Source organism: Doryrhamphus excisus, linkage group LG14, assembly GCF_037039965.1.
Source record: "Doryrhamphus excisus strain RoL-2023G ecotype Guam linkage group LG14, RoL_Dexc_Guam_v1.1, whole genome shotgun sequence".
In the NCBI taxonomy this organism is placed as follows: Eukaryota; Metazoa; Chordata; class Actinopteri; order Syngnathiformes; family Syngnathidae; genus Doryrhamphus; species Doryrhamphus excisus.
Window position 1 is genome coordinate 11,241,512 of NC_136370.1, and position 120,156 is coordinate 11,361,667.

The 120,156-nt window shown below is 39.6% G+C and overlaps 6 protein-coding genes across 9 annotated transcripts; 5 read left to right on the plus strand and 1 right to left on the minus strand.

Annotated features, from left to right (window-relative positions):
* The first annotated feature begins 7,641 nt into the window (after positions 1 to 7,641).
* kif6 (kinesin family member 6) lies at positions 7,642 to 43,503 on the plus strand. The gene is made up of 19 exons (XM_078796109.1): positions 7,642 to 8,047; positions 9,983 to 10,092; positions 11,203 to 11,277; positions 13,373 to 13,520; positions 14,315 to 14,424; positions 16,079 to 16,208; positions 17,583 to 17,789; positions 18,076 to 18,219; positions 18,364 to 18,450; positions 23,084 to 23,187; positions 23,851 to 23,956; positions 25,402 to 25,555; positions 27,288 to 27,485; positions 34,122 to 34,224; positions 34,446 to 34,501; positions 40,947 to 40,997; positions 42,406 to 42,493; positions 42,597 to 42,732; positions 43,408 to 43,503. Exons 1-19 carry the CDS (start codon positions 7,988 to 7,990, stop codon positions 43,486 to 43,488), a joined length of 2,148 nt encoding a protein of 715 aa, XP_078652235.1. The 5' UTR covers positions 7,642 to 7,987; the 3' UTR covers positions 43,489 to 43,503.
* Positions 43,504 to 52,079: 8,576 nt separating this feature from the next.
* Positions 52,080 to 55,125, plus strand: LOC131140393 (potassium channel, subfamily K, member 16-like). Its single transcript, XM_058090778.2, has 5 exons — positions 52,080 to 52,474; positions 53,001 to 53,115; positions 53,191 to 53,357; positions 53,455 to 53,611; positions 54,905 to 55,125. The coding sequence occupies exons 1-5, from the start codon at positions 52,175 to 52,177 to the stop codon at positions 55,123 to 55,125; spliced, it is 960 nt and encodes a 319-aa protein (XP_057946761.2). The 5' UTR covers positions 52,080 to 52,174.
* Positions 55,126 to 57,627: 2,502 nt separating this feature from the next.
* Positions 57,628 to 61,579, plus strand: LOC131140499 (potassium channel subfamily K member 17). The gene is made up of 5 exons (XM_058090976.2): positions 57,628 to 57,843; positions 60,430 to 60,544; positions 60,739 to 60,905; positions 60,986 to 61,154; positions 61,235 to 61,579. Exons 1-5 carry the CDS (start codon positions 57,628 to 57,630, stop codon positions 61,483 to 61,485), a joined length of 918 nt encoding a protein of 305 aa, XP_057946959.2. The 3' UTR covers positions 61,486 to 61,579.
* Positions 61,580 to 78,543: 16,964 nt separating this feature from the next.
* On the plus strand, positions 78,544 to 90,242 carry LOC131140671 (potassium channel subfamily K member 5). Its single transcript, XM_058091310.2, has 5 exons — positions 78,544 to 79,041; positions 85,633 to 85,744; positions 86,011 to 86,177; positions 86,278 to 86,446; positions 87,097 to 90,242. Exons 1-5 carry the CDS (start codon positions 78,856 to 78,858, stop codon positions 88,026 to 88,028), a joined length of 1,566 nt encoding a protein of 521 aa, XP_057947293.2. The 5' UTR covers positions 78,544 to 78,855; the 3' UTR covers positions 88,029 to 90,242.
* A 3,863-nt stretch (positions 90,243 to 94,105) lies between these two features.
* On the plus strand, positions 94,106 to 106,206 carry rab3gap2 (RAB3 GTPase activating protein subunit 2 (non-catalytic)). 2 transcript variants are annotated; one of them, XM_078796003.1, is made up of 35 exons: positions 94,106 to 94,482; positions 94,636 to 94,715; positions 94,893 to 95,007; positions 95,073 to 95,154; positions 95,268 to 95,315; positions 95,410 to 95,485; positions 95,582 to 95,683; positions 95,830 to 95,929; positions 96,553 to 96,651; positions 97,759 to 97,907; positions 98,050 to 98,129; positions 98,418 to 98,510; positions 98,621 to 98,760; positions 99,286 to 99,487; positions 99,655 to 99,798; positions 99,996 to 100,078; positions 100,150 to 100,214; positions 100,295 to 100,385; positions 100,484 to 100,629; positions 100,729 to 100,942; positions 101,157 to 101,254; positions 101,327 to 101,435; positions 101,900 to 102,060; positions 102,228 to 102,399; positions 102,481 to 102,657; positions 102,820 to 102,926; positions 103,012 to 103,078; positions 103,160 to 103,230; positions 103,300 to 103,335; positions 103,405 to 103,479; positions 103,916 to 104,131; positions 104,210 to 104,299; positions 105,147 to 105,371; positions 105,438 to 105,602; positions 105,750 to 106,206. In XM_078796003.1, the coding sequence occupies exons 1-35, from the start codon at positions 94,377 to 94,379 to the stop codon at positions 105,900 to 105,902; spliced, it is 4,137 nt and encodes a 1,378-aa protein (XP_078652129.1). In that variant the 5' UTR covers positions 94,106 to 94,376; the 3' UTR covers positions 105,903 to 106,206. The 2 variants fall into 2 exon arrangements, with proteins under 2 accessions (XP_078652129.1, XP_057945984.2); XM_058090001.2 differs by having other exon boundaries at positions 100,484 to 100,602.
* A 42-nt stretch (positions 106,207 to 106,248) lies between these two features.
* On the minus strand, positions 106,249 to 117,356 carry iars2 (isoleucyl-tRNA synthetase 2, mitochondrial). Of its 3 annotated transcripts, none has more exons than XM_078796007.1 (24): positions 116,975 to 117,356; positions 116,151 to 116,273; positions 115,908 to 116,061; positions 115,692 to 115,840; positions 115,425 to 115,474; positions 115,128 to 115,237; positions 114,951 to 115,038; positions 113,946 to 114,061; positions 113,709 to 113,878; positions 113,527 to 113,617; positions 113,301 to 113,452; positions 113,042 to 113,202; positions 112,843 to 112,945; positions 112,653 to 112,746; positions 110,982 to 111,062; positions 110,351 to 110,459; positions 109,695 to 109,797; positions 109,430 to 109,552; positions 109,222 to 109,353; positions 108,582 to 108,688; positions 108,324 to 108,469; positions 108,073 to 108,260; positions 107,557 to 107,701; positions 106,249 to 107,473 (listed from the first exon to the last, which is right to left on the minus strand). In XM_078796007.1, exons 1-24 carry the CDS (start codon positions 117,236 to 117,238, stop codon positions 107,328 to 107,330), a joined length of 3,105 nt encoding a protein of 1,034 aa, XP_078652133.1. In that variant the 5' UTR covers positions 117,239 to 117,356; the 3' UTR covers positions 106,249 to 107,327. The 3 variants fall into 3 exon arrangements, with proteins under 3 accessions (XP_078652133.1, XP_057945985.2, XP_057945986.2); XM_058090002.2 differs by having other exon boundaries at positions 106,250 to 107,473; positions 108,073 to 108,263; XM_058090003.2 differs by lacking the exon at positions 110,982 to 111,062 and having other exon boundaries at positions 106,251 to 107,473; positions 108,073 to 108,263.
* Positions 117,357 to 120,156: the final 2,800 nt, after the last annotated feature.

A 120,156-nucleotide genomic window follows, 5' to 3' on the forward strand; every position in this document is an offset into this window, starting at 1 on the left:
CTGTAAAATGTGCAGTTCAGCTGTATTGGAGTTGGTCCTGGGAGGATCAAAAAAAAAAATGTTTCGTGTGATCACCATTTGCCTCAAATACCGTATACGCCGATCCGGAGCATCCCAATCATGCCCAGTGGGTGAGGGTGGTAACCATGCAAGAACTGAGATCTTATTTCTACTGATTATCCTGTTCAAAGTAACAGGTGAGCTGGAGACTATCCAAGCTAGAATGGTCAATCACAGGACAAACATTTTAATTTTAACTTCTTTGTACAGGTTAGTACATTAATAGGTTAACTGTATTCTCAACATTTTCTATAAGGTTTCCATGTAGTTGTATTTTAAAGGGTCGGAACAAGTTGTAGCGTTTTGAAGTTAGATATTTGCAGCGCAAGTCTTGACATAAAATAAATTACGCAATGATGGTTTAAAAATTCCTCCCCACCAAAAACACCCAGCTGTGATGCTTTCAAAGGAGAAGGTATGCATGTGTCAGATTTCTCAGGGAAAATTGAACCATTTTAAATATCAAGAATAGTTGTATAACTACTTTTGATGAGTATTTCTCAAGAAATATTGAAAGAAATGCAAGTGAAAATAAGTCAAGAGGAATCTAGTAAGTACGAAAAGATCCTGCAAAGTAAATATGTTGAATAAGAAGGTTTATGAAATCAGTGATCACATGAAGAGAAACCGAGACAAAATGCGGTATTTGACTTCATAATTTTCTGCCTGACCAGTCCAGGGTGTACCCCGCCTCTCGCCCGAAGACAGCTGGGATAGGCTCCAGCATCCCCGCGACCCTCAAGAGGATAAGCGGTAGAAAATGAATGAATGAATGAATTAAAGGGGACCCATTATGCTTATTTTCAGGCCTTTGTATAGAGTGTGGGCTTCTATAGAGCAGTTACACACAATAACCTGCTTTCTAGATCTTCCAATTTCTTCTCAGCCAAACCGTCTGCTTAATTTATTCTACTCATGGCCCGACTCCCTTTAGCCCACTGTGATTGGTTACACTCCAAAGCGGTCCAAGGACTTCTGGATCCATAGAACCGCCTTTACTGAGTGCAGGCAATCTGCAGGCCATATAAGGAAATAAGTTGAATTCTTTCAGGACTCACTTCCAAATGTGCAAACCTCATTATCTGACGCTTTGACTTTGTTTAACACAAGAATACAACAATGTAACAAACAACATTTATAGGTCAGAAAAGTGGAAAAGCATACTAAGTCCCTTTTTGAAAACACACACTTTTCTTTGTAATTGTTTCCTGACACATAGCCCATGACTTTATGTTTATCCCTACTTTCACCTCCCAGGTTCTCCGTTGAGTCTTCGAGATTCATATACAGTATTTGAGGAATGCAGAATGAATTCTGATATGCCTGGGCCTTGCAAGCAAAAGAGAGGGCAGAAGCTCAGAGAATAACACATAACCGAAGCCCAAAAGAATTCCCTTGGACAAAACGACTGACCAGAAAACTGTGCAGGGGGAGGAGAAGGTAGCCTTAAATAGCCCAGTTGGATGCTGCCGCTGCAGTCTGCTTCAGATAGACACTCGGCACTTTGGTTGTATGCTTCTTCTGCCCATAACTGAATTTAGATTTAATTTTCTGTTATATTTGGTTTATACTCGCTTTGTCTTTGTTATATTATTTGTGTCTTTCATTACTTGCCTTTCTTTGTGCTGTGTGAAGATCAACTAAACTAAAGAGAAGCTACAGCTCAGGATTACCTTATGGCATGTAATACAGTGTATAATAATCCAATTTAAGATACACACTTCCCTCATATATTAATAAATTATTGCTGTTTCATGGTTGACATGGTTGCCTCTTATTGGTCATATTTAGTATTCTGGTCACTTGGCATTAGTAATGTTACACTGATGAGACAGTACCTTAGATTACATTACCTTCACACTGCATGGTGTCTGTCGTGGCACATCCACAATGATGAGTGAAAAAAGTTATCCTCCCATTGAATGTGGAAGTGGTACTTGTTTGGCTTCTTACTTTGTCCTTCTTCCCCAGTCCATTTGAAAAAAGTTTAAAACAAATACATTTCAGGCTAACTAGTTAGCTTGGTAACTTGCTATGAGAAATGGTCATCTGTTATGTCCCTGCAATGATCCTGTAGGCTGCCCAATAGTGGTGTAAAGGTGACTACAGGGGTGTTATTTCATGTGTACAGGGCTCTAATAATGGGTTTAGGAAGTCATAAACAGGTTTTCTATGCTCTAACTATGAAAACGTTCTGTGATATTGAATGCTATTTCACAAAAATTCAATTCAACTGTAATAAATGAGGGTCATTATTGTATCCTGAATCCATGTTTGTATCCATTATTGTATCCACTGTGTCCATTATAACATTAGAAATTGATGACATCTTTTTACACTGCCTACAAAAGATGAATGATTTGTCAGGTCAGGATCCCAGTTGCAGAACCAGACTGAAAAGAGTATTTAATGAACAACTGAAAGCAAAAATGATCCCACAAGGTACAAAAACCATCTATCCATTCATTTTCTATGCCGCTTATCCTCACTAGGATTGCAGGTATGCTGGAGCCTATACCAGCTGTCTTCGAGTGAGAGGTGGGGTACACCCTGGACTGGTTGTCAGCCAATCACAGGACACATAAACAAACAACCATTCACACTCACATTCATACCTATGAACAATTTAGAGTCGCCAATTAGATAGAATGTAGAGGTCTTTCCGATCTCCTGACTGTGTGGCCTACATGCTAACCACTAGCCCACCATGCAACCACCAACCTTAATCAAATCTGGTTGGTTTTCAACTTCACGGTTCATGTTTATTTGCCATTAACAAGATTGAACAAGCACCAAATGTTGTTATCTGTCATGTCTAGTGTATGTGAAATGACTCGTGGCTTGCATGGGCCTGGTGCTATCACAGCAGGATCCTGTATCTGATCATCCTTTTTGGTTAAAGAGCATCTTGGCACTCTACCACTAAGCCTCTGTGGCCACCCACAGTCAAAGATGGAGCAACATGACTAGATATACACACACACAAAGCAGCATATCATCACATGCAATGTATTTGACCTCAAATACCAAGCAATAGAGAGGCAGCATTCTTCTCTCCTCAGTAATCTTAGCTTAACACAAGTCAAACCACCTTGTTTACAAGAAAAGATGCTTTCAAAAAGGACTGATTAGCCAAAGAGGGTCAGTGTTTGTTATTCGGTGTGTGTACAATATGTGTGACGCACACCCACAAATCATGTTCATGTTATAGTACACACCTATAAATATACAGTACACACTAACTCCCACTACCAGGCAAAAAGGGCTGCTGCACGCACAATTAATAGACAAACCGCAGTTTGTGCTGTGTATACAAGCTGTGGCAAGTACAGTTCATGCCTCAGCTATTGTTTATTCAATTGTCGAATGCTACCAAATTTGATAGCACAACATAGAACTATTAACTGGTAACTTAACATTAACATTCATGCACTCTGCACAACACAGTGTACACTGCAGAGAACACACCATTTACATTAACTGTCACATCAACGCTTTTCAGACAACGGTGTTGAATGCTGGCATTAAAAACTGAATAAACGTGTTTCTTAGCTCGCCAAGAGAGTGTTTATGCTTGTGTATTAATCATCCAAGGTGACAAGTCTACTGAGACATTTGCATCTTTTGGTATTAAAATGATATATTTCCATTGAAGTGGATGTAATAGTTCATGTGGTTTAACACAGCTTTTTCACAGCCAGGTGCTCGGATCAAACTGTGTGGTGTTTACATTTTTTTTTTTTACCACTTCTTAAAAACATTAATCTTGTGCTTATTGAGGACTCTGCATCAGGGGTCTAAAACCTACAGCTGTATATTTTGCTGTCGCCTTCTTGACATCAAAATTTAGTGTAAGTGTAACCCACAGACCCTAGACTTGGTGAGAGGCTTACTTAAAAGGAAGCTGCCTTTTTTCGTTCCCACAGAAATAAACAGGGGTGTCACTTGACAAAAAACTATTTGGAATCATGCTGCCAACACAAAAATGACGGTTAGTTAAATTAAATGGTTAGTTAAATTGACCGGTGTTCCATTAGCACAACATGGAACAGGTATATGTAAACACACATAGGGCGACTACTTCAACTCAATGTGTAATTTTAGCAACTGTTAACAAAACAAGTGCTGCAAAGCATGCTGGGAATCAGAAACACTCCCAGCGACGGTAGTGATGCCCTGCGGTACATTTTTGTAAATAGTTTGTTTCTCAAAGTACATAGTTGTGGTTTATTATCCTACTCTAGGATTAGTAGTATGATTCCTTCATATGCGTTATGTGTTCAAATGTTCCCCATCCAACCAGCGTTGAAGCTTGTTGCCACATTTCAGAACCCATCTGTCTCAAAGTTTTTCTTTTCCCTTTGGAGTGAAACCTCAGCTATTTCAGATGATATTTAAGTGTTCACAGTTCCCCGACATGTTCAGCCCATGGTTTGTGTTATTGCTTTTTTTGTGCCTGTTTGACTATGCTCTATAGAAAGTGGATATAGTGGCTCCTTTCTTCAAGCCACTGTCACGTTTGGAGAAGGCAGCATTTTGTAAACTTAAACCACAAATAGCACAACTTAATTATCTGCAAGATTTTTTCTTACAGGAAATTTAATCATTGGTGAGCATATAGCAAGACAAATGTTTTCTTGTTAACACTATGCAGTTTTATGCGGGATTAACTTTTACATTTGATGTGCAAAGCACGATCTCATGCCAATTTTTGACTAACATAACCTGAATCCATTATTAATGCATAGCCCTTTTTAATCTAAAAGAATAAACATTTCCATAATAGCCAATATTTATTTTTATTTTGGCTTCATAGTGCTGCCAATTTTGCCTTGAGCCTAAAATACAGAAGCAAATATAGTCAAATGTTGCTTTGCTGCTTCAGTTTTCATGTTTTTGTTTGTTTTTCAAACTTTGGTATGCATGTGAGTGAATTGCTGAAGATGAAGGTCAATGACTGCTGCAGCAGAAAGGTGACTTAAATAACACATCAGCAAAACTGAAGCACTTTTCAGTGACGCCTCTAAGCAAAGTGCAAAAACACTAACAAACATTCATTCATTCGTTTTCTACCGCTTTTTCCTCACGAGGGTCACGGGGGTGCTGGAGCCTATCCCAGCTGTCTTGGGGCGAGAGGCGGGGTACACCCTGGACTGGTGGCCAGCAAATCACAGGGCGCATATAGACAACAACCATTCACACTCACATTCATACCTATGGACAACTTGGAGTGGCCAATTAACCTAGCATGTTTTTGGAATGTGGGAGGAAATGTGAAAGGAAACCGGAGAAAACCCACGCATGCACGGGGAGAACATGCAAACTCCACACAGAGATGGCCGAGGGTAGAATTGAACCCTGGTCTCTTAGCTGTGAGGTCTGTGCGCTAACCACTCAACCGCCGTGCCCCCCACTAACAAACAAATGACAACAATTTTATTGTTTGAAAAATCTGGGTTCATGTGCAAATGGAGCCTACTGATGTACAGTAAAGTCTTGTTACATCGATATTCTCGGGAGTCGGAAAAAATACCGATATAACCGGACTATCCATATATCCGATCCTGCGCCGAACTGCATTAAAAGTGGGCAATAATGCACTCGACATTGTTCTATAGTATAGAACAATGTCTGGCCAAACACATGCCTGCAACAGAAGAACCAACTGCGTTTGTGGTTTCTCTCGTGTGTATAGATTCTATACAGGCATGTGTTTGGCCCGCTATGTGGGGCGGGTTGAGCAGGACCTGTGAACCAGGAAGTGCGGGAATCGGTGTGTGTGCTGCGCTCTGGTGGTGGAAGTGTGAAAAATAAAGTTGACTGGAAGCAGCTGTTCGCCGTGTTCTTTTTTGGTATTGAAATCCTTAAGCAAAGATTGATTTAAGCTGCTTTTGTATCGATATAAGCAGACCAAATTGGCTGGCGGGAGATGAAAAGGGCATCGTAGTAACCGGATTATCATAATAACCGTGTATCGTACTAACGGAACTAATTATATCATAAAAGACTAGAAATTTGCCGGGAAATGAAAATAGTATCGTAATAAGTAGTAATTCGTTATAACCGATATCGATATAACGAGACTTTACTGTAGTTTGAAAATCTTGCACCAGAAAGATTTAGAATGAACCTGTCATTCTAAACATAGAATGAATAAGGCCACTGTAACTCAACCATTTATTATAAATAGTTGCTGTTAGCAAAACTGTGTTTCTTTCAAGTTACCTCTGGCGCAGGATTCCAGCTGCACGTCTTTTGTTGGGCCATGCCCTCATCTGCATGTGAGCAGCAACATGTCAGCAATAGTCCACTGAAAGGCTGCACTGCCTCCTCAGAGAGCCATTGTCTCTTACATAATACAAAATATCCCCCCAAAACAAAGTCCAACACGAAGGAATTCAGGGCTCTGCCTATCACCATTGTGAAACACATTCTGTCCATTTGGTTATCACCACAGTCCTCTCAGCAATATTCATCCCTTTGTGGGCTCTGGTTAGGTTGCTCTCATAAGTTCATTTGAATATTAACCCTTTTTTCACAATTGCAAATTCATGGAGTACCACAGTCTTTTGCATTGTGCCTAATTGTGTTGACATCGGGGAGTAATCAAGCACAACACAAAAAGGATAACATATAGGTCGAACACCAAGGACGTACTGCAGTGGCGCCAACTAGAAACCACACATGCTCCCTGCTTCACCGTCTGGTCCACTTTGAAGAAGACCTCCTGCTTGGCTATATTTGGCAGATGTCCAGTGCTCAGGTGAAATAGCAGAAACAGCATGACATGAATACGCTGAAATTAGAGACATGGTAGCTCTACTCTATACCTCCCCCAACACAGAAACACAAAACATAGAGTATGTTTCTTCAGAAATACACCGGATATATGCAGCTCAATTTGTCTTCCATGTGATTATTTTCATGACATACAGCATGTTGTATACAGGGTGGGGCAAAAGTAGGGTTACAGACATTTTACAAGTTACATTTTACATAAAGATTGCCTAATGAGGATAAGCAGTGTAGAAAATGGAAGGATGGATATCTAACATGTGATTGTTAAGGTGAAACACATTATGAAGTCACTGTAACCCTACTTTTGGCCCACTCTGTCATTAGATATTTATTAATGGTCATGATAATTGTTTTTTATGTTTCATACATGCATTAACAAGTTACAATATCACATGTTGATGTTTGTACAATGTCTGAAAAGGAGTAGGAAGAAGCAACTCTTATTTAATCTTACGCCTTCATCATGTCTCAGTAATAAGTATTTTTAAAAAGACACACAAAAAAGCTAAAACAAATAAGAGATTTAATATAAATGATTAAATGAACACAGGACCCAAAATAAATATATATTGTATATATAATGACCTAATGACATGAATGCACTTCTTATTCTTGTCTTTGCTATTCAATTGCTACGCGCAACAGCTTCTTTGTGTTTGTTTTTTGTACAGTCGCTTGCAAATTGCCAAATTCTCTGTTATTTTGGGATAGATTTTCTCGCGAGACTTGGCAATACTGGTCAGAAAGCCTGGCTGTGTGACTCACTAAGTCAGAGGTGATCTTTTTGTCTTGAACATACAAACACCTGCCTGACAAAGGATGATGGATATTCCAGCAACGCAGAGACTTGAATGATTCACAGCGTTCTTTCTTTAGCAACCCGGGGCCTACACACGTAATCACACACGCTTAAAATAAACACGCTTTCTCAACTGACAGAAAACGACTGATAGGAACACTACACATACACTATGCAGTATTATTTTCCCTCCGAGGAGATCATCTTTAAAGAACACACGATCTTTGGCACTGGTTCCACCATCGTCACCTGGCAACGACAACACTCACGAGGTCTGTGGAAGATCGGCAGGCAGCATATAACACAACAGGTTCTTAGAAGGAAAAAAACATGGTGAAACAGACAATTCAGATATTTGCTCGTATCAAGCCCACTAAAAAAAACACCGCGGTAAGTTGACACCTACTATTCTTACAATATTGCCCCGCAACTGCAGTCATTTAATTACGTTTGTACATACTTATACTTTTCCTGCCTCCATTCTTACCGTTCACATTCCCAATAAGTGCACAGGAAAAGCCTCACGTCTTTTGTGAAAAAAGAAAACAACCTCACGTTAGTAATTAGTAATTCGATAAATTCATTAAAACGTTGCCTGCTCAAAACGTCATCCAGGAATGTACACACGGTATGGCATGAGACTAACCGACCATACAGGTGCATCTCAATATTAAAATATGAATTAGAATACCTTTGAAAAGTTAATTTAGTTCAACAGCAAAATAATATTCTATACAGTAGATTGACTACACACACAGTGATGTACTTCAGAGTGTACAACACAATTTCTTAACCATTTTGATGACTCTAGCTTGAGAAAAATAACAAATAACATCAGCATTATGACGTTGAAACAAGTCACAGGCAGGACTGTGCCATTAAAATTGCCAAAGTGTTTACATCTTGTATACAGTGGTGTGAAAAGGGGTTTGCCTCCTTCCCGATTTCTTTTGTAGCATGTTTGTCACGCTTAAATGTTTCAGATCATCAAACAAAGCTAAATATTAGTCAATGACAACACAACTGTACACCCAATGCAGTTAAATGAATGAAAGTTTTTATTAAGGGAGAAATATATCCAAACCTACATAGCCCTGTGGCCCCGCCCTGTTAAAAGACAACTTAGATTAATTGAGATCTATCAGTCAGGAAAAGGTCATAAAGCCATTCCTCAAACTGTAGGACTCCAGCAAACCACAGTCATTATCTACAAATGGCAAAAACATGGAACAGTGGTGAACCTTCCCAGGAGTGGAAGTCCTTGTGAGCGCTTGGGAGTGCGACCAATCACAGCGGAATTTAACGGCTCATTCAGGTCGGAAGCAGGAAGTCCATGCAAGCACTGCCGAAAGGGGTGCAGAATCTGGAAGATCTAGAAAGTTTTCTGTGCTGGTTATTGTGTGTAGCTGCTCTATCAGAGTCCACAACTCAATACAAAGCACCGAAAATGAGCATAATAGGTCCCCCGTAGTGTTTACATGTCATTTGATAAGTTCAGCTTCCATTGGGTTTATATGTAAACAAGACCAGCTTGCATTAATAATGCCGCTGGCAATGCATTCACTTCTTTCTGAAATCCGGTTTATTGTCCGTGCAGTCCTCCTGATGGGAGGGATAATCAAATCACACAGATGGCTTCTGTAGCAATTTAGGTTTCACTGACAGTATCTGCCGCAATGAAATGACCACAGCCACATCCGTGGGGCTTTTTCAGATTCTGCACATGTCTACAAGAAGCCAAGAACAGAAGGGTGGCCAGGGTGACAGTGAAAGCAATCCAATTACTAGTTTTGTATCATTTATTTCTTCCTAAATCCCCTTGGGTTTGTAATTTCATCAGTGTCTATTGGAGACATATGCCAGCACATATGTCAGAGATCAAAAACAAAGGGTAGGGGCGTTCAAGTTGACCCGGCTGACCTCATTTTAAATACCATACACTGCTTGAACTCTGTCTACATTGGTTGCACGGCCCATAATTTTCCTAGTGCCCCCTGAGGCATGGCTTTGGCCTTCTTAAGCCCAACTTCCCTAACACTATACAACTATGATTCCTTTTTTATTTCTATATGTAGTGTTCCACTATGTTTCTTTAATTCCAGCTTTTCCTTTTGGACGAGACAGTGCCCTCACCACAAGAAGTTAAATTTACAGTATATGTCTTCATGTACAGGGCCTGTAATAATGTATAGTATGCAAGAAAAGTAACATCACGTACAAAATTGTCTCTAAGATTAGGCAAACTTTAACCTTTTTTTCAGGTGGTACTAAGCCATATGCAGAGTGGCTGGGCTAACAGGGCTGTTGTTTCTCTGGATCCCTCAGGTGTACTCTGTCAATAGTGAAGAGCAGGCGAGCACGTTTTTGGAGTTTGTGGTGCCCAAGGACACAGCTGATGGTTTTGTTAACAACAAGAGGGAGTGCTTCAAATTCAGGTACTTTATTTAAATATATATATATATATATATATATATATATATATACGTATATATAGAGGCCTTTATTGACCTGACCTGTACCGTCTGCCTGATGGCAGCAATTCAAACAGAGGGTTGTGATGTGTTGTTAATTATTTTCACTGCCCTGTTGATGCAACCTGAACTGTACAGTTCTTCCAGGAGGGTAGGAGGTAGTCAGCTATCTTCTTGGCGACTTTAATGACCCCCTGGAGTTCTTTCCGCTGTGTTCCCGTGCAGCTTGAGTAACACGCACACAGACAGTAGGTGAGGATGAGCAGCGATAGAAGACCACCAGCAGTTGTTGAGGGATGTTATTTTTCCTCAGGGTCTGCTGGCTTTTCTTCACGAGCTTGTTTTGTTAAGCAGACCTCTTCAAGTCGTCTCGGTGTGCTTGTTTGGCATGTACCGGGGTCAGAATAGTAGCGATCGCAATTAACCAAAAACACTAGCAGAGCTTCGGATGTTACAATTGGGTCATAGAATAATATTACACTTTGTCTTAATGTGAATATTGGCAAGAGTTTTCACTCCATCCATCGACAATGCAAATCCAAATTTTTGGAACAAAAATAAATATAAGATGTGTTGCGAGCCAGGTTACATATAAAATGCTGAAATAATTCATCTACCAGCTCTGTCATTGCCGAGCCAGAACATCTGGTGGTGAAAGCTGCAGCCTTATATACCCTCTGGGCAGGGCTCATGCCACGCTTCCAAGCCCTAAATTCACAGTTAGGGAGTCAGACAGTAGTGGACACAGAGAGTCTTTGCAAACCACGGAGTCTTATAATAGCTTGCGGAGGTTCCCTTATGCCCTTGTATAAATACAATTTCCACATTTAACAACCCTCCTGGGTGGATTCCACTCGCGTCCTTCATCGTTTTTTGTGGGTTAAGGCAAGATTTGAGACTTCTTTAGAAAACATAATGACTTCTTAATCCATTCTAGAAATGAAATACCAAACAAAACATAAAAAGTACAAAGTCTGTAGTTAACTGTGTCATGTGCCCAACTTGGATTTTATGTTTGGTATAATAGTAAACAAAATTGGAAAACAATGTCTCACGGTTTCTACTTTTGTCCAGGTTCCAAAAGGTGTTTGATCAGGCAACCAAACAGGAAAATATATTTGAAGACATCGCCAAACCCGTCGCAGACAGGTAAAGTCATCGTACTTTAAGCGACCAGCTCTACGGACTTTTATTTTAGCATTTCTCAGATCTAATTAACAAATTAAAAATGCATAAGACTTCCTGCTGCAGCCAGCAGCGCTTATCCAGGGTGAAGTCCAGCCATGTGCATAACTTCATTCAGCTCTACTGACAGGAAGCCAGTTAAGCTCGGCCTTTTTTAAGATGCAAATGGGGGGTGCCTCATGTTTGGTGTACTTGACATAGTTAAACCACTAAGTGGACTGAGCTGGCAGGGAAGATGGAAAGTTCTGCCATTGTGAGTGTCAGAACTTTAACAAGCCCCAGCACAGAGGGACACTATGAGCTCTTCTGCTTGCTCCTTCTGTCCATTCTACACAATTCAGACAAACCTGTCAAACTTTAACCAACTGCATTGTGAGCTCTAAAAAGATCAAATAAATAGTTGATATCCATTTCCACACCGGGTAGTAAAAAGGTACATTTATACCTCCACCACAAACTTTGGTCCAGCGGCAAACCTGCAACTGATTCTCCTGAAAGGGAAAACAACCAAGAGAGAATTTCCTTGGAATTTCCTCTGATCAAATGCTTTGTCTTTTGTGCAAAAAGGTGTTTCCTCTCTGCACTTACTTCTGGCTCAATTTTCAGAGGCTATGAAATGACTGCTCTGCATTGCCTGTCATTAAAACGTACATATTTTCGCTGACCAAGGATGTATTTGACCTGACGCAAATGAGTTCACCAACTGGGGTATTAGGTTGCCTGCATTTCTAAACCATTTGGCAATAATGCCTTTCCTGCTGCAGCTGGTAAACATGTGGATACTCATGACCAGTCTCAGTTTCAATCGAGCATGTTTGGGATGCTCTGGATCGGTATATATGTTCCAGTCATGCAAATGACTTTGCACAGTCTTGGAATTGATGTTTGTGACATGTATTTTCTCACAAGTGTTTCATACTGTCTGTGAAATGTTTCTTGAAAAGCTGGCTTTCAACTGCAAAGGCTTTCTGTGAATAGACAACATTTTGCACTATTCTGTTTGCATGTTGTTGTTGAGTTCAGTGTGTTGTGTTTATATTTCTGAGTATGCGTAGCTGGAAAGCTGTAAGGGGGTAAAAGACACAAGCACCCATAGACCCAGGTTCCCAATTTTAAACCATGTAGCTCATTTGTACGTATATTACCAAAGCATATCTGTAAAGTATTAGCTTCACCACCATGCAGTACAGGCAGACCTCTTATTTAGTACAAAAAGTAAGGGTTTTAGTAAGTCTTTCATACTTTGACCAATAGTTCAATTAGGTTTATTAGTGCACACTCCTTAGCTGTGGTATAACACAGCAGTTCTCAAAAAACAAACATTTGTTGGTTTGGACACTGATTCACATTACTGTGAAACCTGTATTCCAAATTTAAAGGGGTCTTGAACATACCGATTCTGCCAAAAAGAGTAAACCGTTTTCTGGATAGTGTGTGGCTAATCTCTAGGAAAACTGAGGTGTAAACAGGAATAAGCATTGGGAAAAGCCCAAGCCTCAAAGACAGACTCCAGGCCGCATCATTTGCAGTGACGTTAAAACAAAAACTGTGCCCTTGCATATTCTCCTGGTTGCCAATCAAAGCAGTGAATCATGCAAGACACCAATGTCAGATAGCCAACTGGCATTTTCATATGTGTTTGAAGGTTTTTTTCTTAATAAACCGTTGTGAAGTTTTTCCGTTACCCTTCTCATGCAGGGTGTGGAGCTGGAAAACATCATGAGAATGGTCAAGTAGAGTTTATCCGCACCATTCAGTCAAGTCTTATTTAGTTTTTTGTCAAAACATACACAGAACTGTGCAAAGCCGGCCAGCATTAGATTCGTAGATTTACCAATGACCATGGATAACTAGATTGTCGCTCAGTGGTGCACCGACAAACAAAACAAAATGCACCAGCACCAGTTTAGCGGCTTTCACTTACACTTGAAGACATTCCACTTTTACCAGTAAATGTCTGTCACCAATATGTCTCTCCATGTTCCACCTGGCTTCGCATTATGCAAGTTCTAACTTGTTCATTTTGCCAACATTGTATATGTGTGCATGGTCTCTGCAGTGTATTGGCAGGCTACAATGGCACCATCTTTGCCTATGGCCAGACAGGCAGTGGGAAGACCTTTACTATCACAGGAGGAGCAGAGCGCTTCAGCGACCGTGGCATTATTCCCCGTACACTTTCATACCTCTATGAGCGCTTCAGTCTGGTAAGAACACTATCATCCTGTCGATAATCACAACAGAGTTTACATATATATATATATATATATATATATATATATATATATATATATATATTTCATGACCTTGTCAACATTTATTTTTATGGCCGTGGAAAATCTGTCTGAGCCAGTTTATAGCCGTGCCACTGATCTACTGGTTGCACTATTGGAGCAATGGACTGGAAGTCAGCTTTGTTACGCAGACGTCATCAGCAGTTGATTATCAAAAATGTTTTTATAGTTTTACAATTAAAGTTTTACTTTATTAACTGTTCCCAAAGACACAATTTGGCTGCGAAATCAACCTTTTTGTTTTAGTAATTTCTTTAATTCAATAGTGTTTCTCACCGTCTTTGACAAAAATGCCGGCACTTGCAACTTTATTTGGTTTTATTAGGCGTTACTGAGGTGAGAAAAAATGAATTAAAGAAATAATAATAATGGCAAACAGCTTACTCTTGCTGCCACGTTGTGTCTTTGGGAACAGTCATGCATGTCAACAATCATGTCTTCAATAAAGGTAAAAGTAACCTTAAATGTCCAGTTATCTCTTTCATTCATCATTAATATGTATTTACATGCATTTCAAATGGTTTTGTGTACATAAACCTAATTATAAAATGTGTTTTGTGTTGTAATTTTTGACTTTCTGTAACTGTTTCATTGGATTTATGTACCTTAAAAATGTATTCCGTTAAAATTCATTTTGGTTAGAGTCAGACTTTCTGGAACGAATGAATGACACTGACCAAGTTTCCATCGTATATTCTGGTCCACAGGACAGCAGTAATGTGTATACGACACACATCTCCTACCTGGAGATTTACAATGAAATAGGTTACGACCTTCTGGATTCCAGACAAGAAGCATCTCGATTGGAGGACCTACCGTGAGTGTGCTTTTCAGAACTCTGAATGACTCCAGATATCCATAAACACTTCACACAGTTACAGTGATTTGGCTGCCCTTTACTGCTCTTGAAGGCAAGTAAAGAACTTAAAGGGACACAAGCAAATTTTGAGTTGGTCAAATAAAATAAAAAATGTCCCCTTCATGGGAAATATTTTCAACACTGGATATAAATGATGAATGATGAAAGTTCCCACACCACCAGTTCTCTGCCTGGAATCTACTGTGTGGTGAAATATGGAGACTGTAGTATTTACCACCCAAATACAAACTGCCAGAAGGCATAATAGCACCATTGGATAGTGATGAATGTGGTCTAACTAGTGGTAGATTCTGCCACTAGAGTGGAGAAAAAGGATCATGTGAAGAAACTTTTTTTTCACTGCATGTTACTGGCACTCTTTTTTTGTTGTAGGGGAATTTATTCTTTTGTCTTCAGCCACTTCTTATTTTGCTTTTGTTGCTTGGATCTCTGGCTCTCCTTGTTTTCCTTGCCTCTTTCATCTCTCCCATCTGGTTGGAGGTTTGTCAGTCTCTGATCTTTTTCTGTCACATGCAATACATCATCAAAATAGATATTAGACTTCCAGGCGCAACATCAATTTGATGTTTGTGCAGTATTTTCTGGTAGCATTTCCTTTTAAGGCATTTTGCAGATGATTCTGACTGAATGTTTTGGATACCCACAAATCATAGTGTTCTGGAAATAGACAGTGCCCGTCTTTAACCAGGCTGTGGCTACACTTGCTGATTCAAGGAGAAGCTGTGGCACTGCTGGTCTGCTGTTTCTTTTACTTCTCATCCCTCCTCTTCTTGATCAGTACGCTCTCTGACTGGCGCATCTCAATGAATATGTACGGAAAATCCTATATTCTATATATAAATTCACACAGAGTGAAATATTAGTATCTCATAAAATTTGAAAAATTGTCAAAAAGTCAATACTGTATATACTGGTTCATGCTGTGATGAAAAAATGAGCAAACACTTACTGGGCCTGTAATTAGTCTGTTGTTTTACTGGTACAGGCCAAAAGTTTGGACACACCTTCTCATTCATTGTGTTTTCTTTATTTTTATGACTATTTATACTGTAGATTCTTAAAACTATGAATAAACACATGTGGAATTGTGTATCTAACAAAAATGTGAAATAACCCTAAATATATCTTATATTTTACACATATATTTTTAATTCATTTTCTACCGCTTATCCTCACAAGGGTCGCAGGGGTGCTGGAGCCTATCCCAGCTGTCTTTGAGCAAGAGGCGGGGTACACCGCTGGTCACCAGTCCAGGGTGTACCACGCCTCTCGCCTGAAGTCACCTGGGATAGGCTGCAGCATACCCGCAAACCTAGTAAGGATAAGTGGCATAGAAAATAGATCAATGGACCCTTACATACTGTAGATGTAGTACATGCATACATCACATTACACTATATTTTGCTTTCCACACTGACTCTTTTTAGCGACCACGGCAATCATAATTTGCAAAATTAGTACTGTCCTAAATATTGTACTTTTACTTTGTTCTGGCTTTGTCAATGGTCGTTATGCTTTGTTGTGTTGTGCTCATTGTAAGTCAAGTTATAATTCTGGTATTTAACAACATAATGTTCCTTTTCTTTGCCAGAAAAGTAATTATCATGGAAGATCCTGACCAGAACATCCATCTCAGGAATCTTTCATTGCAGCAGTCTGCAAATGAAGAGGAGGCTCTCAATCTCTTGTTTTTGGGCGACACCAATCGAATGATTGCAGAAGTAAGAGGGTGGTGGGGGTGTGGCCAAATGTTGCATGAGATATCATACTCACAAATTAATAATGCATGTTCCTTTTTGATCCACAAACTAAAACATTGTGTTTTTAGGAGAACCATTTATGCAGCCCCATTTCATGTATTCAGTTAAGGCCACCATCAACTTTGTTTTTTATTTAATACATGTTAGTGTTTGCTTACTCACTCAAAGAAACATTCGTTGTACACATGCGGATGATGCAGTGGTGCGTTTGGAGGCTGACCTTGCTGACCTTTGTTAATTGGGAATAAACGAAGAATACTAAATAATAACAAAATGATAAATAACACATGAATACATGGGATTGGGTGGGGAAATTATGTGTGGAAAAAAAGCTGTATTTATACATGAGTGTGTTGATCAAACAGCTCAGGGTTTGTTGTTAGGGAGCCCCCAGCAGCCACCCACACACAGACATGAACTCACCCCCACAGAGAATTCTTGACAAGAAACTTTCACTTGAGCCTGAAGCGAACAAACAACCATTCACTTTGTCAATTTGTCATTGCCAAATTTATCCCAGAGGTCTTAGCTCAGTATAGAAATCCAACACATTTACACAAAAGCTTCTCTTTTGATCCCAGCCATACGGATAAAAGATCTATTCACTCCCACTGGCCACACTCAACGGAATATGAGCTCATTCATTTCGGGACTTGACAATCCACTCTGCAGTTTTACTGGAAATAAAATTCACCTTCTCTACTTCTCACCTTTCCTTTGACCTCATCAGGAAACATTTCTCCTCACTTTTTGCCTCAGTGTTCCTGTTATCCTTTTTTATGTAGAGTGTACAGCATGATCTTCAGCCCTTCTTTCTACATCCGATCAGCCGTCCTGTCCTTACTTCACCTTATGGTGGACTGTGGTGAATCCCAACGTCTTCCCAGTCATGATAATGTAGCAACAGATATAACATATCATATAATATAATGTCTGGCCAATATGTGTTGCATGTGACATCAACATGTGGTCCACTGAGAACAGAAGGATTTTTTTTAGTTTTGAACCTTTGGATTAGTACTGTGTTTGTTGTGTTTTTAGTCTGTATCAAGGTGTACCCTGCTTTTCCCAAAGTTAACTTAACATTTGCTCCATAAATAGCCGTCTGAAAATCCACCACAGCTTTTGTAAAGCTGCCGCCATCTGTTTACTGCTCATTGTTTATAATGCAACTACAATGCTTTTAATCAGCAGAAACAGGAAAAAATAAGGATCAAAGCAAACAAACGTCTGAATCAATCACAGATGGAAATTGTTCTTATTCTTACTGTACTGTCTTTGATTAAAAAAAAGAAAATTTTGTTTGCTCACTGTCCTTTTTTGTTTAATTTCCAGACTCCTATGAACCAGGCTTCCACACGTTCCCATTGCATTTTCACAGTGCACTTGTGTCGGCGTGAGCCAGGCTCTGATACTCTGCGACGCTCCAAACTTCACCTGGTAGACCTTGCCGGGTCAGATCGAGTTAGCAAAACAGGCCTAAATGGGCAGTTGCTCACTGAAGCCAAATACATCAACCTGTCCCTTCATTACTTAGAGCAGGTAGGTAAAATGTTTTATTGATTAACTTCATTAGAAAAATATAATATAAGTGTAGACTTCATCAAGATGTCTCTAGAACTGTACTGTACATTTTAATGTAATTTAATTGTGTCATGTAAACTGTTGATGAATGGACTTCCTTCAGCAAATAGTAGCAATAATGACTCATACTGGAAAACTCATTTACTTAGCATGCAGATTCCATTATATCAGAATAAGTTATTTCCTGAGCTGCCTGTCTGCCGGTCTGTCTTCATTTACTTGTTTCCTTTTTTCTCTTCTTCAGGTGATTATTGCTCTATCAGAGAGGAATCGCTTCCATATTCCGTACAGAAACTCCATGCTGACTTCTGTGCTGAGAGACAGTCTCGGAGGCAACTGTATGACCACTATGATTGCCACTATGGCGGTTGACAAGACTAATCTAGATGTAAGACACACTTATTTTATGAAGTGCAAACTAAGACTTAGCATTAGCTTCTTTCTCCAGATTGAGAGTAAAATACCATTATTGTATGTTTTACATTTTGTAATATTTCCACTAAAGTTGCATTTCACATTAAAAACAATCCAGGAATCCATCTCCACATGTCGCTTTGCTCAGCGGGTGGCTATCATCAAAAACGAGGCCGTATTGAATGAAGAACTTGATCCTGCCCTGGTGAGACAGCCGCACACCACTCATAAATACTGTAACTCAGACACAAAATCACACCACAAATGCCATCATAGCCAGATCTTTCACACGACTTCCAAGACTTAATTTGATCATCGAATGAATTGCAGTAAGATTTCAGCTTCAAAATGGAACCGAGTGTAACCTATCATGTGTTTAAGTGTCCTCCTTCCAAAACCACTTTTTTCCAATGCCAGTCAGTTCTTCTAAAATAATGACTTTGTTGGTCTTCAACACATCAGCACTTGCTGTGTTGCTATATATCAATGATGACTGCAAGCACTCCTTGTCTTCTTGTTTACATGCCTCTAATTCTGTTCTCTGGCATATTTTAGCCCAGTGCTTCACAACATCTTGAAGGAAGCATTAGACTGGAAGTGTTATGTACTGTATATATGTACTTTGCACATTGATCATAAACATCCAAGAAGGTCCAAGCTGTTCACTTGCAACCTCATTGTTGTAATTCCTGTTCCAAATTAAGTGAAGACTAAAGCTATTTTAAATATCATTGACAAGTTGCAGCATAGTTGCAGGCCAGTCCAGTAATTGTGACAAACAGAATTGTGTGCCTGACAACTTTTATCTGTTGTACGTAGAGCACAGTTTCAGCTTCCAGTTGCAATCAATGTTACTGTCAATGTTATGTGTGTGTCTCATTTTGTCCACTATGCTTGTGTGCTCTGGTTCCACCTCATGCTCTTATCACCACGTTAAAAAGAAAAAAGAATAGCGTCAGCATATTATGCTTTTGTGTTCCTTTCCTTGGTTTCCTCGAACAATCAAACTTAGTGGCTTTAGTACTTGATTTAAAAATGTGGAGTTGCCTTGCAGTCATTGTTTGGTACTGTACAAAGTAACAAAGACACACCAGAGGGGCTTCGGGTGGCATGGGAGGACGGAACCTCCTATTCAGGGCTTGAGATAGGATGAGCTTTATTATTTGGGTTTAAAGGACCCGGCCATTTGCCCCTACCCCTGTCCAGTTCTGATTTGTTCCGCTACTGCTAGTGCAATAGCCGACAAGTTGCAAAACATTTGCAGGTTATAGTATACTGTCTCTGCAAACTTACAAATAGAAATAATTGAATTCTAGTAGTTGAAAATACAGTGTAATAGTTTTATTTGGACCAGTGATTTCATCATGCCGTCATGTGCAAAATTTGACACCGAACATTTAACATCATTTTAAATGAGTGTATGAAGATTCATCAGATGGGCCATTTTGAGTTACGTACTGTTCAAAATGAATCATTTGCTTTTTTGTTTATACAGTGGTGTAAAAAAGTGTTTGCCCCCTTCCTGCAATTTATGCAATTTATCATATTTTTGCATGTTTGTCACACTTAAATGTTTAAGATCATCAAAAAACTGCATCTTGTGTTCAGTTGTGTTGTCATTGACTAATATATACATTTGTTTGATGATGTGAAACATTTAAGTGTGACAAACATGCAAAAAAAGCATTCAAACACTTTTTCACACAAATACATATAAATAATTATTTCATGCTTAAAGGAGAGCAATTGAGAACTGATCGGCAGAGCTTCACAGGAATCTTTTATCCAGGCACCAAATCGCGCTACACATAGTAGTTTATTTGTAGGAATGGCAAGGAAACAGGAAATCAGTCAAAACAAGCATCTGCATTCAGTTGTGATGGTAAAATGAATCAAGTGTGGAATGACGTTGTGACGTCTCATCATGGATGGTTTCCTCAAGAGTGGAAAGTATGGTCCCAACCCTACATTTAACTCCAATTTAGTCTTGTTTCAACCACGACCTCAACTTTAAAATGTTGTGCCCCACAATGCAAAGCAACATTTATATAGTCTCATTTGGAGTATGCCTGTTTAATTGTCCAAATAATTCATTAAAAAAAATGAATGACACATCAGAACTGCACATTATATTTTACTCAAGAATACAGCTCAGATGAGCACATACAAATAAACGCAAAATAATTCTTAGGGCTAATATTCATTGCTGTGGATAGGATGGATCAATGCCTTTCCTCAAACACTTTGTGATAATTAGCCTTTTTTTGCTGTGTCGTGCCCCCTATCCTTGTTCGTATGTTATAATTTTGTTGTGGGCAAACTAAAGCTGTTGTTTAGATGTAGTGAGAAAACATGCCCCTGTTTCCTATATAAAACAGGGCCCCATAATTGCAGCATGTTGGTGTGTGGCCAACTACGTAATAGACGTGGATTTAAGCTCTAACCTGTGGTTATACAGGAGTGCTTACAGTTTACTGTGGGTGGTTTTGTGCACAGAATAGTTTGTTTGCAAAAATTATGTTAAAGTCTGTTTTTGGAAGTTTTCTTCTTTCAGTTTGGAACATGTCATTTGTCATTTGCACATAATAAGAATAGAATATAGAATGCCATGCGTCCTCTGTTAAATTTGTTGAAAGGCCGCAATTGTTCTCAACAGACACTGTGAGGGTCAGACAATAGCTTTAAAAAAAAAAAGATTTTTATGGAAATACATTTCTGGTCGTCCCTCATTTATTGTGGTTAATTCGCGCACAGGCCACACAGCTACATAGGAGACTGGTTCGATTCTCCCCTCTGGCATCTCTGTGTGGAGTTTGCATGTTCTCCCCGTGTATGCATGGGGCGTGGGTTTTCTCCGGGTACTCCGGTTTTCCTCCATTCCAAAAACATGCTAGGTTAATTGGTGACTCCAAATTGTCCATAGGTATGAATGTGAGTGTGAATGGTTGTTTGTCTATATGTGCCCTGTGATTGGCTGGCGACCAGTCCAGGGTGTACCTCGCCTCTTGCCTGAAGACAGCTGGGATAGCACGCCCAATTTTTGCGAAGTAGGATTCAATATGGATTTTCATAGCTTGAGCATAGTAGAAAACCTGTTTCTGACTTTCTAAATATGATTTTTACCATTATTAATCCCTGTTGACATGAACTAACACTCTTCTAGTCACTTTTACACTTGAATTAGTTTTTGTTTACGAAACATTGCCCAACTGTAACACATAGACCATAGCTTCACTGCAGGAATACAATAGGTGTCTGACACTTAAAACATAGCATGCTACCGAGCTCACTAGTTGGCCTCCATTTAATTTATTCTAAACTTAAGAAAAGCTTTCAAACAGAGTTGGGAAGAAGGACATAGTAAGAAGCTAAGCATTTGTTTTTTTTTAGTTCATAGAGTTGATTGCAAAAAGCTTTGATGGTCTGGATGTACGTACCACTATACTGACATCATCAGTCACACATTCTTAGTGAATATATATTTCAAACTATTTGAAATTCTGCCATGAAGCTGTGGTACCAGTGTGGGCTGTGCTTGCTGAAATAGACTACCGCTGATTCTGCTGACCGATCACTGGTGGTCAGCCTTTGAGGATGCAGCTGGGAGTGTTACATCAGACCACAGGTTCCAAAAAGAGGTAAAGGGCTCCCCTCTGGACTGCATTGGTTAGCTTTGGTATTTGCTGTTAAAGAAATACCGTATGTCATATAAGATGGAATAGTGATGACTACTCTTCCAACCTAATGGCACCTGCCCAAAACCACATTGCAGGCCTGTTGAGTCTTGAGCAGCTTGAAAGAAGGTAAGGTTATCACATTGTGTGTGGAATAGACAGTGCAGTGATAACATGGAGAAGCCGATCTGACCTTTGCAATCTTTGCAGTTGTCAAAGGGGGCTATTGTGTGTGTTTCATCAGAAACCTGCCACTGTAGTCTGCGTTATTACTTGACAGCATTGTTACTGCTGTGATTAACTTGCTTTTTGGTTTAGTTACAGAATTGTTTTCAGCTGAATTTCATTACAGTATATCTCAGAGTAAGGATTAATCTGTAATGTTAAGGTTTAAAAAAATCTTTAGTGTTATCTTTGTAGTAATTTTCTCTGATTTCCTGCTACTGTTGGCTCTTTGTCCAGATCTTGTTGCCTGAGGCATTTATAATTGAGCTCTTTAGCAACAGGTATCTACACGAACAGAAATATTCACCAGAACATTGCTCTACTCAATACTTTTATTCCAGTCATAGATGTTATAGAGCTGTTTTATTATGTTGCCATTAGATGACATGAATAGCATAGTATTGTAGATAACATATTGTACTCTACTGTACCATAGTTTTACTATAGTGTGACATGACTCAGCAGTGTCATGTCTATTCTCTGTACTCATCCGGGATGTTTTGTTTCTTGATGCCAAATAATATCTACAGAAATGATGTGAAAAGTAACCTCTTGAGGCACAGAGCCTTCTCTTTACTTTCATCATTTATACATAAAAAAACAGCTTACTGAGTCAAAAATGATCAGACAGTATAAATATACAGGGTCCTAATGTTGGCCAACAGCGAGAAGCAGAAGGTTTGTGTTTGGCATCCTGCATTTTCTTGCTGCTGGTTGCCTGCTGGTTGTCTGGAATCACTTAAATGTTCCTCAATATGCATCAACGTGATAAACCACAAGATTGTCTCATCACTTGGCAGTATACATGACCTGGATTTGTGAGTAAATTGTGGGTGCTTAGTTTGTGTTGTGTATGGAAATGTGTATAAAAGTGGTCTGTATTATATTATGTTTACATACACATCAGTTAACCTCTTACTACTTTTCTCTACTTATTAGTTGATAGCTCGCCTGAAACAGGAGGTTCAATCTCTAAAGGAGGAGCTGTCCATGCTGACAGGAGAGGAGCGAGATGGCCAGCTTGCCGTAGAGGAGATACAGAAGTATGCATTTTATCTCAGTGTTGTTACTGTTGTAAATGATGACTCTGTTTTGCTGCACTTCTTCACAAAAGAACCCAGTCTGTTCCCTTGGTGCTGATTACTCAAGCAATAGGATCAGGCGATGAACGACATGGCATATCCAACATTGATTGAACTAAAAAACATCAATGTCGTGGAATACCAAAATGAAAATGCCATGTTTGTTTTGAGTCACCACATTTGTTTTGAGTCCTCCATCATGTAAACCTTGAACGTATCTACACCAATCATGTTTGCAAGGAAAAAAAAGTACTGCACATTTTGTGCCTACATTGGAGCCACTTGGATGGCTTCCTTTTTGTCTTTCTGGTCTTCAAAAACTTGGTGAACCAATGTTTGGACTATCATCCAGACATATGTAGTTTATCAACTGACTGGTCCAGTGGTGCTGCAGCATGAATTTAAGTAAATAATTATCTTTGACAGACCCACACTTTAAACACAAGAGTGCTCCTCAAATATACAGTGGTGTGAAAAAAGTGTTTGCCCCTTCCTGATTTTTTTTTTGCATGCTTGTCACACTTAAATTTCATACAAATACATGGCTCTATGTGGAAAAACTGAAAAACTTTTATTGTCTATTGAGATTATGACTGTTATGTATAATTCTATATTTGTGATTAGGTTGGAGGAGTTGGTCAAAGCCTTTCTAGATGATCCTGGTCCAGACGTAACACTGTCTTTGGGGCCAGACATGAGAAAAATCCAGTACTGCTTCTCCCTGTTGAAGGTAAGTCCCCCTCTATTCTGTGTATATCTGTCTTTTCTCTGTACAGCTATTATTGCTATTGTGGAGGAACAATGCTGTTTTCATGCTGGTTGTTGAACACTCAAACAGCCTTTTTCCTTATTATAATACTGGAGAATGCATGGGAATTTACTTGTCTTGTGCTGTTTGCTCCATGAATGCACATCCTTAAATAATTGCTATTAGTTCCTGCACAATTGAAGCAGTAGCTCATCTGACGGGCAGATTGTGCTGTTGCTTTGCTGCTGTCATGGTGAAAAGAGAGGTGAGATGGAATCTCAGGCTGCTGGAATGCTGTACATTTTGGGATATCTCCAGTTGTCAGAGTCAGGTGCCCACCTATGAATTGTACAGTATTTTGGGCCATCTAATTGAACTTACACATGAGAAGTGCTAATCATTTATTCACAAATATTTGAAAGGGCAGTGTGACTGCCTGGCAAAAAGAATGCTCTTCTTCCCCTTACCAGACTTGTGTCTAGACAGTGTTTTTTCAGTTTTCTGTCATCTAATTAGCTGGAAGGTGTCATGTTGACATGCGCCCATGCCGTGTGTGTGGGCAAGAGAGAAGGAGAGTGAGAGAGAGAGAGACCAACCTATTTCAACTGCACGCATAACATTGCATACAGCTGCACCACAGCTGCACCTCCGCGTATGGCATTTGTCTGTATTATATTGCCTTATTAGCAAGAATAATTATGTCACACTTCCACTAATGTCAATACACATTGTAGAAAGTCATAGTGTATACAGTGCATAAATGTTTCTGCAACATTATAACAAACAGAAACTGGCACGCGCCATGACCCAAGTCAGTGCACTCACACTGGGTGAGGTAGGTGCGGTTTGCGCACTGCCAAGAGTACGGCTTCACTCACCTCAGGTTTCTGCCATACATTTAATCAACATTCAAAAATCATGATTCGCTTTGCCTTAACTGCCTCCCATAAGCGCACGTATGAGTTGCACCGACTGAAAATGTTCATTTAGTCTAGAATGTCAAGGTGCGAGGATGAGTTGTTTTGATTACTACACAGCACATTAACAACAAACTCAAAATACTGCTCAGTAGAGGGAAAATACAAGGTGACTAGCCTCAAATTTAACAGATCCCACTTGGGTGTCTGCTTATGTCTCCTGTGTTTATTATCCATGAATCATCTCCTGTTCAGTTTCTGTCCGATACAGCTTATTTCTTCTCTTATTTGTTTTGTTGACCAGCTCTAATGATTGTATCCTGATGTGTCTGCTGTGAATGACTGCAAATTTTCCTTCGAACACCCTTGCGTTCATAGGGAAATGTCCAAGTCAGTCTCTGCTTCATTTTGCTTGTTAATAGCTGTCAAATGTTTTGGAGATATTGTCCACCCTCTGTCCTAAACCAGACCTTTCTTTTAATCCCCCTTTCATGTTTTTTTTTCCCACAGACAATGATTCTGGCCAGTCGAGTTGAAAGCAGCAGTAGTTGTGATATGCAGACATCACCAGGAGTCAGACCAGAGGAAAAGGACTGTGAGCACCGCAGTGAAGAAGAAGTTGCCAAACTAAAGGAACTGTTGATGCAACGCAACAATGAGATCAGTATCCTTTGTCTAATTAAGAGTGACACATTTTGTCAATTGATGTCCGACTCATTTAAGAACAACCATCATTTTTGAGGTGTTGTTTAAAGACCTTGTGATGAGATGGGGCTGGTTCAGAAGCCATAAGAAAGTCAGACCAATAGGCTGTATTCATCTAACAGCGCAAGTGTATCTTAATGACAAGGACAAAAAGACTTATTTTGTATTTGGTGCTCATTATGTGGTCAGTTGAAATCAGAGCAACTTGTGGTGCTTGAGATTAGTGTTTTTCCTTCCCAGCTGCTGACTTTTTAAAGGCAGATTCTATATATCCTGTGATGTCTGCTTTATTGGACAGCTTAATAGAAAGTGACAAGACAGATGGGGAGGAGAGATTGAATGAACATCATGAGATGAGTGTGACCACAATATCTGGAGTGAACAGTTTTCTAGGCAGCCCCTGATCCAATATGGAGCCCCACTAAGAAATATTTTCACCCTACACTTGAAACCTATGGTCGTGTTCAGCATAAATGAAGATATCAGACTACTGCTTCACAACTCCATAATGGAAAAACCTGGTGGACATCAGTTAGACATCAGTAAGAACCTATATGAAACAATGACATGGAACCCACAGCTAAAGTCGATTTTTTTACTGTAATTGCTGGCCACAATAGGTTAAACAAAATTGTGTTGGCTTTAAAACTTGGCAGAGTCTCTGTCATTGGAGATGCTAATTGCAGATACATTTGCCTTTTGCTGTTGTTCCCATTTTTTGGCTGACGGGAATATAAATGATCCTTGCCAGATCCTTCATTTATCATCTAAAATAATGCCATTTCCCTTGTTTTGTGTTCTGAACGTCCCCAATTATCTCTTGACCACTACAGGCTTTGTGGTGATGTCCGTCTACAACTAGACATCTGCTAATGCCATGACAAGACCATGCATGCGGAATATACAGATATGTGTTATTAAATCTGCAGGACTTGCAATTTAAGTGGGAAAGCAAGAAGAAAGACCAGAAGCTCCATCAATATTTAATGAGAGAACAATATTTTATTAATATACTTCTATACATAGCATATATATAGTATACTTTGTATGTTGCACAAAGCAATGAAAACTGTAGTCAGTGTATGGAATGAAAGGATGCAATTATTGTTCAAAAGCATGGAGACACAGCATATGGAAAAGTGAAAAGTCATGGCAGCTAAACTGTGAACAGTATCACAGTGGCAGTTCTTATGTTTCATCCTTCTGTGGTAGCCGGCCAATGATTCTCTGTCATACTCACGCAGTGCACTCAGCCTCACAAGCATATCGACACTTGGACTCAAGTAGACAAACACATACAATCTCATCATTAGAGAAGATTTTGTGGAATCTTGGCAAGTCCTCTGCAGTCTCGCTGGCTCCCCTTCTCCCGACTGATTCATCCCAGACCATGACATCTCCCCAAGTCTGTAATGTCTGACAGAGAGCACATGTCAGCAATCTGCCATTATTAAAAGCCCACTATTGTGCTGCTGTGAGGAAATTAATGTCCATACAGCCCTTTTCTTTTGTTGTCGTTTTTGGCTTACCCTATGGAAATTCTTTCAAGAAGTGCACTTATTCATCAGTCTGGCGTTCTGAACTAGGCATTCAGGTGCAGCATGTTTTGTCATCTTAAGCATAATGGCTGAATTAATTGTTTTAACTGCTCAAACAACAGACAAATTTGGTCTATAACTCGGTGCATTCAGGTATCCTGGTTAGGCTTTTGAAGAAGGAGAAAAAAAGAGCAAAGGATGCCATAACTCAGCTCGACAGTATCAGCGACAGAGAGAAAGATGGCACCACGAGTGACTCCAGTTCATCAGCATTGCCACCATTGAAGGATGGAACCAATGAACCTACCACAAATGGTCCTGCAGGACGAGCTGTAGTGTACATGAAAAGAGGTAAAACAACACTGCTGCTTTGTTTTGGCAGGTAACTTTTACCACATTTTGTCCCATTGGTTAGCTGTTCAGAAACTGAATAGGTCACACTGATGAATCCCTTGAAAGGTTCACGTCTCCTGCAATATCCTTCCCGCTTTACAAATTCAGTCAAACTTGGAAGGAGCTAAGTGTTGGCCAGAAGGAGGCAATAAAATGTTAGGGCAGAGCTTTTCAACAACATTACTACAGCCAACGAATAGTTCTCTGTTTGACCCTAATCAGCACCAGGTAGGAAGTTTTAATGTGAAGTAAACATATTTAAACTGATTTCCTCTTCCTTACAAAAGCAATCAAACATCATGAAAACATCATCACTTCATCTTTCCAGCACTGCTTTGCGACTGCTCGCTGCTGTGAAATAGTGAGAATGAGACAAATGGATCCGACTAACAAAGTAGTTTATGGATTTGGTAAATGTTTAGCAGATGTTGTGTCTTGTAAAGCTGACCGTCAGTTTTTCTTAGCTGGAGGAGAAAGAGAATTTGTGATGGATTAGATGCTGAGAGCGCAGCCAGGTGATTTCCCTCCCATGGAATGTGGGCAGCCCGTGCTGATGCGTGTCTGGTAAAGTTGTCTTTGGAGCATGACAAAGCCTTCATTTTTGGAGAATGAGTATACAGTACCTTTGGTGCCCTATGTCCAAACAGTGTCATCGGTTACATGGACATATGAGTTTCCTGTTGCTTCTACATTAATCCTATCGTCATTATTATTATTTATTGATGATCATTAATTTAAACTTTGTGAAACTTTTACTCCATCCATCCATTTTCTATGCCCCTTTGTCACTAGAGTCACTTTGGGCGAGAGGCAGGGTACACCAGGTACTGACCGCCAGCCAATCGCAGGGCACATACAGACAACCACTCACACTCACATTCATACCTATGGACAATTTGGAGTCACCAATTAACCCAACATGCATGTTTTTGGAATATGGGAGGAAACCGGAGTACCTGCAGAAAGCCCACGCATGCACAGGGAGAACATGCAAACTCCACACAGAGATGCCCAAGCAGAGAATGGAACCCAGGGCTTCCCGATCTCCTGACTGTGTGGCCAACATGTAGCCTAAAACATCCATCCATCTATTTTCTATGCCGCTTATCCTCACTAGGGTCATCGGTATGCTGGCGCCTATCCCATCTGACCCTACATAAAACATATAAAATATAATTTTGCTCAGGAGAAGTCTGTTTTTTCTCATCTTTTTGTGACAGATTCGTCCGATATATATGCCTTTGTGTCCTGTAAGTAGAACATCATCGCAATGCCACATACTTTCTAGGGGTTTCGATTCTAATCAGAATGGAAAAATCGTCCACATACGACAACTAATCCTAACTTCTTGTGGACCAGTCTGTGTAATTTTAACCCTACCCTAAATGCAACAGGAATGCCGGGGTTACTGAGAGTTAAGCCATTGCAGCTTTGAGACACGCTTCCTAGCCGGCGGCAGCATTTATTTGGCTTTTCCTGCCTGATTTTGTCTAAGTGGATGATGATAAACCTGAGCCCGAGTCATAACTAGCTCAGTCGTGGCCACTGGGCAGTGGATTCTTATGAACCAGAAACTCATCACACTAAGGCTGTGCTCCTGTCTGCTTTAACCACAATCCCCCCATCCTCTCATTTTTGTGTATCTCTGCCCAGTGTGGTAAAAGGGCCAGCTGAGGGGTAATTGCTAACAGTGCGTCTGAAAGAGGAGCCTCTTAGGAAAATAAACACACATTTGAATCTAGTCCAGACAGATAAAGTTTGGCAAATCAGTCATTCTGCTAATGGACAATGAGGAACATTGTGAAAGATGTAGTGGAGCGATCATGTGGCATATTAGTCTTGTAGGATGGTGGATGATCTAATACAGAACCAACTTTGTAGTTTAGTTCACCTTCGCCTTGAGTTCGCCTTACTCGTCTTTGCCTTATTTCATGGTGCAAAATATCCCCCAATGCAACCACTTCCACTTGATGAGCTAAGGTTTTGAAGCATCTGCTGTTCTCCAACCACTAAATCTCAGACAGCGGTCTTGCCGATTTGATAGGCATGTGGTTTTACACATTGTGGCTATGCCAAATCTTCTCTTCATTTTGTTTACACCCTATGTGATACCGCGTTTACTGCAATGATCCTGTTCTGGTCTTCATTAGAAAATATCTACAATCCAGTGTTGGTCCACTTACATAAATATACCTACTCTACATGAGACGTACATGACGGACATTGAAGTCCATGTAAATGATCCAGCTGCTCCATAATCAAATTAGTTCACTCGGGTCACTCCTGTCATTCTCCGGAACACCATGCGTTGAGAAGAGTCTTTTACATTCCAACCATAATAAGTAACTGTGTGAACAAATTTTACACCAAGTTAGTTTTGGCAAAGGCTCCTCAAAATGTAGAATGTCTGGCTTCAAAGATTTTCATATCAGTTGCTTTTATTTTAATGATGGATCTCTTTATTGGAAAAAAATATTACATAGCAGGTCGGAAAATGGACCAGACGACCTTGACGTAACTAATTACACTTGACAAAAGAATGCTTCATTTTATTTAATTTTCTTTTCGACTAGTATGGAATTAATGGAATTAATCACTTCGGAGTTGGCCAGACTTCCTAATTATTAATCACACATCAAAGTCTTGTTTAAAGTCAAGTGGAGCTTCTATTTCATCCAAGGCAAAACCAAATGACCGTTTTCTACCACACTGTGTTTGTGAAGACCGTTTGGTCGACACATACATTCCAGAGCATATGGGTTATTGCGGGGAGTGGGTCATCAAGTTTGGCCATCCGTGGCATCTTAAACACCTAATGTATGAATTCCACTTCATCATCCAACCATAGCCACTCATCTCAGAGTTGACTGATTAAAATGTGAGTGCACCATTACGCTACACCTGCATGATTATTAGTCTTTTGTCGTTATATTGGATTTTTGGTCCAACATGACGTTATTTCTAATCACTGACGATACAAAGACTTGTGTTTTCCTACAGTTTTGTGTATTATTGTTAATTTTGCTTCAGTTGGTACCTGTTCAGGAACTCTCAGTGCCTCTTTAACGATTACACTTTCACTTGGGAATGTTCATCTAGTTTTCTCACACTTCACGTTTCTTGCTGACAAGTTCAAGTCTGGATTTTTCAAGGTGCAGTCATGTCAGGGATTGTGTCATATTTAATAACGTTTTGGCTTTCTCTTCAAGCCTTAGTAAGTTCAAACTCTTAAAAAAAATCCGTCTGACACCATTGTTTTATGTGACTTCATGATATAATACATATTTCACATCTGGAATGCGGTGACCCATTTGGACACAAGGAACCATTTTGTATGCACATTAGATCATTGTTCATTACGTTGTGCTCATTCAAAGCAAACACATTGCACAGATCCTTTTTCCGGCCTCTGTGGGTCTTTGGATGGTTATATTTGAATTAACATTTCATGCTGCATCCACAAGCCACCATTGTTACTGTGAGTGTAACAGATGTCCCCTATTGAAAAACTGTAAGTGTAATGATGATGACCTTTCCATGGAAACCATTCCTGCAATAATTCGCTCCACTCTTTCCATAGACATCATTCTAAACCTAGCTCCTAACTTTGCCAATATATAAAACATAGCCAGAATGGAGTTCATTTTCATTGGACATATTCTGCACTCGCTGCATGGCGGACGAGTGGTTAGCGCGCAGGCCTCACAGCGAGTTCAATTCCACCCTTGGCCATCTCTGTGTGGAGTTTGCATGTTCTCCCTGTGAATGTGTGGGTTTTCCCCGGGGACTCCGGTTTCCTTCCACATTCCAAAAACATGCTAGGTTAATTGGCGACTCCAAATTGTCCATAGGTATGAATGTGAGTGTGAATGGTTGTTTGTCTATATGTGCCCTGTGATTGGCTGGCGAACAGTCTTGGCGACTGGACTTGGCTGATGACCAGTCCAGGGTGTACCCCGCCTCTTACCCGAAGATGGCCCCCACCCCCACGACCCTCGTGAGGATAAGCTGTAGAAAATGAATGAATAAATGAATATTCTGCACTCTTTGCAAAATTGTGATATCAGTAGTACATTTCTATTGTATCCCCATTACATTGCCGACTGAGCTAGTTTTCTTTCAGGTTGATTTATTTGTGTGTCTGCAAGTACAGATTTAATGTCTGCTCTCAATGTGCTTCAGATTGTTTTTACAGCTAATGAATTTACAAGGTGTTCTTGTAGTCATTCAGGCCGATGATGACTTGTATTAGGCTTATTAGGGCTGACAGCAGACTTGAGATGTCAAGACTTACATCTTACTGTAAACTCTACTAGCATGTAATGAAATGCTGATGGGTCTACCAGGCCTTCCGCACGTGTCTGTGAACTAGGCAGCGTCTTAGATCGCAATCTCCCTGTCAGACGACCACAATAGAAACATACACCAAATTATGTCTCCTTTTCAATCTAATAAGCAGTTTTGTGCTCTTTGCACACAATAAAAAGTGTTACAGATGAGCGAATGGAATCACCATACTTCACTAGGTTGCGTTTTATCTTGTAAAGGTGGGTTAAAATGTTGGAAAAACTCAACAAAGTCCAAACACATTTGGTATGTCACCACTTGGGGCACGGAATTGGGAAATTGAGCCATGTGATCTCATTACTTCACTAATTCTGTTAGTACTACATTAAAAGACGTCATATTGCTCGAAAATATTTCCGGAATGTTGCTCTTTAAAAGTCGAATGAAGTGCATTTCCCTCAAGAAACCCTCAGATTCATTTGTTGAGGTTGGCTCTAGCAACAGATGCCTGTGAGATCACAGCTGGTTTTAATCAGAAGTTTCCAAAAATAACGGGTCTGAATTCCCCACTGTCCTAATCCCACATGAGTGACTGTCCTCTCCATGTCTGGTTTGTCACAAAAGTCCACACGTTTCAACAAGGGGCATGGAATCTCTCAAAAATCATGTGTGAAACTCCTTCGTGGCACTAGGAATGGTGCCAAGTAATGCAATGTCATTGCCTTCTTCCATCTATCCACATTCTACCATTTATCCTGTTCTGAGTTACAGGGCCGACTTAAGACTAAAGCCGACAACATTTTCACTGGGTACATAGCCTGCTGTAAAACTCATGATGGATTCACAGAAGTTAGCCTAGTGAATTATACACTCAGTGATTCTGTTATTGCAGGAGTTATTGTTATTATCTCCACCAAGTGCGCAAACAAGTGGTTTGTTTTCCTTCCCTGTTAGTTATATTGCGGTTGGTCATGTCTATTGTATTGTCTTCTCTTGATTTTGAAATGGGTTGGAACAATGCACACCGTACATACTATTTTTTGCATTAGATATAAACAATACTTGACAGATGTTTTGGACTTGTCATACAAAAAAGGGAGACTATTTTTTAATTTATAAAATTAGACAATTACAAAATAAAACAATATTTGACATCGTATATACACATTTATTTCCAAGTAGATTACAGTAAAACAATGTATTTTTGTGTTGTAAGCATAAACTTTTTGAAGCAGTTGTTAAACCATATTATGAGCTCATTAAAAAGAAACTGGCAGCAGGAGGTTCAGTCCAAACTGATGCCCTTTCCTTACATGTGGTAAAGTTGGGGAGAGGGAAGCCTTCCATATATTGCTGACGTGTTGTAGATACTGTAGATGCTTACGATATGTGTGTGTGTGAGTGTAGTTGTGTCTGTGTTTACTGGAAGACATGAATGTCCTTTATTTTTGTAATTAGGTTTAAGTGGGAGGTAGAGAATGTCAGTGGGGTTCTACCTCACATCTGGAAACCAGACTGGAGGTGTATACCTGTGTATGTGGAAACAACTCAGAATTTGCTGAGGGCTCATAGATGACAAATTTATTGCTAAAGGGTGGAAAGCAATCAGCCCGTGTGGCCAGAGCGTATACAGTCATGACCAAACATTTTGAAAATGACACAAATATTATTTTCCACAAAGTTTGCTGCCTTAGTTTGTATCATGGCAATTTGTATCTCCAGAATATTACAAAGATTGATAAAATGAATGGCAATTAATAAGAATAATTCAATCCCCCAAAACATAATTTCCAATGCATTTCAGCCGTGCCACAAAAGGACCGGCTGACATAATATTAATGATTGTCTGGTTAAGACTGGACTGGACTAGACGGAGTAAAGTAATGTTTTCTGATGAATCCCCTTTCTGATTGTTTGGGGCATCCAGAAGAACTACGTGCTAACTGCTAACAGTTGGTATTTCCAGCATTATGGAGCACCATCCAACTGCAAACTCCAAGCATTGATTGTCCAAGAATGGGCTGTCATATCAGGATGTGATATGTAATTGTCGTATGTCATGGTGAATTGAAAAAGAAGGGTCAACACTGCAAGTACAGTATTAACTTAATATAACCATCTGTATGTATGAAATGCTTGTAATTATACTTCAGTATATCACTGCAACATCTGACAAAATATCTGAAAACACTAAAGAAGCAAACTTGAAAACCGATACTTGGTTCATTCTCGAAACTTTGGACCGTGACTGTACAGTAGTTCATGTGTCCGATATGAGTATTCACACTGGATTTGTATTGTTGATAGGGCCGCAGCTGTCAATGGGTAAACAAGAGGCCTTTGAGACCTTTATTACAGACCATGAAGAACATCTCATCATTGAAGACAACAGGAGTCTGCTCAAACAGAGGTACAAATGATCAAGAAATGAAATGGGGAGGGCATCTGATTTGAAAAATTCCAATCCATACATGTTGTCTATTTGTCACATTTTCATGTCAACACTCAAGCTATCCAGGATTGTGTTTTTAAAGAATCTCTTGACTAAAGATTATTGGCAATGTTTCGTGCTGCAGTGGTTTTATAATAGCGTATATTAGTAGTAAATAGTTAATACATTTGTTGTTACAGGTCAGCAGAGGCCAGAAAACTTGGGGAACAACTTAATGACGCCAAACAAAAAATCAGTAAGTTCTCTGTGGATGCAATCATTTCATGCTTGGGTTCAATTCATCGATTTAACCCTGCTGTTAATTTGGAATATTTCAGTGATTATGATGTTTAGATACTGGATGCTGCAGTATTATGATCCCCAGTCTTCACTGTGGAAGTCCAGTTTCTTGCTGTCCTCAGTCTCCTCTCAAATTAAATGTATCTCCTTAAAGTGGGTGTAGGGTGGTGGCATGACATGGGTTACATGGGCCACAGCTGCGTGCTGCATTCGGACCGATACCATCCTATACTGACCCAGACGTGTAGTCAAGAAATTATTAAAGTACTTTATAAGAGTTTTATATACACTTTTCCCTGGCATAGAAAATCTGTTTAGTATGTAACGGCATTTAGATTGATAATACTAACTGCCTCAATGGCTGGACAGGACAAAAAAAAAGTACTGCTTTAAGCCATTCCACATGATGATGCTACTCAACCAATAACATCTATGCATTGGCGCTAAACCTTGCAACTCTAATTACAGCGACAGATGATAGAGATGAGGAGTGAAGCCAGCAGCACAGAAGAAGTGAGATATGGAGAGAGGACAGACAGGTGACATATGAGGAAATAAGAGAAACAGAGTCAGCGATATGGGGCGTGAGGACAGAGAGGCAAGTGACATACTATGTAAATGTGAGATACATAGTGAGAGATGTGGAGCGGACTACAGTGGACCGTGAAACGAATAAACCGGAGAAAGCAAAAAAATGAACACACATGACACTCACTTAGAAGAGAAAATTGGACAGCAAAAAATGAGCCCTCTACCCAAAATACTCATTTATGTTCATTCTTTGGTCTGAAAGGACAGAACAAGCTTGTCTCATACTGTATGTTCAGAAAGTGTGTCAGTCATAAAAAGACTAAGACTGACCCAATTTGAACAATTCTCCTGAATCCTGATCCTGTAGGTCAGTAGTTCTCAACCATCCAAGGGTGACCATGCTGGAGAATTGTTCTCTTTTTGAAGGGGCTCTGTGACTGGTCCTATTTGAAATTTACTTCAATACCCCTGCTATAGTAAAATACTAAACATGAACAAAAATATCATGTTTTATTTATCCATGGCCACCATGTCACACCACAGACTGTCTAGGAGTCTGAGAGGCGGTTCCTCAGGATCCCTTGACTCATCAGAAGCATGGCCAGACTTTTACTTTTAGGAAGTACATACAGGCACATGGAGGCCACAGTGTGTACAGAGTAAAACTATGGATCCCCTCCTCACAGCTGTAATGCATTCAGGGTCTTAGAGAAAGTCAGATATACTTGGTGCTAAAAAAAATATTTGAGAATTTTGTAGGAAGCCACAACAAGAAGGCTGAATAACCGCAGCCGACTACGGAGCCGAGGGTTGCCAACAATTAATTTAGTCCAAGACATACAAGTTAATTAACCGTGAAACGATGATCATTCATTACATTTTTTTTTTTCAAACACAAGAGCGCAATGTTTAAATCACAATGTAGCGAGGGATGGCTGTATTGTAACAATCTGCTTATTACTCCTTTTGTCTCTTTCCCAATTAAAAATGGAAACGTGAACATGCTAAACACAGGAAGTGAAGAGACTTTTAGTAATTGCTGAGACATTGGAGAAGGGTAGAATTAAATAAACTCTGCTTCTTCCTACTCCTTTCAAGGATGTTGAATTGCGCAAGTGTAACTGTATCATGTTCCTTTATGTAACGGCATGTTCGAAATGAATGAAACCATTACCATTACTTGATCTTGGAAAAAGACTCATCAAATGTCTTGATGCATTCCTCCGAGATGAGAAGTGTTTTTAGTGGACGGTGGTTGTCTCTTCTGGCAGGAAACTGGTGCTGTAATATTATGCTTGGGGTGCTTGCCTGCCATCTTGGAAGCCCTGCTTGGAAAGTAAATGCAATATTTGTCTCTCGGTTGATGTAGACTGTAGAAGTAGCACAATATAGATAAAGGCCTTTTATTTTATCTCTTGAATCTTTCCAGCATTGGGCTCAAAATCAAAGCAAGAAACAGCAGCTTTTGCAGACATTTTGTCCAAACATTTCCTTGCTTTATAGGATTATTCTTGGCGATATCATATGGCCATGGAATCGAAAACCCAATGGAAGAGCATCTGTTGTGAGCCCAAAAAGTGCAAAGACACAGCGGGATATGAACAGTGATGGGAATAACGGTGTTTAAATAAACGGTGTTACCAACACCGTTATTTTTTTCAGTAACGGGTAATCTAACTAATTACTCTTACTGTCAGCATAACGCCGTTACCATTTTCGACACCCTGTTATTGCACGTTACTGAAGTGCCTAAAAATATATCACCGACTTCATAACTAATCTGCAACCCAATGAGAATGTGATTGCGTTTTCAGAGAACTTGGGTGGGCAGGTGTTTAGAGCACAGCCAAAGTGCCGGGTAGTAGATAGAGCATAGCGAGAGATGGCGAGTGAGGAGGACTCTAGTGAGAAGACAGCGTTTGCCAAATGGAAGTACATACACTACTTTAACCTCGTTGAGGTCAAAGGTAAAAATGTACACGAGGGGAGTAATGCAATAGTTGCTTTTACTGGTAACTAGTTACTTTTGTGATGGAGTAACTCAGTTACTTTTTTGAAGAAGTAACTAGTAACTATAACTTGGGACTTTTACATTTCTGGCTGCACATTTCAATTCTATTGCATCCTTCCCTAAGCAGCTATAATAAAATGGTTGCTGTGGATGCTGTATCAAAAGGTTTTGAAAACACCATCCCAGAAGTACAGCATCTGTTCTTTTATAAGCATTGCCTGCAAGATTTAACCCGCTATTATATACACATAGGGCTAACATTATCACCCAGCAGCCCAGTTAAAACACTGTAAAACTAACAATTTGGATGTTTCCTTATACTCATTTCTAGCACTCAAACCTAGCATGGAAAATGTACTTATTTTGTCTAATGACATTTGATCACATAAATTGTTGTGTTGAAGAGTTCAAACTACTTCATACGTTGACTTAACGGGCTATTTGTATTTCAATAACTCTTGAATCAACACACACACCGACACAGGATAGCATTTATGATCCTTGGAACTTGAACCTGCCGTGGTAATTATGCGGCATAACAAGTTTAACCTCCAGGCCACAAATATTTATTGTGGCCTGTAGCTTGAAACCAGCGCTTTATAACGACGACATGTCTTCTGACTAAATGTGGGGGTTGGACTCTGCACAAGTTTGGTATGGAGACCACAGACATGTCCTGGAGAGGTGAGATGAGTTGACTGAGGTGTAATGCAGCATACAGCTTTATTACTTGAAACAGTGGTATAATTAATCTTTTATGTATTTCTTTCATGTCTGAAAATCTGTAAAAATGATGCCAAATCGCTGTCTTTAAAGTATGCCGTCATTGTTAATTTTGCATTTTATGGCTGTAAAGTGAATCAATTTATCACACTAATACTCTGATGAGTATAAAAGGTCGTATTCATGCATATGACTGCCTGGCCACTTTAAGGTCTCCCAAAGTGACTGATGTAAACCACACATATCATATGATATTGACACTTTTAGCTCAACATGCCAATATGACTCACAGCATGGATAGTTCTCAACTCTTCTACTTGATCAAGATGACTGATGCGTCAGTGATGTTTTGAGATTAAAACGCAAAGTTTTGAAAAGTGCATTCTTTTCAATTCTTTACATTCCTGTTTACACATTACAAAGACTGGGAAATGACAGGTTTTGCCATTGTTTGCCTAAATTAAATAGTTTCAAGCAAAAAATGGCTAAATAATGGCAAACTAAAATAGAAATATAAGGCCGACCAGTAAAGTGAATAAAGTTACATTTGAATACATCACTAGGTGTCAGTAGTGTTGCTGTAATGCTCAGTGACACACACACCAGACATGATCACCAGAGCAACAGCCTTTTATTGCAGGTTTGAGTTGTCTCACAACAGGCAATTCCAAACTGTTTCTACTGTAACACAGAGCCAAGCAAAAACTCTTAGCCCTCAACGTCACTTCCTGTCTTATTCACAAGTCATATTTACTTTTAATACTTCTACTGTGTTGGGTAACACCAGTGTAAAGGTGACTATAGGGGTGTTATTTTGTGTCTTGAGGACTCTGATAATTTTGAAATCCTATTTTGCAGAATTTCACTATTTATCACGGTTGGTTGTAGAACCTTTTAAGCATGATAAGTGAATGTATATTCTCAAAGAAACCAACAGTCATAGATGATCTCACTGTATTCATGTAAATAATGAGTATTAATAATAAGTAATAATGCAATGCATTTTCAGTATCTTCATTTTGTCTTTGTCCAAGACATAGCACTAATCCAACTGTGTTATGACACCTGTTGTATGTTAAGGTAGGGGAGTCCAACCACCCACCCACCAAAACACCCTGCATTCCCATTTTTGGGTTTCAAAGGTTGACTTTTAAACCTTCAATTGGCTGTAAGATCACTTTACGGTGCCATAACAGAGCACAGTCTGAACATGTGAGACCTGGGGGATTGTAATGGAAACTCCCTACAGCAGATCCATCCATCCAGTATGTTGAATAGCTCCCACTCCTACACATGATTGCCACAGTAATTTACTTGTCTTACTATCTGATGTATTGTCCATTTTGCTTGATCGATAGCTGAAATTGCTTCCTCTTTGCTAAATACTGTTTATACCTGAATGTTTCCCCCCTTCAGAATTTGGTTTAGTTCAAATTTGTTTAACTGCTGCTAGAAATTCCACACATATGAAATTCAATATTTTCAATTGGGGAATTCAAGCTTTTAATTATTGGCAAAAGAGCACAGAGCAGACTCCGATGAAAAGATGAGTTAGCCATATGTTAACCCTGCAAGTAAAGAGATTTTCATGATAGCCTTTTTGATGATACTTTGCATCCTATGAACATTCCTTCTTCAATGTAAAATGCCCACGTTATTGTGAAAACCATCAAGTGACATGAGCTGATTTGGTTGGATTTGGAATTTATTTTTCTTGTCTTGTTGTCAGAAATTCTTTGGATTGTTCAATTCCTTAGCATGAACATGATTCCTTACACAAATACATGGATCCAGTTCAGGAATTCTGGCATTCTTCCTATCATCAGTGTACAGTATTTTCATCTGAAACTTATTATATGTGTCATTCTGCTGACGGGGCACAGTTCATGATCCTGGGCAGTGGTGAGCCTTAGCTGGATGGAGAACCCAGTTCTCATTTTTCTTCCATACGTGACCTGGAGGGATGATGTTCCTGTGGTTGCATGTGGTGTAGCACTATTGACTTGAAGGAAAACCGTGACATGAGTTTTCCGTTGAGATCCTTTCTTCAAGCACCATTTTAAGTGTCAAGATATCTTGTTCCTCTTAGTGTTCTGCCACTCCTATTACAGAAACACATATTTCTGCCTGAATGGTATATTGAATTGTCTCTAAGCAGTCTCTAAGCAGACAATGTCTGGTGCTCATGTGCTGCCTCTGTCCACCAGAGGGAGCCAGAGGAGCCAGAGGGAGGCTGACATCATTGCAGTGACCCAATGAATGCGTTCCTTAAACGCAATGCATGGGAAAACTTTAAAATGTTGTTGTTTTTTTCATTTTAAGATTGTATTGGTACAATCCTGTAACTGACAAATTGTGGTCAAGTGTATGGAGACAGAAGTGGAAGTAACTGGTAATGTCTGGGGAGTAATTGTGTTGGAATGGCAGTGGCAAGCAGGAAAGGCAATTTGCTGCATGGTTCTGCTGCAGATTAGCCTGGCAGACCCAATAAACAATCCCCAGGTGGATTGAGAGAGTGAGACATGAAGGCTTTTTTACTCTGAGACCTACGTATTTACACAGAGCAGTGTAAGGTCACCACCTATACCATACAGCCGGGATTTTAGTGCTGGATTTTCAATCATAAGTTATTTAAAATACTGGAAACGAGTCTTTGCATAACTGGGGGAAGCAGTTAAATTGCACCTCTCCAGCAACTAGTCTGATTTTCCATTTAGTTGGTCCACGGCAGGTCTTGAACTTGAGACCTTCCACTTCCTCAGCCAAGTCCTTACAGACTTTAGCGCTACTGTACCGCTCCAAGGATGTATGAACCTAAGGAACCAGTCTGTCAGACAAAAGGCTTACTTCACAGCTATCTGTGCAAATGACACAAGCAAACTTCTCAGTAATGTTTAGTAATCGGGTGCCTATAGAAAATAGTATTTAGAGGCATGACTATTTTAGGTTCAAGCACAATTGTACAGAACAAAAATGCGAACAAACATGTAATCCAGCATGAAGGGCATGCACACTGAAGTAATAGTTGTCCTTCAGTCCTTCTTTCTTTCCCGCGCTGCCCTACTGCAAATAGTTTCCTTCTCTTCTGTGTATTTATGTACTGTATTTAATTTTTATTATCCTCTCACTTTGATAGATGACTTTAAGAAGCAGATAGAAATACGTCGGAGACAGAGAGCGGTTCATGGTAAGTTTGTGGTTACTGTAATATTCTATGCGTATTAAGTAGAAAGGAATGGTTAAACGATTAAAATGTAGTAATAAATAATAATAATACATTTTATTTGTATAGCGCTTTTCAAGATACTCAAAGACACTTTACAAAAGAATGAAGTTGAATAAAACAAGTAAACAGAATAAAAGACACACCAAAATACAACATTCATTGGTTAATACATGAGTAAAAACATGAGTACAGTTAAAACATGAGTAAAAGCGGGGCGGGGCACAGCAGTCAGATATAAAAGGTTAGACATTAAAAACAGATGACAATAATCTCAGGATAGCTGTGAATTTATTTCAGTGTGTCACTACAAACTATCATTTCTTTTTATTCATTCATTCATTCATTCATTTTCTACCGCTTTTTCCTCACGAGGGTCGCTGGGGTGCTGGAGCCTATCCCAGCTGTCTTCGGGCGAGAGGCGGGGTACACCCTGGACTGGTCGCCAGCCAATCACAAGGCACATATAGACAAACAACCATTCACACTCACATTCATACCTATGGACAATTTGGAGTCACCAATTAACCTAGCATGTTTTTGGAATGTGGGAGGAAACCGGAGTACCCGGAGAAAACCCACGCTTTTTAGTCTATTTTAATTGTGATTGGGGTGTCACAAGACAAGAGACAAGAGAATGTATGTATTAAATATATTGAAGCCGGCAAAATTATCATGTTCATTTTAATTTATTGTGTGATTAATGAATTAATTTATTATCATCTCTGGCCCTAGTGTTTTTTTCTGAATGAGAAATTTTGTCACTTTAATGTTCAAAAATCTGGTGGCACAAGATCTTATGACATCCCTACTTTTCAGGGATTTTGAGTCATTCTGTGCTGCAGATGTGTTAATTGCATGAAATGTTTAATTCAGATTAATAGTGGTGATGGCTTAATCTGCATTAACGCATCAATTTTGACCTTCTTCCTGGGCACATTAATTTTACATAGCAACATGGAGTCGAACGTTACATCGAGCATTAACCTTTCCAAACTTGTTACTACCTTTAACATTGAAAACGTTACTTTTTGGGAGTGGCCTGACACATTGTGAGCGCAGCGCTGATTCGCTGAGAGCAAAAGTGTGGTCAAGCTCGGTGGCACTGCACCAGTAAAATCATTTTTTGCATAACAATGTTAACAACAATAATGATTAATATGCAGGTAACTTTATGTAAATGGAGCTTTTCTGGCATTTTTGGAAACAAGTTGCATCTTAGTTGTTGCTTTTTAGCTGTTTTTATATCTTTAGAATGTTCAGAAAAGAGAAAGACTTGTGTTTAAGTAATGACTTTGATGTGGATAATGGGCAATTTTTTTTTAAAAAAAGTGCAAAAGTACATTTTTAAGTAACATTTTTTCTACTGCAGGTGTGACAGGAAATCATCAAAACGTTGTGGAGGACCTGGACCTAGTGGAGGAAAACCTGCGCAAAAACATTGAGCAAGAAAAAAAAAAGTATGAATCTTTAAAGTTGTATTAAGGAGTTAGAAAAATGAACTCATGCCACATACTAGTTGACATGAGCTAATTGTGTTTTACTGCTGATGTCTTCCATCAGTTACAAGAGCACTGTTGCACATCTGAAAGCATTGAAAACAGAGATTGAGCACCTCCAGCTGTTGTTGGAGAGGGCAAAGGTCAAACTCCAGAAGGACTTCCAAAAGTGGTGGAATGAGGAGGCTTCCAAAGTGCAGGTGAATGACCTTAACTGTCTCCATCTACCCATGTAGAAAGATCACATTCACATGGTATTCACATAACCATTACAAGCCTCTCTTTACGGGGCCAGTGTGGCCTATAGGAAGGGTCCTGTTGGTAGCCCTTGTAGTATCGCTGAAGACTTTTCAAGAGTGGATCAGAGCTGCATGCAACCCAAACAAGAAGCTTATCTTGATATATATAAGATTAACTACTTAGGGTTCATTCTGATTAATTCAGATTAAGGAGTATACACATACACTGTTGGACCAAACCCTAAATTACTATTACTATCAAATAGTTAGGATTCAGAGTAACCCAATAAGACATGCAAAAAATAACTGTTTTTTAAATGATTAAATAATATATTATGTTTGTTCCCAATGAGTTTAGTAAAAAAATAAGGTTTGCAGTTTGCATCATACAGGAGTCTATGCCAACAACAGCTGATATAAAGACACTACATCTGACTAGCAGATGCTGCTGAACTGTTTAATTTATTATCAATAAAGATAAAAGATGAAGTCATAGAGATGTGACATTGTCCTTGCCAGTAACAGGGCACCTTGTTTTTTTTACATTTGTCACTGATTTATGCAATGACAAAGTCATTGAACCCGTGACATTACCCATCTGTTTCTCTGTGTGACATATAAGGTTGTATTTTGTAGGAAACAGAAGCCAGAAGTCAAACAAGATCTCCGTGTGGAACCTTACAGCCATCCTCACCTTGTAGTCCAGGTTTTGAGTAAGTCCTTTAAGGAAAAACTAAACTCTGCAGTCTGTGCCTTTCTTGTCTTCATCCCTAAAGCCAATATGTGTGCACTTCTATGGCATATTTGATGTACTTTGAAAGCAAGTCTGTAAGATATCGTCAAGCAGGCACATGATTTCTTGGAACAGCGCCTTTTGATTCAGGTTTGGTGAAATAAATTAACATCTGTTGCATTCTTTGTAATTATATTATACAGTATTTTGGCAATGCTTGATAGAATTTATAAATCTGGCTTCCCTTTCAAGGCTCTGACAGGGAATAAAGGAACAAGATGGGTCATGATGGGTCATGATATGTTAGTTATTCTTAGGACTGATAGCATGCTATGAAAAGTCTGTACTTTGCTCGGAAACAAAGTGATCACTTAAAACATGCATCCCAGATATTGCTGCCCTCTTACTGCCCCTGCTACCTCTCCTGGTATCTCCTCTATGCCCTTGACACTTGTGGATACTGTGCATATGAATGTGCCATCCTGAGGGCACTACTTATGTAGGAGTCTGCAAGGACACTGAAAAAAATGCAAGAATTAGCCAAAATGAATGAGCGAGGGAAATCATCTGTGACCACCATCTGCAAAACCATTCCTTATTAGGGACTGTCTTGTTAATTTCCACAAAATTCGTGAATCTGCTTCCGAACTGGACTTGTAGTTACACTGTGTGGTCGTATCAAAGGAGTCATAGTAAAAGAGGGCAACCTTTCCTCTCCCAACTGTTCACTTGGTTAGGTATACAACAATAGTGCAGTACTCATTGTAGTAAATATATTTGCATTTGTGCACCCTCTTGTGGGTCAAACAGATATATGCCAGCTATACCTGGTGCGCGGGGCACTGTCAAACCTGACCCAATCAGAACCTGTTCCAGTTCTTCCGGTCAGGACTTTAGGTCAGTCACCATCTCTGAAGCTTGAGTAAGACTTGTGCTTGTGTATGGGTTAGCCTATGCTTATCTAAGCCACTTTCCATTTTAGAATTGTCATTCCCGGTAAGATGCCAGAGGAAGAAGAGTCTGAGGTCACACCTTCATCAGAGTGGAGGTAAAAGACACGGGAACTCGGCAATTAAACTTGTATTATTTGTATTGTAGTACTTGTACAGTGCATTATTTTTAGTTCTTAATTATGTTACAATTTCATATTCTTAGATTCACATTGATGCATTTTCTACATCATATCAATGACGAGTGCTTGGCAATGTCAATTCACAGACACTCATCACAACAGCATGCAAAGTGCCATTCAGCACATCAGGAAAAAAACTAGAGGTTCATTGTTTTGCTTCAAGTACTGAAGGTCACTAGAAAGTCACTTTGCATTCAAAGCCATGCTGCACAGGGTGATACTTACTGCAACCATGGAAACTGTCTTGGTGAAAACAGTGCTTGCCGTAATGTGTCACATATGTTTGTGGTAGCATTCATTTATCTTCTATAGCACTGTAAAAGTTAAACAAAGACATTATTGTTTATATAGAAATGCTAATATTGATACAGCTTCAAACATTTGGAACATGAACACACTTCTGAAGCAACAAATTACTGGACATTTGCCACATTCTATATACAGACTATACTATATACTATATGCGTTCATGGGTTTGTCTTTCAGAGCCCTTTCCACATCTTCACTGTCCCCTTCTTCTATCCCACTGACTGGAGACCAACAGGCTGATGCAGACATCCTGGCCTTCATCAGAGCCCGACAAAACCTCCTCAACAGGACAGGAAGCACACACAAACAATACAGAAGCTGACTTGTTTCACCTTATCTATTTTACAGTCAATACTGCCCTCTAGTGGTATCAGGTATGAGTCCCCACTATAACCAATGGATGTATTTTTTGTAAATACAAGCAGTCTGCAATCTAGAGATCAGATTATATGTTTCTAATATAAAATGTAGCTTATTCTGGCAGGTCAGATGGTGCATGGATTTCAAGCCGTGCACATCTTTCTAACTTTGTTTCGTCGTTGTGCTGTCCCCCGCACTGACCTTTGTGTAGCTGTTTGCTTTGGCAGATGTTAAAGTGGATTTGCATGTCTTGTGGTACCAAAAAGGCTGAGCTTATATAAACAGAAAGGACATCAGACAAAAACAAAACACATTTAGGAAGACATTTCATCAATGGGCCTTTAGAGTGCATATGTTGCCATACCTGTACAATGTACACATATTGGACATTTTACACAGATGATCAAGAAGAAAGAAAAACCAACTGAATCCCAACCATATTAAGATCCTGTGCCAACACACATCCTGCCAGAGATGCTGCCTCTGTAATAATGAGCCGCAGCCTGGTATAAATCAAACTGTGTCATCCATTTGATCTGAACAAATGTTGTTTCCAGAGGTTTCCACTGTGTTTTTGATCAGAAACGTGCATTAGAAGCAAGTTGAAAAAACTGAAAAAAACGATACACCCCCCCTTACGTTTTTGTCAAAAATCACGAAATTCAAACTCTGGCATTTTATGCCATTTTTGGGTGCTTCTGGGGCCCCTGTTGAGTGTGTGGGAGGTTTCGGGCAAAAAACGAAGCGTCAGAAAAGTGGGATTTTTTGCCTTCTTTAGGTCCTGCCGGGACCCCTGATTAATGTGTGGTGGGTTTTGTCCACTTCCCGGACCAGGAAGGTGTCATTTAAACAACTTTAAAAAAGGCAAAAAATCGACAGCCGCGGACCTGAAAAACGGGCAAAAAACGAAGCGTCAGAAAAGTGGGGTTTTTTGCCTTCTTTAGGTCCTGCCGGGACCCCTGATTAATGTGTGGTGGGTTTTGTCCACTTCCCGGACCAGGAAGGTGTCATTTAAACAACTTTAAAAAAAGTCGAAAAATCGATAACCGCGGACCTGAAAAACGGGCAAAAAACGAAGCGTCAGAAAAGTGGGATTTTTTGCCTTCTTTAGGTCCTGCCGGGACCCCTGATTAATGTGTGGTGGGTTATGTCCACTTCCCGGACCAGGAAGGTGTCATTTAAACAACCTAAAAAAAAGGCGAAAAATCGACAGCCGCGGACCTGAAAAACGGGCAAAAAACGAAGCGTCAGAAAAGTGGGATTTTTTGCCTTCTTTAGGTCCTGCCGGGACCCCTGAATAATGTGTGGTGGGTTTTGTCCACTTCCCGGACCAGGAAGGTGTCATTTAAACAACCTAAATAAAAGGCGAAAAATCAACAGCCGCGGACCTGAAAAACGGGCAAAAAACGAAGCGTCAGAAAAGTGGGATTTTTTGCCTTCTTTAGGTCCTGCCGGGACCCCTGATTAATGTGTGGTGGGTTTTGTCCACTTCCCGGACCAGGAAGGTGTCATTTAAACAACTTTAAAAAAGGCAAAAAATCGACAGCCGCGGACCTGAAAAACGGGCAAAAAACGAAGCGTCAGAAAAGTGGGGTTTTTTGCCTTCTTTAGGTCCTGCCGGGACCCCTGATTAATGTGTGGTGGGTTTTGTCCACTTCCCGGACCAGGAAGGTGTCATTTAAACAACTTTAAAAAAAGTCGAAAAATCGATAACCGCGGACCTGAAAAACGGGCAAAAAACGAAGCGTCAGAAAAGTGGGATTTTTTGCCTTCTTTAGGTCCTGCGGGGACCCCTGATTAATGTGTGGTGGGTTATGTCCACTTCCCGGACCAGGAAGGTGTCATTTAAACAACCTAAAAAAAAGGCGAAAAATCGACAGCCGCGGACCTGAAAAACGGGCAAAAAACGAAGCGTCAGAAAAGTGGGATTTTTTGCCTTCTTTAGGTCCTGCCGGGACCCCTGAATAATGTGTGGTGGGTTTTGTTCACTTCCCGGACCAGGAAGGTGTCATTTAAACAACCTAAATAAAAGGCGAAAAATCAACAGCCGCGGACCTGAAAAACGGGCAAAAAACGAAGCGTCAGAAAAGTGGGATTTTTTGCCTTCTTTAGGTCCTGCCGGGACCCCTGATTAATGTGTGGTGGGTTTTGTCCACTTCCCGGACCAGGAAGGTGTCATTTAAACAACTTTAAAAAAAGGCGAAAAATCGATAACCGCGGACCTGAAAAACGGGCAAAAAACGAAGCGTCAGAAAAGTGGGATTTTTTGCCTTCTTTAAGTCCTGCCGGGACCCCTGATTAATGTGTGGTGGGTTATGTCCACTTCCCGGACCAGGAAGGTGTCATTTAAACAACCTAAAAAAAAGGCGAAAAATTGACAGCCGCAGACCTGAAAAAATGTGAAAAAGTGAAAAAATTGAAAATTGAAAAATCAAAAAATCAAAAATAGAAAAATAGAAAAAGCGAAAAATTAAAAATTTAAAAAATTGGAAAATTTGAAAATTTGAAAAAATTTGAAAATTTGAAAATTTGAAAATATTTTTGATTTTTTGATTTTTCAATTTTCCAATTTTTCACTTTTTCAATTTTTTAATTTGTCAATTTTTCTATTTTTCTATTTTCAAATTTTTCACTTTTTCAATTTTTTAATTTTTCAATTTTTGAATTTTTCTATTTTCAAATTTTCAAAATTTTCAATTTTTCAATTTTTCAATTTTTCAATTTTTCTATTTTTCTATTTTTCTATTTTTCTATTTTTCTATTTTCAAATTTTCAATTTTTTTCAAATTTTCAAATTTTTCAATTTTTTAAATTTTTAATTTTTCGCTTTTTCTATTTTTCTATTTTTCTATTTTTCTATTTTTGATTTTTTGATTTTTCTATTTTCAAATTTTTCAATTTTTCAGTTTTTCAATTTTTCTATTTTTCTATTTTTCAATTTTTCGATTTTCCCATTTTTCTATTTTTTATTTCTCTATTTTTCAATTTTCAATTTTTCAATTTTTCAATTTTTCAATTTTTCATTTTTTCTATTTTCCTATTTTTCTATTTTTCTATTTTTCGATTTTTCTATTTTTTATTTCTCTATTTTTCAATTTTTCAATTTTTCAATTTTTCGATTTTTCGATTTTTCAATTTTTCTATTTTCCTATTTTTCGATTTTGCCATTTTTCTACTTTTTTTCTCTATTGTTCCATTTTTCCATTTTTCTATTTTTCGATTTTTCATTTTTTCAATTTTTCGATTTTTCAATTTTTTAATTTTCGGATTTTTCAATTTTCAAATTTTTCACTTTTTCAATTTTTTAATTTTTCAATTTTTCGATTTTTCAATTTTTCTATTTTCCAATTTTCAAATTTTCAAATTTTTCAATTTTTCAGTTTTTCAGTTTTTCAATTTTTCTATTTTTCAATTTTTCGATTTTCTCATTTTTCTATTTTTTATTTCTCTATTTTTCAATTTTTCAATTTTTCAATTTTTCTATTTTTCTATTTTTCATTTTTTCATTTTTCCTATTTTTCGATTTTTCGATTTTTCGATTTTTCTATTTTTTATTTCTCTATTTTTCAATTTTTCAATTTTTCGATTTTTCAATTTTTCAATTTTTCAATTTTTCAATTTTTCTATTTTCCTATTTTTCGATTTTGCCATTTTTCTACTTTTTTTCTCTATTTTTCCATTTTTCTATTTTTCGATTTTTCATTTTTTCAATTTTTCGATTTTTCAATTTTTTAATTTTCGGATTTTTCAATTTTCAAATTTTTCACTTTTTCAATTTTTCAATTTTTCAATTTTTCGATTTTTCAATTTTTCAATTTTTCAATTTTTCAATTTTTCAATTTTTCTATTTTCCTATTTTTCGATTTTGCCATTTTTCTACTTTTTTTCTCTATTTTTCCATTTTTCCATTTTTCTATTTTTCGATTTTTCATTTTTTCAATTTTTCGATTTTTCAATTTTTTAATTTTCGGATTTTTCAATTTTCAAATTTTTCACTTTTTCAATTTTTTAATTTTTCAATTTTTCGATTTTTCAATTTTTCTATTTTCCAATTTTCAAATTTTCAAATTTTTCAATTTTTCAGTTTTTAAATTTTTCAATTTTTCAATTTTTTGATTTTTCATTTTTCGACTTTTTCGACTTTTTTATTTTTTCACTTTTTCAATTTTCTAATTTTCTAATTTTCTAATTTTTTTACTTTACTATTTTTCTATTTTTCAAATTTCTCTATTTTTCAATTTTCCATTTTTTAAATTTTTCTATTTTTCGCTTTTTCAAATTTTCCTACTTTTCAATTGTCCAATTTTTTTATTTTTCTATTTTTCCATTTTCCTATTTTCCAATTTTTTTCTTTTTAAATTTTTTTTATTTTTTATTTTTCACGTTTTTACTTTTTTAATTTTTTTACATTTTTAAATTTTTTAATTTTTAAATTTTTAAATTTTTCTATTTTTCTATCTATTATATTGTCCGTCCAACCAAGCTTCCTCATAGTTATTTTCATGGTGGATCATACACACCGGACCACACACTAAAGCATGCACGTATCCGCACACTGGACCTGCGGAATAATGCATTCTACTGCACATATATTTCTAACTATTTATATTTACAGTCTTTGACAGTTTGCCATGTGTAAAATAGTACAACCGCACAGTAAAATGAAATGCATTCATGTTTGAGCACATATTAACTTTGAAGAAGATGACTCACGACATTTAAGAGCCAGCTTCGTTTTTTGCCCGTTTTTCAGGTCCGCTGTAGATTTTTCGCCTTTGTTTGAGATGTTTAAATGACACCTTCCTGGTCCGGGAAGTGGACCAGTAAGTCCAAAGTCCTAAGTCTGGCTCGAAACGCAGTCTTTGCATAAGAGCAAGTCATAAGCACTTCATAAGAAAGTCCTTATAGTGGCCTACAAGAAGAACTACACAACGTTTGTGCACCTCTGAGTGAACTGACAAGTATGAACAACACAAAGTTGTGCTATTTATCCTTTCACTTTACTGCATTAATGCAAATTCCATGCCACCAATGCAGATCCATCCCACATTGCTGTCTCAGGGCTTCTGACTAATTCACTGCATCTGTCAGCATCTGCCGTTCATCAATCTGAACTATCCTGTCCCCTCAGAGCCATTACTGAACACCCACCCCCAAAAGAATGAACAACCACGTCCAACCTATTTGCATGGCTTTGCATTGATTTGTTTGACAGGTGACAAGCAGCTGCACAATTTGCATCCTGCCTTGCCTTGGAGACAGTCTTGAGTCTTCTTAAAGTAAATCCAGGCATCTGTTTAATTCTTTTGATGGCTTCCTTCAAAGCGCAAGTGTAGAAATATTGCATATATGACGTATACATGTATACATGACGTTATCTGACAACATGTAGTACAGTACTTCAGATCATACTGCATGTCTGGAAGAAATCACTTGCTATGAAATGTCCATTTTGATTTACCTTTAAATTGCCAAATGTGATCCCTTGTCCTAAAGGCACCTATCCTGATCAAATGCTTTACATCAATCACATTGTTTTTGTTTTTTATAAACCGTGCCACTTATCAGTCAGCAGATCAGCAGGAAATTATCTTGTATAAACATGACATTTGAAACAAAGTGTGAGGTAATATAGGAGAATTACCACTATTAATACTAGTACAGTCAATCACAAGTCAACAAGTTATGAGAATGACACAAATATTAATTTTCACAAAGTCGGCTGCTTCAATTTTTATGATTACAATTTGCATATACTCCAGAATGTTATGAAAAGTGATAAGGGGAATGAAAATTAATTGCAAATTACTTCTTTGTCATGAAAAATAATAAAAAAAAATAAAAAAAAAACATTTCCAGTGCATTTCAGTCCTGCCACAAAAGGACCTGCTGATATTATGTTAGTGATTCTCTGGTTTTAACATAGGTGAGAGTATTGGCAAGGAATGACACCCTGATTATGTGTGAATAACGGACTGGGGGTTGGTACTTTGTTTTTCCTCTGTTAATCATGATTACCTGCAAGCAAGCACATGCAGTCGTTATTGCTTAGCACAAAAAGGGCTTCACCAGCAAGGATATTTCTGCTAATAGGATGGTACCTAAACCAAGCATTTATCAGTCATTAAGAACTTCGAGGACAGTGGTTCAATTGTTGTGAGGAAGGCTTCAAACCACCCAAGCTTGGAAGATGGCCTGGTGTCAAGAAGGGCGCTTGGAAGCCACTTCTCACCAAGAATAACATCAGGGACAGACTGGTATTCAGTAAAAGACACAGGTATTGAACTCCTGAAGACTGGGGTAAAACCATTTTCTCTTATGAAGCCCCTTTCTGATTTGGAATGATCTGAAATGTTTAGAAGCCACCAATCCACCATGTAGTGGTAAAAATAAAAATAGTAACGATTGCTCAAGCAGCCATCTTTGAGTTAGAAAAATCTGTCCTTGCAATGTTCAACTCTGCTGGACTGCTTAACCGACCGAAAGCAGACAGGTGAAACATTAACTTTTGTTCTGCAGACAAGATGCTTCTTTATTAGTGGAAACCGTTAACACTGAATGTGTGTCTGTGCACGCGCGTGTGTGTGTATGTGTCCAGATGTCGCTCTAATGGAGAAGAGGTGTTTAGTCATCACACAAGCGACCCATAAATCACAACCCGGCTGATACTGGCCCTGGCTGACCAATCAGAGAAAGAGCAGTGAATAGGGATGCTCTCTACCTTTGAGCACCATCCAGTTATCACTAGACACAGATTTACACAAGAGCAACACTAATATATATATACTAAGTATCAACCTTGAGATTTTTTGGTCTGGCTCAGCAATAATGGCCCCACTTTACTCTGAAGTATTTCTCCAAAGCCTCTGATGTTGTTAAGGCTTTCCCCCACTGCTAATAAACCTCAATTTGAGCACAAGCCCGTCAGTCCATTGCGGCTTTGGGGCAATTTTTTGATGGCGAGGTTCCAGCTGGTCCGGGTCAAAGTGAGCTGGACAGTACTTTTGGCTCTGGCCCACCTCACGTACCTGCTATTTGGCGCCATCATCTTCCAGATCCTGGAGCGAGAGGCTGAGAGAAACAACCGAAACCACTTCCAACTGGAGAAGCTGAATTTCTTGGCTAATTACACCTGTTTGGATGGACCAGCCTTGGAGAAGTTTGTTCAGGTCTGACTTGTTTTTTGTTCCCGTCTGTTAAACTGCTTTTGAGCAACCCTGAATGGGATAATTGACAGAAAACTTGGTCAATGTAGTTGTAACCCTGACAGTTTGTCAATACAATATTGTGTTAATCACTCTGCAAATATGAAGTAAGAGGGGTAAAGGAAACATGGAACCATCAATTTTATTAGAACTAAAGTACTGTACATACTAACAAAGAGCTAAGTGGTTAACTACCAGGCTAAATCAATGAAGAATCATTCATGTCGGGATTTACTATGTACCAATTGTTATCACGCGGGGATGCTGAGAGTCAAGAATTTAGTTTTTTCTCAAGAGTGACGTTTCATTAATTTGTTTAAAAGCTGTGATTCTGATTTCTGATGCCTTAAAGGCTCACATCCTATATAGGTCTTCTTGCTATGATATGCTATGATGTACTAACCGACATTATAGTTGTCAGTTCCGGCATTTCAGTTTGGTAAAACATTACTGTATAAGGAATTGAGTGACTTTGCTGGTGCATTCACAGGTGATTTTAGACGCCTGGGAAAGGGGTGTGAATCCCTCGGGCAACTCCACTAACCCCAGTAATTGGGATTTCAGCAGCTCCTTCTTTTTTGCCGGCACTGTGGTCACCACTATAGGTGAGAGCCTTGTACCGGGTGAATCTTTTTAAACCTGTGCTTGTGCTGAATGTCCTATCCTCCTACGGCCTACAGGGTATGGCAACCTCTCTCCCAGCACCGTGTGTGGTCAGGTGTTCTGTGTGTTCTATGCCTTGTGTGGCATCCCACTCAACCTGACCTTCCTCAAACAACTGGGCAAGTGTCTCACCCTTCACTTAGGTCGCTTGGAGAAAGGGATGGTCTCCGTGGTTCCACATAAGGTAAATGGACCTATGAAGTAGTTTATGTCAAATGATGATACTTTGAAGTGTATTTGTTTTGCTGAGTTTTAAAAACAATGTGTTTCCTGTGCTGGAGGCTTTGGCGGTCATCTCCTTCTTCGTCGCGGGTAGCCTGCTGTTTTTGGTCATCCCTCCTCTTCTCTTCAGTTATGTAGAAGGTTGGACGTTTGGCGAAGGATTCTACTTCGCTTTCATTACGCTCAGCACCATTGGGTTTGGAGATTATGTGGTGGGTGAGTATCCTTAGACTATGTGAGGAAAGGGCGTTGGTGGTGTAGTGCAGGGCTGCTCCGCCCTATATGCAGAATAGATGCTGTGAATAGGGCGCCATGATACACGGGGGACACATTTTGAACAAGGGGCACATTATCAGCAAATGTTCAAAGGATGTGCATTGTTTTAGTGAAGCATTGAACACCAAGTCAGTCACTGGTCATGTAATGGTACAGGAATCCTATGGAATCCTAGGAATCCTTCACTCATCACAATCAGGTCTGGAACCAATTAATTGTGATAAACAAGAGATTACTATATACTGTATAGTGCAGTATATTGTCACTTAACACTTAGACGTAGACATAGACTTTCTTTATTGTCATTGCACAATAACACAGCAGGTAAATTGCCAACGAAATGTTGTTGCCTGGCTCCCGTGTAATAATTCATTCATTCATTTTCTACCGCTTTTACCTCACGAGGGTCGCGGGGGGTGCTGGAGCCTATCCCAGCTGTCTTCGGGCGAGTGTCCAATCACAGGACACATATAGACAAACAACCATTCACACTCACATTCATACCTATGGACAATTTGGAGTCGCCAATTAACCTAGCATGTTTTTGGAATGTGGGAGGAAACCGGAGTACCCGGAGAAAATCCACGCATGCACGGGGAGAACATGCAAACTCCACACAGAGATGGCCGAGGGTGGGAATTGAACCCCGGTCTCCTAGCTGTGAGGTCTGCGCGCTAACCACTAGACTGCCGTGCCACCCCTGTGTAATAATAAATAATAAATAATAAATAATAAATAATAAATAATAAATAATAAATAATAAATAATAAATAATAAATAATAAATAATAAATAATAAATAATAAATAATAATGTGGAGAATAAATAGATTACATTAAATATGAACAATGTACAGCGTAAACTTAATTTGTACAAATAATTTTAATAATTTAGAATAAATAACAATAATGTAAAGTTTTGGTTATGCGTGTGGGCAGGTAGAGGGGCTTATTTGGCATTGAGCAGTCTGATGGCCAGGGGGAAGTAGCTGTCTCTAAACCTGGTTGTTCTACAGCAGATGCTGCAGAGCCTTCTCCCCGATGCCAGGCGAGAAAACAGTCCATGCTGGGGGTGTGTGGGGTCAGAGTAGATCCGACGGGCTCTTGATACGCGGCGGATGTTTGCTATGTCCTTAATGGGGGGGAGCGGGGTCCCAATTGAAGTATCAGCAACTTTTGTGCTACAGTAAAATATTTCTATAAAGTACACTGCTCAGAATTTTTTTTTCTTGCAGGTACCGACCCAGGCAAGGATTACATATCTCTGTACCGTAGCCTGGCAGGCATATGGATCATATTTGCTTTGGCATGGCTTGCCCTTATCCTCAGCTTGGGAACCAGGATAATGGCGTATATAGTTGGCCTGACACATCCAGGTATTAAGAAAGAAGAGGAGGAGGAGGAGGAGGAGGAAGATGTGTCATCCAATAAACGGGAGGACACCTCAAAGATCTGATACGTGATTTGAAATCCATTCATCAGCAGCGTAGTGGTACACACAACTGACTACAGCCAGCGTGGGATTGATTACCGCTGATTGACTGTAGGTGTGTTGACGAGCTACCAGTCCGGCAGTACACCACAACAAATCTTTCACCCTTTATTGTCATTAATGTTGTACGTTTGCCTATATGAATTTATTATTTTTGTGTTGTGTTGCTAAGAAAAACACTACAAGTCTACCTCAGTAAGCCAGTAAGCGTCACCATACTGTATAAACCATATAATATAGATGATTGTTTATTTGGTCTAAACAGTCTGGGGAAATATAACAAGTGTGAAGAAAACTGGCATTGCAGGGTTGATAGAGGCAAACAAATGTAGGTCATAAATTCTAAGCTATCTGAACAAAACATGGAGGTCTCAGCTTTGTGTTATAGGTGACGTATCAAATTAGTGGACGATTCAACACCATAATACAGTGAAACATTAGTTAGTGTCATTCATTTGCTACAAAAGACCTGACTCCAAACAAAATGGACACTGATCGATTCGACATTTAAGGTTACTTTTACCTTCAACTGTTTCTTGACGTGATTATCAACAAAGACACAATATGGCGGCGAGATCAATCAACGCCCCCTTCCTGTTTTTACATGAGTTATTTCTTGAATTCAGTAGTGTTTTTCTCCACAATACTATAAACCAAAATGGAGCCAAATACAGTTCTAGTGCCATCATTTTGACAAAATGAGAAACTATTGATTAAAGCAAAAACTCATGGCGAAACAGGAAGATGGAGGTGTGGCGTCTCGCTCCAAACTGTCTGTCTTTGACAACAGTTGTCTTCAATCTTCCTTCCTAGAAAACCTCTTTCTGACCTTCTAAGTCTGACCTTCTGACTTATCCTCACTAGGGTCGCAGGGGTATGCTGGAGCCTATCCCAGCTGACTTTGGGCAAGAGGTGGGGTATATCCTGGACTGGTGCCAGCCAATCACAGACCTTTATATTTATATCACCTATGCTGTTCCTTTTTTTTTTTTTTACTTTCAGATTCATACTTCTTGTGGTGGCTATTTTCTCATCAGTGTAACACAATGTAACGCAACTGACAGTGACGAGTGTTGACTTCTACATATACCGTAACATATCTTTGAATGTGTTTTCTGCTTGCCACTTTTATGTTTGAAAATGCTTAAGTATGCTTAATTTGCTTAAGTATGCATAGTTTTGATTAATAATAGGCCATGGACAAGATTTATGAGAAAAATTTGAAGTGCAATGTGATGTGGGACAACTGTATTTTATTAACAATTTTAGTTTGACAATATGCCCAGGGCCAATAAAAAGCAAGTTGGTCCCTGGAGCCGCACTTTGGACACAACTGGTATAAACGAAAGGGTGGAGTGTTGTAATACTTTGATTTTATATGTTTGTGTTATTCTCAGTGATTTTATACACTTGTGTATGTACTGTTTGTCGTAATACAGCATATGAAGGGAGAAAATTGAGTTTGTATACATGTAATGTACTTTAACATTATTAGGGGCACCTCCACCATCTTTTGGGATAAAGACATACCTCTCAGTATGATGCAGTGCGCACCCATAATAATATATGTTATTAATTATATTACCCCTCTAATAGTGCCAATGAAGACTCAACATTAAACATTATTATCTTTGTTAAAGCCAAGCTCTCTCTTAATGGAGCTCGTACAATTTAGTAGGTGTACATAGCAGCGTAGCCAGTATACTTTACTGTATACCCGGACGCCAACATCTGTGTTTGTGTGCTGATGGGAAACTCCAGCAAACTGAGCATGTTTGGGCTATCTAAAGCAAACACATTAATCAGGATGCCAGGTCGCCTGAGAGCACATTAGAAGCAGAGGAGATCCCAGGTGGCAAAAAAAGGAGAAAAGAGGCTTTTACCTCTGATGGTGAGATGGCGTCCATTTTTATTCAGGCCAGATACACATCGAGTGCAGGAATAGCAAGGATCTAGTCATGGAGTCTGATTGGAAAAAATGGCGGTATAATATAATATAATATAATATATTGTATAAGAAAGACAAAGTTGATGACATTGATAAAACTGAAGCCATGGGATGATTTCATGTGGTATGATTTGGCACTTGAGACTGATGCGGAACCCCAGGGCTCAGCCAGAGACACCTGTGGATCTCCGATGGATCCACCACCTGACAGGTCATGACTGGGACTAATCCAGATGTCTCCCCCAATCACTATGTATAGGTAAGGGGCAGAGCATCAGTTCCTGTGATGTGACTATTTGCCCTTTCGGCGTTCTATTCTTTGCATTGGTCACATCCAGCATCTCTTCTCCTTTCTCTGCACCACATTTGCATGGCAGGCCTCTGATGTGATTGAAGGAGTAGCTCAGGTGTGAGGTTTTATTTGCCTTTGTATTGTCAAGTCAAGTCAAGTCAACTCGCATGTTTTGCTGTCCACAGCAGGAGAACCGCTCCTGGAGTTTACCCTAAAATTCTTCCAAATGCGCCTCAAGGAAATATTCCATTTGGCCCGAGTGCCTTCCATCCTCATGCTGGGCTTGGTTTATGTACTCTACATCTTTATCGGTGGTGTGGTGTTTTGGAAGCTGGAGGGAGATCTCGGACAAAAGGACATCAGCCTTTTGTTGACGAGCAAGCAAAAGTTGTTGTCGACGTACACGTGTCTGGACCAAGATGGCCTTGAGAAAGTGGCTCAGGTGAGGAACACTATTACTAATAATTAGGTGGAAGCTTAATTAGTTAAATCATATTTAATAGGTTTTGACTGTAATAAAATAAAAGGACAGCAAAGCAAAAAATGACATGTTAAAAGAGTAGCATTGTTGTTTGTCTATATGTGCCCTGTGATTGGCTGGCGACCAGTCCAGGGTGTACCCCGCCTCTCGCCCGAAGACAGCTAGGATAGGCTCCAGCACCCACCGTGACCTTTGTGAGGATAATGAATGAATGAATGAAAAAGAGTACACATACACATGGGTTAAAATAATATTAATAATATTCTTATCAGACAAGAATTTTGTCCCATCTTTGCAGAATTGTTGTAATTCAGTCACACTTGGTAGACAGCAGAATTCATAGTCCCATTCTTGGTTCTTATCACAGCCACTCTTCCAGGTCCCTGAAGCAGCAAAACAGCCCCATACCATCACACTACCACCACCACATTTTACTGTCGGTATGATGTTCTTTTTTTGAAATGTGGCGTTTATACAGCGTTTGCAAGTATTGGCCCCTTATAAGTTCAAAAACTTTTTTTAAACAATTTGCATTAAAATTAGGATGCAAAAAAGCTCTGGAGTGACACAACTTTTTTCATTTCATGTACTGTTAAGGGTGGTTTAAAAACTGTAGTCACACCTCACTCTTATAGTAGCTTTGGTGTTTCAATATATTAGAAATTCAAATTAAAATAAAACGTAACACTGTGAAATACAATAAAATAAATTTTTCTGTCATATGCTCCTATAATGTTTTCCGTAGATATGTTTTTCATTTGCATCATGCAAAACCTATAAAGGATTTTGGCCTGACTGCAGTTTGGTCGTTGAGAGTAGCTGTCACCGTGTGGTTTTAAATGGGGGAACATCTGATTTCTATCTCACCAATCATCATGCTTGCATCCTGTTTTTACACTTCACTGTCAGACTGCATGTCTCCTCCTTAAAATACTTCAACAGATGTTGTATGTTAAGTATCAGAAGAGAGGTATTACATTAATGTCATTTTTTGTTGTTCTGATTTAATATGCAAGATACGTACATTATTTGTGTGTATGTTTTGCTGTTGCAACACATTTAATGCAATATATGCATGTAATTATGACTCAGATGTTGAAGTTATTATTTACAGTCATGCATAGTGGAAAGTGTGACTTTTTCTGACAAGCAGGCCAAAGTTCTAACCATGTCCCATTCAGAGTTGGACCCTGGGGTCACATTTGACCCATCATACACTTCCAAACGTGCACCACATCCTCCACTTTTATTCACCACACATCCTCGCCAAAGGAAACTCGCTTTGGTGAAGATGACAGCTCAAATAACCGTGTGTCATGGGTGTACTCTGAATTTTAAGCTTTCACTCACAATGGTGGCCAAACTAACAGCTCTTGCCAACATCAAATGCATGTAAGAGGAATATTTCATTGTGACATTTTAATAGTCACATCTGATTACGTTGGCGGAATCAACTTCCTATTTGGGCATCCTTTAAATAATATTGAAGAGGTTAGGATGAGAAAAAAATAGGGAGTTGCTTCAACAGAGCAACAAACGTCTACATCAGCAAGTATTTGACAAATCACAATACTGACATCACCAAGAAAGCACCCCAATTAAGGAAGCAGGGGAGAATTAAAGGCACCTTAATTGCAAAATCTACATCACGTTAACTAGACGACTGGAGCCAAGTTCATTTTTACAAAGACATCAAGGAACTGGACAAATATCAAAAATCACATTGTCTCGACTACAAGGAAATCAAATATTTAATATGCCCACTTATTTTTATTTTTTTTACATTCGAATATGAAAACAAAATGTATAATGTAAATTATAAAATTAAATTGGCATCTTCCTGCTCCTTTTTTTCCATCCATTCATTTTCTACCGCTTATTCTTATAAGGGTTGCGGGCATGCTGGAGCCTATACCAGGTACACCCAGGACTGGTCGGCAGCCAATCACAGGGCACATATAGACAAACAACCATTCACACTCACATTCATACCTATGGACAATTTGGAGTCGCCAATTAACCTAGCATGTTTTTTAGAATGTGGGAGGAAAACGGAGTACCCGGACAAAACCATGCAGAACATGCAAACTCCACACAGGGAATTGAACCTGTGTCTCCTGGCTGTGTGTCCTGTGTGCTAACCACTCAAACACAGTGCAGCCTGCTCCTTTTTGTGCAACTGTAACTAAATGTTTGTGTTTATGTGGGAATATTTGAACAGCAATAAGGTCAAAAGTTACTTTTCCCACAACGTGATTAGGATTCAGGAGTGTAGCCAACGCCATCATTAATTGATGAGTCAATGTCCCTGAGTCAGTGACCTTTGTTCACGTACTGTAAACCTTTTAAAGAAATAAGGAGGGGTTTTTTTGCATCACAGAGTATCAAGTCTTTCCCACACAGACGATGACCTCCTGATTGTTATGTAACAGACTCAGCGACATACTTCTGAGCAACATCATGACCCCCCCCCCCCCCCCTCCCCCCAAAAAAACCACAAACGTCCATGCTAAGGTGTGTCTGCGGTGGCTTTGCTTTGTTTGTCAGGTTGTCCAAGATTCTTCAAAAGTGGGCTTGAGTTTGAAAGGCAACAGCACCACAGATGGATTCTGGAAATTCACCAGCTCAGCTGTGTTTGCCGCCACTGTTGTCACGACGATAGGTTAGTACCCGAGGTGTGGGGACACTAGATACAGAGAGATCATCGGCGATTTAGATATGGTTGCAGAATGGCATTGTTTTAATGAAAACGGTCAAATTGAGACTCAAAGAAGGATTAAATAAGTTCTGCTTCTTCCGACTCCTTTTCAGAAATGTGGAATTGTGACAAGTGTTGCTTGTTTGAGTTTTTTCCAGGTTATGGAAACATGAGTCCCAGCTCCACCGCTGGTCAGATCTTCTGTGTGTTCTTCGCCCTTTTTGGCATTCCACTCAACATGGTGGTGCTCAACAGAGTGGGCAAGTACATGCTCGTAATAGAGAGAAACATCTCCAACTACCTGGAGGGGAAGACCGGTAGACGGGTGAGGAAAAGAATGTTGACCGTTCCGCTCCTGTCCACCAAAGTGAAATGTTTCCCATCTTTCCTTGTGTCTTCACGTAGACATGTACTCGATTCTTCGTTCATCTGCTGTCCTACCTGTCTGGAGTCCTCCTCTTTTTAGTTGTCCCCATGATCGTGTTCCAGCTACATGAAGGTTGGACCTACTCACAAGCCATCTACTACTGCTTCATCACACTCAGCACCATCGGCTTTGGAGACTTTGTAGCCGGTACCGTTGAATTACGCTCACGCACATTTCAACTTTGTTGATATAATCGTTTTCGGGCGTCATTGGGTATTCCTTTGCAGACGACAACCCAGACAAAGTGTACCCAGAGTGGTACAGCTTCATCATTGCCTCCTGGATCTTCTTCGGCCTGGCCTGGCTGGCACTTGTCATCAACCACTCCATTGACATGCTGGAGCGGCTCAACATGCACCTCAAACAGTGGTGGGGGGGGCATAAGCTGGAGGAAGAGTCGGGTGGTGCGGGGAGCGACAACCCTGACACACACCTGGAGGAACAAGAGGAGGTCAAGGGGCCACCTTTAAAGCAGTAAAGTACAAAAGGTTTGACAATCGCATGGAATACATATTTAATTGATTTTAAATATATTGTAACACAACCAACTCTGATGACCAATTATGTTGCTATTTATTGTATATAGTACCTGTATATACTTTGTATTATTTTCCCAAAACACTAAATGTTTCCTGAATTTTGTCGACAAAATTTTGGAAATATATTTATATATATATTATGAAGAAATAGTAGAGTAAAACAAATATTATGAGTCAAGGAGAAGTAACATTAAAATGGTGAAAATGCTGCAATAAATTTGGAAGAATAAAGCCTTACCATGGTGAGAAAAAGGAGGTGGTATTCTAACATATTGTTATTATTATTACTATTTACAAAGAGGACCACAGAAAACCAAAAATAGGGAAATTCCTGTAATCGAAAAATAAATATAAATTTTAAAAGTACAATAATTAATCAAGTTAATTAATAAACCTTATGAGAAGTATTATTTGGATAAATAACTTGAATAACTTAAATAACTTTTTAAATGTAATTTTTTAATTTTTAAATTTGATTATTTTCCTGACCCGAATACATTATATACATTCTAATAAATTAATACATTTTCCCGTTAATTCTAAGAAACTATTATTTCTTGCCTATCCGTGATGTAATACCCTTTGCGACCACTAGACGGTGGTAGTGTACCAACCACACCTAACGGAAACTCGCATCAACGACTTGTTTTTCTACACAGGTTAACACGTGAAGAGACATAAATAGACTATACAGGTTTATCTCTGCATCTACATTCTAAATATCATATTTAAAGCCGTCACTTGTATTTTCATAGAATGATATTTGAAAAAGTAAAAAGTAAATCTGGTGTTGTGTTATTGCTGGATGCTTCTCCAGGCCAAGTGAGCTTTTGTTTAGCTAAAAGCAAATGGATAAGGAGGAGCTGTGTTAAAGACACGTGATGGCAGGGAGAATAACACAATGGAAAATGGCCATTTGCCAAAGTAAAAAAAAAAAAAAAAAAACGCCATGTATGCTTGGCCACAGTTCAATGAAGACTCATCATGCATGACCGGTCTGGCCTCTGGTTGGAAACCAAGCTTTTGGATCATTCTCAATGGTACATTTCTAGCATATGACAGTTAATTGTGATTAATTGGTCCCAGTGATTAATAGGACCTGACAGTGATAACTGAATCCAAGCAGGATTGAATATTAACACAGTGTTCCCCCGTTTTATAGCGGTGGATAGGAGATTGATTTACAATGGGTGGGTTCTCCCTTAACCAATCAGTAAAGACTTTTGTGGCTCTGTTTTGAGACCAGGTGGAGGGTCGACATCTTTACTCTAGCCGGTCACATCGTTAAACCCTCACAGGAGAACACAGTAGTGAATACAATACCAGGCACCAGAACACTGATAGATCGCTTTAAAACACCACAAGGATGCAGAACACAATGTGTTCAATGGAGTGTTCAAATGGAGTGGACAAAAAGGACAAAGTCAGAAGGCCAAAAAGTACCACTTCCACACGAAATGGGAGGATAACTTGTTTTTCCATTGCATCATGTCAGATATGTCATGGCTGCCTATAGTAATGTATTGTAACCTCTTGAAAACGTTCCTGATGCCTGGTGACCAGAATATCACTTTCAAAATGTTTTGACTAATAGGCCATAGTCAACCACAAAGCAGTGATCATTTATTCATTCATTCATAAAAAAAAAAAAAAACAATAAATGATGTAGCAAAGAACCACCTGCATGCTTTTAAAGGTACTAATGAATGTGAATTTGAGGGTTGAAGCCAATGCCCATTTTCAGCTGTGGTTTCTTAGTCATTACCTTCCAAGAATGTCTCTTGTAAATGAGAAAAATAAAGAATGGTATCAGTGTGATACCTAATAGAATCAAACTAATAGAATGAAGCGGTAAAGTCGGGCAAAAGCCACCAGGCCGGATATTGGCACGTTCAAATGTGATTGTGGTTGAACTAAAGAGTCATCATCGCTAGCACATCCTTAGATGACATCTAGGACATATTGTATTTTAGAATGTTTTTTTACGCAGATTGTTCTTTCACATTTAGTCAACTGATTTGTTTGTCTGATGCGTGTCCTTCTCCAACCCACTCATTGGACCTCTACTCTGCCTTGTGAGCCAATAGGACGACAAAACACACATCCTGCCTCCAACATATGCGCATTATTTTCCTTCTTTTTGTCTGATACACTTAATATTGCATGATGACCTTACTTAACTTTGCTCGCCACTTTTTCAACCTGTTTTTTTTTTTTTTTTTTACTGACATCAGCTGCTGACTGCAATCAGGCGACTGCTGAGTTGGCAACAATGTTGCATGTACAGTATTACCACAGACAGGAGCGTGAGAGTGGAAGCCTAAAGTGATTAGTTTTCACATGAGGAATAGATGAAAGATAATTCCTTGAATCCCCTTGAATCTTAAAAAGTTTGTCTTATATTTTTGGTTTTGCAGACAGCATAAAAGAAAATCACCTTTACCTTTTATTTAGGCATTTTTTATTTTTTACATTTGTATTATTTTTCAACTTTCCATCCATTTTCTATGCCGTTTATACTCATTAGGCGTATGCTGAAGCCTATCCCAGCTGACTTTGGACACCCTGGACTGGTCGACATCCAATCACAGGGCTCATATAGACAAATAATCATTCTGTAATATTGTGAGAATACATGGATATTTTTACCCGCATTTATGTGTGGAAATCCCCCAAAACACACTCACAATTTGTGAATTCAACTTAAATTACACAGTGTCTTTGAACACAACCCCTCATTTCTCATAAAACAGTTAAAGTGAGATTCAGATGTTCTGCTCCTATTAAAGAGTCAGTCTTCCTTCATTTAATTGGTTCCAGGCCCGACCGCAATGAGACCATTTCCGCAAAAGCCGGATTCAATATTCATAAACAGAATATTTTCATACTTAGGGGATAGAAAAATGGAATTTCCATTATTAGTATTAGTATTATTAGAGCCCTGTAGACATGAATTAACACCCCTATAGTCACCTTTACATGCCTATTATTCTTTGATCATGTCACATTGCTCAACACTAAACCTCAGGCTACGGGACCACTGCAGGGACTTAAAAGATGGCCGTAAGCTATCAAGCTAACTAGTTAGCCTCTAATTTATTTATTTATTTTTCACACTGGCAATAATGGCGAATATGCTAGTGTGCTAAGGTCTCTCTACCATGCTCCCATCCTTATATGGGTTTTCTTATACTATCCATCACAGGTGAGCTGAAGCCTATCACAGCCGACTTTGGTTGAAACCCTGCACTCACAACCAACCAAATATTGCCTTGGTCTAGTAACCATGTTCAATCCCGTCCCTTTTGGTGTCCTTCCTTTTCACCGCCACGTGAAAATGTATGTTTACATGTGAGGATGAGGTTGTCTAAACACTACACTAACACGTGCGCTGAGTCATGTGTTTACCTGCCTGTTTGTCGGGGGTGCTCGTCTGCTGATGTGTGTTTATCTTAAAGATCAGCAAGCCTATGTTATGTACAAAACATTCTGGGATAGAAGACAAGAGCTTCCCTAAGTTTTCACAAAGGCAAACACACAACTCTACCAGGCCACGGTAACCTGCCCTAAAAGTTCCCCTCGGAGTACTCTTTCATGGTATATACGCCCAAGTATACACACAGACAGGTCAAAGCCATACTTTTGGAAACCAGTCAGCACTCAGTTTTTAATATTGTACAAAATGATTCACGCCCCTGCAAGCCGATTTAACAGGAACACGTGATATGACCACGACCTATTAACACAGCTTTCTGGTATTTGATGGCGGAGCGTGTTCAAATGAATGCCGTCACCTCAAAGGCAATGCTTGGAGAGAGTCATGGTTCCTCTATCAGGTCCGTATACTGTAGATCAGGGGTCTCAAACACGCGGCACTAGTTTGAGGCCCCCACCTTGTTATGAAAATGTTTAATGTTAGTGCGGCCCGCGCAAGTTTGATATGGATGCTGTATGGTATCATGTACCCAGAAAATATTATTACGTTTGATTAATGTTCATGTTAAAGGTTAAATAACTGTTAATAGTTATCCTCCCTATCCGTGTGGAAGTGGAAGTTTTTGGCTATTTAAGTTTAAAGGAAATAACTTGAAGGCTACCGTTTAGGTCGCTAGCTCTCTAGTTTGCGAGTTAGCATGTGTCTCATTAGACTCTGCAGTTGCGCAATATGTTGTAAATAAAAAGAGTATAAATGTGACTATAGTCGTGTTTTGTCATGTCTACAGGGCTCTAATAATGCTTTGTTCATTTTAATCTGAAAAAAATAATTTGTCTACCCACCAACTATATGTGGTTTCTTAAGTTTTTATTATTTGTCGTTTTATTGTTATTATTATATTTATTTATTACTGATTGATTGATTTTCTTTATTCTTGATTTGTTTATTTATTTTTCATATTATTTTGTGCAGAAAAATAAAAATTAAGATATTTGAGAACAGTGGAATGTTTTATCAGAGCTTTTCTTGTAGAAAATCAGAACCAAAGCCCTGAAAAAGTTTGTATATTTTTCTGTTTTTAATAAATGCATTTTTTGTTTTTTTTTGAAAACCTGATGCAGCCCAGCCTTGCCCAGACCCTAGCTCCAGTGGCCCCCAGGTAAATTGAGTTTGAGACCCCTTCTGTAGATTCATTCATACATTGTTGTCATTTTTTTTGGTTAATTTGAATGTGTGGTTCAAACATGGTACTTTTGACATTTTGAGTACAGTGGAAACTTGGATAGAGTCCACTACAAATGAATTTAAATGAAGTATGAATTAATTGGGGGCTGCATGGTGAAAAGTGGTTAGCGTGCAGGCCACACAGCTAGGAGACCTGGGTTCGGTTCCAGACTCGGGGAATCTGTGTGACATTTGCATGTTCTCCCTGTGCGTGTGTGGGTTTTCCCCGGGTACTCCGTTTTTTTCCCACATTCCAAAAACATGCTAGGTTAATTGGTGCCTCCAAATTGTCCATAGGTATGAATGTGTTCCCTTGCCTCTCATGGTTGTAAGAGCTAACAGTGAAGAAGTACTTTTCTGGCGTAGTGACACAGTGCCGATGGCTACCGGATTTGCTGCTGCATCACCTGTGAGTTTGGAAAAGTTAATGCTCGGTTACTGTCGTGTTTAAACACCTTACAACTTGGATTGTAATGAATAAGCAAAGCTAAGTTTAACCCTTCACTGGACTCTCTTGGACTCATACCCACACACATAACCACGCAGTGCCTGATAACACCAAGAAGAACCTGGAATGCTGCGTTGTAAGCTCACAGTCCAAGTCCATGGTGTTCCTTTTTGTATCAATTCATTGAGAGGCTGCAACACAGTAGACAAGCTAGGCATTCATTTATGCTCCTACTTCATCAATGTAACTTATGCTCACATTTTGGACATTTTTTTTCCAGGAGCGGTGTCTTTTAAGTAAAGTTCGTTCATTCATTATCTACCGCTTTTTTCCTCACGAGGGTCGCGGGGGTGCTGGAGCCTATCCCAACTGTCTTCGGGCGAGAGGCGGGGTACACCCTGGACTGATCGCCAGCCAATCACAGGGCACATATAGACAAACAACCATTCACACTCACATTCATACCTATGGACAATTTGGAGTCGCTAATTAACCTAGCATGTTTTTGGAATGTGGGAGGAAACCGGAGTACCTGGAGAAAACCCATGCATGCACGGGGAGAACATGCAAACTCTTTAAGTAAAGTAAGTAAGTAAAGTTAAAGTGTAAGCCATCTTCAAAAAAAAAAAAAACGCCATGTATGACATAAGTGAGACACAGACCATGACATTTGCTCCTTGAAGAACCAAAGTGGGCACTTATTCCACATTAGCTAGTAAGTGTTCACCATCATTTCTATGATAACATTATCTACGTACCATTGTGGAATTCCCTGGAGTATTTGGTATTTGGTCCACTGCTCTTTGCCAGATTGTAGGAGATGATGCAACTCCAAACACCAACCTGTTATACTGGTAGAGCCATTTAAGCTAGGTGTTTCTTGCTAGCATCATCTGGAGACAAACCAGGGCCAAAACAATTTGTCCCCCTTTTTTTCCCGAAGCAAAGATATCTTCAATACAAGGTAGAGAATCTTCAGTCACTTTAAAATCTCCATTTACACGGAACTTGCTAGAAGCCTCTGTTTTTTGTTTTGTTTTTTTCTTCATCACTGGTACAAAAGGTGCGGCCCGTTGACTTCATTCCACTTAAGTAAGGCGCCTGTCGCTACCTCCACAATGGGGCTGACTGCTTATATGTGAAAATTAGGTTTCACTTTCTCGTAACCCAGGGGGTGGGCAAACTTTTTGACTCGCGGGCCGCATTGATATGACAAAATTTACAGGGGGGGCAGACTATATATTTTACACGTAACAGTCCACCTGGTATTATTGTATCTGTAAAATTGTCATGCAATCTGCTATTATTATTTATTATTTTATATTTACATTTAAATATTTTAAAAATAATAAAATATTATAATTACAATAAAATTAAAATAATAATTATTATATTATTATTATGTAAAATATACAAATATAACAATAATATTATATATAATTATTATATTAATTATATACTATATAATTAGCATAAATAATTAGCATTAATATAATAATTATAATAATCATAATAGTTCTAATAAAAATTATTATAATCTAATAATAATTATAATAATCTAATAATCTAATAATAATAATAATAATAATAATAATAATAATAATAATAATTATTATTATTATTATTATTATTATTATTATTATTATTATTATTATTATTATTATTATTATTATGTGCTTGTGTCCCTTTTTTCAGGAGCACTTTGTAAACAACAGACCATGTCAAAAAACGAAATTGATAAAACCATCAAAAGGTTGGCTCAGGCCATGATGCCAGGTTGTGTGTTGAGTTTAAATGAAATACTTTGGAAAGATTGGGCGGGCCGTATTCAAACACTTGGCGGGCCGGATGTGGCCCACGGGCCGTAGTTTGCCCACCCCTGTCCTAACCAGTCATTGCCTTAAGCTTCCCTACCTCCTTCTCAAACACATCATTGAAGGGAGCTAACATGGTGCAGCATCATTATATCCTTTCACTGACCCCGACAAGGCCTTGGTTGTGTGCCAATCTAAGTGGACTTTTCAAAACAACTCATGATCCAGCAGTGGTGGACCGCAATTTTTCAGGACAAACAGTTGATTTGTCAACAATGATCTATGGAGTGGTTAGCATGTAGGCCACACAGTCAGGAGATCGGGAAGACCGACCCGGGTTTGAATCGCTGCTTGGGGATCTCTGTGGTGAGTTTGCATGTTCTGCCTATGTGTGGGGGGTTTTCTCCGGGTACTTGGCGACTCCAAATTGTCCATAGGTATGAATGTGAGTGTGAATGGTTGTTTGTCTATATGTGCCCTGTGATTAGCTGGCGACCAGTCCAGGTTGTAACCTGCCTCTAGCCCGAAGACAGCTGGGATAGGCTCCAGCACCCCCTGCGACCCTTGTGAGGAAAAGCGGTAAAAAATGAATGAATGAATGAATGTTCAAGGGTTCTGACTAAATAATAAGTTGGAAGTGACCTGTCAACCTAATAACCTGAAAAGACCTGAGCTTAATTCACTGGCAGGGAATCAAACCTGCACAGACTGCAGAAAAGGTAACAGTCCAGGGCCAGTCACCCTGGACTAGTATATACTACTTTTTTCATTGTCTTATAAAACCATTTTGATTGAACCCGAAGAAGTCTGCCTAGCAACAAGTCAGGCACATGGATATCAGCAGGGTTGGAGTTAGTTATGTACCCCAAATTTGGGAAAAATGGTTGTTAGCGCTGTCCCTACATGCCATGCATTGACGGCATTGACAACTGGGATAGGCTCCAGCATATCCGTGGCCTATGCCTATGTTTTTTTGTTGAATATCTGCAGCATCCCCCATTACAATTTACACAACACAGCACAATATTCAGAGAGGTTTTTTTAATGTTGCCTGTAACATAAAGTCAGAAGGTTTTTCTTGTAAATATATGACTTTATTATCATAATATTACGTTTGGGTTTTTTTTCAATGTGGCCCTACTACTCGTCATGGATGGAGGTGTGAGACCAGCGATGTTGTTTGGTCTAGAGACAGTACCACTGAGGAAAAGACAGGAAGCAGAACTGGAGGTAGCAGAAATGAGGATGCTGAGGTTCTCATTGGGAGTGACCAGGATGGATAGGATCAGGAACGAGTACATTAGAGGGACAATACATGTTAGAGGCCTTGGAGATAAAGTCAGAGAGGCCAGCCTGAGATGGTTCGGACATGTCCGGAGGAGAGATAGTGAATATATTGGTAGAAGGATGCTGCGTTTAGAGCTGCCAGGTAGGAGGCGTAGAGGAAGCCCAAAGAGGAGGTTCATGGATGTAGTGTGTCGTGTAGTGTGAGAGAGACAGATGCAGAAGACAGGGTTGGATGGAGGAGATTGATTTGCTGTGGCGACCCCTGAAGGGAAATAAAAGTGTACTCCAGAAGATATGTGAGACCAGAAAAAATGCATAACCAGCATTACAAATGACATATTTACAATCCAAAGTTGAATCTTGAAACTAATACCGCCAAGTCGCAATGACGTGTCATGGATGGCGAATGTGGGTCAATCGCATGTACTTGCATGTACTGCTCATTAATTAAAGCAGTAATCCTTCCAGTTTATCTCCAATGTGCAATAATGTGAGATACCACACTCTCACGTGAACATTGAAGACATTTTAATAATTGTATATCGATGCCAACAGTATCTTGTACTGCTTTCTCAACTTACCGGAGGCGTTTTCTTTCATCAGCTGTGGTGCAGCTGCTGCTGTTTGTCACGTAGTCGTTTGTTTTCCCAGCATTTCCAAGAAGTGCTTTGCCTCTTTATGTAGGGAGGCTAAAATGCTGCATTTGCTACTCCCACGTCTAATACTGTTTGTCAGGGGTGCAGAACGTAAAAAGTGATCTTGACTTGACCTATTGGGCAACCATCATAAATTCCAACATGTCTGGGTTAATTGAGGGGAAACCCGAGCCATTTTGCAGATAACACAGATGCTGATATCGCGTCACTTCACGGCTGGTTTTCCCATCACTTCTGTATTGCCGTATTACTGCAATTTATCTGACTTAGTGGACTATTTCCAGTCTTATTTGAAGTGGTCCTATTTATTTCTTTTGTACAAGACATTCATTTTTGCTAGAAAGGCAGTCGCATCAATTAAATGATATATAGTCGCCATGGATTTGACTTTTTGGAATGTAACTTATTTTAGTGACTCGAGAACAAATAATTTCTCTTTGCTATGAAAAATATACATCAGTTCTCCCTTGCTAGAGTCAAAATATCTCAGGGATCTCCAAAGTGTGGCCCGGGGACCCTTTGCGGTCTGCTGATGCTCATTCTACAAATATAATTTCACAGGAAAACTATAAAAAAACAAGCAAAAATTTAAAAATGAGCAGTAATTTTATAAGAATGAAGGCAAACTATTAAGAGGAAAAAAATGTAAATTTTCTTCCAATAACCTTGAAGTATTGTGTGTTATGAACAAATCAAATAACAGATAAAGTTGGACTAAAGTCAAAATATTATTAGAATAAAGTAAAACTTTACACCACTAAATTGAAATAAAAAAACATGAGCAGAAATTTATGAGAATTTTATGAGAACAAAGTCATACTTCAACAAAAAAAGTCAAAATTTAACAAGAATAAAATTTAATTTTCACAAGGAACAACCATGTCAGTCCAGTAGCATAGAGTTATTAATATAAAACAAAAAATAAACATTGAATTTAAGTCGTAATTTTAAGAAAAATTAACTAAACAAAATAAAGATGTAATTTATGAGAAATATGTTGGATGTTAAAGGAGACCTGTTTTGCTTTTTCCACTTTTTCCAACCCATAAATGTAGTAAACGATGCCAAAGTTTCAGATCATGAGGTTTGCACATTTGGAAGTGAGTCCCGAAAGACGTTTTTGACCATGTGACCAATCATGGTGCAGTGGCCATGCCTTGAGGCGGGTTATGGGTGGAATAAATTAAAACAGTCATTTTGGCAGGAAGCACAAATCAAAGGAAATACAGCTGGAATAGGTGCAGATTCTGGAAGATCTAAAACGTTTTTTGTGTGGGTTATTGTGTGTAGCTGCTCTATAGGAGACCACAACTCAATACAAAGGGTTGACAAATGAGCATAATAGATCCCCTTTAAGTTGTCATGTTATGGGAATGAAATCAAATCCTCTCTGTACTGTGATTGGACGGTTAATTACCAGACAGGACCTGCTGCGCACCCACTTAGTGTTCAGTGTCTGAATAGTGCACCAAAGTTAGTACAAGCACGAAGCACAATAGCAGGTTGACTGACGGTTGGGTCACCCAACCCAACAGCAACATTAGCTGCAAACGGACCCAAAGTGTTCCCAGTCTGAGTGAACTTAGATGTTATTGCAGATTTAGACACCCAAACCATCCTCAAGTCCTCCACAGATTGCAAAATGCTGCTTCTCAAGTACGGAAGAGCTCATCATAACTGTCAACTTAACTGCAATTTCATCCAAAAATGTATAGTATTTATAATGACAGTTGCCACGCTTGAGCAACAGTAATAGGCTAGGACACCCCTGTTATTCTTCTGAAAAGACAATACTTACCTTGTACTAGATTCACTGCACTGGCTCCTGTGATAATCCCTCTCCATAGTACTGAATAGTCAAGGACCAATATGTAGTCTGATCACGCTGTGACAGAGCTATGGCCCCATAGAGTTCATGTGAACTTGTGTTTGCCAGAGGCCCTAAAAGTAGAATGGAAGAGCCTGATACAGAGTGATACATCTTGTTATAGCCAGCGCTATCCTCAGAACGAAGGTGCCGTCAGGAATTCTGGGCTCCATGGAAAAAAAAAAAATTCACTCCTTATTATTTTTATATAATAACCCATTTCTTGAGGCCTCTGGCAGTCTGGGATCCTTGGAATTGTCCTAACTTTTCCCCACTGTACTATGGCACCCCTGTCTGGGAATAAACCCAAATTAAACAGAATTACAGTAAGAGAAACCAAGGTTTCCACAGCAATGACTGAGACACCGTTTGGTACATTGAATCTTTTGCGGATGTGGACAGACTACTCCCAGCATTGCTTGTTTATTCAGACTTTTGAGGCTGCAATAGTAGCACTATGGAACCCGAGGTACCAATGTATACAATTAAAATAGTTAGTAAAATGGGTGATGGGCAAAAGAATCTTCAAGGCGGCTAAAAATATTGACTGAATGTGTCACAAGACTCAATGTGTCTGTAGGAAAAAGGTTTTGGCACAGTTTGTGTGTGACGCACAAACATCATGCCCTGCACACTTTAAAGTTAGCAGCCTGCGGAGTTTTATGTAATAGAGAAAGGTCTTATTGCTACTCCAAGTCAAAAAAAAAAGTTCCTATTGATGAAGTCATTATTATTGCATACGTAACTTGACAACGGCACATCAGAAATGAAAGAAGTAATTGTTTCGAAGATAGAGGATTCATTGTCAGTGGGTTCAATTATGACGTAAGACAAACTGAAAAGAGTGAAATTGATGTCATGTAAGTCTTTTCTGCCCTAGATATACACGTGTTATTTCATAACATGATTTTTTTCAAAGATGCAGAATAACATGAGTGTTAAGAGAAAAAAAAAACTGTTGTTGTAAAAAAGAAGATAATGCAAACATAAGGGTGTGGTCCTCAGGCTGCTGGCTCACATTATAGTACTGATTATAGAATAATAATCATAATAATAACACAGCGGCACGGTGGTCTAGTGGTTAGCGCACAGACCTCACAGCTAGGAGACTAGGGTTCAATTCCATCCTCGGCCATCTCTGTGTGGAGTTTGCATGTTCTCCCCGTGCATTTGTGGGTACAACGGTTTCCTCCCACATTCCAAAAACATGCTTGGTTAATTGTCCATAGGTATGAATGTGAGTGTGAATGGTTGTTTGTCTATATGTGCCCTGTGATTGGCTGGCGACCAGTGCAGGGTGTACAGCTGGGATAGACTCCAGCACCCCCGCGACCCTCGTGAGGAAAAGCGGTAGAAAATGAATGAATGAATGAATGAGACTACAGTTGCGTTCATAATGAACTCCAAGCTAAAACTCAACTCTGAACCCCGGACCTCACTTCCTGCGATCCATAAGTCAGCAACACATTAACTACAATGCAAACTTTAACGATATGTTTAGAATTGTTTCATGTTTCATGTTAGAGTCATGCCATGTAGCCAAAATGTACATATTCCATATATCTGTCAGTATGAGGACAGGCAAACAAGCTGTATACCAATTGGTGTTTGTTTGTTTGCCTGTGCTTGTTCAGGCAAAAGATGTGCAGAAGAAGTATAATTAACTCCACAGCAACCAGAGCAGGTTCTACTACATTCGCCTCACGTCTATTTTAACGTTTTGTAGGTGGTGGCATAGACTGGTGATATGATAACACCGCATGTTATGCTATGCTATGCTATGCTATGCTATGCTATGCTATGCTATGCTATGCTATGCTATGCTATGCTATGCTATGCTATGCTATGCTATGCTATGCTATGCTATTACTAATATATGCGGCATCCTAATAGTGATGATGGTTTCTCATCAATAGAAGATCTAGCAGATGTTTGTTTTTTTTGGACTCTGTGGCTGTGATTGGCTAGTAACTAGTCTAGGGTGTCCCCTTCTAGCTGGATAGGCTCCAGCTCAAAATAGATGGATGGATACCAAACAAGTGAACTCTGTTGCAGTTTCATTTGCTTCACTGTTTACATGCACAGAACAATCCTATCCCTAACACACAGTCCATTAGTTCCTTCTCACAATTGACTATGACGTCCCAGTATACATGCACTGGACTTACATCAGTTTCCCTTACCGAAGCCAGGTGACAATGATGCTCTTTTCAGGTGTTTATTTCTCAACAAGGAAGATGGAAGATACGTGCTTTTAGTCAAAAATAGTCAAAAGAGCTTATGACACACGATCTTGCATTATTTCTCGTTCAGAAAAACTATGTCTCGTGGGCACTCGGTATGGGACGATAATAAATTCATCAATCATATAATAATTGAAAATGAAATAAATAATTTTCCCAGCTCCAGTGCATTGCCATGTGCATGTGTGTCTGTTTTCCTCATCTCCCTCCTCCAAAACAGACGGGAAAAGAGTTCACTCTGTGCATTGGTTTCAGCACCTTGGTGTATTTGCGTATTAGAACAACGGCATGAACAGAGTTTCATTTTGGGTTTTTCTTTGTTCATTTTTACTTTTCATAAAAGTAAAGCTAAAATCTCCTAGCCCCAATCTCATGTATCGTCTTGTCTTGTGAATTGAGTGTCTTGTGACAACCCTACTTTTTACTAATATAACTAACGGAGGTCCTCTACTAATTTTTTTTTTTTTTTTTTACTTTGGTGTGTACTGGAGTACCAAACTCTGAGTGTGAACACATACTAGAGGAGGTAACAAGGTAATCAATTCAGCATTGTTCGGCTGAGGATAGAAAACATCACGATCCATGATTGGGAAAGAGTTTTTGCTTTAAATAGTAACGGTGATGTAAGAACAGGTAGTTTATGGAACACGCCTGAGGGCCGATCATGTATACGCAGCAATGCACAATGAGTTCATGGCAGGGGAGCCTATTAATCTTTTGGAAGGGTTTTTGAGGCTACAGTAATATGGGTTGCTCATGAAGGAAATTGACTGGAAAAAAATTCTTGTTCTCACTTTTATTTGGAAATCGCAGGAGGTGTCATCTGTGTCATCTTTGATAAATGGCAAAAATCATCACACGGCAACTTAACACTCAAAAGGTATACCTCAGAAATATACAAGTACCAATAAAAAAATGTCCCATAATGCATTATTTACAGCCACTTGGCAGAACTGCCAACACCTCAGTAAGAAAACCAGACGCTTGGTAGACGCTTGGTGATGGCATTGGCTAATTTGCATATATTTGCATATGAAATAACAGATACAGTTGGGAAAACCCATAACCCTTTAGGATAGACAAAACATTAATTACGTTTACAACTACAAATAACGAGGTTGCACAGCGAGAGGGTAGTTAGCGCACAGGCCACACAGATAGGAGAGTTTGATTCCACCCTCGGGTATCTCTGTGTGGAGTTTGCATGTTTGCCCCGTGCATGTGTGGTTTTTCTCCTGGTACTCCGGTTTCCTCCCACATTCCAAAAACATGCTAGGTTAATTGACTACTCCAAATTGTCCATAGGTATGAATGGTGGTTCAGATCATTTGATCAGATGGAATGTAGTCTGCTAGTTTTCATAAACAATTATCAGTTTTGCACCACTTTATATCTTTTACACTCATATTTTGCACTAATATGCAAAGAGAGCACTGTCATGTGGTTTCATGTCTCATTTTGGTTCACTTGGAAGTTTTCATACCGCAGAAAGCAAACTACCCTTGGTCTGCCTGCAAAAAAAACCCTTTAATTTGCAATTTGATGCACAATATGGTTCAAATTGAAGCGCTAACTTCTTTTATGACGCATTTCTTTTATGACACATACAGTTACTCTTGAAATAGAACGTCGTCCTTTCTCTGTGTTTATTTCTTATACAGCTGGGTTGCTGTCAATCAAAGGTTGTACCTTATTTAACTCATGTGAAAGAGTCAAGAGAGGTCAAAGTGAGCTCTGCAAAAACATTAAGTTGACCTAAATATTTTAATGTTGGTTAACACAAATGTGTTTGTGCCATCCGCCTTGCAGGGAAATGTGTGCCAATGCATGTGCCATGTTAGTGTCATTTTGATTTATAGGAGGTCACGAACAAAGGACACTACTAAATGTTCAAATGCCTTTTAACGTTCGCATTGAAGATGACTGCGAGTTTAGATAGGACGTGATTTATATCCTGGAAGGACATAATTATGTATGCTATTTACTGAACAAAGTCAAATTAAAACCTGAAAGAGTGCAATTTCCAACAGGAAGATTTCTTTTTTAAATAAGATGTATTTGGCATACATGTGCGCATTGTTTAAAAAAAAAAAAAAGCACCACCGGCAAATTAAAAAGCAGAACACATGATGCAATCTCTGGTTGTCTTGCATGCCAAGAATTCCTCCACAGATGCTTGCTTACTGGCGCACTCACACCACAAGCATATATCAAAGTCTTATGACAGCAATGATCATGAGATTGGAACTAAATAGAAATCTTACCATTTGACAGCGTCTGTGGAGCTCTGCTGAACATGTTGACGTGTATATTGTTGCATCCCTTGCTATGTGTGATGTAACCATCAATAGAAAATGGAGTGGCACTGCTGTACTCAGTATTGTCTGCACTGAATAAAAAGATGAAAAGTAAATCGAGATGCTATTTTGATACCGGGGTCAAAATGGGTTAGCAGCTCGTAGCATGATGTAATGTAGTTCTACGCCACAACAAACTATCTTAGGGGAACTGTCAATCACGGGGCTGACACATGAGAGACATTACAGACAAATTAGAGTATTGAGTCTTCTTCACATGGGGATGCCACGCTTATGCTGTTAGGAAAGACACGGGGCAAAGTAAAGGAGGGAGTGGTGTAGTTTTGGAATATAGTAGAGGTTTGTCTTTATTATTAAAAAAAAACTGAAGCGAAGCAATATTAAATACTTACCATGAATGCGACTTATGGTGCTGCATGTCTTTGCACCTAACGCCTTATCTTTCTTTCTTTCTTTCTTTCTTTCTTGGCAAAGTGGGAGGAAACCGGAGAACATGCAAACTCCACACAGAGATACCCAAGTGGAGATTCAAACCTTGGTCTTCCTGATCTCCTGACTGTGTGGGCTACATGGTAACCACTCGTCCACTGTGTGGCCCCGGTTGTTTATATTTGTCAGAAACCATCCACCAATATAGAGTTATGATCATCTAAAAATGATTTTTAACCTTTATTATTCTAGTAAATAGATCATTTTAATAAGTGATGTTCATATAAATAAAAAACAATAACTATAAATTCTTACGATTAACTATATCAGCAAGTTTAAGTATTTCTAAAATCACAAATACTTAAACTTGCTGATGTATAGATAATCTTCAAACAGCTAAAATAATGCATAAGGCTAAAAATACTCAATTACCTAAAAATGTAATTCAATACTTCTCTACAAGAGAGGAGAAATATGATATCAGGGAAGAACTACATTTGAAACACTTATATGCTAGGACTACATTAAAAAGCCATAGCATTTCAGTATGTGGAATCAAACTATGGAATGGATTGAGTAAGGACCTCAAACAATGCACAACGATGAGCCAAGAAACAATACAAGCAGTTGATGTTTGCTAAATACAAGGATGAAGAGTCTTGAACCAGTCGTGATGTGCTATATATATCACTATATTGACACTTACTATGGCACCCAATATGTTATTGTATGAAAAAAAAATTAAACTATATTAGAAAAACAGGAAGTGAACAAATGTAACAGTTACTGATTGTAAAAGTACCAGATGCAGGGGTAGGATTTAATAAGCTTTGCTTCTTCCTACTCCTTTTGGACATGTGGAACTGTGGACTGATTATGTGATGCATTCAATTGTAATCTGATAAAAATGGAATGGAAAAAATGTAAACATATCAGTGTTATAGTACATATAGTGTTATTTTGTACTCTAAAATTAAAGCATTACAAAGGGAACTGTTTTGTGATATGTGTGATTCCATTCATTTGCATTGTAAGCACATTCAGAATGGATGTCAGTTTGTGTTTTATTATACTAGTAAGTGAAATATGGCTAATAATGGCCATCTGTGCACTTGATATCAAATCGATGCCGAAATTTACAGTATCGTCCGCCCCGAAGAAAAAACATGAGCCTGTCGCATGTAGACGCACACCTGCCTTCGAACAGTAAAAAAAAAAAAAAAAAAGCAGAAGTTGACACCCCCTCTTCTCCTGGGCGTTATGGTTGTCTGGCAGCGTCCCCCCCCCCTCCAGCCTCTCTGGGCGTATCTTGTGAACTCTTGTACTACTCCCACTTCACACTATTTCTCCGGCTGCGCACGTGGAGACACGAGTAGAAGTTCTTTGCAGCTTCTTTAGCTATGTCCCGACGACAAATGCCATCACTTGTGGCGCGAATCGACAAGCAAGGAACTCTTAACAAACGGCAACATTCTCCGACAATGACTCCCGCTTGAGTTCCTCTCTTGGCAGCCTCCCCCTTCCACTTTCCTCCTCTTTTTTCCTCCTGATCCCGTTCTGTCCAATTTGAGCCCCAGCCACACCATTATGGTAGATAAAGGCCCTTTGTTGACATCTGCCGTTATTTTCTACCTGTCCATTGGGGCAGCCATTTTTCAAGTCCTGGAGGAGCCCAATTGGAAGCTGGCTGCAAAGCAGTACAAACTCCAGAAGGAAAAAATACTTAAGGACTATCCCTGTCTGACGAAAGATGATTTGGACAAAATATTACAGGTATGAATATATCACTCACAATGTTGTTGTGCCTCGTGACACCGAGGAATGAGCTGTCATAACAGTTGCTCCTATGCAGCCAACACAATCATTACAAACACTGCATGCTTCTGCACTGATATCAACAGTCAACACTTACTATGGAAGTTCACTTTCACTGAAATTAAAAGAAAAAAAATCATTTTAAATACAGTTTATGAATGAATTTATGTTTAAGAACACAATGGGGTTCTTTACTTTAAGTTGATTATTATTGTACAGTATGTGCACAGTGTGTTTATTAATTATTAAGCTAATGATTTAAGTTACTTTATATGTTAATTTAATTTCTGCACATTTCAATAAGATCACTACAGGTGAAGACAGTTTAGGACAGTAGTAAATCAAATATTGATGCTACAGGACAGTGTTGGCCATCTTTTTTTTTATCAATTATTAGCAGCCTTGCAGATCATCTGTGCTGTTTGCACCCTAGTCATGAGTTTATTTCCACTGTTGTAAACCGGAGCGTCCGCATAAAAGCACGAGGTCAGCAGTTGTGATAGTGTCTGCGGAGGAAGTCACCCTCTGTAATCTCAGCTTTACAAATCTGCAGTACATGGTGTTCTATTGCTATGTCAAAAGTTAGCATTTCCAAAAGCGTGTGGCCAACGCAGCAAGACTCGCTGACCTGCGGTTTCACTGCCTCCCCTGCAAATGAGCGCATAAAAGGGTAACATTCCTATTCCACAGGTGTTTTTCCCATAATACTTTTCCACTTCTTTCATTCTTTCCATGATGTGGGCCCTCTTTCTAAGAAATGTTTTACAAGTCTATTCAGCATTGTGTATGAGAGAGAATCCTCGGTCTTTGACTTTTAAACATTGACTTTTTGTGTTGTATTTTATTTCACTTTTTTGTACTTTTAAGACAGACAGGGGGCATGTTTCAACGTGTCCCCCACTTTGGCCTCACATCAGTATTTGGGAGATTTATTACCCTTCCTTCCCCCTCCTTTTTCTTTGCCTCTCCTTTTTGTGTTTGGGGGACTGAAAGGGATATGCCCATGAACCTCCCCCCATTCATTGCACGTCAGCAATAGCTAAATCCCCACAACGGCCTCATTTTCAGCCTATTAGGGTTATAGACACTTCCGAATTGTAAATTAAGCCTGGTCTGCAACAGCTGAATAAGCAATTTAGCTATTTTTTTAAAGTGATAGCCATGAACGGCGGTTATGTTACTCGGTCCGAACAAAAATTTTAGTTAAAAATGTTGTATTTTCGTGTTCCACGATGCGTGTGTCATATGAGGCTGGCACATTTAGAGGTGAGCTCTGAAAGAGGTTTTGGATGGCTCTCATTTAGCTAGCGAGGAACAATGTTTTGTCATTAAAAAATCAGTAAGAACACAATTGGACTCATTGGAGGCGCACTTATTTTTTAGGCTAACTGGGGCAGTCGCTAACCACTGTACTCCTTATAATTCCCATGGCCTGTTTGGATCAATCCTGCTTGCCTTTTGAGGTAAATTATTTCACCATAACATTTTCCCAGCACGTTAACACTTACAAGTATACGGTATACACTGTATAAGTATGTTTAATGAGAAACACATGTATAAGTTACTTTTCTTTTTTATTAACTACAGGTTTATCATTAACTGAAGTTTCCTTGAAGAGGTGGTTGTGGTTTATAGATTTCTTTTTATGGCCATCAACGTAAACACTTGAGATGGCATCATAAAAATTCAGAAAGGCGCGGTGGTCATCGTTATCTCTCTTGCAAATAAGTATTCATTGTGCAAGCATCCATGTTGTTGCAGTTGCAGTTCAAAAAGCATACAAAATACACTTTTCGGAAAGGAAAAAAATAACAGTTTGGCATATTTTTTGTTAACACTGTACAAACACTAAAACACTGAAGGTCGTTTCCAGCTACGTATTTAAATTGAATACGTCGGAGAAATGACATGGGATTCAAAACAATGAGGCCACTGTTCATCAGTTCAGGCATGAAATCCAGACTATAAGGGCCCCATGCATTATATAGCAACAAATGGCATACAGCACATCATTTGTCAACATACTTACTCTACTACGGTTGTTCATGACAAAGATTACTAACTATCTGGATTGAGAACCATATTCATATGAAATGGAGAAGCATGTTCTCAGAAAAGGGAAGATATGTGATTTTGCAAGAATGTAAAAAACTCCCACCAAGATTTAATGACACTATATCTGAAACACTGTATAATTTTAAATATTTCTACCAAACAGTGACCCTTTCCACCGTTTGACCCTAAATGTGTTTGGGTGATGCGGTCCCACATGATCGTGGGCTCACGTTTGTATGGCCAAGCGAAGGGTCTGAAAACACTAAATGTGGTTTTCAATGCTACGGTCTCATCATGCAACGTGGCCCCAGGTCAGAATGAAACCTCTCCATGAAATGAAGTAGCACACTGTTTTCTGTGCGCGCTAACTTTGGTCATGTGCCGATGGTGCAGTTCAGACTATCTAGCTTGAAAGACTGACTTTTAGTCACTTTCTTTCTTCCCTTTTCATGGAATAGTTGCTGCAAAACTGGTACTGTTTTGACCGTAATTTCCTGTCATGCTCTCTGTCCTCCTTCATAGAGAATAAACAGCAAGGGACTTTTAATGAATCATTTTAGGAATCTTTTTAGGAAATGTGTCAAAACCAATAGGGGTACAACAAAATCAATAAAAATACAGATCTATCCGCATTTTGTACAATTAATCCTTTTTCACCCTCTGCAAACCTTGTATGCATTGCTGTTCTCGGTGATGTATTTTGTTACATTTCGCTGCTTTCAGTTTCCTTTATCAATTTCTGCATGTGATGTGCACCTGCAAAGGAAAATCCTGCCATTTGTCTGCTGTACATTATTTTCTGTGTGTATACGACTCATTCAGAGGGCGGACAGCCCAACTCGGTGGACACCTTCTCCTCCGATTTTGGATCTGCTGACTGTTGTCACGCATCGACTAGTTTCAGCTGCAATAACACTCCCCTCTATAATAAAAACTCTGTACAATAAACTTGCAATAACCAGGCTATAATCAGTGCAATAACCATGCAATACACCTGTGACCTGGTCAACATGTAGATAACTGTATATACAGTAGTGTATATAATTTCTGATTATATTTGCATTGCCTTGTTTTTCACTTTATCTGGTCTTGCTGTACTCTTATGTGCTACTGTACTTTTGCTGCTGTAAACCTGAAATATCTCCTTGTGGGACTAATAAAGGCATATCTTATCTTATCTTATCTTGTCTCCTTAATTACCATCATTCAATCACAAAGGGAAGCTAGCCAGCTAAATAGTCGAGGACAGTTGTGGTTGCTCACAGATAGGGTGTCCTGATCTGATATCAGCAGATACTGGTCTGATATGTCTGATATATACACTTCATTGCAAGCAGTCCATTCCAGACGCTGCACCAGCACCTCTTTCTGACTTACACAACAGCATGTGTTAATGTGCTAACAAAGTAGCAAGGAGTAGGAGTGATACCGGCTGTGTCGCAGTGTTCTTCATTCCAGTTCAAAAATATGTCATAGCTGAGTTTAAAACTTGTCACGCACAAGTTTCCTGTGGTGGCACAAAGTTTAGTACGACCAAACGTATTGCACATTTGAAGCAGAATCACAAAATTTTTTGGTGTGCTCAAACAACCAACAACCAACCATTTTACATAGCATGAGCTGCAACAGAAAAGAGAATATCACTTGATCAAGCCTTTTCTAACATTGCAATAACAATAAAAGTATGTAATCTTTAAAGTTTTGTTGGCAGGTCGTTGTGTACTTTGTACTTTGTGTACAATTTCTTCAAGGTTGGCAGGTCTGAAAAGGTTTCTGTGTGAAAGCATATTAGCTATGAAGGATCATCAGGAACAATGTTATTTTTCATATTAAGCCAGAGGCTCCCAGCTTTGTCACATTCAAAGGGGGTACGATGCAAATGCAGACTGTAAACACTCAGTTTAGCTGCTGAAAAAAAACAAAGTTGTGGGAAGGCACAGTCATTGTTGCCACTCCACCTTTTGCTTTTCTATTTTGAAATAATTCTGACATTGCCTCATGAACTTTAATTTATACTATAGCCCTTTGAGGTAGCAAGCTAGTTGGGCTCAAATTCATAAAGCATCAATTATTTTTTAATCTAATTTCTTCATTATCCAATTCATCTGCAACTGAAGAGTTACACAAACGCAAAACTGCATGGGAATAGCTAGCACAACTGCTGGTGGTGGTCCAGTCAGTTTTTGGCGTGGGTGTAGCCTGCTGGGAGCCATGCTGCTTCAAGTATTGTAATGTTAATCAACTGAACCAAGGATTAACAAGAAGAAAAGCTACTGTGTATGTGGTGTTAATTAGCCAAGTTTTGTTGTCTCATGAAATCTTAACAAGGAACTTTAAAGTAGTCACTTGCAAACATGTTTATGGTGTAATATATTCTGCCTGTTTTTTAAACTGCCTATCCCTTTTTAATGACTTATGACACATGGAAACAAAGCTGTAAAATTTACATATACAAATATTGCTTGTTCGTTTTTATCTTAGGACCAAGAGTTTATTTTTATATTTCGGTTAAGAAATAACTTGCTGGTGTTGGAATAAATTAAACACAACTCCCCAAAATGTTCCATCTCTTAGATGTTTTTTTTTTTTTTAACCACATTTTGGCCTGGAAGTATTTTTACTTCTTGCTCTTTATGTTGTTTTCAATTCATCCACCACTGAAGCAGAAATCAATCCAAAATGAAGTGAGACCATGAGGTTGCCCACAGGCATCTGTTGCTCCCAGGCCATGTCGTGCTCATATACTGGAAGTGGAAAAATACCTTGGAATGGAGTAGAGCCCTCAACCGCCAGCTGTCCAGATAACAGTTGGAGTTTGTCATGGTGGCTTTTACAGTTCTCTGGTTATCAGAGCCGTAACGGCAGACTACTAAGCCTGCCTGCACTTTGGCAATGTTTTCACTTTTTCAAAAGAAAGAAGGAATATTTTCTTCGCAATTTTGGTCATGGCATAGTTTTTTCTCATTTCTTTTAGAGCAAAATATATCACATTAATTTTTTTTTAATTAGATGTTAAACTTTAGCATGCAGAATATGCATGATACCGCTTCATGCACAATTCCTGGGTGTCTAGGAGGTGTTGTATGTGGTGCACAACAGTCAACAGATAAATAGGGAGTGTCTAGAAACACATCACAGCACAATTATTAATATAAGAATGCTCCTAATTATTAATTCACTCCTGATAAAGGGCCCTAGAGGACATCATTGTCTAATTTGCATGAATTAGACAATGGACATGCATGCGCTTTATAACATTCATATTATAACACTTAGTCAGTGTTGTCCACATAGAATGGTAGCTCATTGTTGTTGTGTTCTCCTGTTTACTTGTATTTTACTTTTTTTGTTTGTTTGTTTTGCATTATCGATGCATCAAGTGTTGTCAGTGTTGGCTACCACTTGTGCCTTCTGCAAGTTAAAGTGCTTCTCTGGATGAAGTAACGACAAGACGTTTATTCACATTATTATAATTATTATAATAGTTGATTGGATTTGTCATTTTTCAGTGGCTCTGTAATGTTTATGTGCGTGACTTGGTGAAGCGATCTTGATGAATTTTTAATGATCAAGCTGAACTGCATCTCCTCTCCTTGCTATGATTGGAAAATCCAGTTCTCCCACAATCCCACAAAAACGTCTTAGAGAAGCCAGTTTGGCAACTCAACTTATTGTCACAAAGTGTGTATTACCAACTGTTTCCCTGTTTGCTTGTGCTGATTTCTTAGGTCTCAGGGTCATGTGTGACCTCAGACCACCACTTATTGGAAATACTTAGTCATTGCATCAAACAGATCAGCGTGTGGATGCAAAACAACTTTCTCCAGCTAAACTCAGACAAAACGGTAATCATTGTCTTTGGTTCACAGAAACAAAGAGAGAGTGATATTAGCCACCTTTGGACCTAATCATCACGTTAGAAATCTAGGGGTAATAATGGACTAGGGATGCAATGATTATGGTAATGGTTTAATTTCATTTGAACATGCATCATGTTACAATTGAGTGCCTCTCATAATCAGTTCACAGTTCCACATGTTCAACAGGAGTAGGAAGAAGCAAAGCTTATTAAATCCTACCCCTCCATCTGATACTTTTCCAATAAGTAACTGTTATATTTGTTCACGCACGGCAGATGAGTGGTTAGCGCGCAGGCCACACATCTAGGAAACTTGAGTTTGATTCCACCCTCGGCCATCTCTGTGTGGAGTTTGCATGTTCTCCCTGTGCACGCGTGGGTCTTCTCCGGGGACTCCGGCTTCCTCCCACGTTCCAAAAACATGCTAGGTTAATTGGTGACTCCAAATTTGCTGGCGGACCAGTCTAGGGTGTACCCCGCCTCTCGCCCGAAGACAGCTGGGATAGGCTCCAGCATGCCTGTGACCTTCGTGATGATAAGCGGTAGAAAATGAATGAATGAATTATTCTTGTTGTTGATAGAATTTACAGTATTTATTTTATTAACTTAGATCTTTTCATCTTGGTTGTCTATAGATAGTCTCCAATGCTGCTGGCCAAGGGGTCACCATAACAGGCGACAAGACCTTCAACAACTGGAACTGGCCAAATGCTGTCATCTTTGCTGCCACTGTCATAACTACTATTGGTAAGTACTTTAGTGGTTACTGTTATTTGACTGGAAAATACTATAAAGCAGTGGTCTCTAACCTTTTTGGACCAAGGGACCATCTGTGTGTTCTCACAGACCTCTGGCGGGATCTTCCCACATCTTAAAATATAAAATTTGTTGCAGTTATTTACAAATGTACGTATATTATTTTACAAATTTATATACATTTTGTGTATTAAGTGTATATGAAAACTTAGACAATGAAACCTTTCAGATGACCTTCTTTTACTTTTATTTTTAAGGATATGGAAACATTGCCCCCAAAACATCAACTGGACGTGTATTTTGTATCTTCTACGGGCTCTTTGGTGTGCCTTTGTGTCTTACCTGGATCAGCGAGCTTGGGAAGTTCTTTGGTGGACGAGCCAAGCATTTTGGCCAATATCTAACCAAGAAAGGATTTTCACTGGTAATTTTGATATTGGCTTCATTACTATGCTGGAATGAAAGAATGTACATCTCCTGGACAAAAACTCATCTGAACTGATGTTTTGTTTCTTCTATTTCAGAGAAAGGCTCAATTCACCTGCACTGCTATTTTTCTTCTCTGGGGGGTGTTGATACATTTAGTCCTTCCCCCTTTTGTTTTTATGTCCCAGGAGGGTTGGACATACATCGAAGGCTTGTACTTCTCCTTTGTTACCTTGACGACAATTGGCTTTGGTGACTTGGTAGCAGGTGAGTTTGGGGTAAATGTTTTAATTGCTTCTGATTAGTAATGTAAAACAATATATCACTTGACTTGACAGTGGGAGAGCTTGTACATATTCAACATATTCTGACCTTGCGTCAACAGCGACACAGACCAATGAGCTGATCGACTTCTTTAATGCATCATTCAGGCAACACCCTACCCCACAACCCACCGACCCCACGCAAGCTCCCTCTGCATGTTGCTTTAAAAGTTGCCATTGTTAACTAGTACTACACAGGAAGCTGAACAACTACTTTGTGAGAGTTGTGTTTGCTCATGAAAACACTCACGTTTTGGCACTTTTTTATTGTAACACATGCAGTGAACAGTCACACAGGAGCTGCTGTCAGCCACGACTCACGCCAGTCACTACACTCTCCACACTGCTAACACTCAGCTAAACCTTTGCCAAGCTGACGTCACACACATCACTTCTCAGGCCCCACTCCTTAAAAGCGCTCACAAAACGTCACAGATATTACACTACACGTCTTTTGAAGGCAGACATTTCCATTTTAGAGAACAACAAGGCTTGGTAGACAAAGTAAAACCCATCATTCCCATTTAAGTTAAAGCATTGATTGAATTTAAAAGTCACAATGTTTATATAAACTTTATTATTTTGCCCTGCTAGGTGTGGAACCCAATAAAGATTACCCCACTCTATACCGTTACTTTGTGGAGGTTTGGATTTATCTTGGCTTGGCTTGGCTTTCCTTGTTCTTCAACTGGAAAGTGCGCATGGTGATCGAAGCCCACAAAGCACTGAAGAAACGACGCAAGCTCCGCAAACTATCTCTAGATGAGCTGCGACAATACAAAGAGTCTCACAAGGCTGCACTTCACCTGTCGCAAACTCCCAAGGATGTCAACATCTTCAGCTTCCTGTCTAAGAAGCAAGAAGGCTACAATGACCTAATCAAGCAGATTGGCACGAAAAGTGATGAGAGGGACAATGCAGGGGACGCTGTCAGCAGTACCAAAGATAAGTCTCGGTCCAAGAGCTGCAATGACACTCCCATGTTTAATGGCCACACTATTCTCAGTTTAGAGCGTTCACCACGGCACAAGAGACGATACAGCTTCAGTGACCGTGTCACTGTTGCTTTCTCAAAGTCAAAGAACTACCTCCTGGGCTCTGACAACGGTTTGCTGTTAACAGAGGATCATGTTGACAGGGATGCCGAATTGGACCAAAACCAAATATATGAGAACCAACTTGACAAAGATGTGGACCTGGAGAATCCAGGATTGGGAGCCTGTGGAATAAGTGGTCGAAGGGTGTGGGATTCTAAAGACTACCATCACCTTACGTTTCAAAATGCAAATATTACCTTCATCGATGAGGAAAACTTTCTTAGTAATAATCTGGAGGAGGACGAGGATGATGATTCCAAAGCAAAACTATCTGTAACGACTTGTGATGAAAACATTGAACCCAACACCAAGGAAGAGGAGAGTTCCGTGTCGGACGGCTCTGTTTTTAGCTCTGATGTTTCTGAACACAGCAACTCTTATGAGAAGCTTGTAGAAGAATATGCAAAGGAAGACAATACAGAACCTTGAAAGAACAGTTAAAACAGAATTCCTTATTAACTGTGACGGTATTGAAGTTTTTCAACAATGTGAATTGTTGGGGAAAAAAAACTGGACAGCCCATTGCACTGTTGGGGTGGCAAAAGGAAAAAAAGGCCTAGCAGAATGATTGTTTCCTTTCTTGTGACAAATGAAAATCCCTGTCATTTGAGCGAATGATGGTGCTTCCTGGGATCTTGTTTTCCGACAATTTCACTCACTTTGAACTTCATTAGCTCTATTTATGGCCCTTGTAGACATGTTTTCCACATATTGAAATCACGATCAAATTGATGATTTCCTCTTCTTGTTTGTGCATAGTATAATAGGGAATCATGTGTATGTTTAAACATAGTGCTTTCACACACACCATATTGGTGTTTATAGAATATTTAAAAAGATGGGCATGGTAGCTGGCGTAGATATATGCGTCTCCCATTGCACAATTCCACCGAATGAGGACAGAGCAAAGTCCATTCCAGTGCAGATCGTTGTTATTTTTTAACCTGAATCAAACATTTGTCCTTATAGTGAAAGAATTTCTTTTTCCTTCCCGTATGTTCCGTAGTCCTTGATGAATAGCTGCCTATTCTGCGATTGTGCCTTGTTTTGACTGTACATAACAGACATGTGGCTCCACTTAGGTCAGCAAGTCTGCACTAGTGACTTATAAAGACCTAGAGTCAACCCAAGGTAAACTATTAAAACATATGCACATGAAAGCATTGCTGGTTAATGGAAATTAGTGATGTGGGATACCACTGATCTTGATCCGATACTGAATAAAATTCAGGCTGGTATCAGCGATACTGATACCATATAAACTCAACTAATGTGTCTGGTAAATTGTTTAATAAGGAATTTAGGTGACTTATTTTAAAGCCCATAGAGTTGTAGGGCGATGTACGATGTAGCCAAACTAATATACAAAAACTGAAAAAACAGGGCAACATCATATACAATATGTGAAAATAGTATTTTAAACAAAACAAATAATTGAAATAATAAAACCATTAAAATAAATGATTAATTACCAAGACCTACTATAAGAATTAATATTTTATTGAAAATTCACGCATGGTTTTCTAATCTGATATCACTTCAACAGACAAAGTTTCAGACAGACCTGACCTCAAATGACAGAAGTATCAAAACTATTGTTATTTGTTTTTGAGCATCGACTTTAGAGTATGAACGCCTGGTATCAGAAGTATCATTATATCAGTATCGATCCACGCATCACTAATGGAACTAGCCCAAGAATATGCTATTATAAGTTTCTTTGCAAATAATGGCTTAATTTTAGTGAATAAATACTATGTTATGTCGCTAACAGCATCAATTGGAACATTTTGGGCCCTTTTAATGTGGCAGTATAAATTCACATTTCACTACCAAGATATTTGTACTTTTTTGTCTCTCCAGCCCCAATTCTTTGCATTGTGTTTATGGTGTAAATATTGGCTGAAAGCCCATCAGTAGCCACAAACACACCTCTCTTGAGGGCACGGCCTTGCTACTTGTTTGCCTTTGGGAGCTCACATTGACCCAAATGACTGTAGTACTGCAAATGACAGCCAGCAAGGGGGAACATTCAGCAGATCAATGCTCTTGTGTGACGTGTGTGTATCAGTCCTGAGCCAAAGTCAGCAAAAAATACTCCTTTCTGTTCACGTAATTCAAAACTGTTAAGCGGAGCAGTTAAAAACTCCTGTCTGTGGCCTTTACTTGCTCACCTACTGCCTTTTGCACTCGCTAACTTGCGCACACACCTTGAAAACTTGAAACAGTGTTACTATGAATAAGAAAATATACCTGCAATCGCATTGCCACACAGGTTGTCAATTTTGAAGTCTCGAGATATTTTAAGTAAAATGTATTGTAAATATCGGGTATTGTTTGACGTTTTTGTGGCACGTGGATCACCTTCTGCATTATACTGCCTGAAATTCACAGCATAGCTGAAGAAACAAGGTACAGCATTGTCACGCTTGTACATTGTATGAATTCACTCAAATTGTAAAACGTTTTTCGATTTCATAATTATGGTGGATGTTAAGCACAGCATTGTTATGCAGTCCCAGTACATGTCTTGAGATTATTTATTTCTTGCAGGTTAAACCCCTTGTCTAAATTTTCTATTGTGTAAATTATTATTTGTCTATGAATACTGTACACTTCATGTAAAATAAACACTGAAACTTGGCTTGATGATTGTACTTCTTGTAAGAGCTAGTTACTGTATGCCAACATTTTGGTTCTCTAACAACAACTAACATCTTTTCCAAGGCCCTGAAGGCTATTACTGTCTCTCTCCTGTGTTTTGCTGTGCAACAATTTTTTTGCAGTGGATCCCCTTCTGCAGGCACCGATCTTCACAATGACCGGTCTGTACTTTAGCCGCACAGATTTATTGTTCGCGCCGTTGTCGCCCTTTCACGCATCACGTAATTGGATAAGTAGGTTGAAGATAGATGGGATACAAATCCTAAAACAATGACTGTATTCAGTCCGAAAGGATGCGACACCTCACAGTAAATCCCAAGGTCACAAGACTGAAACCCCCTGTTTATCGTGGTTAATTGTTTTCAGGAAGTAGAATTTCTTTTTTATATATGGAATATTTTCATAGTTAAGAGCACAGAAAATACAGGTTTTAACATTAATTAGAGCCCAATAAATGTGCTGCGGATGTGTGGACAGGAAGTGATGTTCGGGGTTCAGAGCTGGATTATGGTTGAAACAGTCGTCGTGTTATTAATCTGATTATAATGATGTTATTGTGCCTGTTGGGAGGTCATTCAAAACCTGCAATAAAGGTCTGTTATTCTGGTGCTGGCGGCATGGCGGTTGAGTGGTTAGCGCGCAGACCTCACAGCTAGGAGACCAGGGTTCAATTCCACCCTCGGCCATCTCTGTGTGGAGTTTGCATGTTCTCCCCGTGCATGCGTGGGTTTTCTCCGGGTACTCCGGTTTCCTCCCACATTCCAAAAACATGCTAGGTTAATTGGCGACTCCAAATTGTCCATAGGTATGAATGTGAGTGTGAATGGTTGTTTGTCTATATGTGCCCTGTGATTGGCTGGCGACCAGTCCAGGGTGTACCCCGCCTCTCGCCCGAAGACAGCTGGGATAGGCTCCAGCACCCCCGTACGACACTACGACGGTTGTGATGAGGCACTGGGCAGATGCTAACAGGATATTGATAGATGTTATTCAGGCGTTTTTTTCAGTCATTTTGTTTGTTACTCCTGCTTAAGCAGATGTCACTGAGGCATTCAATCTTCCGTAAGCTGGGCTCAATTAAGATGTTGCAGATGTTTCTCAGACGTATTTATTTACACATTACTCATGCTATTCTATCTACCATCCATGGCCCAAAAAAATGAGAATTTTCCACCAACACGAGCCAATGTAAATATTTAAACAGAGGCAGGAATTGTTAAACAGCAGTAAGGAACAGGAACAAGTTAGTCATTTTTGATGCGGTTGTTTTTATTTTTTTATTTTTTTATTTTTTTATTTTTTTTGATGCGGTTGTTTTTACATGATTTCCAATTGTAAAAATGCTTGCAGGGCTGTGTTTGACTTTAGAAATTTATTGAGGAAATTGATCAATTACTGCACTTGGGAGCAACTTGTTTGAAGATTATTTGCCTTCAAGGCTTGAACAGTGTCTCAATCTGAGCGAAAACCATGAAGGGCACATAAAAGCCCTCATTTTCTAAATAATTCTGTTCAGGGAGACAATGTGTGAATTTTACCCCTGGGGTTTGAGATCTGACTCCAGTCTGTGATTTGAATCAAAGGGACAATTCAAAACTGATATTATCGGCTGTTTAGTTCTAAGATGACAGCAACAGTAAGGACTTGTTTCATGGTTTTATCCTCATGCTTGTTTATCAATAGTCACAGGTACATAAGGAGAAGGAAGTCATGTGCCTTTTGGTTTCACATTATTTCAACTTTACCATAATGGAAGCACTGATCATTTTATATAACTGGGAGATGAAAAGAGATTTAAATTATGAACAATGACAGCATTATACCAGTTTTATATAAGAATATTGAGTATATTTGCTCTTCATCACAAGCAACAGAAAAAAACTTTGTCAGTATAGGGCCGTTTTTCTTTGGATCCATCCATACTACATCTTGCAGATGTTCTTGTGTGGTTCGAAATGCAAACTGCTGTATATCATTTTTACATAAAACATATCTGAATTCTCCCTGCGTCTCGAATGAGAGCCAAAATAAGTCTGCAGTGGTGTCAGAATGTGTTCCCACGCATTGAACCTATCACCAAGACAAATAACTATGCACTATGATGCAACACAACCTAAAAATATATGACATACAGCAACTGTTTAAATTGAACATTATCATCATTGGAAAGATAGATTTGCAATTAACATAGTCAATTTAGCATGTTGCTTTATGAATTGACCATTATCATGAAAAATATATCACATTGTACATCCACAAATTGACAATATTTGCACAAAATGATTCCATAATGCTGTAATCTCTGTTGACTGTAAAGACAATTTGTGGAAAATGGACCCTTGGTGTGATAAGCTGCTGAAATGTTACACAGATATGTTGAATGGTAGAAATCAGGGGGCAAAGTTAACAATTGATTTAAATGTATTTTTGTCCGATAGGATGCAATACCTACCTACGTAACTACCTCTCATCTTTCCGATTGCTTGTCTTTCATAAATCAAAGAAGCCTCCTACAGTATATGTCCATTATAGAAGCTTGGAATGCTTAACTCTTTATAGTGCATTTGTAGAAATATTTGAAAACGCAACATTAAAAATACTTTAACAATCAAATTTACAATGTATTTAAAAAATATATATTATATAAAACAAAATCTGTTTTATACATGCTTCCTTTTTGATTTTCTTTTGCTATAATGACACTTTTTGTTGACTGTCTGGAGGAGTGTCCATGATTATAGTGTAATAAAATAAATAATAAATAATATAATAAATAAATAAAATGTAATATCAACCTTTTTTTTAAAGAAAAGATGTGGCATCAATGGTTTCTAACATAACTGAATAATTTCCATAAATGCTTACCAAAGCCCAAACACCCCCAGTAGAAAACAAGCCTGAAAGTGTTTGAGGTCTTATCAACAACAGAACCATTTGGGCAGACTTCAGAGGAGAATTTGAAATGTTTATTCATGCATGTGTGTGCTTTGGATGTAGGTTGTGGTATAATTGTTGGTGAAGATTCAGAAGGCACCCTGGTAGCATGCATACTGCATGAAAGCATGGAAAAAAAGGTTATGATGATCACGACTTTCCTGGAAGAAAACGTTAATGTTTTTTTCCTCACAAAAGCCCAGGCAGAGAGAGTCATGAAGTGATTATGAACACAATGATTTCAAAAAGTGGACCTGTGGGATACTTTGACTTGTAGCTGACCACTGCAGCTACTTATTATAATCTCCTCATAAAGCAGCACCTGTGCATTGTATTTCTCTCACTAATAACCCACATAATATCCTGTTTTGCATTGTCTCCAAAATGTAATAAACCAATAACTTTAGAAAATAAAAACAACATAAGTCAGCTCAACATCAAAAGTAGCAAAACTCATCTACGACCTTTTAGATAAGCAAAATAATGTGCACACGTGCACACTTCCCCAACCGGAAGTCACTTAGTAACCACAGTTACACACTACCATCTAAAATAGATTGTATTTTACTAAATGAGGGCCACACACAGATACATTAAACAATGTGATGGATGTTTATTAAGCATGTTAAGATAAAACAGCATGGATCTGATATCTTAACTTACTTACTATATAAGTATAGTAAGGATAAGTGTAATAACAAAATAAAAAATAAATCGCTTATGAGCCGCACTGTGGACAGACACAATTGATCAAAACAGTAGTGAGCAAATATGTTAACACACAAATGACAGTCAGCTTTAGTTTGATATTACTCCTCTTATTTACAGTATTTATTTGTAGTTTTTCCTAAAGTTTCAGTGACATTCAGCTTTTATTTTGAAAAATCTAACTCCAACGTAACCCGGAAGCAAACCAATATTATGCTAGCGAATTGTCATCAACATACCCGAACAGTAAATATCGGATGATAGATTCTTATTTGTGTTTCTTCACTACAGGTTTTCTTATACTAATAAAAATAAAGTGCTATTGTACACTTACTGTCATAAGGTTAGCGTGACAGTACACGTAATACCCTGAAATTGTAGGCTACGTGGTCTTCTACAACTGGACTGTTAGCGAGTTAGCTAACTGGAGACTTTTGATGTTAGTTTGGGTCCTGGCAGGACCGGAACGAAATGTCCTGTGGCTTGTTGGAATTTTGTCGTCTCCAAGACCTCAAGAAGGTCAGGGACTATTTGTTCCACGATCAAACTGGGCCAGTACGGGAGAAGAATCAGACAGGTAACCATCATCGACGGACAGGCACATTTCCTTTTTACACGGGCATGACACACCTAAATAAATACCTAAATAAACACACACACGTACTGTACATACAAGCTGATTTTCATAGCTGCTCAGTCTACTGGAATTTTTCTTCCTCTTCTGTGGCAGAAAATGAGTTGTCATGGGACACTTCTGATTGGGAGTCAGCATGGGAAGGTGACAACAGCAAAGAGCAAGAAGCCTCATCGGTTTGTCCGACATTTTGCATTATCTGTGAATCCAATTATGTCCTTGCAAAATTTAGCAGCAGATGCACTATTGATTATGCTTATCATTAATGCTTAATTTGTAGTTATGCATATGTGGCTATTCACATGACATTGTGTTAGTTTGTTATGAAAGACACCAATGTAACCAACCCACAGGTGGAGGAGCCAACAGAGTTAAGTGGACTTTGGCTGCAAGACTGCATTGTGTCTCTGTCACCCTGCTCAGATCTACTGGTGGTGGCCCATGAACAAAAGGCTGTCTTTCTATCAGGTCAGATGTGGATACAGTAAACAGTCTTGTTGTATTTCTCTGTTTTAAACTCCTGATTCTTACAGCCAAGTGGCGAACAGATAGTGGTGGCAAAGATGAGATTACCTTGGATGTGTCTTGGAGTGGAACACTCAGCACTGATGACGGGTGAGAATCATTCATTAATTCTCTATGCCACTTATCCCCAGCTGACAGAAAATCGAGGAGAAATACTGAAAGTCATTCAAAGATACAATGTTTATTTTCATATATTTCTGCAGTGAGTGTGTGAGCAGCGCCATCTGTATACCACTGGCGAGTCAGAAAAGGTGAGCTTGTTTTAATTCTGAAGAATTGCTATTTTCTTGTATATGAGTAATAAAAGGTGACTTAACCAGTATGGTTTTGTATTTTTATTTTTAGGAGCTCCACAGGACGGCCCGACTGGACATGTGTTGTTGTGGGTTTCACTTCTGGCACTGTCCGCTTTTATACAGAGGTACTTCTCAATCTCATCATCATCGAGGATCTATTCATGCTCTAATGCTTAAAATTCTGGAATTATTCAACATTATGATGTCGTTTTTTTTGTTAGAATGGGGTTCTTCTTCTGGCCCAGCTGCTTCATGAGGACCCAGTTCTAAGGCTGAAGTGTCGCACATATGAGGTTCCTCGCCATCCTGGTGTAACTGAGCAGGTAGCAGATTTGTAAAATATTTTAATTTACTTAGAAATATTAAAACATCGCTGCTACCCTAGTAAGGACAAGCTGCATAGAAGATGGATGGATAATAAAACATTCTTCATTGTACTCATCACCATGAACTTTTTTTTATATTACAGCATGAAGAGTTGAGCATCCTGTATCCTGCTGCTCTGGTTACCATAGATGGCTTCAGCCTCTTTCAGTCTCTGCGTGCTTGCCGTAACCAGGTGGCAAGAGGTACTGCTGCCTGTGCCACTCTTCTGTTGTTGGAAAGTTAACAATTAGCATGGGGTTATGCAGTATTTTGATGAATTGAGATTTTTTTGTCCTGGCTAGTCAGGGAAATGATGTTAACCACTAGGTATGCAGATACACACATACTCACAGTAACAATGCTGCTACAGTGATGGGTTTTATTGTGTACACACTGTATGTGTGTGTAGGTTTTATTGAAGAGTGTTTTTCCGTAACATAATGTAGTGTCGCTAGGAGTACTTCATTTGTTGTACAGTTTTTTGTAAAAAAAAAAAAGACTTAAAAAAAATATGGTTAGAGCTCACAGATAAGTTGGTTAATATTCTGCATTGTACGTTGGTAGTGTTTTATTCACCTATTGGTGCTGGGTATGTGTAGTTCTTTTGACCCCAGGCGTAGGAATTGTGTGTGACATGGTGACGCTCTGCAATTCGGAGATAATACGGTATGCCTCACACATGTAGATAATAATCTTAATGATAATTTTTATTTTAAAGTCAGAATTATTGAATATCGGTCGATAAGGAATAGCATAATTATCGACCAGCAAAATTTAGCCTAGCACAATCCTTCTTTGAATCCTTTTTGTATTCTTGTGCATGTAGCTGCAGCTGCAGGTAGCGATGTGGTTCAGCCGCCTCCTCTGGCCTATAAGAAGTGGGGTCTGCAAGACATGGACACTATTGTAGACCACTGTAGTGTGGGTAAGTTAATCACAGAAATACAAACGTGTACATTTGTACACTTCTATGCGACCTCAGCAAGATTCTAAAATCATGCAAAATACACACAATGTTTTACATTTGAACACACCGTCACTCATGTCTAAACCACTGGCAAAAAAAAACTGAATACACCCCTAAATGAAATGTCAAAATTGGCCCCAATTCATCATTTTTTTCTTACTGCTGTCACATGACTTGTTAGTGTCACAAGGTCTCAGGTGTGTGGTACAATAATGGTAGCTATACGAATTGTTTCGGCCCAATTTTGACATTAGGGTGTATTATTTAAAGTATATTTACAGTTACAAAGCTTTTTTAAAAGTTATTAAGTGACATGGTGATTTTTTTGTTTCTGAATAAAAAATAAATACGGGGAAGACATTTTGCATGCCTTTTGAAACAAATGAACTGTTTTCAAAGAAATATATTACTCTAGTCCTGTGAACTTGTGATGATCAGATGTTCAGATTTGTTGAATGTATTGCTTTGAAAATCCACATTACATTGCTTCTAGCACTTTCACGCTGCTTTTATATAAATGTGGTTTTGTCTGAATATAGTATATGGCTAAATCTGTGTGAAAGTGAAAGTTATGCTTGAAATATATATTTTCTTAAAAACCTGTTTTTCTCTCTTTTATTTTATTAAAAAACGTACCTATGTTCTAATGCTGATCACTGAAGAACGGAAAACGGTAGAAAGAAACTTTTTCTGATGAAAGTTAAGAGTCTAATCTTTCTTTTGGTACGTACTATGTTTATGTAGCTGTAGAACACAAAATTTTGTGTGTCTTGAAAAAAATGGCGGCACCGAGAGGGATTTGAGAATCACACCCTAAACAAACAATTGTGATTGTTCATTGCTGGAAATAAAAGCCCAGCAAGTTATGCAATTATCCCCACTATGTAAACACTATTATTGGACATTTTATGATGGCTGTCTCTCTTTGTTTTAAAGACTAATACAGTTAATGATGTGATGTTTTTGTTTTTCTATCACTTCCTATTACCCTATTATACTATATACACTTACTACTATGGTTTTCTATGTATCTTGTGTTTTTATCTGTCACTCTCCCTCTGCTAGGTGTCATGACACTGAATGTGTTTGATCAGATGAAGAATGCCTCTATTTTGGGGGGGTTCAAAGCTTCAGTCAAAGGCAACCCCCCTGCCATGAGCCAGTACGTCACCGTAGGAGGCGGCCCGTACACTGGTTTTTACTATGCAGTCGAGGTGAGTTGGTGAAAACTGTCACACAGACTTGCAGTCAAGGCGCAAGGGTGAATTGGAAAATTTGTATTTATGACTTGACTCAGATGAAAATATATATATTTTATTTTCATCTCATAATTATGCTCGTTTTTTGTGTCCCCAGGGAAGCTCCCAACCTCTTCTTTCCCATGTGGCGCTCGCCGTGGCCAGTAAACTTACATCAGCACTCTTTAGTGCAGCCAGGTGTGAATGCCTTCACATGCATACAAAAACAATGAAAAGTAAATGAAAGAGCTGAATTGGAAAAAAAAGTTGCCAGAATGAGCAATATAATGTTGCTGTCTCCAACTCAATTTTCATAGTGAGTTGTATATCTTTGAGTGCCCCCCCATCTGCTTACAAAGATATACTATGGCATAATGTTAGCAATACTCTGTTGTACTGAACACAAAAACTGAAGCAGTTTTAGGTACCATTTTATTCGACTTCGACTTACTTTCTTGACTTTGTCCTTCATGTCTTTGTCCCCAGTGGTTGGCTCGGATGGAGCAGGAATAAGAATGAAGATGACACTGTCCAGAAACACAGGCCCAAGGTGGAACCTGCAACACCCTTGGGGATCAGGTGCCAATCCTAATCTTAACGGAAATTAAAATAAAAGTCACACTCCCATTTGCTTGATTGATACTGGAATATTAACATGATCTCCGGTATTCATGTTTTCCGGTCTTCAGGTTTGGTCTCCCAGATTCTCGTCGTCATGGTGAATCCATTTGCCTGTCCCCTTGCAACACGCTGGCTGGAGTGACTGATGACTTTGGTCGAGTTACATTGCTGGACTTGACCCGAGGGATTGCCATTCGCATGTGGAAAGGTGAGCAGAAAGCAAGGCTAAACATAGTCAAATGTACACAAGTAGTTAATACCATAGTTTCAAGCTACAAACCTTTATAATAACTTTTACATCACCTCTTTTGCATACCTATCATTACTACTTAGCACTACTTACATAATCATGGCTCATATTTTTAGATTACTGCAATGAGATTAATTTTTGTCCAATTTGTTTTCAACGGTGTCACTCCCATACTAGTTAATTGAGTACAGTATTTGCTATATAAGCACTAATAGAAGTTAACACTAAGTATACAGATTGTTATGAACCAAGAGAAAAACAGTATGCACAGACATATAGCCCCTGATACAGACATTACTTTGTAAAATGTGGATAAAGGAACATAATGTTCAGATGAGTCAACTCTTTGAAGTGGGTGATGCTGAGGGGAATTTAGTGTTTTTGTTTGTCCTGGTAGTGGCTGCCAGAGGACAAGAACTGATTCTGTTGTGCCCAGAGGCAGTTGACTCATTCATACAAGCATGTCTGTGTATTTACTGAAAGGTTACAGAGATGCCCAGCTGGGTTGGCTGCATGTTCCGGAGGAGCGAATCAGTCGGGAAAGCTCAACCTCAACCTCGGCTTCCCTTCCCAGACGCCATGCACTGTTTTTGGTCATCTATGCCCCCCGCAGAGGGATTCTGGAGATATGGGCAATGCAGCATGGGCCTCGAGTTGGTGCCTTCACTGTTGGAAAGCACTGCAGGTACACACACAAAGCCATGACTTAAGCAGTGTTTATGAAATGCGAGGATGAAAGTTTAAACCCAGCTTAACGGTCTAAATACAAATAGCATTGCACGGACACTCCGGCTAACACTATTTGTTTACAATCCTATCATTTGTACATGTGTTGCTCTATATTTGGTGCAGGTTACTGTATGCTGGCTACCGTCTACTAGGGGTGAACAGTGTGACCAGTCAGGGCTGGCAGCTCCACACCCAACAAGTCTGTTTGCTAGATCCCATCACAGGAGCACTGAGGACTGTGACTGTTCCCTTCCATTTGGCCCTCAGGTTTCATTTGAACACACTGCTACTTCATTTTGTAATAGTCAACTTGTAACGTATTTGAGGATTGCCCGATTTATTATATTCCAATACAAATATGTCTGACCTCCGTAAGATAGTTTTACGTTTATTACATAAAACATATTAAGTTTGACCTTAAGGAAATGTCAACAAACCTTACCTTATGGTCATTTTCATTTCAGTGACAAAAAAAGTGAAGGAGCTAAAGATATGCATTTATTAAAGAGACTAACAACAATACTCAAGACTGCCGAGTTGGAACCTGGTAAGAGACCAACAACCATAAGATATAATATCATTACTATTTTTTGGATGCATGCTTTCTTCTCTTTTCAGATATTTTGGAGAATGAAGCCAAAAGCGTGCTTCTGGATATCAAACACTGCTCCATTAAAAAAGAGGTATGATCACAAATGTATTACAAATGGGAACATACACATACGACACTCGGTCCCATTTCTAAGTCTAGTTTTACTTTTAGGCTTTGGAGTCTCTGCTATCCAGCAACAACATTCCTGTCTTGTGTCTCACAAACATCACACACGCTTTATTCAGCGCTCTTCAGCAGCAAGGTGGAACAACTTTCTTCAATTAAAAGACAGCATGTTTCATGAAGAGAACGTCATGTTTTGATTTGGTTATTTTTGTGTACCAAATGTTCTTGTACTAGACCCTCAACAAGTGGATCCGGCTTTACTGCAGCAATGCTCCTCCCAGCTGAAACTGCTTCAGCTCTACACTGACATCCAATCTGTGCACGCTGCTGCACACACTGAGTGCTGCCAGTCTGTAGGGGAACAAGCACACCAACACAATGTTTGCTTTTTGAATCAAATGTTCTGGGTCAATATGGTATAAGAACATGACATTTGCTGTTTTGAATGAATGTAATTTATTGGATTATTTCTTTAATAGATTGAATCGTTGGACGGTATAGAAGGGGAAGTGACCCGTGTGAGTCTTGTCTTGCAACGCTACGCCAAGCTCACTTCCAAACCCAGCGTTTCCTTTGTCCAAGACGCGCCAGATACACCCCTGTCTGTCCAGGCCTTCCTCTCCCAGATGGAGTGCACCGAGGATGGAGAGTTGAAGCTCATCTGCCGCTCTGAAGCTGAATGGAATCAGTTAGGTACACACTTATTTATCACTTCTCTTTCAATGGCCTTATTTGTCTTGTTACTTTGCTTACCTGAATTCCCATTAGCTTCTATCAACGCAGTTGCTAATATTGCTGGGTATAATATTATTTCACAATTTGATAACAAAAACACAGGCAAAACAGGAATTGTATTGTTAATGTGAGTGAAGAAGATACTGCATTTACTTCCATATGTTCTGTGTAGGGAGTTTTGTTTTCTGGGGGAGCCTGTGTGGTAAAAGCCCCTCGCATAAAATCTGTGGCAGACTACAACAAGCTGGCATCAGTCCACAGCAGCTACTGGTGAGACAATACATCAAATACAAATGTAGTTTTTGTTCATTAATGACTTTTAAAAAATGATTTTTTATTCAGGGACTGTTGCTGAGTGTGTGGTTACAAAGAGAGAAAGATGTTCTTCAGAACACAGAAGAGAGTGTTAAAAACCTTCACACACTACTGATCCTCCTCAGCAACATGGAAGGTGAGTATGAGGAGCTCGCCTCCAAACAGGCAAGGAGGGTGCATTGGTGCATCGGCTTCTGGGCGCATTTGCGTGGGTTTTCTCCAGGTACTCCGGTTTCCTCCCACATTCCAAAAACATGCTAGGTTAATTAGTGACTCCAAATTGTCCATAGGTATGAATGTGAGTGTGAATGGTTTTTTGTCTATATGTGCCCTGTGATTGGCTGGCAACCAGTCCTATCCTAGACTGCTGGGATAGCCTCCAGCATGCCCCATGCGACCTTCGTGAGGATAAAGCGGCATAGAAAATGTATGGATTATCACATTAGCAGTTAATTTTGTCTCAAAATTATGTTGACATTAATATAGTTTATCAGCAATAATTTGTGTGACAATATATCGTCCATCAAAATTTATCATCCTACCTCCTGATACTGATACTACACAGGCTTTTCACTCCTTCTTGCCCTCCTCTCTAATTAGGTGCTATAGAGGAGTCATGGGACCCCCAGTCTGTCTCCCCCTGGTGGCAGCAGGCACGCAATATATTGGTGCAGTCGCACAACTCTGCAGCTGCTCTGCTGGCTGCCTTCGTTGCTCAACGTGCTGCCAAGGCCAACATCACCAGCAGGGCAGACATCAAGGTAAGAATGACCTTGCAATAAATGTGTAATATATTTCTGAAGTTCTTGATTTTTGCTTAAAATGTTCACAGATACTAAACCGAACCGAATGGTTATGACAACGCAGCATGCATTAATGCTTTGCTTTTGGCAAATGTGTGAAGTTTTTGCTATGTGTTGTATGACAGCTGCAGTCAGAGTGGGAAGCGGTATCATTGGAACTGGAGCACTGGGTGGTGTGCGTTCGCCAGTTGGAAGATGTAGCGGTGCTGCAGACGCTCCTTTTGCTACCTCCCGTTGGATCAGCAGGGGGTGCTTCAGCGCAGTGTTCTATAAAAACGCTCATGGAGGGAGGCACAGGTGCAAGTCCATTTTTCTTTCATATTCTACATGTCGCGTGTTAAGACTAGAACTCAATTAACCCTTTTCATTTCACATAAGGAGGCATCACCGACAACGTCTCCAAGTGGGTGTTTAGGCACAACCTGGCCCCTGAACAGCTGAAGGCAATTCTTCAGAAGGGAGAAGATAACAATGTAGATGTCGTAATAGAAGAAGGGCCTAAAGAAAGCGTAAACGAGGTGGAAACAAGTCAAGAGGATGCCGACAGAACATCAGGTCTGTGGGAAATAAAGTCACACTGTACATACATTGGTGTGATCATTGTATCACATGACGCTATGTATTTGTGATTATACAATTTTGAGGATATCACACGGTTATGGAAAAATGACATGGACGTTTCACTGATAAAACCTAATGTGCTTATTTTGATGGCAGGGCTGTTGGGAGCAGTGTGCAAGCGCTTCCCTCACTCTCTCTCCCCCAACCTGCTTTTCGCCCACTGCTGCTGGGAATATGTGGTGCAATGGAACAAAGATCCAGAGGTTCCCCACACGTAGAAACTATATAAGACATGAATATACACAATGTGATTTTTTTTCAGCTTTATTTCATCTGATTGTGCTCTAGGAAGGTTTACACTTATGCCAGGCAGTGGAACATCTGAAGCTGGTCTCCAGTCCACATATCCAACTAGGTGGGCCTTTCATGTGTTACACATAGTGAATGTACTTTTGTATAAGCCTTATAAATATAAATATAAATCTTTTTCATGCAGGTATTTGCACAATGATGTGGAGTACGTTTATTGTTAAACGTTTCTCTGCAGCGGCCTTCCTTGTTGAAAAGGTAATACGAATGCTATACTATATGCGATATGCCATATGTACTATATGCTATACTTCTGTGATTTCCCAGGTGGGCAAAGCACCAAAGGATCGCCTGTGTCGACGGGTAACTATCTTAAAGGAGAATTCCTCATAAAATGCTCTGTATTCAAATAATGTATGTTTGTGTGTGCAGGATGTGGGAATGGGAGACAGAGCTTTGACCTCCTTCCTGGGATGTTGTGTCCAGCTGCTGCAGATCCTAATGGAGGTGACTGGTGTCTTGGTTAAGAATCAGTGCCCTTTATCTTTTGTCAACCACTGTGTAAGTAAGGAGAGTCCTGGATATGGCATGAAGAATGGCCAATAGGTCACGTCAGTGTGCAAAAAGCATGAGCAATGCTTATCTCTGCTGTGTCTATGCTTATATCATATACACTATCCTAGCATCATTCACTGCAATGATGGTATTATTTTATGTATAATATCTTTGACCACATCCGCATTTATGAGGAAAGCAGTACAAAATGCATTGAATCAAACTAAATTGTACAACAGGGTGTCCGAATATACATAAAGTTACGGTTTAAATGCCAGCTAGCATGCTCTCGGGTGAGATCCTTGGCCTGCTATCTGCACGGCTGACTGCATCCTTATCTCCTTGTACATGTTTCTTCCTTCTTACCGCATCCTCTACTCCCTACCAGGTGGACTCCGCCATAGCAGAAGTTCCTCCCCCCGAACTGTCTGTTGAGGAGGTGTGGTGCGGTGCCGAGGGCCCTGCCTCCATAGCTGACCTGGCTCTGGAGCAGAAGGGTGTTCACTATCCTTTGGTACAGCATCATTGTCTATTAGCGTCCCTGCTCCATGCCGCCATGACATTCAGTCTGAAGGTGAAACCTCTCAGCCTGTTTGACAGCAAGGTGAGGATCATTTTCTATCCATATTGTTTCAAGGCTCTAATTAGTGAATTTGCTCTTTTAATTGTGATGTTCTTCCAGGGAAAGAATGCTTTCTTCCGAGATCTGACCACGATTCAGCTGATGCCAAGTGGAGTCATGGACCCGGGACTGGTTTTATTACGACAAGAGGTAAGGCTTGAGGTGTAAATGATGCCTTTCTGTGGGCAACCAATTGTGAAACAGTGATGTCGGAGTCCCGCCTCTTACGCTTGGGTTTGTGTTCCCGTGACAACTAGGGTCATGGATGGACCAGTGGTTTGCGTTTTTGCTACAAAAGCTTACGGTTTTATTGGGATTACATTACATCTTCTTAAAGGAATGATCATTCATAATGAACTGATTCGATCACAGCCATTTTTTTTATGATTTTGACTGATTTTTCAAGTCACACAATGTCCTTGAGCTATATAGACATGGTATATATGAAAAGAGAAAAAAGACCTATTTGCAGTTTTCACATTTCCAACTGAACTGTGTGTGTGTGTGTGTGTGTGCGATTTCGTTTGCATGCATGCGTTACAATTTCCCTTCAGTGCATAACCTTCTTCACGCAACACGGCGACATGACTTCTCACTTCCTGGTTGCTGCCGAGCATCTTGTATATATTTGTGTGTATGTGTAAGACCAAGCCACCAGTAAATATTCTACTTCAAACATATTCATTTTAGATAAACAAAGATAATAGATGTCAATTAATTTACATCAATTAACGGATGAGGTGTGGCAGACAAGTTCCAGGGCTGTTCATGTTGATGCCATTCTTCCATTCTTCCATTTACAAAGGAGATCTTGCAGTGTTCCATGAAGGATTCTAGATGGGATTCATATTTTCATTTTTTTGTGGAGCAATTTTTTGGGATATTAGGACAGGACCAAAGAGCTTGCTGCTGCAATTTTTTCTCCCCACTATGACACACAATGAAGGATCTTATTTTCAAAACTGTGGTTTTGTTTCCACCTTCCTATCTGCCTCAGTTCCTTCTACGCGTGCTAACCTCGTGGGTCCAGTGTGTAGACCATGCATCAAACTCCACCCCCGGCGACAGTCCTTCCTTGCTACCTACTTGTGACCCCAAAGCCAACTGGTGGCCCTCAGTGTGTCTGGAGTTGGGCAGCCTGCTACAGGTCAACCCTGACATCCTGCGACGACACCTTGTCTGCCAGCTCTACAACCAGGGCTTGGACCCGCAGGCGGAAGAGGTCAGGGCTAACATCCTTTGATGATTTGACCTGGTAGCTAACTCGGTATGGGTCTCTGCTTCCTAGGTGATGTTAGAGGTTGAGGACAAGGATGTGCTGGGGTCTCAGCTGCTGGTGATTACAGGACAGAGGCTGAGCTACTCACTGCTGCACAGTCAGAACCAGACACAACCTGCGATGGAGCTATTGGCCAGATTGCCTCCCACGCTCTGCACATGGTTAAAGGCTATGGTGAGAACCCTTGCCACTCTCATAGTACATTTTTTTCACTGTAGGTCAAACCTTTTCCTTTTATTTACATTCTCAAATACTTCAATAATCTGTGCAACCCAGTCCAACATACAGGCTTGACTACATCAATTACTTTGCTTGTTGCAGGACCCCACTGAGTTACGGTGCCCCCTGGTGCCTCTTCCGCAGACTAGCAGACTAGTGGGTCACTTGATTGAGATGCTTCCTGAGAACCACGCCCAGTACAGCCTGGCACTACACCTTTTGGAGGCGGTGGACGCCCTCACGACAGAGGACTGACCCTTAGGTTTATTGAAGACATCTGACTTTATGAAGACTGCATAATTGCATCGAGTATGAAAAGAAAGAAAGACTACATTTCCCTTGTTTTGGTCATGGATCTTATGTTCTAATAATGTTCTAATAATGTTAATAAAGCTTAACTGTTTCAGTTGGTTTTTAACCATTATCGCCACATATTTTTGTACGTAGCATAAATAATAATGCTTGTGTGTTATTGAGAAGTACTGGAGCTCATGGATATTAGACTTGTTGGTCCTCATCACTTGTTATCAGTTTCGTTATAAGGTGCAAGAGTCAAGTATAATTATTTTTTTGTATGTATATTAAAAATATATGCAAGCAGTTTTGTTCAACTAACTGTGCCTGTAAGCCTTCTATTCTGAAGTCTAATGTCCAGCTCCTCCCACAGAGCTGAACCCCAACACAATAAAGACCTTTTCCAATAGTGATAAAACTCAATTTGGTTTAATTGTTTTCTTTTCCCATATAGTTGCAATTTACAAACATGATTTATTTATTTAGTGCTTCCCATTTAAGTCGGAGCCTGTTCCCGCTGTCAGCAACCAGTGTTCCCACAGTGGCCTAACCATTGTTGATGTGCACAACAGTATCGTTTGGCACTCTGGTGCCTCTCTAGTTTGTCTTACATTTCACTTTGTTCTGGCAAGAATTTGATGCTAATTTAGATAAAAGTACAGTGGTACCTTAGTTAAAGTCATGAATTTGTTCCAGAACGTCTGACTCAATCAAAAATGGACTCAAAAAAAAGCAACATTTCTTATAGAAAATAATATAAATTCAGTTAAAACAAAGTACCTAAAACAACAAAAACATAATACATTATTTTGCTGTTACAAATGTTGAGTCAAAAATCAAGTAAACGCAAGATAGCATGACGGTTCGGGAGAAATGAGTCAAAAATAGACATTTTTATGTGCAAAGCCATTTGCTGGGGATCTACTGTATACAGTAAATGCAAGCAGTTCTCTTTAACTACCCGTGCCTGTAAGCCTTCTTATTCTGAACTTCAAAGTCCAGCTCCTCCTGCTAGCTAAACCCAAACAATAAAAATGTACAGCGATAAACTTTATTTGGTTTAATTTTAATCTTTGCCCATATAAGTGCAATTTATGATACAAAGGTAGGCACCTCATCCACACCTTATCTTTAATGTTGTCCAGTGTTCACATAGTGACACTTCCTGTTGTGACCGCTTCTGCCATTATATAAAAAGTCACCTTTGCTTGGCCCCCTTTTGGACCGATCCGAACATAAATACAGTAAACCGTATTCGTCTGCAAGACGTGCCTCAGTCGAACTGTCGGAAAACAAAGTGCAATACTGACTTGTGTCTCACGTGGAACAGCATCAGCATCGATTAGAAGCTTCAAGTCTTTCGTGCTCTGCCAGTTTCCATGGCGACTACTGAGCTTGTGAGATGACAGTCTGGCATCGTGGGCACAGGCAGTCTGCTGACTCTGCGGTGTAGCGCCGGCAGCGAGGACATCGGCTGGCGGAAGTGGGCACCGCCGCTATATTGAAGCTACTTTCCTCTCGAATAACGCCCCCTGGTTATACACATGCGTATATTTGGAGTAAAGTACAGGCGTACTTGTGTCAGCTTCGTAAGTTTAGCGGTGTAGGCGCTTACCTTCCAGGTTGATGAGGAAGGTGCCGTGGCTCACCAACGCATCAGGAGGAAGGTCGCGAGGCACCTCACTTCTCAGGTTGACACGGGCCGCCATCATGAGCTCAGCCAGCTGGGACGAGGTGGAAGACGGCTCTTCTTGGAGGGACTAGAAGGTGTTTGGTTATTGAACAAAATGTTAACATTTGCAGACATAGAATAAAAAGGTAGCGCCAATGGAATATTGATATAGAAAATCGATGGAAATATGAAAACTGGGCTGCTCATATCCAACTCAGTTAGCAGGATTACGCTAACAAAAACAACAATGGAAAATTGATATAGAAAATTGATGGAAATATGAAAAATGGGCTGCTCATATCCAACTCAGTTAGCAAGATTACGCTAACAAAAACAACAATGGAAAATTAATATAGAAAATTGATGGAAATATGAAAAATGGGCTGCTCATATCCAACTCAGTTAGCAGGATTACGCTAACAAAAACAACAACAAATGTAAAGTTACAACCGGTCTTACCTCCATCAGCTCAAACAGCAGACCAGGCTCAATGGCGATGGTGAGGTCATACTGGGCAGCGTTCTTGCCTGGAATAGACGACAAGAAGGCGTCCCGGATGGCGCACGCCCCCTCCACCGCCTCCTCCAGTCCCGGTCGCCTCCACACAGAGCTGCTTTTGATCCAGCCGCTTCGGAACAGTGTCTCCTCTTCTGTTCAAGTAACGGCGAGTTACCACATGACACCAGTCAGTCGAGAACAATGCCACTTACTGTCATGTCCAGGTGCATGCTGGTAAACTTCTTCAGCCAAATGAGGCAGGATGGGTGCGATTGATCTTGTCACTCCATCCAGAATCTCCTCCAAGGCCGTCTGACATGATCTTCTCCCTAATGAGTCCTCTGCATCGCAGTACAATCTGGGAGAAAGAGTCATAGTTAGAAAGGAAATCCTTTTGAGTAGCGTTTGCGGCTCATTCAAATATCAAAGATTCATCTCGAGTCTCATGCATATGTAAATGAGAACGCCACCTGTCTTTGATGATGCTGAAGTAAAAGCTGGAGAGGTCTCTGGCCATGAAAGCTTGCAGGAGGCGTACGACCCGGCCAGCGTCAAACTCGCTGTAAGCATCTGTCACCTGGAAATATGAATAATAAGAACAATCAAGTGAACAACATACAGCTTTTTTTTCTTCCACAGCGCCATCTACTGGATCTGGCACATATGGACTCAAAATACACTCATATGTGACTTTACTCACCAGTATACACCAGTCGTTATTTGCACTATGACCCATTTATCATTGCACTAAAATTAATATATCTGCAATATGTCTGCTCCTGCATATGCTCCTGTGCAATACTATGTGTATATTTTGGATATCTTGTATATATCTTGTTAAATTGTCTTTTTTACTCTACTTTTATATACTTTTTTTTTTTTTATTGACTACTACACTGAAAGGAGAAGCTCTCCAATCTTGTTGTACATCTTGTATAATGACAATAAAGGCCATTCCATTCCATTCCATTCCATTCCATTCCATTCCAAAATCCTAAGTGCAGAAATTGAGATGAACTACATACTAATTGGAGACAGTAAATAATATGAAAGACACTGATTGGCTGGCTGGTTTCCGCTAAATGTTCCTTAACTCTGACAGCGTGTCACCTTCATGCTGTACTCGCGCAGCAGATGAAGCATGTACTGGTCTATGTAGAGCATCTCCTTGGGGTCCACAGCCTGAGCCTGCAGGTCGAAGCCGTGCAGATTGCCCAGTAGAAACCGTAAAGTGTTTCTGAGCTGAGAAAGAAGGAAAAATGTGTGAGGAAGAATAAGGTCAGAGATGGTTTTAAAACTAAATCCGCATCTTCTCTACCTTGTTGATGTTGTCGCGGGCCGAGTTTAGAGCCGAGGGTCCGATCTGAACCTCAGTAAATATGTTGGACTCGGCCACCCACCACCGAAGCACGTCTGCCCCGTAGGCTGGCATGCTGGCGTCCTGATCGCACGATCATGTGGAAGAAGGAAGACAAAGTGATGTCATTGTTCTTATTATTTTGTGTCTTGTCAGTTTCTGCAGGGACACACTTTCTGCTATGTTGTCTTGGCCGTTTCTCATGCAAGTCTCAATGTGAGTTTACCTTTCCACCATTGATGACTGTATCAGGATCCACAACATTCCCAAGGGACTTGGACATTTTCTCTCCCTTCTCACTCACAGCAAAGCCATGGACCACCAGTGACCTACAATATAAAGCACTCCATGTTTGCAAGACAAAAGTATTATATTTTTCTATATGTCCAATCTATTACCAACAAATGAATAGCTATTCCAAGGCTGTCATGTTATGAGTGGTGTGGGTTTGTGTGTTTTTCCTTGTGGACATGACATTATCCATACAGTACGGTGCATCTGTCTAATCTAAAAGTCCACTAATAGCCTTGTTTTGATCCGATTTTTTCACAGCAGTCATTTTGACAGTAGATAGGACATATATAATGGTGCATGGACCAATGAGCAGCAATTGACTTTTGGTGAGGATCTGTATATAGGTGCAGGTCACTATGACATTCATGGAAACGTCCACCTCCAGAATCACAAGCACTTTGTCAATAATGCTAATGTGTTAAGTTCTTTTGAAATAATGGCTAATCTCTACCACTTGACCACATGAACACTGACTACTCTAAGTTCCATCCATGTTTCATTTCTATACCTCTTTCTAGTTAATGTTATCTGAGACAGTGGATTTTGCCAGAGCCACATGTTCAAGTCTTAATGAGGTTCTGGACTCACTTGTAGGGTGCCTTGTTCCTGACGGCGACGCTGGTGAGCAGTGAGGACTGAAACCAGCCTCCAATCTGGTCCTTCCCTTCTACGTACGTGTCTGCTCTGCTGTCTGTCTCTTCAGAGGCCATTGATGGGGAGAAAAAAAAGATATATGGTAACACAGCAAACAATATAGAGAGCAGGGTTAGCAGATAATATGAGAAAATATGAGAATGAGAGGCAATCCACTGTTAGATGAGCGACCTGAAGTTTAATAAGAGAGAACGTTAAAGTGAGCAGTGTCTTCATTCAAAACAACCCAGGAAGGACCACCGCCTCAACCTGAACCAGTCTGTAGAGAAACTATGTAGAGAAAAGATGTGCAGCATTTGCGCCATTTTTGGACAAAGCAGGAGAAATCCTGCATGCAAGGAAGAGTGCGAAAAAAAAGGCCATAACCTGACAAGGAGCTTTGGAAAACCACAAATGCTCCTCACAGTGCATTCAACAGCTTCCTGTAAGCTGTTGAGGAGGAGTGACAGCTAGAGCTCATCAGTAACTATAAGAATGAGCAGTTGGAGCGCCAAGGAGAGGAGAAGAGCCAGCGTGAGGAAGATAGCAGCAGGGTGCCAGCCAGTAAACAAATTGGTCCAATAACCTGTGACCAGCGGTTTGAGGAGTGAAGCTGGGAGCCAGCTAAGACGGGACTCAGGCTCCTCAGAGTCTCCTTCCAGCTCCTCTGGGAATGACAACAACCAAAACATGTAACACGATGTCCGATATCCACGTCTGTTATCCTATTATTATCATCCTTTAAATACAAGTATAAGTATTATTAAGTATATTCAAGCAAGGAAATGGAGATTGAAGCTTTCGGTATCTTCTATTATTACGGGAAGCGTGAAATCTCTACGAGCTGGCTGTGCTGACTAAGAACGTTAAGACCTTCAGGGAGTGCAGCTTCACAGAAACATGGCTAACAGGTAGCGTCCTAGATGTGAACGCGGACTTCAGCACAGTTAGAGCGGACAGGGACACAACAGCCTGTGGAAAGCGAAAGGATGTGACCTTACACTGTGTGTCAGGGGTCTCAAACTCAATTTATTTGGGGGCCACTGGAGCTCAGGTCTGGGTGAGACTGGGTCGCATCAGGTTTTCAAAAAAAAAAAAAAAAAAAAAACGCATTTATTAAAAACAAAAAAATTTAAAAAACTTCGCTTTGGTTCCAATTTTCTACAATAAAAGCTCTGATAAAACATTCCACTGTTCTCAAATATCTTACTTTTTATTCCTCTACACAAAATAAGATGAAAAATAAATAAACAAATTAAGAATAAAGAAAATCAATCAATCAGTAATAAATAAATAAATATAATAATAATAATAAAACGGCAAATAATAAAAAATTAAGAAACCACATATAGTTGGTGGGTAGACAAATTATTTTTTTCAGATTAAAATGAACAAAGCATTATTAGAGCCCTGTAGACATGACAAAACACGACTATAATCACATTTATACTCTATTTATTTACAACATATTGCGCAACTGCAGGGTCTTGAGACACATGCTAACTCGCAAACTAGAGAGCTAAACGGTAGCCTTCAAGTTATTTCCTTTAAACTTAAATAGCCAGAAACTTACCACTTCCACATGGATAGGGAGGATAACTATTAACAGTTATTTAACCTTTAACATGAACATTAATCAAACGTAATAATTTTTTCTGGGTACATGATACCATACAGCATCCATATCCGCACTAACATTAAACTTTCATATCAAGGCGGGGGCCTCAAACTAGTGTCCTGCGGGCCACACTCGGCCCGCGGGCCGCGTGTTTGAGACCCCTGCTGTATGTGAATATTAAAAGCAGCATTTTTTTTTTATCGGTTTTCTTACAGCGGGAAAAAAAACCCCAATATGGATGTCTACCAATATTGGGTCGATAATATCACTCATAAAAGTTAAACTTTTCAACTCAAAATATCAGAAACACATCTCTATAGATAATGCAGATCACTTCCAAATTATGAACCTACTACTACAACAATGATGATCTCTAGTAACTGGACTTGTGTACCAGCACAGGACTTGAGAATAAGTCTTTACAAGGTGACTTAGATGAAATGGCTGACTGTGCAAGGCAATCTTTAGAAGCTTTCATCACAATAAAACTAATGGAAGGTGACGTGATTAAGAGCATCTTAAAAGCTGATGGCCCACTGAGCTGCAGATGTCGGTGGTGATGCAATCTGCATCTGATGTCAACTCTACTTTAATTTGAATTAGATATAAATTGTCGTGTGCAGACAGGTGCAAATGTACCTTTTAGAACGGCTGCCCATGAAGCTCCACTGTCAAACCAGATGTCAAGCACGTCCTCTCCCCGGGTGTAGTCAGTGGCTGGTCCTGCTTTACTCTGATTACCACACAAAATAAAACATCAGTCAATAACTGTCAGTCACAGAATCTTACACAGAATCGAATTTGATTGTGCAGATGTGCACACACCCACCTTCTTGAGCACATCTTCTGGCAGCAAAGCGTCGATTGGAAGCTCCCACCAACAGTCGCTGCCTTTTTCTTTGATGAGTGTTGCTATGTGGGACATCGTGTGTCTGCAGAGGCAGGAAAGGCAAATACAACTTTCACCTCACTGAGACTTTTAGTATTGCATAATGATGATAATGATGATGATGCATGTTGTGCTTTACTTGTTGATGAGCGCCTCCCCGGTTTCTTTATGGTAGAAGACTGGAATCGGGACTCCCCAGCTGCGCTGCCGTGAGATACACCAGTACGTGCGTCTGTCGAGCATGGTCAGAAGGCTGCTCCGTGCAGACTCTGGTAAAACACGGACCTTTTGCAGAGCTTCCTGGATACACAGCAAGTGTTTTAAACAAAGCCGACATGCAAAAAATCACCTATTTGTTGCCACAAGCACCGGAAAGCACAAACAGTTTGCATGTTCACCTTTGCTTTGTCCTTGAGTGAACCCGTGTTGATGAACCACTGTTTGCTGGGCCTGATGACAACAGGCTGCTTTGTCCTCCAGTCATATGGGTAACTATGGATGAAATTCTCCTCTTTCACCAAAGCACCACACTCCCTCAGCATGCAGATGACTAAGAAACACAACAGAAAGAATGAATATAAATATTACAGGCGGTACCAGGTAAACATAATGTCCTCCTTGTACCTTTTTCATTGCCTTCTTTTAACACAGACAGATGGTGGAGCTGTGGACCTGCCAGCTCTGTGAACTTGCCATCCTCATCCACCATACACTCCTTAGGTAGAACATAAGATGATTAAATACAAAGCACTCTTGTCAATTTGTCCTTAAATTTTGCTTATTTAGTCCAACAAAGTACAACATACCACAGGAAGTTTAAACTGTGAAGCTACACTGTAATCCTCCATGCCGTGAGCCGGTGCCGTGTGGACCAATCCTGTTCCTTTCGCCATTGTCACATGATTGGCGGGCAAGAGTGGCACTACCTTGTCGGGAATTGTGGGATGCTTACAAATGCCACCCTCTAGTTCTGAGCCTATCAGGGGACATTAGCCATGAATGAATGTTAGGATTTTTTGGACAAGCATGTGTGTGTTGGGTACCAGTGAATGTGGCAACACTCTCCAGTTCAGTGCCCAATGCTGCTGCCATGCTGACGGATCGTTCAGTGGCCATTAAGAGCAGCTGAGAGTCGGCTTTCCTCCGCACCACAGAGTACCTGCAAAAAAATTAGTACATCAAGAGCTTTTTTATCGTCATTAATGCATATGCATTATGTCAAGCTACATCTCTCTATCATGACAGAAGGCGGAGTCACAATAGCGTGCCTGCAGAGTCTGCCGCTCTTTAATAACGTTATTCTGACCAAAATACAGAAAATACACTCACACATGGTGATTTAAACTCAACTTAAGGTATGTGGTGTCTTTGAATGCAACCCTTCATGGCTCATTATAACATGGTGATTCAAATATTCTGCAACTAGATTTTCACACATGTGGTAACCTTTAGTTTGATTTGAAATTTTCACTTCATTTTGAGCTATTAAAACATGTAAATATATACAATTGCGCCCAGTAATTTATCATTCTGTTCATAAAAAACAGACACACACAAAGTGGCAAATGGTGATTAATCATTCATTCATTCATTCATTCATTTTCTACCGCTTTTTCCTCACAATGGTCGCGGGGGTTGCTGGAGCCTATCCCAGATGTCCTCGGGCGAGAGGCGGGGCACACCCCGGACTGGTCGCCAGCCAATCACAGGTCACATATAGACAAACAACCATTCACACTCACATTCATACCTATGGAGTATTTCGAGTCGCCAATTAACCTAGCATGTTTTTGGAATGTGGGAGGAAACCGGAGTACCCGGAGAAAACCCACGCATGCACGTGGAGAACATGCAAACTCCACACAGAGATGTGGTAATCATGATTAATTAATTTGAAAACGGTGATTAATTTGTAGACTAATTTTAATCATTCCACAGCCCTGATTAGAACATATTACCAGCATACACATTTCCGCAATAAACTACCAATGAGCTTCCAGCTCTCAATTCCAGGAACATTTAGACATGCAGGAGTTGGTGCTGCTTACTGGGCATTGGGCATGTAGCAGACGGCCTCGTTGGCAGGGATGGTCCAAGGTTGGGTGGTCCACACCAACACAGAAATATCACCCTGACCTGTAGAGGCACAAAAGGCAGACAGAAATGCACATACGGTTATGAGGGATAACCCATCTGGATGACCTTCATGTGAATATTAGCATTACCTGCTTTTGATGCTATCTTAGGTGGCACTGTGTCCAGGGGGAATGTGGCATAGATGGCTCTGCTCACATGCTCTGGGTTATATTCCAATTCGGCCTCTGCGAGGGCAGTTCTAACAGAAGAGGTATTATGTAATAAAATGATGTTATGTTTTAACTCAAAACTGCATATAAAAAAATGCATGTCATTGCCCAGAAAGGCTGTTGCTAACCTGAAATGACAAAAAATGACTAGCAATTGTTAAAATAGCATGTTGCCTTTCTGTCCATCTGCTACAAAAAAGCAAAATATATTTATACCTTGATGAAGGAGACCAAAAAACAGGCTTGTAGTCTTGATAGATGAGCCCCTGAGAGACAACATGTTGAAATGAATACATTATGCAACAAGCAATAATTTTTTTTTTTACTGTAAGAAATGAGGCTGCAATATTTATTGACAAATAAGATGACCTATATACTGTATGGAAACGAAGCAAAATAAATAAAAGGGGTTGCATCACTTGCATGATGATGATGCCTGTTGCTCTTCCTGACCAAACCCTCCAATTTAGTAAAAATGCCAACCTTGCTGTGCATTTCCTGGAACACTTTCAGCTGAGCCGCCTCATAAGGTCCATCATAAGTGTAATAGCACTGGCTCCAGTCAGCCATCACCCCCCAGCGTTGGAAAGCGGCCATCTGACGTGCTATGGCCCCTTCTGCAAACTGGCGAGCTGAGTGGCAGATTTACATCAAAAATCTTAACACACAACCAGTCCAACAGGATCATCTCTTTCTTACCTTTGTGTCTGATCTGCAGAGGGCTGAGGTCCATGGCCCCAAGCTCACCCAGAGCCTTCAGCTCGATGGGCAGACCGTGACAGTCCCAGCCTGGGATATAGTGGACCTGACGTCCCCTCAGCATCTCAAAGCGGTTACGGATGTCTTTCAGGATCTGAAATAAAAACATAAAAAAAGGAAATTAATTATTCAGGAATTTTTTGGTTAGGGTTGTTATACTTGCAAACAAGCAAGAATGATGACCTTGTTGAGCGCATGTCCAACGTGAGGGTCTCCATTGGCATATGGAGGTCCATCATGAAGGCAAAACTCCTTCTTGGCCTTCCGCTCTCTCTGCCAGGTATACAAATCTCCAAATCCACACTTCTGTAAAAAGAAAAAAAGACATAATTAGATGCAGTAGTTGACATGTGGCAAAAAAAGTATGATAAACTAGATGCATGTGTATCATATTTCATAATATTTATGCACACTTGACTTACCTAATGGTATTGCTCTAAACACATAATGGTATATGACCTACAGTACACGTTTACAATCTGATGAGATGTATAAAAATACTTTACAAAAATAATGCCTAGTTATACAGGTAGTCTTTGAACAATTAATTCAAGTTTGTAAGGCAGTTAAACAAGCTCCCCTTTTAAAAGGAGTGGGCAAACTGCGGCCCGTAATAGCCAATGTTTTATTGTTTATAGTTCCTATAGTTGTTGCTGCTGGACCACCCAGCATGCCTTGTGGGCATTTAGAAATAACATTTATGTTTACCGCTTTGCTTTCGATGTTAATCAGCCACATAGTAGTAGTAGTAGTTGATTTATGCGATGCATTAACTTGTTGTGGATGTGTTGTGTTTTTGTTTTGTTGACCAAACTTTTTAATGTTGTGACCTGTGCCTGCATTCAGTTATACATAGTGATGTCTAAAATAATTCAAAGGTATGCTATAAAAATTTAAACTATTTATTGAAATAATATATTTGAACACTTAACATATTACATTTTACACGTTAAGGCAGGTCAAACCACCAACAAGGAAGTCAACAGAGGTTTGTCAAAATGTCGTACCTGCTGAATCTCTACTTCTCTGTCGAGCAGCTTCTGCCCTGTGAGTTTCATGGGGAACTCTGTACGGGGAAGGAGCACAGTGTCCCGGTAGAGTGCCTGAGCGGAGCCCGGTTCGGCGGACTGTGGGCTGCCCTCGCCTGGAGAGACGCCATGACAGCGGCTAGAGCTACAAAAGAGTGACCGATGGAGGCCACCTCCTCGGTGTGCCCTCCGTGTACATCTAGTTAGCGTCTGGCTTACGGCCAGAACACGGCACAGCAACATGGAGCGATAATAGAGCTTTGTAAAAAAACAAAGTATATAAACACTGACAATAATGTCTAAGTTGTTTTACGTAGTGACAAACTACAACTGCGATGAACCCATTCGTTTGTGTTACACTTGTTTCTGCCGGAAGTAATAATGAAGAGGACAACAACGGAAAGCCAATATGGTCAAAAGTAAGTATTACCAACCGCATTCTAACTTTGTGAGAGCTATCCAATAGATGGCGCGTTTTAGTCACATTCAAGAATCACATAGTGCACTTTTATTGCGTTCAAATTGCATTTTAAGTTGTATTCAAATACTCCCGCTACCACAATTAACTACTTGTAGTATATGGGTGTAGTTTTCAGTGGCTACTATGAAAAATTGCCAAAAATGTGCAACACAGTTTTTGAATTCCAACTCATTCGATTGTGCAAAAAAAAAAAAAAAACGTCTCCGACACTACCTGAACGCATCCGGACCACAAGTAGTCACTTTCAGTGACGTCATCAGGAGGTATAAATACCCCCCCGAATCTTCACTTTCAGCATCTTGTGGTTCGCATACCCACCTGGACCGTCTTACACACCGCCACGGAAAAAAAGAAAATGAAGCTGTACGTTTCCTTCGTGGGTATTCTCCTCCTGGTTCTTCATATTTCAACACAGGTAATTAATGTCATTAAATACTTTTATTTGCAATACAAGCTGAATGAACATTTTTCACTTTGAACAAGTAATCTCGTGGGAAAGTCAGACACCAAGCTAACAGGTGGCATTAATTTTGTAATTAACAAGGATTTTGGTCTTATTTGCTTCTCTGTGTGTTTTACCAAGCTAGGAGGTGTTTTTTTTGTTCGTTTTTTAATGGCACAGTTTTAACGCTTTGGTAAACCTTTTATTCCTAATCTTCATTCTGGAGTTCCCGGGTGAGGGACAATAGTTTTTTGTTTGTTTTTTTTTTTTAACGTTCTGTTGAAATGCATGTTCCAAATCCCTATTAGTTTTTTTTGTCTGATTTTCATTTTTTTTAGAATTTCTGCAAAAACTTATGATTCCACTTATTGAGTTATATTATGTTTTTTTTTTTTATAAGCAAACTAAGCTTAGTGATCCATGTGTTGTAGATTGTCCTCGGGCAAAACACCACGGATGCGCCCATGAATGCAACCGACATGGGATTCACCGTGACCCCGGCCACCACACTCAACATAACCGGTGACAAGAATGCTTGCTCCAGGATCAACACCCCCCTGCTGTTGGCCCTAGCCCTTGCTTTGGTGCCTCTGCTCCATAATTGGTGCTGATGGCCCCGGTGCACTGGACATGCGACTGGACAGCATGAGTTTGATGATCTTTGCCATCTATCTATACACTGGATTTATGCAAGAAGGTCATCTGGAGCCCAACAGGCGCCATCTGGGTTCATGCATACAAGAAAGCTGCTCCTCTTGGTGTCCAGTCCTGATGGTGGGAGTTGTGTAGGGATTGTACTATCACCAGGAAATATTGGTGTGATGTCTGGCTGTAATCTTCGCAACATGACCGGTGGTTCCATTAATTAGAAAGGAAAAAAAAAACACAAGTGATCAAACTGCTAAATTGCAATTTTTGAATTTTGAAAAATGTTACTGCTTTTTAGGTCTTGGAAATTTTGTAAATCAAATAAACATTTTGTCTTGTAACTGACCCTGTTTTCTTGTACACCTCCATAGACGCTACTTTAGTGGTTTCTTTCCTTTGTCTGCTAATGAATTAGGTATTTATGGTGCTCAACTTGGAACCACAGGGCTTCATTACATTTGTCTTTATCTTAACCAGTGAGGTGGCACTGGTGGTCTGCTTGTTCCCAAGTGTAGGTCTTTGGTTTCCAGTTAAATGCTTATGGTAGTTTGTCATCAATATACTGCCAACCAATCTAGTTGGCAGGCCTTTTCCTGTGTTTGACTGATGCCACTGAATTCTGGGTCCCATGGGGAGAGGGGAAAAGTCCTTTTGGGGCCCTTGGACTAAGGTTTAGTACGAACAATCACAACATTGTCTGGGAGCAAGGTCACCATAGCGACAAAGCCAGGCAGCGCATCGCAAATACCAAAGATGCAACACAAAGGAAGCTGTAAGCACCTTTTTACAAAAAAAGATCAATAATTGACTTGAAGCAGGTGAATAATTCATATATTGCCTTCACCTGCTACTAGTGTTTGGGCCTTCTAAAAGGGGGGGCTCTGTCAAAGAGTGACCAGTGGCATTCACCTGCCCCCCACCTTCCCTTCTTGGTCTTGATCTATGCGGGGAATTACATCCCACCCTGATCTCATGACAATGGCTGCATTGTCCGGCTTATCTTCCAAAAGCCAAACTTCATACTGAAAAATCCTGCTCCCCTCATTCCTTTCTCGTACTTCCTGGTGTCAATTTCACCAACATCGCACGTGTCCCCGTCTCTGTTTTTCACACTTTTAAGATGTGCACCACCACTTTTAGAACTTGCAGTGGGCACATTCCTGCAGTGTTGCAGTGACTCTTGAATACCACGAGTGTGGTCAGATAATGGAGACAAGAGTTCACCTTTAGTTGACCGCCAGAGTGTGACCACTTACTGCCCTCTTCCTGCCACTTCGAAACTTGAGCTCAGGTGTGTGTGTGAGGGGGGGTGGAACAAAAGAGATTTAAAAACAAATATTTGGCATTAGAATCTAATGTCAAAGTTAACAAACGTCCCCACCCCATATGCTTCATCTCCTGCTCAGAAACACGGCACACACCGCATGGTAGCCTAGCAAGCACATGGCACAGACCAGAATTGCATTAATGGACACAATGGGGCATTATTTGCATGTGACCCCCCCCGAAAAAAAAAGTTACCATGTCCATCTATATTTTCTTGTCATACTTATGCTAATATACACCTGTGATCAGAGAAACTTACTGAGT

Coding starts and splice junctions, on each gene's coding strand:
- rab3gap2 (XM_078796003.1), top strand. CDS start 94,377: ATGTCCTGTGGCTTGTTGGAATTTTGTCGTCTCCAAGACCTCAAGAAG. Junction 100,943..101,156: donor AGCTGAATGGAATCAGTTAG/GTACACACTTAT, acceptor TGTTCTGTGTAG/GGAGTTTTGTTTTCTGGGGG. Junction 101,436..101,899: donor CCTCCTCAGCAACATGGAAG/GTGAGTATGAGG, acceptor CTCTCTAATTAG/GTGCTATAGAGGAGTCATGG.
- iars2 (XM_058090002.2), bottom strand. CDS start 117,238: ATGTTGCTGTGCCGTGTTCTGGCCGTAAGCCAGACGCTAACTAGATGT. Junction 113,203..113,300: donor CACTCAAGGACAAAGCAAAG/GTGAACATGCAA, acceptor CTGTGTATCCAG/GAAGCTCTGCAAAAGGTCCG. Junction 108,470..108,581: donor TTCAGCATCATCAAAGACAG/GTGGCGTTCTCA, acceptor TCTTTCTCCCAG/ATTGTACTGCGATGCAGAGG.
- kif6 (XM_078796109.1), top strand. CDS start 7,988: ATGGTGAAACAGACAATTCAGATATTTGCTCGTATCAAGCCCACTAAA. Junction 11,278..13,372: donor GCCAAACCCGTCGCAGACAG/GTAAAGTCATCG, acceptor TGGTCTCTGCAG/TGTATTGGCAGGCTACAATG. Junction 23,957..25,401: donor ACTGCTTCTCCCTGTTGAAG/GTAAGTCCCCCT, acceptor TTTTTCCCACAG/ACAATGATTCTGGCCAGTCG.
- LOC131140499 (XM_058090976.2), top strand. CDS start 57,628: ATGCGCCTCAAGGAAATATTCCATTTGGCCCGAGTGCCTTCCATCCTC. Junction 60,545..60,738: donor CACTGTTGTCACGACGATAG/GTTAGTACCCGA, acceptor AGTTTTTTCCAG/GTTATGGAAACATGAGTCCC. Junction 61,155..61,234: donor CTTTGGAGACTTTGTAGCCG/GTACCGTTGAAT, acceptor ATTCCTTTGCAG/ACGACAACCCAGACAAAGTG.
- LOC131140393 (XM_058090778.2), top strand. CDS start 52,175: ATGTTGTTAAGGCTTTCCCCCACTGCTAATAAACCTCAATTTGAGCAC. Junction 53,116..53,190: donor CACTGTGGTCACCACTATAG/GTGAGAGCCTTG, acceptor TACGGCCTACAG/GGTATGGCAACCTCTCTCCC. Junction 53,358..53,454: donor TCTCCGTGGTTCCACATAAG/GTAAATGGACCT, acceptor CCTGTGCTGGAG/GCTTTGGCGGTCATCTCCTT.
- LOC131140671 (XM_058091310.2), top strand. CDS start 78,856: ATGGTAGATAAAGGCCCTTTGTTGACATCTGCCGTTATTTTCTACCTG. Junction 79,042..85,632: donor ATTTGGACAAAATATTACAG/GTATGAATATAT, acceptor GGTTGTCTATAG/ATAGTCTCCAATGCTGCTGG. Junction 86,178..86,277: donor CCAAGAAAGGATTTTCACTG/GTAATTTTGATA, acceptor CTTCTATTTCAG/AGAAAGGCTCAATTCACCTG.